Here is a 144,179-nt window from a genome sequence, read left to right as displayed (position 1 = left end):
CAAGAAGAATAAAAATGAGCATAATGGATGCTAAATATGAAGCTTGCCACAGCTCATCCTTTTAAATATTGTGGTAGCAAAATGTCCCCAGGACACTTTCAAATGACCATCCCTCTGTCAGCCATTAGCACATTATGTAAGGCATCCAAGTCTGTTTTTCTTTCCTCCCATCTAACTTACTTACATATATTTCTTTCTTTTTTAACTCAGGCCCTGTAGGGAATATGGATTCTCCTTGGCAATTTTGCCCAGGGGCTGTGATGGTATGAATGCATATCAATGATTGCTACAGTCCAGGCTGATACATTGTGTAGAGCCTCATCTACATACTTTCAGCTCTTAGATACCTGTGCTCTGAAGCTGACCTTGGGATACTATGATTACCTTTCTCTCTTAGCACAGACACTTTCCCAGGGAGTGTGAGGGAAGGGATCATTCTTTTTTCATTTGGGGACGCTGATTCACATCAAGGTCAATGACTTGGGAATGTGATTCATCAGTGACTGTCCCCAGAGCCCAAACATACCTGTGGTACGGCCAGAAGCATACAGGGACAGCACCGCCTGGATGGCCACATACATGGCGGGGACATTGAAGGTCTCAAACATGATTTGGGTCATCTTCTCACGGTTGGCCTTGGGGTTCAGTGGGGCCTCGGTGAGGAGAGTAGGGTGCTCCTCAGGGGCTACGCGGAGCTCATTGTAGAAGGTATGATGCCAGATCTTCTCCATGTCGTCCCAGTTGGTGATGATGCCATGCTCGATGGGGTATTTGAGAGTCAGGATACCTCGCTTGCTCTGGGCCTCATCTCCTACGTAGGAATCCTTCTGACCCATACCCACCATGACACCCTATAAGAAGAAAAAGATGGGAAAATCAAGCTTCCACTATGTCAGTAATATGAATTTATATCTAACTGCCCAAGTCAAGGAATACCTTATAAAGACCAGAAATAATAAATAGGATTTTACCCAAATTTAGGAATATCACTTAAAATCAATCTAATACCTTCTTCTATCTGCTCCCCAAGAGATATAATTCTATTGTTTAGAAATAACCGGGGGGGGGGGAACAATGCTATTTTACTGAAGTAGAGCCTTACCTCATTTTAAAAATACCATAATGCTTTCATTAAACTATGAAGCTCATCACCCATGTCAACTAAAATATAAATGACTACATTGTGAAACGACTGCATTAATGACACACTGTGATTCTCCTAAGGAAAGATTTTGACATTCATCAAACGAACATAAAAAGATGGGCTGCTATGCCATTATCACCCTGCTGGTGAAATCCAGCCTGTCCAGCGCTGTCCTGGGCCCACACAGTTTTCCCTGGCAGGCTGTCTGACCAGGCATGTGGCAAAGCCAGAGAGTATGACATTTCTCTTAATAAACAAGGTGGTATGTTACTATCACCATGGCACTTACTGCCTCTGTCACGTCTGGATTCTAAAAGCGCAACAGCCAGGAAGCAGATAGATTACATCTTTTGGGAGCCCTGTCAACTGGCTGTGAACAAGAGGGAGGAATGTGGGTTGGCTCTGGCTGGTTGACAGAAGTTATATTATTATAAGTTTTGAACAGGACTGAAGAGGGAGGCCAGGGAAAAAACTGCAGTGTACAAAAGGTAGAGAAGACCCTGAGGATTAAAGATGCAGGTCAGGAGTGGAGGAGAGAAGCTGCTGCCTTTTCGCACCAGGGAGTTGGACTGTTGGAGAGCTCTGTTCCTAAAGTGGGCAGGAAAAAGATGCACCTTTCACATCCCCCTTCCGCCACGGTGTGAGAATTGCTGGTTTGGGCTTGGCTTTGAAGCTAATCCACCTTTTCCTCAAGAATTCATGAAACAGGAGGGGCAGGTGAGACATTTCCTAGATTGCTGGGCTGAAGAGATGGCCGGAAGAGGTGTGGAGTGGGGCTGGAGACTGCTCCCCGTGAAAGCGGGCCAGGCTGGGCGGCAAGTGTACCTGGTGCCGTGGGCGGCCCACGATGGACGGGAAGACCGCGCGAGGCGCGTCGTCGCCCGCGAAGCCGGCCTTCACCAGCCCGGAGCCGTTGTCGCACACCAGGGCGGTGGTCTCCTCGTCGTCGCACATCTTGACACAGCTTCAGCGAGGTCTGCAGGAAGAGAGTGGGGCGACCCACGCTCGGTGTCTGTGGAGTTGGCTTTTTCCTCGCCCGGGAGGAGGGGACAGAGCAGAGGGGGCTGGGATACAGGCCACCTCCCTACCCCTCGGGACAGAAAAAGAAGGGTGGGAGGAAGGAGCGGGGTTGGGGTTGGGGTTGGATAGAGAAGGGGAGAGGAACCACCAAGGCTCCCTGGACAGGGGGGCTCACTCTCTGTCCCCGGTGCAAGGAGTGAGAGTCACCTCCCCAGGTCCTCCCCGGCCCTTTACATTTTCGCCCTTTCACAAACTGGGAAGCTACTTCGGCCCCATCCCCATCCCCATCCCGGTCCACGCCTGTGTCCCAGCTGGAAGGAAGAGCGCCCGAGATCAGGGACTCCCGACACCTTATGGGGGACTGTAGGGCTCCCCTTCCGCGCCCCTCTCCTGTGACGACCCGGCACAAAAGAAGTTAGAACCAAGTCGAAAAGTTAGGTCTTCAAAAAAAGAAAAAAAAAAGTGCCAGGGCGGCCGGAGCGCGGGGACTGGCTCGGGGCGGGCTGGGTGGACAGGTCCAGTGCCGGGCGGGGAGAAGGGACGTGGGCGGGGTGGCGCTGACTCACCGTCCGCGGGTCGGGCTCGGCTCGGCTCCGGCGGCGGCAGGCGCTGGGTGCCCGGGGCAGGGTGCGCTGCTTTATAGCGCGCTGATGGACGGGGTCAGTTGGAGCGGCCGGGGGCAGGGGTGGGGGGCCCGGTCGGCCACCTTGCCTTATTTGGTCGCCTTCACACCACTGAGGAGCGCCGAGGCCATTCATGGAGCCAAGGGCAGGGGAGAGGATCAGCCAGGGGCCCCCCAGACCATGTAAGGAAGGGGAGGGGGCAACCAGGGGGATAGCCAAATAGGGAGCTAGGGAGGGGCTGGCGGTGAAGGGTAGGGGGCAGGAGAAGACTAAGTGACGCCTTCCCACCCCTCCTGCTTCCTGGATGGGAGTGCTCCCTGGGTGTGCTGTGGGCTGGTTCCTCCGCAGCCCCTTCAGCCTAAGAGACAATAAGCCACATACAGGAGGGAAGTCTTGGCACCCTGCCCTCTGCTAAGGGGTCCTGACAGCTGGGCCAGGGCAGCGGAGGAGTGACAGCAGCTTCTCATCTTGCAGGACTAGGAGCTGGAGGAGCAGATCCCTGGCAGTCCTCCTAGGCCCAGAGGGCACCAAAGCAGCACCTTTGAGTGGCCAGAAAAGGGACAAGACACCCTTCTGGTCTAGTCTCCACCAGCCTGGACGACTTAGGGAGCTGGGGCCATCCTCTTCTAGGGCAGAAAGCTGAGATTAACCAAGGCCACCTTAGTCCCCAACCCACGCATGGCTCAGGGTCTGGCCAGGGACAAGGCTTAAGCAAACCTGTGGGGAGAGCTTGGCCAAGTCTTTCTAAAGAAGGGGTCAGGTTTACCCCAGCCTGGATATCATGTAGCTCTTCATGCTCCGGGGGTTTTATTTGAACTCAGACTCTGGTCTTTTGTCCAGGAAAGGATCCCCTGTTGCCAAAGTGAATGAAGAAACAAATGCCAAAAGTAGCTTGTCCCCTTGAAGGTGGATAGATGAACATCTGTAAGCTGGGGGCAAGACCTTCGTTCCAGCTGGAGACAAGACTGAGAGAGCAGATATTATTGTCAGGAAGATAACAGCAACTTCAATCATATGAATATATCATCTGGATAAGCAGTATCGTCATAACCAGGAATGATTTAGAAAAGCAGAGTCTTGGGTCTCACCCTAGAACTACTGAATGAGAATCTATATTTTAGCCAGATGTCCACTTGCTTTGTATGTACATTAAAGTATGAGAAGCATTGGTATAAATGACCGATATCAGCTCCCTGGAAATAGATTTCGAAGGATCTTGGGGCTTGGGAGAAAGGAACGAAAGACAATGTGAAGCGGGGAGTGGGGAAAAGATCAGAGACAAGAGAAGGACACAGATCTCTAGTTTGCCCTGGGGTGCCCTGTATTCTCAGTCCTTGACTGGCACTTTGATTTTTAATGCTTGCGTTTTTCCTCCCGTTCACACCAGTTAAAAATAGAAAACTGGGCACAGGCATCCATCTCTAGAGTGGTCTTGGATTGATATGCTGAGAAGGCCTGCTGATTAGATACTTGTACAGACTGGGGAATGCTGGGCCCTCCCCGCCGAGCTCCCCAACCATGTTTGGGTTAGTCTGGAGAAGAAACTGTGGGGGCAGCTGGGTGATGGAGCCAGGTGAAGGGCCTGGCTGGGATCTCTCCCCGCCAGCAAAGCAGGCCTTTGACAGTGAAAATGCCCATGGACAGCCTGCAAAGAGCAGAGCTGCCTCAGCTCAGGCAGATGCAGAAAAACCAAGAAAAAGAAGACATGGGACTGGTGTCCCAGCCACACAGCCCTGGGTTCACATCCTGCCTCTATCACTTACTACACATTTGGTCTTGGGCAAGTCACTTCACTGAGCCCCAAATTGCCCCTCTGAAGAGAGACATAATAATTCTTTTCCGGCAGGGGTTATTAATTAGTGTAATAATTAGAGACAAGTGAAAAAAACACATGGATGATAAAAGCAAATTGTAACTATTACAATTCAGTCATAGTGATCCTTTTGGAGGCAGCAGTAGCTCTCTTTGAATTGGGTCAATTTCATTTATTTATTGATTCAGCAAATATTTATGCAACAAGAACTGTGCTAGTCACAGGGATACAGTGATTAATAAAACAAAGCCAAACTCATACTGCAGGGCAATTATATAAAAGTCAGGCAGTTATAATGCATGCTGGGAAAAAAAGGAAGGAATCATTGAGACAGTCACGAAAAGAGGGATCCAAAAGAAAGCTTTCCAGAAGAAGTATCATTTCATTGTTTTTCAAGTTGAGTAGGTCTGGCGTTCATGAACATTTGTGTGAAAGACAGTTTCTACTTGGAAGTGGCTGATGGCAAATTGCCACGTTCACTGCCATATGTGCAAAAGGAACTCCTGGAAAGTCTAGCTTATCACTGAACACCATGGTTATTGACCTGAAACCTTTGCAAATACTTCCCTGACTGGGGAGGCCAACTGCAGCCCACCCACCTCAGGGTCAGTCTGCCCTGCTGGGGGTGGGCACATTAGTAGAGCACTGAGACCAGTTTCATGAAACAATCCTCACCCTTAGAATGTTTTAAAAACAATTTTTTTTGTCCCATTTTATGATAAGAAAGAACACTTTTTCCCTTAGAGATCTGTAATGGTTTGATATTTGTGAATTTTGATACTGCTCGATTTCCACATTTTAAAATGCCGAACCCTATTTCATGTGTTTTAAAATATAAGTCAATGGGAAAGTAATATTCAATGACTGATTTTCATTTGACACAATTTTTCAGGGACCCATTTAATTTGAAAATTGATATTGGCTTCTGTCATGCCTATTGAAGTATATAAAAATGACTTTATCCTCTGTGGCACATTCTAGATATTTTCTTTTTTAAAAATTGTGGCAAAATATACATAACATAAAATTTAAAATTTACCCTCTTAACTATTTAAAATTGTACAGTCAGTAGTATCAAGTACATTCGCATTGTTGTGTAACCAATCTCCCCATTTCATTTTTTGATGTGAATTGTGACTAAAATGATTTCAAAACCCAGGAATGGCTGTCTGTGTCCTGCAGTTTGAGAAAGACTGATTTGTATCCTAAAAGAATGAATATTCAAATCCAGGCGCCTGAGTTTGCGCCCTGTTCCTCAACACTACCCCGAAAGCCCCCTAGTCCACTTGGACTGCTGTCCTCAGAGCAGAATGCCAGAACCACTTGCAGCCAAATTACCTGGGCTGCCTAATAGAAACTCAAATTCCCAGGTTTTACCCTGTGAGATAGAATCTGCATTTTAAATAAGTCACCGCCCCACTTCCCCAGGTAATTCACAGAGCTAGAAAAATTTAGCATCGCTGCCTGGCTGTTCCTCTCCAGACCCAGGGAGCTTTACTAAACGCTGCCCAAGCTGGCCAGAGTCCAGCTTGGCTGACCTTGAGCATCCCAGCGGGATGGCAGAGCCCGGACGGTCCCCAGGGCTCTCCAGGGCCAGCGAGGCCCCTCTGTGCGGGGACAGGCCGTGAGGGAGACGTGCAGGGCAAGCTGAAGGAACAGAAGGTGAGACAGTTCTCCCTGCCCTTGCCTCAAGGGAAGCCTGTTTCATCCACCATCTGCTGGGATCTGGAAGGGAGCGCCCAGCCTCCTCCGGGCACTGGGGGATTAGCAGTCACTTATCTCAGCTGTTCTTCCTTTTGAGGTGTCGCAGTATTTACAGAGAAGCCAGAAACAGAGCAAGCCACACTTAATTCCTCCCCATGAGCCCTCCCTGTCTCCTCCTGCAGCCCCTCCTGCATTCCAAGGGCTGGAAGGGAGGGAGAGGCTCTTACTAGACCAGACAGTGGTGAGGAGCCAGCCTTCCTAAACATTTCTATTTTCTTCCCCTACACATTTGTTCACTCTCACTGTCCTCTGGCTGGAGCTGGGTTTCAGTTTTCATTAAAAGAAGAAAGGGATGTGACTATGAGGGATGCAGACCCCCACACATCTTGGTGCTCAGACTTCGATACCAAGGCATGCCTAATCTCTGCCACATGCTTTCTCGCGTTCTACATGCAACGACCAAAGAGACTACCCCCAGGGGGAGGCTATTTCAACTCCAAATAGACTCTGTTGTTGGCAGATTCTGGCAGTCCCTGCCTTCTGACATGATAAGACCAACTGTGATGAACCATTTAATCAGATTTAGAAAAAGAGGACGAGGCTAGGAGGGAGTAGTGAGGTGGGAGCAGATCGAAGAAGGGAGATCCTTCTAGGTCTTGGAGTCGCATGGGCCTAATGATCTAAAAGCTGAATTTTCACTCGTTTCTATCCTGGTGTAAGTCTGGGAAATCACAAAGGATTTATAAAGCCTTTTTAATTCCTTAAAAGGAGTTCATCTTTCAAGAATGAAATGCTGAAGCTCGCAGGTTTCTGCTTGGAAGGTATTCCTCTGAGCTCAGATTTGGCGTGCTCCCCACACTGGCAGTAACTCTATTTATGGAGTTTCGGTTTTTCAAGTGTTACCTGGAGCAAGCCTGCCTTTAGAGAGCCCAAATGTGGCATTGCCCAACTTAAGCCTGACCGCATTTTGTGCTCTCACAAGTGCTAGAGGGTTTGCGTAGGAGATGAGAGCTGTGAGCTCAGAGATGCTCCCGCCAGCCATTTTCACTCACTGGCATAATGTGGAGCCCATCTCCTTACCATTAAAGAGGAGGCATGCATCTGATACAGGATAATAATAGCAATAACACTAATCGCTAACATTTTTTGAGCACTTACTAGGGGCCATGCACTAGCTTGAGACTTTGCATGGGTGCATGGTCCAGGTGAAACTTTCTACATGAACCTGGACTGACTGCCAGATGCAGAATCTACAGAACTGCTACTGATATGATATCAGTTTGCAGAACTGCTCTTTGCTATGATGTCACCAGCCTATAGTGAGGGGCCATGTAAGAAATACACCACCTCTATGACAAATAGAGGTACCACTGCTTCTGTTGCAAGGATGTTGTCCTGGGTGTTCATCAAAGGACATGGTCTCTTTATGAGCCTTTTGGAAGAATTTCCAATCTGGATCTAGAACCAAGAGTAGTAGCACTTCTAATGAGTAACTGGTTTGGTTTGATCCTGTGGATCCTGAATCTAATGACTAACCAGATTTTTTCTTTTGTAGTGGCTAAGAAAAATCCTAGAAAACCACATATGTGGCCCAATTGTTAACATGACTACGAATCATTATGATCTATTTTACAGACCCACCTCTATTTTTCATTGTTCTGTTTCTTCTGTTTTTAACTTGTATTTATCTATCTTTGTAAGCTGCCATATATAGTTTGTGAGACAAGGCAAAGGATGGATAGATGGATGTATAGATAGCTAAGAATGCACTTTGGGGACAATGGAGAGGCTATTTGAAATTGGAATTGGAGTGATCATTGTACAGGTAGCTGAGAGTCCAAGATGAATATGTCTGTAGGTTTCTCCCATCTCAAAGCAAGCACATATTGCTTAATGAAAACACCCATCACCTCTATAGTATCATAGCTTTTGACTTTTCTCTTAACACCATGGTAAGTATAACAGGCAAAGCTAAAATAACTTTTTCCCCATTATGAAAATAATATGTGCTTATTGTGGTAAACTAGGAAGCACTGAAGAGGAAAACACAAAGAAAATGACATGTCTGGTTGAGTTTTTAAAGCCCTATATTTTAACCTCCCTAAAATAAAACTAAATGTGATATAAAATTCATGAGGCCTTGGCTTCCATAGCTACTTACAACGGCTGGGCGGAGAAAAGAAAAATAGCTTCCTATTCTGGTAATTTGCAAGAATGTCCACTTGTTCTTCAAAGAGAGACTTGCAATGCAAGGAATTTGCATTAAAAGCATTTCTTGGTTTTACAATTATAATCTAAATTATCTCTAGTCAACAGTTGGACCTAAAGAATGCCAAACTGGGAGCAGGCTCTGCTCTAGGGATTATCCCACCCATATCTCACTTTTATATTTTAGAGGGTGAGTTTTAGTTTCCAACTCAGCTGTTGAACTCTTTCAAAATTGCAGTCTAAAAACAGGGCCCTATCACTAACATAAAACTGAACCATGTAAGTATATCGCTGAAGGCTTTGTCTTTATGTGGAGAGTCTGAAAACAGGTGTTTTAGGAAACATATCTATAACAATTTCATGAGTGATGTTTCCAAACTCTTCTTGGTTAAGACTAAAATTAACCAATTCATTTTACTACCACAGCCTCTAATTTAATTGCATAAATTAAAACATAATCAAAATAAAGGCTTTGCCTAAAGCCAGTCATCAATGTTAACCAGGGGAAGGAAATAGAAATTGTGCTTCCAAAATAAAAACCGAAACATCTTCTCAAGTTGTTCATTGAGTGTGAATGCCGGCACTCACACAAATAAATAGGTCTGAGTGCTTGTGGCATCGCAGAAGGAAGAGCCAGCCTCGGAGAGCCGAGGAAAGAATCAACCATTAAACCATAATGTGGCCTTGAAAAGTGATCAGAAAAAATCTTGAGCATGACCCAAAGGGTCTAACAGAGTTAAGTATTACATCACTAAAGAAATACCTGCAAGAACTAGATAGAATTAAGGCGAGAACATTACAGATGGCTTCAAATAATTTCCCTGCTTGCTTTCGCCTATGTGGCAACTCAAACATATTCTTAGCCCCTCTTTTTACAAATCAGTTAGCAAAATATTTCAGACGAGTAAACTCTATGATTTAAAAAAACGTGATTTCTAACTAAATGAAATCAAAATAGTGATGCTTATTGTGCAGACGTAGATATGAACAAAAGGAAAAGTTCAGTTTTGCAGCTAAATAGGGTTCCCTTGAAATCAAGATGTGGTTTATTTAATCTCCCTATGTAATCAACACACCTTCTCTGGGAAAAGCATTGTACCAGGTAGAGCAAGGAATATTAGAATAAATGAGAAAGTGTTTGCATACCAAGATTAGTTGTACACAAATTTGACCATCTACCAAAAGACCTGTGCTAAGTAGCACAAAAGAGGTATTCAACAAAGGCTGGGGGTGGATGTGGGAAAAGAGAGGGACTCCTCATTAGGGCATTCGGGCAAGGCTTCATGGTCTATGGAGTTTGAGCTGAGCCTATAAGAGCTAACTGATTCATAGGTTCCCTCTCACCCCCAACCCACACCAATTCTACATAGTTTTGTAAGTGAGTTAGAGAGGGAGACAGGACTACTGAGGGACAGAAAGGCTTCAAATATAAGAAAAAACAGGGAGGGGGAGGGGTAGAGAGGGGAATAATTAGTCAGCTTCAGTATATTGTACTATATTTGCAAAATTATTTTTTATCCTAACCATATTTTTTTAAACAAAGAACACAAACACAGATGGAATAATTACCATTTGTTCAACAGTTACTTATTGAATGCCCACTACATATGACATGCTGTACTTCTGAGCAGATGACTTTGAGATTATGTAGTCAGAAATAAGCACACTACTGAAGACACCACTGAAATGGTCTTTTCAAACGAAAAGTGTGTGTGTGCATGTGTGTGTGTGTGCGGGTGTGTGTGGTTTCAAGGGTAGCCACATCTTATTCTTCAGGAATTGAACACTGGCACATACCTGAGAGAGAGTTCTTCCCCCACTTTGTGGAGAGTGGGTTGCAAGTTGACAAGTTCTTTGCAATCTGTGAGGTCAACCAAGGGTTGCTTCACCTCTGTGAACCCTCCAAAGAATGGGAAGTACAAACTGATTGGGGAACAATGAGGTGTCGCTCTGAGGCAGGGAGTATGCTTATAGCCTCGAGCAGTCGAAATGCAAAATCTGTGAGGTCAACCAAGGGTTGCCTCACCTTTGTGAACCCTCCAAAGAATGGAGAAGTACAAACTGATTGGAGAACAATGTGGTGTCCGCTCTGAGGCAGGGAGTATGTTCATAGCCTCGAGCAGATGAAAATGCAAACGATTACAGCAGGGTGTGTAGGTTGGGTGGGGATAATCTTATTTTAGTTAGCAGTTGTATGCTATTATATAAAAGCAGCTTGCAAACATAAAATGGGCCACTACTCCACCATCTGTGGATAGAGGACCTCCTGATCTCAGCTTTCTGTCTTCTTTCTTTTCTTAATCTTCCACCATTCCCACTCAGGTACATTCTCTAGAGCCATGCTGGATGTGACAAGATTTACCACTTGCTGGACGCGGCACCACTTGCCCAAGTCACCTCCCATGACTGATTGTAAAAATCTCCAAGGACTGAGAAGTTTCAGGTTCACTTGTACATAGAAACCTTTGAATGCTGAAGGCTGTTTCTAAAATCTAACCAAACACCAAAATTGTTAGTGTTGGGGACAGGGTTGAAAGGCAAAGGAGGAAGGAGTTTGTTAAATTTCCCATTTTATATTTATATGTTATTTGAATATTTTTTGAGAAGCATGTATTAACTTTACAAATTTCAAGAAGGACGAAAACAACCTAATTTAGCATCCTCTTGCTTAAAATCTAGGATTTTTTCTTTGTCTTGCTTACTCAATGGAGATTTCTACATAATAATCTCCACAGACTTGAAGAAAGATATCACATCTCCAAGCATTCTTTAGGATCTTTTTCACCAGTGGTGTTATTTTTAAAGCCGTCTTTAAATCTGGTCAATAATCTAACTCTGCTCCAAGATGTCCATGTACAATAAAATCTCTTTTAACCAAATTGGTTAGGTATTTGGGTTTCCGTTAAGTAGAACACAACCATTGTTAGGAGAATTAAACTCATTTAAATACACCCACACAAAACTACAGAGAAGATAATTTAATTTTCTTTGATGCTTCAGAAGTTATTTACAGAATATCCTCATTTTGATAATGAATTCTTATCACATACCACGGCATAACATATATGACAGATGTAGAATATTGAGCTAAACTAAAAATACAATATCCTAAAAAGTTGCTTATGGGATTAATTGTTGGTATTGACATACCTATTATCTATTTATTTCTCTTAAAAATCAAGTATAGATCGGACTTATGGTGTCCAGCCAAGGTGGAGTACCCTATTTCTCCTAGGTCCCTCCTCTGCAACTATAGACATAACACAACAAACAAACAGAAAGACTCAAAGGAGGAAAAGAAGAAGGTGCACTGCCTAGGGACTTTGGGATTGAGAAATAATATGATGATGAGTTCTGAGGAGGTGCCATGTCCACGGGCATGTCTGCTGAATCCGGTACTGATGATAGTAGGCACACCACAGTGATGGAAGAGCCCCAGAAAGAGAGTTTCTACCTCTTTAAGGTGCAATCTGGCATAATAAGTAGACTCAGCACCAGAACCTGAAGCCTGGAGAGGAGTGATGCTTCTGATAAATAGCTTCTGATTAAAACATCCCAACTGAGCTATTCCAGGAGCAAGTGAACACCTTGAGCTGAAAGGCCTATTTTGCAAACAAAGACAGCTATCCCACTAAACTGTCCAGGACTAAGTGTCTCTGCTGGGAGCACCTAGCAAAAGAGCAGAACTTAGAGGATGGGAAGTGAGTTTCCTGCTCTGGTCCAGACCCACAGCTGAGCAGTCAATGATGTTTAGCCTGAGATGCAGCACCAAGAGAAGGCATCTGTGAGGCCTGGATGTTGGCGGCCAGCAGCAAGTAGCTAAGGCTGTTCAATAAGGGCCAGAGTGGACTGCAGAGTTCCAGCTATGGAGAGTTATGATAGTCAATAGCTGCCTGTAGAAGGGCACTTGATAAAAATAATACACATTTTTTTTTTCCTTCACGAACCTTCTCTCCAGGGTCAATTTCCCTAGTAGTCGTCTAAGTGTGCCTCCCTTTGCCCATTAGCATTCTTCTCTGTCTCTTTGTTGTTTTAAACCGGATAGTGTGACAATAACCATGGCCTCGCTGTCCCTCCTTTCATCATACCAGCCAGCTCGAGTCAGCAAAAAGAATTGACTGATTCTGATTCCAATCTAAATCTTTGCTTTTAGATTATCAAATTGCATAAAATCTAATTTCAGTAACTAAGGAAAAAGTGTATTTATAACACAATAACCTCACCCTTACTGGGGTAAAGGGAAAAAAATAAATATCATGATAATTCTAAATGAATCTTTAATTAGCTGTAAAGAAAAAGATATGGTTTTGAGAACTGGGGAGAAGGGAGCAAGACAAATATTCCCAGAGAACTTCTCTGGCTCTCCAGGACACCCACAGTGGTACAGGTGGATAGCAGGGTGGCCAGATCTTGTGGACATTTTTCTTACATGGGTGGGGCTTTTTCCTTGAAGAGAGGATTTTTTTGGTCTCTTGGTTCCTCATGAAATGCTCAGACTATATCGAATCATACATTGACATGATCAGATCTACAAGACCTTCTAATTTTAAACGTAGTGTTTATTTTCCTAGCTTCGTGCCATCTTATTTTCTTTCCATTTATGTGACATAGGAGACATCAGCTTTGAAGACTTGCTGAAAAGAACTTTGGTTGGGATTTGGTTGCTTTTTATTTCTGAAATTAAGGTTGCTGAAAAGAACCTTAATGAAAAGAACTTTGGTTGGGATTCGGTTGCTTCTTATTTCTATTTCCATGTATTCCTTAACTTTAATATCTCAAATTCACTTTGGAGGTGAGAGTCATATCCTATTTTCTAATAGAGAAAATCCATAAATTAACACAGGAGAGAAATCTGGCCCTGACTATGAAGGCAGGGCAGAGTGACAAGTCCAGCATAGGTCTCTAACACACTAGTGATGTTTTCCTCCTTTATTTGGCCGAAGTTAAATTGTTTTCTCTTGTTTTGAGAAATGCTTTATCTGAGGACTCCATGCCCATAGCAGAGACTATACAACCCTTCTTTTCCTTCCCTCAATTTACACATACATTTTTTTTCTTTTCAATACAACTCAGCAGAATCTGGAAATGATCTATCACAGAATAAAATTCTTTCTTAGTTCCTTGCTCATGGAGGCAAGACCTAGGTATCAGCTTCCATGGATGATTCCACGTGTGGCACAGATTGAGAACAAGGGGCCTAGATTTTTGTCTGCTCGTTAACCTCTATCTGCGAAACTGAGTATCATTGTTCCCTTCCCCATCTCTCACATAGTCCTGCCTGTTTTAGGTTCCCACCTCTTCTACATTTCCTAAAGATCCTGGGAGTATCTCACAGGTGTTAGGGGTAAAGTGTGGACTTCAGTGTATTATTTTTATCAAGTGCCTTCTGTAGGCAACTATTGACTATCGTAAGTCTCCGTAGCTGGAATTCTGCAATGGATAGATCACACCTCCTACTATTCATTTTAAAAAAGTATAAGATACAATCCCCAAGGACTTTGTCCAGACAATCAGTGTGGAAAGAAGAGTTTATTACATGCCAGAGTGATCAGGGGTGGCTTCCTGGAAGAGGCAGTATTTAGTATTAAGGTCTGCTTGTAGTTGACCAGAAGGGCAGGAAAGGGAATGGCAAGAAAAAAGCAAAGCATTAGAGGTGGAAAAGTTCAAGATGTTTTCAATGGAAACTAAGGAAAGTAGCCTGGTGAAAGCAGAGATGCTCAGGGATACAGCTTATTAAATGCATTTAACAGTTTAATCAAAAAGGAGTGAGAGAGAGATGCGTTTCAATGACACACTTTCTTTATCGGAAACTTGTTTTTTAACGAGAGGTAATGATAATATCAGAAACACAAGGGTAAATCTAAGTCACCAGAAAAGGCTGGTTTGGGTGCAAACATAATAATAATTAAACGCAATATCCATGTGCTTGACAAAAAGCCCCGACTCTAGGTGGACCCACTTTCTCCAGGCTTACACCCCAGCAGATGAAAACTGATGAGAACATTTTACCCCATAATGCAATAGTTGCCCAGTCATCTTTATATGTTTCTCTATTCAGTTCATGATTTTATTCTCCACATTTTCACACCATCTCCATTCTCTTTGAACCTTCAATGAACTCCCACTCTTGAGACAGACCTGGGTAAAGGAGTTTTTAAAATGAGCTAATGGGTGAATGCCAGTCATGACCAGGAGTTTGGAATGAGATATCTCTAGTAGCATCATTTTCTAGGACTTCACTTGTCCTTTCCTTTCCTGAATTTCTCCTTTCACATTTTACATATATTAACTAACTCCAGGGCTTTTTCTCCTCTGATCTGTCTACTCTTCCACAGTGGTGTGCTGGTAAACTTGCTCTCTTGAGAAAAATAAAGCCTTGATTTGTAGTGGTTGTTGATTTCTGTGGTCTAAACTCCCACCATAGCTGATTTCAAGCTGCTGCCAGCTTGAAATATTTAACAAGCAACCCCAGAGCCTGGACACTGGGCCTAGCAATCTGGGTCACCTGTATTGGTCTGTGCTCTCTTCTCATTCTTCAGACAGTTCTTCCAATAGGCCTCTACTCCCTGGCCTCTGTAGGGATTTTGTGCTTGATAATAGGGTTACAGCAACCAGGATCAACTGACTGAAGTATCCTTAAATCGCTGATGTTAGACCTGTAGGGTGCTAAGCTACGTATTCTGCTGTTTCACGTACTGGGGCTCACCTTGCATCTGTCATGGAGTTCAATATTCTAGCAGAACTGGATTCTGTTTGGGGAGCATAACAAGAAGCATTAAAAAGCCTCTTCCTTCTTTAACAAAATTCCAGTTCCTTAGCTTTCTGGACAAAGTTCTTTTGTACACTTGAGAAGAGGCAAGAACCCTTATCTCTTATGCACTCCCTTTCTGTGCTTGGTAAACTTCAATGTACATACAATTACCTGGGGATCTTGTTAAAATGCAGATCCTATTTCAGGGATGGGGAGAGTGCTGAGAATTTGCATTTTTCACAAGCTCTGAGAAAATATGTGTCTGCTGATCCAAGGTCTACTGTCTGATTAGCATCAGACAGGTGACTTCTAAGGTCCTTGGAGTATGCGGTTGTGCGCCCTGTGCAGAATCTTGATCTTCTGCCAGTTGTGCAGGGCTTTTCATCTACACTCTGCAGTTCTGAGAATTTTTGAGAAGTCTGCTGGCCCATCACCTCGGTGTGACCCCGCCACCCTCATCTTTTGCCATATCTTGGCTAAATTCTCAACTACATTAATTCCAACCGGCTTTGTTAATATTTTAGGAATAAAACAAAATCACAAAACCAAAAAGATTGTGTGGAAATGTGGGAGGAATCAAAGCTAATATTTACCTTATTAGAAAATATGGGAGAAACTGAATAAATCAAATTGAATTGACTTGGAGAATGCACAGCTTTGCAAGCAACAGACTAGAAAAAATGGCTGGATTTAGGCAAAGTTTTTCTATAGTCTCGTAATATTCAGTTAGATCACCATCGGAAATTTAACAGCCCATGATTTTCTTCTATTGAGCATTTAAAAAAGTCCTCATATTTACATTTAAAGCAGTGAGGTCTGAAGTTATGTTATATTAGCATATGGTATTATCTCTGATATGCTAATTTTGGCAGACATTTTGGGCAGTTAGTGCTAAAATTGAAATAAGAAAAGCCACCACCTACATTCTACTACAGTTATATTTCCCACTTAGAGTTAGTGTTTTCAAATTGCCTACACTTCATTTTAATTGCTTTCATTTTCTATCGTCCTATTAAAACTTTACTAAATCAACTTATGAAGTTCGTATTAAAAAAACATTGCTTATGATTGCAGCAGTAATCAGTCCTTTCTAATTAGAGGAGAAGAAATGAATCTCAAGATAAGGGGTTAAGTCTTAGGTCTTCCAATGCATTTCTCAGAACGCATGCACTCCAGAATTTTCAGCTAATCTGCACTTAATGTAACATCCAAGAGCATGAAGAGAAAATATTAGAAAAAGCATCTCAGATCATATCTGCAACAAAAAGTTATTAGCATTACAGACTGATTTTTTTATCGAAAGATTGAAATTATTCTTTTTTTTGACAAGTAAATACAGTTTTATGAAACGAATATCTGCAATCATTAAATAAATATTCGAATATCAACTATGTGCAAAACACTGTGCTTGCTACTATAAAACAGGCTGAAAAAGGAGCTTTGAGAGCTTGCTCTCCAGCATACGTCCCAGTTTGGCTCAATTCGCCTATAAAAATAAACTAAAAAATAAAATAAAATAAAATAAAAACAGGCTGAATAAAAGATAGACCATTTAGTCTCCAAATTTCCCAAGTTTTAAAAGGTATTTTCCTTTTTCTACCTATCAATGTTTCTCTTGGAGGAACCCAATTTATATATTACATTATGCCATAAAAATGGCTACATTTCTGTTCATTTAGCATAACTTATTTAAACTTTGGCCAAACCAATTCAACATTGTTTTTTGTTTGTTTGTTTGTTTTTGCTTTTTTTTTTAGTAAAATAACTGTTTCTCATAAGTGCTTTTTTCTGGGCTTGGATTATCTGAAAAGCATGTTTGAAGTAGTCCCCAGTAAGCACAACCTGACAAACAGAAAATGTTGATTTTGTGAACAATTCCTCATTTGTGTCTGGTGAAATGCCTACCAAGATGTCACCGTCTCCACCAAAAGTCTCAGTTCACTATGTGCGCACACAGATTGTGATCGTAAAATGCACCATTGATTTAATAACAGATATTTGGGGAAAAAGAAGCCACTCTATAAAATGTGTACATGGTTATAAATATTAAAATAGAGAAAAGGGTAATCTTAGAATCAGATAATATAATGTTCTCATAAACATACATATACATACATACATAATATATAATTTTCTCATAAGCATACTTATATATATTTTAATCTCTCTCCCTCTCATAACACACAGACACACAGACACACACATACACACAAATATATATATACACACTATGTGGGAAAACCTCTAACATCACAATAAATATATTTCAATTTCACATCCTGATTAACACATGCTATCAATGGAAGCACGCTTCTCATAAGTGATGCAATTTTCACAGTTTGGGTGTTATTTTCTCTTCTTTAAATATTTTATTGCAAATGAGAATTTCAATGCAATGATATCATGGAGAGTTTAAATTTACAGCAGTCAGGAAATTCCCAAAGTAGATGAAGAACTTCTAAACATCACATTTGCACACGATGGCTAAGTGTAAATAGCAGTGATGATCCTAACATCGATTTTCATTGTGTTCAGAGGCATTTAATTCATATCACAATGCAACTGGGCTCTTTTTATGTTGATTTATATGATTTTAATTATGTAGGGCTAATCACTTTCTAAAACTCAATAAAGTAAGAGGTTAGATGTGACATTTTGCGGGGAAAGTTAAAGATGGCTCCTAACCACAGGAGGAAAATATAAGGCAAAGAATAAAAGATAAACAAGAATGGAAGATGACATAGCCATCTGTCAGGCTCCCAAAGGATATGTTGGTTTTTATAATGATGTTTTCTTTCTTTTTCAATGCTTTACTGGGCAGTGTACTGTTCAGTTAGCTGTAGTCAGGTATAGTATTGAGACAGACACTACTGATAACAGTTACTGTAATGGACAGACATTTTCTAAAATAGCCACTTCATCAGATATTCAGTTAACCACTTTTAAGTATCTCTGACTTATAACCTGGCTTGTTCACTAACGGATTTTGGACAATGGTTTTAAAATACAGATTTTAACCCAAGATAAAAATCTCAAATCTACTGAATAGAATATTTTTTTTACATATATGTATGCATGTATATGTGTATGTACATATATAAATTATATAAACATCAAATGCAAGGCAAAGAATGCTATAGACAAAGTCATTAGAGAAAGTAAAGACTTCTGGTAGTGTAGCAGGATAACCTTAAACTATCCCATGATGAATGACTATACATTATGGATAAACTAAAGCAGTACTTTATTGCAAAAGTGTGTAGAAGTCTCTGTAAGAAAAAGAAATCCTCAGATGCTAGAAATGAAGAGTGAACTAAAAATCTGAGAGGTAAGAATATCTGATGAAGTGGCTATTTTAGAAAATGTCTGTCCATTACAGTAATCTTAAGGGCTTGAGTAATTTTCCCTTTTATGTAGACTTAAAATTTTATAAATTTTACCTTAGAATTACAAATCTGATATGCACGTATTTTAAGTGTGTAACTTGATGAGTTCATATATATATATGCGCTCATGAAACCAATACCCTCAGTCAAGACTCAGAACATCTCCATCACCCCAGAAAGTTCCCTTAGGGTTCTGATTCTAATTCCTATCACCATGGATTCCTACCATCACCACATTCCTGAATTTTATATAAATGGAACCATAACGTGTGCATTCTTTTATGTATGGCTTCTTTCAACAATGGGGTAGGAAATCCAGATATCTACATATAACTATGCCTGAAAGGGCTGTTTAATTGACAAACCTTAATGATGATGACAAAGAAGTTTTATGAGAGTGACAACCCACACTCTACTGTACTGTAAAGGGAACACAGAAGGTTCTAGTATCAGTCTCACATTCTGCCTCATTAAGAAGCCATAGGTAACCCTTAAGCAGTGTGGGCAGGAAATAGCCTCTGTATTGGGGCCATCTTCATGGTACAAATTATTCCTGTCATACGAATGTGGACCTGTGTGCAAATGATGACTTTTTCTTCAAGGGTCATCGTTTTGAGATTTGATCTTCAGAATACACTGATTATGGGCTGCCTTCAGGCAGTGAGCATTTATTGTTTTGTGAAACTAAGTAATCCTGCTGCTTCATATTTCTAACGTGGGCATGCTGAGTCTTCTCTGGAGCTGGGTCTAGGTCAGTTGCATTCTGTTTTCTGGGAACAAAGATATGGGGAGACTTTAATATCTAGTTTCCTTGTAACAGTTTTTTTGAAGAAGCTTTTTTGCAACACCTTAATGATTTCTCCAATCAACAATAGCACAGAACTTTTATTTAATTACTTTATTTCCAAAATTGTATGAATTACGTACACTGTGAGCAGACTGGAGCAGGGAGAGGCTGTGAGAGGGACCCTAGAATGGTTTCCTCTTATCTTTTCTAAAGATGGTGGTGATGATAGCGGCCTAGACATGTTGTGACATTTCTTTGGCTCTCTAGATATGGGAATGAATGAATTTTTTTTTTTTTAAATGCCTGGGGAGAAGCTAAGACACCCAACTATGAATTCGTCGCCGTTTAGATTTTGTTATGCATGTCACTGCATTCAGATGAGTGAGCATTTAGGGTTTACTAGATCATGATGGATGCTGACCCTCAGAAATATATAAGTCTGCAGGACTGCCAGCATCCTTCAAATGCTCCAAACAAATGGGCACATGATTGGTAAGCTGCCGCCTCTGAGTTGTTAAATGGGGTGGTGCTAGCTTCCCAGGCCTGAAAAGAAAGGCAGGCAATAACATCCTAGCAAAGCTGGGCCCACATACCAAGCAGATGATCTCAGCTGATGAGTTCTCTCATGGCGCTTCTCCCCATGCGAACATCTCTGTCAATATGTGCACCACTTTTCTCTCAGTTTTAGGTGTTTTTGGTTGTCCACATGGGCCAAGGTCTTTCTTTAATGCTCCAGGCAGGATTTAATTGTGGCAGCTCAGGTCTAGAATTGCCCTTAAAGGTCTGGTTGAATCAGGGCTGCTGAAATTCAGGCTGGTGCTTTGTGACTCAGCCTTAAATGCCACTGGATACCTTCTCCATCACAGCAGACGAAGAAGGAAGAAAACATTTCAGTTGGGCTGAGGTGGGAGTGGGAAGGAAAAGGAGGTGAGCAATGGCTCCCTGCCCCGTGCAGGAATGGAGGGAACGAGGCTCAGGTGGAGGGTAGAATAGGTCAGTGAGAACAGGGCACTGGGACCATCTAGAGAGAGCGGTGACAAGTTCCAGGCACTAGGGCGTTGCAATAAACTCTGATGAGGAGGAGCAGAAAAGGACCCAGGGAAGATACTGGGCAGTGAGCCAGAGCAGAAGAGAGGTCTGTGGGCAACCACGCCCCAGCAGGCGCCACCTCAGCGGGAGGTGGCCACAGTGCAGATGCCTGCAGCCTCCCTCTCGGCTTGGGCAGTCACAGCTGAGCGGTGAGTCAGCACCAGGCAGTCATTCATCCTTTTCTGAAGCCAAGTCTCTAGTCATTTCTGAAAAAAAGATTGAGGGAGAGTTGTTCCCCCTCCCCTTTCAGAACTGATGTGTGTGAGCCCATTATATGTTTTACGAACACGGGTAAAAGCGATCACAGCTTAAGAGCAGGGTGGGCATGAGGAATGAATGCCACTTTAACGTGTTTTGTTTACCACTGATGCCCAAGGATAGGTACAGTTTTCCCAGCAGCAACACGTGAGGATCTGTCATTGTACCATCACCCAAAGGAATTATTCAGAGAACCAAGTGCAGTTTCACTCATTTAAGAGGCTAGAGTAAGCCAGCTCACTCGTCACATGTATTTCAGTAATAAAAATGGATTCTGTCTTACTTTCTGTCTCTCAGGCCTCTCTCCACACCTCTAAAGTCTTTGTCTTGCTTCCTGGTGGTGGCACAAAACTCTGTACACCAGCCGCTCCCTCCCCTTTTCTAAAACCTGGGTCTACCTCTGTGCAGCACATGAACCAGTCACGGGTATAGGCTCTGTACTCAAATATCCTGGCTCAAATCCTGGCCTCACCACTTACTGACTGTGTAAACCTTGGACATGTTTCTTAATTTCTTTCAGTTTCAAATTCCTCATCTATAAAACAGGAAACACAGTTCCATGGATCATTGTGAGAATCAAATGTAATCATCCATGTAAACCACATACCATAGTATCTGATGCATAAGTACTCAATAAATATCATCATCGTCGCCACCACCACCATCATCATGGTCCTTGTCATTATTGTCTCAGGTCTTCTCCCCACGGAGATTATGCCCGCTCTCCATCTTCCTCCCTCAACTTGCAGGGATAGAGCTGGATGAGAAGCCCCATCTCGCATGCTGTCTCTGACATCGGTCTGCTAAACCAAGGTATGCCAAAAGGGGAAGATTTGGACAATGTCAGGACTGAGAAGGAACATTCTTGACCAGCTCTTTTTGAATATTTCAAGGCATGCAAAGCAAGTTTGGATGGTACATATGTATTCCACTCTTGGTATGTCTGATATGATGCATGGTAAAGGGGCCCTAATAAGTTTTATTCCAATAAATGATTTCTGGAACTTTTCTGACTAGCAAACCAAGTCACATGCTCCTTCTTCGTGTCAGGTGGCTTCTAATGTGCTTGAAACAGGAAAACCACTCTGGAATCCAGTCTAATGTGGGAGAGAAGAACATCCATGAGCAAGTAACACCACCATTCAGATAGATGATAATAATGGTAATGACAGCTACTATTTACTGAGTTCCCACTATGTGTCTGGTGTTATACTAGTCAATTCCCATATCTTGACATTTTTAATCCGTATAACAATCCTTCAAGGAAGGTACTATTACCCTAGTTATGCAGAGGAGAAAGCTAAGGCAATGTGGTTCAGGGTCACCCAGTTAGCAAGTGGCAGAGCTACTTTAGCAACCTTTAATTTAGGTTCTCCTGACTCCAAAATCACTAATGCACGTTGGGTGGCTGGGAGGCTGGGAGAAGAGGTAGTAAGAGAGCGTGGCCGAAGAGTGATTGCTTTCGTAAGGGAGAGAGATAGGGGAAGCAACACATAGGAGATGGATTTGACCTTGTAGAATGAGGAGTTTGCCAGGTCAACAGGAAAAAAGAGCATTTTAGCAAGAGGCCATGTGAGTAAAGATATGAGAGCAACAGTATTTGGAGAACTGAGACAGACTGGCACAGAATGATGGCGGCCCAGAGCACATGGGGTGAGGCTACTGTCCCTGCGAGTGGATTAGCGTGTCCCAGCATTGGCACCACTGCCTCACTTCACCCGCCACTGACCATGTGGACCGTGTTGCTTTGCCCCACCTGGCACTGCATTTCCAGTCTGCTCCTGCTCCCCTCAACTCCCTCTTCTGTGCCACTTGACACTTAACACTGCCCTTCTGACCCGATCATCACTGATCCCTCCAACTAGTCTGCTTCCAGAAGTTGAGGACAACCCATTCATCCAATTTAGCTTAGACTGAGGACGTGCTGTCTGTCTTCCAGCCTCGGAAATGGCTTTGGACTCTACCCTGCAGGCCATGGACTTTTAACTAGGGATACGTGAGTGGGCTCCGTGAACTCACCAACCATTAGAATTCTAGGAAATATACTGTAACTGAATTGTTAAAGGAAATTAAGCTTTCATTAGATTCCCAAAGGGAAATGTGACTTTCTCAAAAGACTGAAAACCATAGAAATGCTGCATTCTCTAATTCTAAAGACACTAGCTACATGTGGCTATTTAAAGTGATCGAAAATAAAATTTAAAATTCAGTTTTTCAGTCTCACTAACCATATTTCAAATGCACCAATGGACATTAGACAGCACAGATTAGAGAAATTTCCATCACTGCAGAAAGTTGTACTGGATAGTACTGACATAGATAATGGGAGCCACCGAGGAAGTTCACGATGATATGTGCTGTGAAAGGCTAACTTGAACAGCGAATGGAGGGAGGATTTGGGGAGGGAAAGCCATGAGTCAGGGAGGCTCTGGGAAGAACTGATCTCATGCCACAGCAGTGGGAATGAAGAGGAGGTCACCACTGTGCGAAATGTTTCAGAGCACTTGGGGAAGGAGCGGACTAGAGGATAGAGGCAAAGAAAGATGTCAAAACGAATTCTAGGCTTACTAATTGGAACAGTGGAAAATGCCAATGCAGATGCCTTTCTGGCCTCCATCCCCTTCTAATGCTCTCTGTCACCTTAAACACCCTGGCACAGGTCCTGGGTCAGAGCCCTCACACCGCTGTTCCCTCTGCCTGGAATATTCTTCCTCTAGTTATCCAAATGTGTCCTTCCCTCACCTCCTTCAAGTGTTTGCTCAATGAGGCTGTCTCTGACCAGCAAGAGTGACTAGAAGGGGAGACAGCGAATGTCACAGAAGGAGGTGTGAGGGTGAGGAAGCCGATGAGTCATTCTGCCTGTGTGAGTCTGAGGAGGGGCGGGGGGGGGGCGGGGGGGCAACGAAATGCTGAGTCATCACAGATCAGAGCTATGTATTCACTGAAGGGCAGACCGTTGCCAACAGACCTGGCCTGGGGCAGCATTTGGAAACAAGTGAACTGCTCTCCCCTCAGGGACCCCAGGCCCTGACATATCCAGCATCGTTTCAAATCTTCTCTCAGGAAATGTCCTGATAAACTTATTAATGCTGAGTCCTAAAATATTACTATGTAGTCTGTTAGCTACCCCAAGTGCTTTTCATTTTAATGTGGGAAAGGGTCTTAATCCTAAAACTTGAATCTCTAATGGAAGATTTTTATATATTAGGGACAAATTTGGTGAGAACACACATCCCTACTCTTCCCCGGCCCCTCCCCGCACCTCCATCTGACAGGTAGCCTTCTGATCTTATGAGCTGACTAAAGCAATTTTCAAAAGGCATTCGGCAAAGGGTAGACAGAAAAATTCTTTGTGACTAACTTCCCATTACTCATAAAATTTAAGTGGATCAAACATCCCATCCCCTCGTCCTCTGAGCATGTTGGTAATCACAATGTTACTGTATAATGTGAAAATTTCCAAATAGAACTAAACTCAGGTCTATAAATATACATGATTAAGGCTTCAAATATAGCACTGCTTTATTTTCATGGCGGCTATTTCTGTGTGGTGATTGTCTGGCTGATTTGCAATTTCAGAACACAAATGGCTTTTCTCCATAACTAATGGGAAACTTGGCGGGGTGCTGCACACTCAGGCCTTCTCTGTGAAAAACTCTGTTAAACAGTAAGTGTTCTTCTTCTGAATTACATAAGCAGAGCTGACAAATGGCAACACTACAACTCCAGATTCTGCTAAGAAGAAATAGTGTGTTTGGTTTCTCTTCCAGTGCTGGAGGAATACTGACTCTTAATGAATAATGAAATGATCATGAGCACAAATCTCTACAATATTCTAAATTAAATACGCTATGGTACAAATTAGAAATAAATACCAATGGAGATTTCTCTGACACTGGATTCATAAGTAACTAAAATGTTTAAATAATGATATAAATAATTTCATAACTATGGTGACTGAACCAAAGAGGAACTGCCTGAAGCAAACTCTACGGATGTTACAAGCAAAACATTAAAGAGTTTATCATTTCCATCTAATTCAAAGTAGATTTATGACCTATGGTGACCTTGATATCAAAAAGTAATTTTTCCAATAGGAACACAGACAATACAGCCTACCTCTCACGTAGGCCTTTGTACATAAATATAACAAAATGGTTATATTTTGAAGTAGTTTAGAGTATGATGGACTTTGGAGTCAAAGTTCAAATCCTAGTTCTCTCGCACTTATAAATTTTGTGACTTTGGACAAATAAGGCTCAGAGAAGTTTTCTCATTTGTACAACGGGGATTTTAAAGTCACACCTAAGTCTTAAGGTTATTGAGAAGGTTAAAAGGGAGAAAGCACGTAAAAGCACAGTATCTGGCATACAGAGAATACCCAGTATACATCTTTAAAATTTTCTCTGAAGTCTTGCTTCAGTGTCTCTCATTGACTCTGAGACTCCACCTGGAACCATGGTCCCTTTTCATTAAGGTTCTGGAGAACCTTAGAACATTCCTTCCTTCCAGCCATTTTTAAGGATATAGTCAAGCCAGGTGTAGATTTAGAATCTAAGTCCATGGCAGGATCCCCAACCAACCTTGTGTGAAAGAACCAGGCTTAGTGTAGTTGCTCATTAAGACAGAAGTTTAGGTAGGGGTAGAGAAACAAAGCTAGGAACAAAAATTTAAACCCAAACCGGAGGCAGCGTTAGTATAAAGCAAATGAAGATCAAGTTTCAAGCATCTTTTCTTGCGTGGCCCCTTCTAAGACCTTGTACCTAATCTGGTATTCATAATTTTGCAAACTTTTTCTTAAGTATGGTGCTCAAAATTATATATACTTTAGGCCAACCAAAGCCTGGAACTACCTGTGCCTAGTGCATATACTCTGAGCCCAACTGGCATCAGGGATGACCTGAAGCTTGGACCATAAGGCTAGCCTTGAGTGGCTCTTTCATCTTCTAATGAGTCGCAGGATTCAGAGATTATGGATAAGGCTATGTCTGCAGGTGGGATCTAGAGGTTCCTTGATGACAACAAGAGCCAGGTGGTATCAGGAATGAGACAAGGTCTCACCATCCTAAAGATTAGGGGTGATTCTGCAGAGACTTAAGTTCAGTAGGTAAACGAGACTTTACAAAAATAGGTACAATGAGGCATTAAATTAGTGTGTCTCAAATGTAGTCCAGTCCAGTCATGATGGAATAGCATGACCAATACTCACCAAGAACAACTAAAAATGCTGGATAAAATTAGAGGAAAAAAATGTGCTTGAAGGTATTAGAAACCTGTTGAGATGTCCAGGACTTAAGGGAAAGGACACTTACTGAGGCGATCCCAACCTTTTGCACACTAATGTACCCGAAGAAAGAAAACCAAACCCAAACATTTAACAAGATAGCATTTGTAATTTCTAACATCCAATAAAAATTTACCAGACATTCAAAGAGTAGTGATTTTGGCCCATAACCAGGAGAAAAAATTAATCAATAGAAAAATCAGTGGAATTCTCCACATTAATGGAATTAAGGAGAAAAGCATATAATCATCATCTTGCTGAATACAGAAGTATTTTAGAATTCAACATCTATTTGTGTTAAAAGTGAAAAAAAAAAAAACACAAAACACTCAGCAAACTAGGAATAGAAGGAAACTCTTAAAATCTGATACAGAGTTCCACAAAAACCTGTAACAAATACTATGCTTAATGGTGAAATATTGAAAGCTTTGCTCTTAACAACTGGGAGGAAACACGATACTCATTCTGACTGCCTCTATTTAACCTTGTTCTAGAAGTCCTCAATAGGTCAACAGGCAGAAAAGGGAAATAAAAGGCATATAGGTTAAAGAGGAAATAAAAAGTATAAAAACTAAAGAGGAAGAAATAAAACTAGCATCATTCACAGATGACATAATTATGTATGCAGAAAATCCAAAAGAATCTATAAATTATAAGTGAATTCAACAAGATTACTACATGCCAGGTCAACAAACAAAAATATATTGTATTTCTATATACCAGTAAGAAGTAATTACAAAATATAATTAAAAAGTACCATTTACAATAGCATAAAAAGGTCAAATTTCTAGGAATAAATTTAACAAAAGACGGCAAAGATTTTAGATAGAAAACTACAAAACATTATCAAGATTATAAAGGCCTAAGTAAACGAAAAGAGATACCATATTCGTAGGTGGCAAGGATGCCAATTTTCCCCAAACTGATCTATAGAGTCAATGCGATCCAAATAAAAATCCTAGCTAGTTTTTTAAAAAATTTGTTTTGTAGAATTGACAATAAAAGTCTAAAATGTATAGAAAGATTAAGAATGGCCAGTATCTTGAAGAGCAATATAGCCAAAGGATATACACATCCAGATATCAAGATTTATTATAAAGATACAGTAGTTAAGACAGTGAAATATTGGCACAAGATTAGAAAAATATACCAATGAAAGAATTCCAGAAATAAAGCCTACACACGTACAATCGCTTGATTTATCACAAGTGACACTACAGCGCAGTGAGGTGATGCCACTGTATAGTGAGGGAAAAGATTTTTTGATAAATAGTGCTCGGTCAATTGTGATCCCTATACCACATTATCCAGAGAAATCTATTTGAGAAGGGAGATACAAAAAAGTGCATTCTGTATGATTCCATTTACATAAAGCTCAAAAACAGGAGAAACTAATGACAGAAAACAGAGTGTTTCTTTTGGTAGGGAATAAATGACTAGTAGGAGCCAAATGGGAAATTTCTGGAGTTGGCAGTGTTCTATTTTTTTGATTTGGGTGATGATTACACGGTTGTAGTCACTTTATGAAAATGTATTGGGTAGTGTATCTATGACTTGTGTACTTTTCTATATGTTTAATATACTTCGCTAAAAATTTACTAACAGGAAAACGTGGCCTACACATGGCAGCGTCAGAACCAAAGGAGTTTATGTATTTCACACACAAAATACCCTCCTTCTTCTAGTGTCATTTTATCCTAAAAATAAATGTAAACGTTTCATACAATATGTTATTAAATTATCCCTCAGGATCCCAAAATGCCTACTGACATGTAGCATCTCCTCCTTTATTCGACATCTCAGATTACAGGCAGGCAATTCCTGTAATTGTTAAGTTCTAGACAGGAATAATGTCATTTCTCATGCCCAATATTAATAGTATATGGCAATTTAAGAGAACCACCTGATCAATTTAATTTCTGAAGTATCAATGACAGCTGACATTCATGACTCTTTTCATCAAAGGCAGGACTATATTTAAACATTCTCTACTTGCTCGGATGAGCCTATTCATTTAATGAAGAGTTGCAGTGGCAGCTTCTAAAAACTTATCACAATCGACTTCTGTAATTGTATAAGAACATTTTACTTTGAGTTGTTTCAAAGGTAGATTTTTACTCCTGGGAACTTTAACTCACTTGGATGTTCTATTTAGCTCCCATATGTGCTATTGCTGGCTTTGTGAAAGGTAGAGTTAAATTGGGAGGCTGAACCAGTTGATGTACAACAGTAATTTAAAGGTCTCGGTAAATTCTATCTTTCTACTTATTATATATTTGTTGTAATTTTATCTAAAAATAAATGTAAACGTTTCATACAATATGTTATTAAATTATCCCTCAGGATCCCAAAATGCCTACTGACATGTAGCATCTCCTCCTTTATTCGACATCTCAGATTACAGGCAGGCAATTCCTGTAATTGTTAAGTTCTAGACAGGAATAATGTCATTTCTCATGCCCAATATTAATAGTATATGGCAATTTAAGAGAACCACCTGATCAATTTAATTTCTGAAGTATCAATGACAGCTGACATTCATGACTCTTTTCATCAAAGGCAGGACTATATTTAAACATTCTCTACTTGCTCGGATGAGCCTATTCATTTAATGAAGAGTTGCAGTGGCAGCTTCTAAAAACTTATCACAATCGACTTCTGTAATTGTATAAGAACATTTTACTTTGAGTTGTTTCAAAGGTAGACTTTTACTCCTGGGAACTTTAACTCACTTGGATGTTCTATTTAGCTCCCATATGTGCTAATGCCAGCTTTGTGAAAGGTAGAGTTAAATTGGGAGGCTGAACCAGTTGATGTACAACAGTAATTTAAAGGTCTCGGTAAATTCTATCTTTCTACTTATTATATATTATGCTCTTTAAAAACTATTGTTTTTAAACCTGACTTTGCTTAAAAATCAAATGGCTTTAGTATAATTAGCATTTTGGAGGCATAGATTAAGTACTATTTACTAGAGTCCTTTCTCATAATGTTTCTCATACCTTTTTCAAACTGAAACAAGTATTAATTTTGCTTTCCCCTTAAGTATAAACATTGTAAACACTGAAGCATACTTTCTACAGACCTCTTATTTCCTATCCTAATTCTGGCAAGACCGTTTCCTCTTTGGTATTCTAACCCTGGGAGGAATTCTTTAGTAGGCTTGTCTTACTCATGTGCAGAGTTAAGTATTGCTCCTTCTGCTTTGATTTGTCTCAAGCAAGTAAGTTTAAAGAACAGCATGGTAAGGAATTTACCTGAAAGTCATATTGTGGTTCTAGTCCTGGTTCACTGACTTTGGTGTCCTAGACAAATTATCCGATGTCCTTGTCTATGAATTAATAGGGTTGTTTCTGGTACTGTTTCCTATCACACAGTAGGCACTCAATAGCCTATGAATGCACAAGAATTAGATAGTTTCATAAATATCTTCCAACTTTTTATTATATTTAACGCAATTCACTTCTGTGAAAAGAAGTCCACCAGCAAAATACGATGCCAATTAACGAAGTCTACTGCTCCACGAGATTCTTGGGGCAGACTGTGATTAGAAGAAACCAACACTGGAAAGTGCTGCTAGAAGCAAGGGGGTAATAAAAATACAGTAGTATAATAAGCACATTATTTGCAAACAACTAAAAACCAGAAGAACCCTGTCCCCGTGGTCAAATGAACCAATGAACTAAAGAAAATAAAGAGTATTTTATATGACCACTTCCTATCCAGAACTCTTGACTCTTTGAAAAAATGTTAATAAAATTAGCTTCTCAGAAGAGCTTTTTATATTATACTAGGCGTCTCCCAAGGAGAAGCAGCTACCATTGAGGTTCTTGCACCTAGAGTTACTGCAAGAAAGGGTATCAGTTGAATGTGCAACGTAAGTCAAAGATGGAGAGGAAGGGAATCATGGAGACAGTCACCTGGAGATCGACATAGAGAGAATTCAACGTGTCTGATGCAAGGCAACTTTTGGGATCCTCTATGTTAAACATTCTTCTAAAGGGACATTTTCTCTATTTTTTTATGTTTGCCTTAAATTTCTTCTATTATTTCTGGCCCACTCCTATTGGCTATTCTTTCTCCTTTTTAAAATTTAAACTTTTTAAAGAAATAAATATTTGAAGAATTGAGAAAATGAGACGCTGGAAATATAAACTGTTTTCACTGCATGGTAAGGAATGAGAAAAGCTGAAGTCTAAAATTAAAATTAAAATAGAGAATGCTCAGTGATCTTTTCATCAGAAGCTCACATGAAGAAATGTCACGGTACATTGATCAAACTTTTATTCATTTGCATTTTCAGGATGTTGCTATTAATATCACATAACACTCGACAGAATTACACCACAATATGACATTTTGTACAAATCACTTCACCCCTAGTTTCTTCTTCAGCTGTGTTACTTCAGCCTCTGGTTACTTATAGGGAAAAAAATCTATTAGAGCCTTTTTTTTTTTGTAGGGAGGAAAAACTATCTCTACCTTCTTAAGGTCTGTGGCTGGGACCTATGAATTAAACTAACAAAAGACAGATTAACAGGAGAAAAAGCATACATACTTGTAAACAATGGAACTAAAAACTGGGGGGCAGGGCGGGGGGAGAGGAGGGAGACTCAAATGGCCAAGTTAATAAGAGCAAATTTAATTGATATTTTAAATGTTACTTCCCCAGGGGCAAAGACTATACAGAAGCAAAAACCTAAAAGAAGCAGTAGGCTTGGAAGCTTATATACTATTTTAACAAAAGGTGATAAATTGTGAAGTAAAAAGGCAAAAGAAAAGGTTTGGATGTTTTAGGGGTGGTAAATTGTGGGCAAGTAAATATATGGGGAGACTGATGGAAGAAAATGGTTATTTTAAAGTTCGTTTATATAAACTCATTTTAGTAGCATCTGTTTTCAGTGATAAGGGCTGTTTTTCTCTTCCTGGTACAGGAGAGAGGAGACAACTTTTCAAAGGGAAATTTATGTCACCTATACAAAGGGAAATTTATGCCCTGCTTTTAGGCATTAGCAGGAGGACAGAAATTTCTTCTCGAATCCACTGCTTCTCAATTGCCTTCTACTCCAAATAATCCTTATGATAAACTGGCATATTTTAGAGTGGCATATTATGATTCCCTTAATTTTCTAAGGAGGAAGTAAAGTTCAATTACTCCTGTAAAGATATTGGTTCCCAAACTGTGTTCTGTGGAGCTAAGGTATCTTATTTAAAAAAGAAAAAAAAAGAAATAGTTCTGTGGTCAAATAAATTTGGAAAATGTGATACCCTAAGATATCTTATTTAAAAAAGAAAAAAAAAGAAATAGTTCTGTGGTCAAATAAATTTGGAAAATGTGAAGTTAAATGAAGTTAAATATGATTTTTTTCTAGCAGGAATCCTCAGAACCTTTAATTAGCTAACAATGCATTGTAACTCTACGAAAGGGAAATAATTCATTATGTTCCCCAAATTTGACCATGGAGCATGTTTTTCAGAGTAATTTTCAAGACTAGAGTTTTGTTGTTTTTTTTTTTACACACACACGCATGCACACAGAGGGGGAGAGGGTGAGGGAGAGGGAGAGAATAAGATCAGCCATCTTTGTGTGTTTAAGTACAAAAGTTTAAGTGGCCACTGAAATAAGTATAAGCCAAAGGAGAGAGAGCTAACTGAATAAAGCTGGCACAAGGTCGGTCAGCAATAACCACGAGGAATTCTGAATCATGCTCCTGGGGATTGTGCTCTGGTTTGTTATTACCTAAAAAAAAGAACTGAATGAAGTGCCCAACCAAGGCTTCTGGATCCCACTGAATTAAAACTCCTTCTTGGGCATTAGAGTCCCAATGAAGAAAAAATGGTGTCATGTGTTCATTTCCATCCTTGGCTCAGTACAGCTCCAGTTGCATTATTCTTAAACACCTATTAACATGATCGCTTTGTAATTACAAAGGCTAACTGCGAAGCAATTTTTAAGGGAAGCAAGGCACGGCTTATCTTTAATTGGTCTTCTGGCTCATGCAAAAGGGTCAGAGTTTTAAAAATTTTAATTTTAATTGAGAAACATCTATAAAAATACCATTTGGGTGGCTGCAAGATAAAAAGGAAAAGGCGCAAAGCACAAAGCTAAGTAGCTACAATGATATAGATGATCTGGGGGTGGGGGAGTATAGGATTCAGAACAGAAGTTATCGATACATCAGAAGCATGATGGTCCCTCCTAGTGTCTTCCCTCTGGTTATGCTGTGCTGCCAGAATTGTAATTTTGGCAGAGACCATCCTCAATGTCACGATGGACTGTTTCAGGGGTTCTCGCCAATAGACTTGATTCTTGATCCTCAAAGGTCAATTGCTACCGTATGTTCCCTTCTTCCTTATCCTCCATGCTTCCTGAATAGGCGCATAGCTAAGCACAAAGTCAGAAGGTTTGTTGACAAAATCTTACTCTGTCTCAAATATTTTGGGAAAAGTGGAAAGTGACTAATACTTACTCAGCATCTAAGTGCCAGATTTTTCATACATATTACCTCATAAACAAACAAACAAACCTACCTTTTGCTTATTTTGTAAATAAAGATAACTGGGGTTTGGAAAGGTTATAAAACCAGTCCAAGGTCAAACCAAATACTGATGAGTAAATCACGTTAAAATTTGAGCCAGGGCTGGGTGAGTCCAAAGTCTGTTTTATGATATCATGCTGTCTCCTGATCATAAAAAATTTTACTTTATATAGGAGCATAAATGGCCATTTAAACCATTTTTTCTCAGGATCCAGCGAAACATTTCAACTTTTATCACACCAACTTCAAGAGACCTGATAATGTTTAGATCTTCTCATTCATTTGCCCAAATCAATGGAGCTATTTATTTTCAACTGCTGGTAATGAACTTTCTTAACTCAGCATTTTGTGAAAAAAAGTCTAAATACTTGAATTACTTCATTTCATGCTCATTCTCTTTGCATGCATCTTTTTGGTTTGCTTTTAAAAATAGACTCCAAAATCACTGCATATTCAGATATGAAAAACAGGATGAAGAGCGATGGGAACACTCATCTGAGATGGGCACATGGCTAGAGTACCTGCGTCTGTAGTAATCCTAAATTAAATTTAAAAACTTAAATAAATTAAATAATAATAATTTTAAAAAGCCATCACTCCTGCATGCTTCATTGAAAAAAAAAAAAAAAATACTGCCCTAGGACTGTAAACTTGGATTCCACCCCACTCTCCCACAGTTGCCACCCGGGCTAAGACTATCTGATTCTGTTTCCTCATTATTTAAAATAAGAGTAGATCTCTTAAGTTCCTTTAAAAATTCCATGATTCTATAGTCAGCTGCAACTCACTGGCCTTTCCTCTGAATAAACAATTTAAAATAATTCAAATCCCACCACCATAATCCTTTAAAAAATTTTCCTTGACAAAGGCAAAGGACTTACCCATCTTCCAGTTAAATTGTCTTTTTAGTGTGATAGAAAATCAAGCAGCAAAGAAAAAAGTATGGTCTCCCAGCCAGAGAGTGATTTATAGTGTTTGGAAAATGGTTTACTTAATGAGAAAGCAGCATGAAAGTTTGCTTATTTTAGTTGCAGGTATCATGATTCATATCCTCTAAAGGGTAGAGAGAAAAATCAATCTTTTCCAGAAAAGACAGTAAATACAGTAAAGCTTCTTTCCGCCTTGCTTAGCCTGATACTATAAATTCACAAAGAGAAATAATTCAGTGAGTGCCCAGTCCTCATACCGATGCCCACAACATCTGCTTTTAAATTCTTATTATCAGAGTAATTATGTAACAGATACCTGGCTCAATCCTTACTGATAACAAACAGACTTAGGTTTCCTAGTATAGTTTTCCTAGTATAGTTTTCCTTGGCATTTTACTCTCCTCGTCATCTCGTCACTTTTATTTTTGCCTTCCTCACCCAACATTTACCCGAGTTCTAATGTAGTAAGACACACTGTAAGATGAGAGTCTGAATCATATCCACGACTTGGTAGAGTTGAGCAAACACTAGTTACTCAAAAATATTACCAGTATCATTGACTTGACTTTCTGGATTTAATTTCCTAATGAATTCATCATTCCTTCTAAATGTCAGGATCAGAAGAATTTCAGTGGCAGTGTGTGGTTCCTATTTATTTTTTTAAGGGGTCTTTGGACATGGTCAAGCCTACAGGTACATGTCCTAGAGGAGCTTCTTTGGGGAAATGCTTCCCTCAGTCACTCTAGCAGGTGTCAAAATGGGGGAGAACTACTGGGCAATTGCTCTGTTCCCATATATACATAATGATCTCTTTTCTGACCACCATGCCCAGGGACCTTATAAAAAGAGATACTTGTCAGAAAACATTAATTACACTCAGTTCTTTTTACCAGAGAATCATCCTTCTACATCTCATTCATGTGAGGACAGCACAGAAATCTCAATACAGTGTTTCTCAAACTACAAAGTGCTTATGAATCACCTGGAGACTGCGCTAAAACACAGATTGACTTAATAGGTTTGGGGTAGAGCCCAAATGTCTGCATTCCCAACAAGCTTCAGGGGACACTGATGCTGCTGATTTGCAAACTGTGATTCAGTAGCAAGGTCCTAGTATCTTTACCCTCCCAGATCTGAAGCACATTTTACTTTAGGGTCTTTGTGACTGGTTCAAGAGATCTAAAGAGAGCAGAAAATTTGGAACCTCTGCACTGGGTGAATTCTATCCTGCACGTAGGAGTTAAGTTCAATGACTGTCATTGCCCAGACTCTGGATCTTTCTTCCTGTCTAGATTGATTTGCCAGATTCTTCTTGCACAGCTCACTGACAAATCCTGGCTCAGCCTCACGAGCCTTATCCGATGCCACTCTGCCAGCAACTCAAATATTTGAAGCACCTACTAAAGTAGAGATTGCTGGGCTCTAACCCTGAAACTCTGATTCACTAGGTCTGGAGTGGTCCCAAGAAGAAACAGACACCCTAGGTGATTCTGTTATATTATGAAATTTTTGGGAAGGAAATACATGTAACCTCTTTGATGGATTTGAGGAACCTATATATCCTATGGCTGTTAATTCCTTTACATCAAGGAAGACAGCAGAACATAGTTAAAAGGAAAAAAAAAAAAAAAGGAAACACAACTTGAACATCTGATACCATGACAGAAGAAACTATTTCCTCCCCAATTTCAATACTTGTTTAAGGGCATCTATGGTTAATTCTAGTGGATTCCATATTTTTCTTTAGATAAGTTCATTAAAAATGTAAAGTATGCCATATATATTCTATAGAAAATTCTTTTCATGTTAGTATGATTTAAGATACACTCAGTTAATGACAAAAATGTCAAAGGAATAATTATTTGCCCTTTTGACTGAACAAATGAAACTGGAGTTGTTCATACACATACAATTTTTTTTTTAATATACCCAAGAACAAACACTGAAATCAGTTAACAAAAATTAGTACTGAACGTTAATTATTACCTTTAAAATGGCAGAAGCAAATACAAAATACAAAAAGTAACTTCACTTAATTAGACTTTAAAAATGAAATGTCCTCCGTAAGAAAGGCTACCGTCTGGCTACTTAGTCTCCTCTGGGGCAGATGTGGCCTCTTGATGGGTGTCAGCCTCTGATGGTACAGCCTCGGGTCTTGCCACAGCAGCAGTGATCTCCGATAGAGCAGAGATGGCTTCTGGATTGGAACTAGCTTCTGTCTGATCGGGGGTGGGCTCAGTCTGAGAGGCTAATGTTTCTTGACTAGAGCTGGCATCTGTTAGACTGGGTATGTCAGCTTGAGCAGGCATGCCCTCTTCTTCTGTTTCCAATTCTGTTTCCTGACTTTGAACTTCCTCACCTTCTTCTACCATAGCAGGTGGTAGCTGTAATAAAGTCTAATAAAAAAAAGAAAATATCATTATGAACTAACTCTAGTAAAAAAACACTGGCTTATAAGTTAAGCTCCCACATTAACATTACCTTCCTAATAAATAATGTTCATTCCATAGTTCTCCAAAACACTGATGACCATTTTATATTACAGATGAAACAACTCTGATGACAATGGCCTAGGTTTTGCTGACTCTGAGAATATGCCTACACAGATATCACAGACAATGATCAAAGTATATATCAAATCTTAAGAGGGGACAAACAATATGAAAAACTTTTGGGATTTCTACAAAGAAATATACTGTTAACACTTCTAAAAAACAGTGGCTGATTAGGAATGACTAACACACCAACTCAAGAAGGGCCAGCGTCAATCAAGGAGGCCCGTGAGGGGTGGGGAGGAACCGAGCCTTGGGACAAAGCTATGGCAGGGAGAAAGTAGTACGGTACAAGGCTTCTGTCTCGCTCAACCAGAAGCTGAAGCAATTCTATATCCTCAGCCCCCTTTTACCCCTGGCAGTCTGGAGCTAATAAGGCTTGGCTTCTCTCCTAAGGATCTGTTTCTCCAGCTGGGAACTGAAAAATTTAAAAAAGCACCATTCATAATGGCAGCAAAAAATATGAAATACTTAGATGAAACTAACAATATATAAGGCCTTTGTGCTGAAAACTGCCAAATACTGATGAAAGAATTCAAAGAAGATCTAAATAAATGTAGAGAGAAATCATCATCATGGAAGACTCAATATTGTTAAGATGTCAATCTTCTCAAATTGATCTTAAGCAATCTTACTCTCTAGAACACTCTAATTAAAACATTTTTGGAGGAGGTAGAAATAGACAAGCTGATTTTAAAATGTATGTAGGAAAGCAAAGGAACTAGAATAGCCAAAACAATTTTGAAAAAGAAGAACAAAATTAAAGAACACAGATTATCTAATTTCAAGATTTACTATAAAGCCACTCTAATAAAGGTAGTTTGGTAATTGCAAAAAGATAGATACACAGATCAATAGAACAGAACAGAAAGCCCAAAAATAGACTCACATATGTGGTCAATTGATTTTCTAACTAAGGCGACAAAGCAAGTCAACAGAGGAAAGAACAGTCTATTCAGGAAAAATGGTGCTATAACACATTGGATATCCACATGCAAATGTATAATATAAAACTCAAGCCTGCCCTGCACTATATAAAAAATTAACTCAAAATGAAGAGTTAACTCAAAATTAATTCTAAATGCAAACCTAAAACTGCTAGAAGAAAACATTAGGAAAAAATCTTTAACTCTGGGTAAGGCTGTTCTTTTAGGACACAAAAAGCATAAATCATAAAAGAATTACTTGATACAAAATTGAAAACTTCTGTTCTTTGGAAGACACTTAAAAATGAAAAAAGTCTAAGACTAGGAGAAAATATTCATAAAACACATATCTGATAAGGGAATCATAGTCAGAATAAATTTAAAGTCTCAAAACTCAATAATAAAACAAATAACTCAATTTTAAAAGTGAGTGAGAGATCCAAACAGACAAATCCTCAAAGAAGACATACAGATGGCAAATAACCACATGAAAAGATGCTCCACATCACTAGTCATTAGGGAAATGAAAATTAAAACCACAATGAGATCACGCAGACCTACCGGGATAGATAAAATAAAAAAAGACCAACTCTAACAAGTGTGCGTGAGATGCGAAGCAACTAGAACCCTCATATACTGCTAATGGAAATAAAAATGGTACAACCACTTGGTAAAACAGGTTGGTAGCTTCTTAAAAAGTTGAATACATACTTCCTATATCATTTAGCCATTCCACTTCTAGGAATTTATCCAAGAAAAGGTAGAAAGACATGTACAAGATTGTTCATAGCAGCTTTATTTGTAATAGCCCAAACTGGAAACTACCCAAATGTTCATTAAAAGGTAAGTGGGTAAATTTGGTACATCCATACAATGAAATAATATCCAGCAATAAAAAGGGAAGGACTACTGATCACGCAAAAACATGAATGAATCTTGAAATAATTATGCTGTTAGAAAAAAGACTATATGCTGTATGAGTCTATTTACATGAATGTCTAGAAAATGGAGACTAACTTATGGTGACAGAAAGCCGATCATTGGTTGTCTGACAAGGTGAGAAAGGTCTGGCGAAAGATGAGGATTACCAAGAGGCATGAGGAAACTTTTGGGGATAATGAACATGTTCATTATCTTGACTGTGATGATAATTTCACAGATATATACAGATGTCAGAACACATCAAAAGGTATATTTCGAATATGTGAAAGTTAATGTATGTTAAATTATATCTATATAAAGATGTTTTAAAAGTATGGATGTTACATGAATAATAACAACCTACTTTGCTTTACTTGGTTTCCTACAAGGAATCAAGTATTTCAAGATTCATTCTGAAGTGAAGGGAAATATAGTCAATAATACTGTGTTAACATCGCACAGATGGATGATTACTAGAATTAGTGGGGTAATGAATCACACTATAAAGTATAAAAATGTTGAATTACTACATGTTGAATTAGTGGGGTAATGAATCACACTATAAAGTATAAAAATGTTGAATTACTCAGATATTCAGATACTGTATATCTGAAACTAATATAAGCAATATAACACTGTATACCAACTAACGTAAATTCTTCTGCAACAGAAAAGATTCTTTCCACAGCAAGAAAAGTAAGAGTCGGTTTTGAGAAAACTCACCTGATGATAATGATGTGTAGTCTGTATCAAATGCATGTACATGTTGTACACAAAGTTTGCCATTTGAGGCATGTTTTTTATTATCTGTACTTCACGAGACGGTCTCTCCCCATTCTAGAGGAATGCAAAAAGGAGGTTAAGTATACAGTGAAAAACACTAAAAGTTAACATTCCAATAGAAGCCCATGTCTCCATCTTATGTATAAGCACTATTATGGTTTAGAGGACATAAAGATTAAGCGTGAGAGTCCAATAAAGAATACATGAAGAAGGGTAATTCAATTTAAATTTAGAGAACGTAGAGATTAGGAGAGAACTAAGAGTCATTAGCTTTTAATACAATTTCAGGCTGGTAAGTAAAATATGAGTTTTGGCCTATTAACTAAGGTAGAAGAAAAAGAGATAAGCAATCATTTGAATAGAAAAAAAAAAAAACATTTTAAGTAGTGGTCTCTAATATTGTAATTGCTCCAAAGGCAATTCTCAAGACTATTCAGAAAAAAAAAAAAAAAAAAATGCTAAAACTGCTCTTGCTATTTGTTTTTGTAAAAAAATAAGAAGCTAACATTTACAATAATAAGCGAACAATATCTAGACAGGTAGTCATGAAGGTAAATATTCAAAAGGAATTTTTACTAATAAAGTACACAGTAAAAAATGTTGGCAAATAGTAGTCTAAAGTGTAAACTCTGGTCTCTATCAGAACCATCTGGGGAAGCATGTTAAATCAGAGAGGCCTGGGCTCCAGCCCCCACAGATTTAGACTCAGTAAGTCAGACAGAATGAAGTGATTCTAATGGAGTAGTTTTCTGACAACAATCTTATAAACATTGCTCTACCAGTGTAGGTAAAGTGGTAAAGTAAATGAAGAGCAAAGTTTGTACTTCTTCCTAAACCATCCTAGAATAAAGATGAACTTTCCTATTTACAGTTAATCATAAAATGTTTATAAAGTCTCATTCTTTCTTATTGTAGAACAATTCAGAAAACCATAAAGGTAAAAAACATATGAAGAAAAGAGATTTTAAAGCACATAAAGTTAGGAATATTTAGTACACTTAAATAGCATTTCTCAGAATTAAGCAGGATGGTAGTAGCACTGCATGATAATGGTGACTTTCTGCAATGGCCACAACATCTGCGTGCTGACTGCCAGCTGTTACGCTTTAAAACACTGCCTTCAAAACCTTCAGTGTTTTTGTTGTTGTTTTGTTTTTATCTGTTTGCTTATTTTCTGGTGGCTTTGCTGGGAGCTGCCTTTTCTGAGCTGCAGTGCTAGCTGTGCAACTCTCCCTGCCCTCGACACTGTCTCGAGCAGAGGATATGGAGATGCTCTTAGCCTTCAGACCCCCATTGCTTGAATTCATGATGTCATGTAAAACACAGTTTCTAAATCTTCTGTTCATTGGTATTGTGTGATCTGCAGTCCACGTTTCTCCAGGTGTGTCCCTGGCAGCCCTTGGATACAAAGCACTTGAGTGAGTTAAATCTGAAAACACTGAGGCTCTGCCCCAGATCTCTTGTCAGGAATCTCTCTGTTTAATAATTAACCCACAAAGACTGAGAACCTCAGGGCTACAGGATTGTGACCAGACTTCAGAGACTGACACTCAAGGCTTTGCAAGACCCCACCCTATCATATCTCTCCATCCTTTTCCTCCTATTCCTCTACAGCAGTATTTCTTTTAAAAAATGCAGTTTAAAAAAGTACCTAGCATTATTATAAAACAAACACAGAGAATTTAATCTTTTTGGAGGGGGAAGGTGAAAAAGTGTACTGTTAACATTTAAAACAGTTTTATTTAAATTCCAATGGACTTCTAAGATATTTCATTAAATGAAAAAAAGCAAAGCCCAAGTCTATATAGTATGCTAACCTCCATGTTAGAAAGAAAACAATATAAGAAACAGGTATCTGCTCCTTTGTGCAAAAGAAATATATGATGAGTAAACCAGAAACTAAAGATTGGTTACCAATGGGGGGAGGGGGAAGAGAAACGAAAGAAAGGAGAAATATGAAAATGGTAGCAGGGATGGATGCAGAGGGAGGGGCATTTCTCTAAGCATATCTTTCTGTTAAGTGTATGTTCTGTTCCCTCCCACATTTCCCCAGAATGTCAGCTTCTTAAGTCTTCTCCAAGAGTGAAACCATTGTTATCCTGTTACCAAGTAATTAGTTAAGTTCTTGTTACAAAGATGAAGAGAGGCCCTACAGTACAATGATTAGTAACATGGACTCTGGAGTCAGCCAACCTGGACTTTTAAACCTTGGATTCTCCATCTACGAGAGATGCATGCCCAAACTACTTCTCTAATCCTATTTCCTCAGATGTAAAATGCGGTTAATAAGAAAACCTACTTAACAGGGCTGTTACTGAGATGAAATGAGATGATGTAGGTAAAGAGCTAATTGCTTGATACATGGTGAGTACTCAATAAATGTTGGCATGTATTATTTTTATATAGAAATTCTAATTTAGTTCCTTAGTGTAAGTAGTACTCTAAGCTAGTGATTGGATGATCTTTGTGATGATGTTCCTAGGTAATGCGGTCATCTAGAAGAGAATGCTGCTCTATACAATGAAGAAAGAAGTCCTACCTTTCTACTGGTTGGGAAAGGTTCTGTTGGAATTATATGCAAATGAAGTGGGCGGGCCGTGAGCTGGCTGAAAGCTGGAGTTAGTTCAAAACAGTTTTGGAAGAGAGATACTCGGGCGAAGATATAAAGTCCAAGTCTGGCTCTAGACATGGCCACCACCAAGCGACGGACATCCCTTTGGGAAACACAAAATTAATTAAAATACATCAAGATTAATAGCATATTTATGCAGCTTTTAAACATTTCTTCTTTTTCTTATATATTCCACTAAATATTCCTTTAAGCTGTGACAATAAATGGTTAAGTTTCTTCAAAACTTAATAGAGTAAACATTAAGTTATTCAATGTTATGTAACTAGGAAAAAGTTAACGCTATGTTACTAATCTCTACGTTCGTTTTGTAGGGGGAATGAGGAGGGTAATCACAAAATAACCAACACACTGATTAAAAAATTCTAAGTAGTTATATTGGTATTATGGCACAGTTCAGTTGTCAGTCACTACCACTGAGTCAATCTGAACCAATCCTCCCTCTACTTCTTCACCTATCAAATTCCCAGCCTCTCTGTCAAGGCAATATTTTACTTCCTAGATAACTCTCACCATTCTGTTTTACACTTATTTATAATAATAATTACAAACATAAACAGAAATATAGTATGATGATATAACATAATACTATGTCACTGGATTCATGTATTTACTCTAGGACCTAGGCTCTATGACTGTCCTATAAGTATTCAATGTTCACATAAACTAATAAAAATGGCTAAACTGAATGATCCAATGATACATGTATTTGACTATCTAATGAATTATGCCAGTTTTATCTTTTAAAACAAATATATTTTTTAAACTTTATTTGAATCAAACACATTTAAAAAAGAAGTCTAATTTTTATGAAGTCTAATTTCACCTCACTATTAGGATGTGTTTTAATATGAAAAATAACTCTGGTTTCAAACACAGAGGACAGTTTGTTTTCTTAAGATGCTCTTAGATGGCTATTTATATTTGTGAGTATTCTACAAAAAAAAGACTTTCATGAATAATAATCAAGTCTGGTAAAATCATCCCTAATCCTTGAAAGAAGGTATTAAGAGTGTTACAGAGATTAAATGTTACAAAGATCATATGATAATATGACAGAGAACCAGGAACTGATGATCTTGGTAGGGACCTAGGTTCTCTTACCAGGAGGTACTGCATGACATTAGTGCACATCAGTTATGTTCCTGCATGTGAGCGGGGAGGAGGGGTTGGTATCCAGATAGGAGTGAACAAACCCCATTCGTAGTAGCATTCTGAGGAATTTCTACATTTGTGACACACTGGATTCATGAAGAAAATATTGCCTAGTTTACTGCAAGCCAAATTGTTTTTTATTTTCTCCACATTTCCTTAGAACCCTAAGGGGTCATGCTAAGGTAGATGGTTCCAACACTGGTAAGTAGATGTACAAGGCTAGAAATACTTATCATGAGTTCTCATGCAAGCATTATAAAGGAAATTATGGTTCAAACCATGTTGTCAGGGTAAAAGGAGGTAGTGGTGGTAGGAGGACCCAAACAGTTGCTTTCATGGTAATCACTGTGTTATAATACTCAGTTCTCCCCTTCACATTCACAAAGTTCTTTATCTCTAGGCAGAGCGCAGATACAGTGCTTTGGCAACAACAGTGGACTGGTCCCTCTGAGGAAATTTTTCCCTCCAGTCCTCAGCGCTGCAGTGCAGTAAAGTGGCTTTACAAGCTTGCTGGCCATTGGACATGAGAAGAATTAGACTAACATCTTCTGCAGATTCAAATATAGGTATCTTCTAAGGATATTTTAATGTCTCCCCAACTACTCTAAAGGTAGAGACCATGAATGTTAGATTTACATAGTATCAAGGACCCAACATACTACCACACAATAGATCGATTTGAAAGTATTTGTTAAATGAATGACCGAACACTATGAACACGACCAACTATAGGCAAAAAGTAAGTAAGTTGACAGGATTCCTTGGGGACCCTGGACAATAAGAATTACCATGTTCTTTCATAGTCTTCAGAATGTGGCTAGACACCAAGAGCATTGTTAAACAGCAAGCTTTGTACTGAACAATTTGCAAGCATTTCTATTGTTACCTGGGCTATTCAAATCAGGTGATGGTTGTGTGTGTGTGGGGGAGGCGGGCGTGGGAGTGGGAGGAGGGAGACAAGAACAATAATGTTGGAAAAGGGGCTGGAAATGTTTTATTATTCTGGCTTCTAACTAGCTCCAGTGTCCTGAGACAGGTCTATGGAACTAAAGCTGAACAGACTGGCTATACACAATCACCTGTTTAAAAAAAATACGTGGGTAAAAGAAATATGTCAGGCGCTTGGAAAACAGTTTAGTAGTTCCTTAAAGGGTTAAACATAGAGTTACCATATAACCCAGTAATTCTACTCCTAGAGAAGGGAAAACATGTCCACACAAAAACTTGTACGTGAACGTTCACAGCAGCATTATTCATAACAGCCACAAAGTGGAAACAACTCAAACAGCCATCAACTGATAAATGGATAAATAAAATGTGATATATCCACTCAAGGGGATGGAATTCTGCAATAAAAAGAAATGAAGTACTCATACATATTACAACAGGAATGAACCTTGAACACATTAAGCCAAGCGATTCCATTTCTATGAAGTGTCTATAACAGGCAAATCGACAGAGACAGAAAGTAGAACAGTGGCCAAAGACTTGGGGGAGAGGGGGAAGAAGTGACTCCTGATAAATACAGGGTTTCTTGTTAGGGTGATGAAAATGTTCTAAAGTTGTAAAGATAATGGCATAACTATGAATATACTAAAAATCACTGACCTGTATACTTAACTGTATAGTATGTAAATAATATCTCAATAAAGCTATTATTTAAAAGAAGTATGGAAGAAAGTAAGTTTCCTTGGTTTCTTGAAACTTGAGAAAAATATTAGAAAAGGAAGGATATGAAAGGTTATCTCTATAAACCAAAATATCCTATGAAGATACTAGTTACTAAGCTACCTGAATAACTAGAAGCACATGTAGTTAAACTGACATTACACCTGTATGTTTTAACAACATCAGCACCATCACCAGCATCCCAATTGAAGAAGGTGGACTTTCAAAACCAAATTTGGCAAATACAAATGAGACTGATTATTTGAATAATGATATTTTTGCTTAAAAATTTTTGATATGTATGACAATATTGCAATCAGGAGTTTTTAACCCTTCATTTATAAGCATTTTATAATCTTTTTTTTTTTTTAAGTTTCTAGGAAAGTCAGGCAAAAAATAGCACAGAACTAAACTCATGGGAATCTGAAAAAGACAAACACTATAGAGTAAGAAAAAGGGGGTGAAGGGGAGGAAGCATCATTCATGTACTCACACTGTAAGTTTTTGAAAGATATTAATTATGTAAAAATGATGCCCATTCAGATAGCAGCTATAACTCTCACTATAGAAAAGAAACTACTTTTTAGAAAAGTTAGTCCCCAAATACATATTTGACAAATAAGTAAGCAAAAATAAACTGTATTTTAGAATGCTATAGTCTTCAATTTCTTAAAATATTACATCTTTGCTTACTCGCACATACAAGTTATCAGTCTCATGGAACCTGATCACTGGGTTAAGCTCCCAACAAATCTTGACTTAATAATAGCATTATGAGAGCTTGGAGAATTTTGTTTTTATATCCAATCAATAAAATAATAAAATGAACTTTCCATATAGTTTTGCTATTAAGTCATATGAGATAAAGGTTCATATAAAACTAAATGGATACTTTGTAATAAGAAGATATTATTCCCATAAATCTCTAGCACATAAACACATCACAATAAATGATAAAAACAGATTATTGTTTGTTTCGACAATTCTTAATCCTGGGAGAACAAATGGTTCCTTTATCCTCTAACACCGAAGCTGAGAGACTGTGTGGGGAAAAGTGAGAAATCCTATGCAATGAAAAATTCATTCTGAAGAGACTTTTTACCACTCTACTTCCTTTAATTTCTGACATTTTCCCAACCGATATAGAATATATATTAAGATTTTATGATAAAATGCTATTTCTGAATGTTACTGAAGAGTAAAAAAGTTTAAATTACTAAAACATTTATTTTTTTAAATTTTTTAATTTTAATATTTATTTTCTTTTTTAGGCAAGGCAACCCTTGGTTGACCTCACAGACTGCAAGAACCTTGTTAGCTTACAATCCCTTATTTATTTATTTTTTAAAATTTTTTACACCTACAAGCACCTGGTCTTCCAAGGTGGTCTCCCATCCAAGTACTAACCAGGCCCGACTCTGCTTAGCTTCTGAGATCAGATAGGATTGGGATTGTTCAGGGTGGCATGGCCGTAGACTAAAACACTTAAGATTCAAAAAAAAAATCAAAAGCAATGGCTATGGTTCACTATATAAAGTCTTATATTGTTACATTCTAACAAAAGAAACACAAAAAGTTGCCATAACAATTAATTATACTTTACATTTTCAAAAAAAATAAAATAAACTTACATAGCCACAGAAGTTTAAAACTGAAGCAGATAGTAAAGTTCAGTAATAATATGAAATTTTCCTTACATACCTCAGATGGCCCACTGCCCTGGTTCGTACTAGAGAAAGAAGAATATAATCATTTTGTTGACCTTGAAACCTATCCACAGTTGTCACCTAAAAAGAAAAAATGGTAAATATGGTGTATTTTCCAAAGCACAATAACAAGACTTTAGAGAGATCACTTAAATAATGTGCTAGAAAAAGAAATCTTTCCCTTAAAATAATCAGTCTCCAAAGAAACATGATCGACCACTTGAATTTGAAAGATCAAGTTAACGAACACTAAGAAACCACAGTAACCAGATTAAGTTATTGTCCCTATGATAGTCACACTTATAGCACTCATGTTTACTTCTGCAGATTTAATGGTCAACTCCATGAAAGCAGCGACTGCGTTAAGTTTATTACTGTATCCCAGTTTGATGCCCAGCAATATAACTGTTTGCTTACTTATTATTTAACATATTCCTAGTTCTTATCTATAGAGTATTGCTGTCAAAAAATACACAAGTAACTTTCATAGTAGTTTCTGTTCAGTTTGAAAATATATGTACAAATAGGGAAGTTCAGGAAGGTTTCAGTATAATACTGACACTCGGGCATTTGCTTTTTCATAAATTTAACAAAAAGTTTAAATGTGTATCCTGCTCAAACTATAATTCATGGTTCCTACCTTTGGGAAGTTAACAAAACATTTCTTTTAAAATCAGCTTCACAGAAGTTTAATTTACATACAATAAAATATACTCACTTTAAGTGTACAATTTGACAAATTTTGACAATATATACTCCCACATACCCACCACCACAATCAAAATTTCCAACACTTCAGGCCCCTTTGTCATCAAATCTGTATCCCCCAGCTCTAGGCAACCACTGCTTTCTGTCACTACAGATTTTATCCAACATTATACTAATAAAAAGTTTTAGAAATATTTATTTCTAATTATTATTAAAATCTTCATAGCACACCAATAACACCGTCAGATAGGAATGCCAGAATTATTTACAGTTCCTATTATTTCATTTTCTCACATTTCTTAAAAGGAGATAGCAAAGAGACAAAGTAGAACAATATAAATAACTCATAATAAATATAAATCTTTCCATCTTGCCAACATCATGAATAAGAGAATATATTTTATTTATAAAATTACCTTATTTGGTCTTCCAATCAATGGATTGCTCCCACATCGTCTATTGATAATGTCACGAATAAGATGCTTTTGCCCATTATATGTTGTTAGAATACTGATCTTGTCAGCAGGGTAACCAAGTAAACACATGTACATAAAAAGTGCCACTACATATTCTGCTTCTCCAAGATTCTGTAATGCAAACATAATCAGATTGTGTATTTATTTTCTTCTGTTGCAATTTTATAGAGAACACGGTTAACTAACACAATTTATTCATTTATCACACTTTAAGAGGTGAAGAGTTAATAATGTAGACACCTTACATAAAACTGATGAATAACCTTATCCTAGATTAACACTGATAAATAAAAACAGAATAATGTGGTAATTATTCCCCTTGGACATTTGCATATATTTGCAATATATAGAACAATCATAAAATAAAAGTAATCAACTTAAAGGCTTAATGTTTCTGGGACCACAACAATCACAATACAGATCACTAATATTTTGCTACAATGCACCACAACTATAGTTATAGAAAAAAAATTAAACATAAAGGAGGAAAGTAATTTTAGAAGCCAATAGAAAACGTAGTCTAATAGCATATACATCTAGCAGCACTGTAGTCAACACTCAATTTTTACACAGTTTTTCCTTCTTTCTCAAACTTCATACTTTTTTGTGTGTGTGTTGGTTCTCTTACACAAATGGTTGCCACCTCTACCAGACCACTTTAGGTAGGAAGAGGATGTGGTCTCAAATTGGTCAGTCTGGCTTAGTATAACGTCAGAGACTCTGGTTAAAAGTTGGTGGGAAGGAGCTTAAAACCAAGGCTTCAATGAACTTGAAAGTCAGGAGGTATATACAGCCTCTTTCTTTAGTCCAGTTCAGAAGAGACTAAATTGAAAGTAACAGATGAGAGAAGAAAGTAAAATGAGCATATAAACATAACATGAAAATCAAAAAAGAAAGACAAGAAGGTGGATTTCATATCAAGGCAATAGGAAAATTATAAGAAGGTCTTCAGAAAAATTATATTTTGGTGACACTTGGTGACAGTGTGAGTTCTTAAATTTTCTAGTTCTTTGAAAGACAGGAGGAAAAAGAAACCACATGACTGTAAATCTTTCCATTTTCTTATCAATAGCAAATTACTTTTATGTAAGCATCAACTCTAATATAGATAAAAGAACAAATCTTTCGGTGTACAAACTGACAGATCTTTTTATATAGATTATCAGTATATATTTCTATGTACTGTTCCTTTTTCAAAATAAATATACTTTGTAACTTGACTTTTTTCATTTAATATAGTATAAACATTTTTAATGTCAGTAAACCAAGTTATGTTATTCTTTAGTGGCTATTCATTATTTAATTCCTACTGATAAGACATTTAGTTTGTTTCTCATTTCCAAAATAATTTACAGTAAAAGAAAAAGATATAATGAACATTTTAGCATATAGTCTTTGCAAATTTATCCAATTTTTCTTTTAGGATAAATTCCTAGAAATGAGAATACTGCACTTTAAATACATACTGACAATTTGCCTACCAAATTACTTTCTTACTAGCATTGCATGAGTATAGATTTTTCCCAAACCTACCTCAACAGAGTGTTATGAGAGGTGAAAATATGTTTCAGTGATTTGTACCTGCTATAAATCTATATAATTTTTGTGTGAACTGCATATTCTTGTCCTTATTACATTTTTTGTTGTTGGGATGTCTGTATATACATTCAGACGTCAACCATTTGTTAAATGTTGAAAGTAAATTTTTTTAAATCAATATTTTCCCTTTGATTTTTGCTTAATAAGACCTTTCTCATGCCAACAGAATACATTCATCAATATTTTCTTTCTAGTATGCTTATAGTTTCTTTTCTTTTGTGTGTACATCTTTATCTAAAATTGAATGTTTTTGATGCCTGTGAGGCAGGGATCTAACTTTTCTTTATTCAATGGTGAGCCAAATGTTTCAGTATCACGGATTTAGGTAGTAATTCAGCCCGGCAAATGCAAAATAAACTTAAAAGTTTCATGTTTTTTCTTACCTGATAAAAATAAGGATTTGGTTCAGACTCTCCCACTCCTTGAAAATCTTCAACATTGATGAGCTGGAAGTCATACAGCAAGCCAGCATTTGCTGTACTAAACTCTGGCAAGAGCTGCACATGGGGTAAGTTTCCTAGATTCTTGTATCGCCAGTTGTAGAGGTTGCACAAGCTTTCCAAAGACAAATCCCCCAAACAAGAAATATTAGCAATGCAAAATCCCTTTTAAAATACATAAGGGGGTTCTAAGAAACTGTGCTCTTTCTCTTAATCTTTATGTTACCCATTTGGTGCTCATCTTTCTAGCAATGCTTTTTCAACCTTGGCCTCCCTACTTCAAGTAACCAAAGTAGAAGATAGATGATATCACAGAAATGATGGCGCCATTGTATTCTCTGAGGCAAATGCTATCTTCACTCAAACTAAAAACATCAGGGAAGTCTGTAAGTTGAAGAAAATTTTGAAGTAACTGTGAGATGAAGCATGTACACTTTATGAAGTAAGAATTAGTATGTTCTCCTCTTGTTCACTTTTTGCTGTAGATTTCAAAATGATATTAACTGTGTATCTTTTGGGGGCATGAAGAAAGGGGAAGGGACATTGAAAAACAGCCCTCGGTTTATAAGTCACTTAAATTAATCTCAGTGAATAAAGTGAAGGGAGTAATTTGGTCAATTTATACCCCGTGCTGAAGGTGCTCTCAGATTTGCATATGGCCAGTTACTGAACGGCAGAGAATGCCAAGAGTCTATACAGATGATGTTACCAACCATCAGTTTCCAGATCACGGAACTGATGTTCTTAAATTGGAGTACCCCAAACCCCTTACACGGGGCTCCTTTACCTTGCTCTGGCTCTCCCTTGGGCATCGAGGTCCACAGTAGGAACTCCAACTCGGACAAAGCGAGTGAAGAGAGATTGCTCCATGTTTGAATACTTCTGAAAGGCCATGTTCTTTATGACTGGAGGTAACTGGTGATGATCACCAATCATAATCCATCGTTTCAGTCGGCTAAAACCATCCTGAGGATTCTAGAAATGAAAAGCAGAAAATGCAAAATACTCTAATTAATATATTTCCCTGCTGAGTCTCTGATTTATTGAAGAAGATTCTTGCTATTTACAAAATGGCTTTATTAAGCTTACTAATTCTTCATATTCACCAGCTCCAGTGATGAATCTGGCAAATTTATAGAATGACTTGTGAACTGAGCATGAGTACCATTGCTCTTGGCTGATACTGTGTGAAGGAGGACAGGGGGATTGAGGAGGCAAGCATGGAACTGCCCTACATTAACAGGTAGGGTAATCCAAAGAGGCCTGGGAGGCTCAGGTCAGAGTTAGGCAAAGGGTACATAGAAAGAAACAGATGTTCAAGCAGGGAAATGGAGAGATGTCAAAGTCACATAATCACATCTCATAATCACAATCACGCCAAGAGCCAGTTCTGAATGTCCCGCTCCACCAAAGCAGTAAAAATCATACGTTCTTTAATTTCGTACACTACCACTTCAACTCCCTACTCCATGTGTCCCTTTGTTCCTTGAAACATATCTTGATAAAATATATTCCAAGTCCCAAATAACTTGATTTACAAAACTATTTTGGAACCCAAATTATCTATAAATTAGAGCAGTCTTTATTCTTAAATTGGGAATTCCACATTTTGTTTTCAATGCTTCCACAGTAAAGACTATTACGCAATAAGAAACATTCTTAAACATTATCATTTAGCTCAAAAAATTTAAGCGTAAACATCAAAAACAATTCTAGAAACAACTCTAACAAAAAGAAATGAAAAAATAGCTTCTCTTCCCTCTAAACTGTATCAAAATACAATTTTCTTGATTAAAATTACTAAGTCTTTTCAAAACTTAGAGACAAACTATGAATTTTTAAATAGTACTCCTGGAAACAACACAAACTACTAAATAACTAGTGAACAGAGTAAAGGGAGTTTACAGGCATAAAATAGAATACCAAACATAATGAAGTTAAGGAGAATATACAATTATGGCAAGTAGCACCCCAGCATCCCAAAATTATCTAGCTTTCTGATGCTTCCCCATGAAATTCTTAAAACTCTATTTTCCTTGTCTCAGATCTCTGTATCTTACCTGTAGAAGAAGAGGTATAAAAGTTTCTATCTCCAGAATCTGAGCAGCCTCCTCCATTAAAATGTTGTCATACTAAGAAAGGGAGAAAAAAGAAAACTTGTCAAAGAGTTTGAAAGCCGAACAACTACTACCATAACCACAAAAACCACCCCAAACAACTTCAGATAAAAATAGTAACACATACATTATTCAAACAGAAAGTTCATGATCTTATATATCATTATGCCTCTGCTTCTCCAACTTGTCTTTAACCTCAGGGAAGCCCGCTAAATATACAATTCTACATTAAAGAGATCTCATATATCATTTCTTGGATTGCATATCAATTTAGTTATTTTCAGTTCAGTTCTTTAAGTTCTATATAAGAATTAATTTATGATTATATATGAGGTCATTTCCCTTAGTACTCTTACTCTAGGTAGTATTTTGAGGTAATTTTTTTCCCTTATGAATCCTACCCAGCACTCAATAATCCCCTTCTGTCTCATCCCCGGAATTCAATATATCACCAAAAGATGTCAATTTTACCTTCAAAAACTCCCTCCTGAATCTATTCGTTTTTCTCCATTTCTACTACCATTATTGCCCTAGTCCGAGCCACTACTAGGACTATGGCCTGCAATCTCTCTCTTTGCTAGCCCCTTCCCTTCCTGTCTTGCCTCCCCTAAATCTCTTGATACTTCCTGGTGTCAAACCCCTCATTGGCTTCCAAATATCTCAGGAAAAAATGATAATGTTTAAGAATGTTTCTTATTGGTCTATAAGAGATGTATTAACTAGAGCCTATATTCAATCTGGCTCCTGCCATCCTCTCCTACATTGTATGTCACTTTTCTCCTTACTTACTAAGCTTCAAGCACGGTGACCTATTTCATTTTCTCAAAACCATTCCTGCCTCAGGCCTTCTGCACATGCTATTACTCTCTCTTTACTTTTGGTCTGCTTGGCTTTTTCTGATTCGTATAGTATTAGCTTAAACCCCACTGTATCCAGGCCTCCTCTGACCTCCCAATCTAAAGAGGGTTTCACAGGACTCTTTTCCTTTGCCTCACAGCAAATCACAATTTGTAATTCTATCTCTATATTTACTTGTTTGATACCTGTATACTGCCATGATCCCAGTTGCTAGTGATGTTAGGTACTGCACATTTGTAAAATAATAAAAAAATCAAGTCTTTCTCCAGCTGAAGACAATTTCACTCTTTCTTTGATGATTCTCTTTTATCTGCCCAACTCTCTTCTAGATCTATTCTCAACATGGTTTATCTTTTCCCTCTACTTCTAATTCTGATTGCTACTTAGTATATCTTATTCCTTGTTTTATTGGTAAGATACTTTCTTTGAGAATCTCATTAAGTATATATTAGAATTCTTTTGTTTCCTGTTTTTAAGGTTTGCTCCTCTTATTTTGTTTTCTAGGGAAGTGGAAGGTAATGGGGTAATATTTATTCCTAATGCTTAATTAACTCTCCTCTTTTAAACCAATTGTTTATATGTCTTATAATCTCTGTGCTACTCATTTTTATCAAAATATGCTTGTATCTGTATTTGTCCAAGATTGGATTTCCACTGGACATGATGAAAATTAAAGTTCAATTCTGCACTGTTTCTAATTGAAAAAGGTTTAGACATGTGGCTGGATGTCTTCTCTAGTAGCTCTATCTGATGCTGAATTTCCCTATAACAATGATTAATTAGGACATCCTGGTAGGAGATTAGGAGAAGGAATAGTTCAAAAAGTCACATTTTCAAAGAAGTCCCTTCATGGACTCTCAAGATAATAGACACGATATGTAAAACAGTAGGGAGAGCTCAAAGAAGACAGCTTAAAAAGCTTGCTTTCTGAAAAACTCTGAAAATCTAATGCAATTTAAAGTATTAAAAAAAAATAATTTTTTTTAAGATGAGCTTTTAATCACAAAGCAAAATTATGACATAAATATATTGAGAGTATTACGAAGGAGAAAGCCCATGAATATGCATGCATGTCTCCTTGGGGACAGCACAGAGTCAAAAGACAATACTTAAAATGGAAAAGTAACATTCTTTATTGGTATAGATTAAAAGAACAAAGGAAAAACTAAAAGAGCTGAAAGATTGGATAACGAGAGAATCGGGGAGTTAGGGACTGCCTTTTTTAAATATTAAGTAATATACAAGATTTTAAACTCTTAAACCAGATACATGTAAAAGTTGATTAAAAAAAAACCTTAAAATTAAAAATATCAAAAATCTAAGAGATACTATCAGCACTCAAGTGAACTATCTTGCATAGTGAAATGTAAGAAAATGACTAATGAAAATGCGATAAGCTAAAAGTAATGTTTTTTAGAATATGCCTATGAAAAGCCGCATGAAAGCATAATATGCTAATTATGGTTGCATTGTTTCCCTTTGAAATTAAACTGATATGATTAAATATCAAATTCAAAGTATACATGTCAACCACAGAATAAAATACTTAGGTGAAAAATTCTCACTAATAATCTGCAAAAGGGTAAGTTCACACCACTAGGATAAGTTCACACTACCTTTTATCATCATATTTGTCCTACCTTACAGCTGAAGAATCTTTCATCCAAGATAACAACAATTCTGTCACCTTGAATTTATTTAGCACCTATCTTCCCCCGAGCACATAACATTTAAAAATTGTCAGGTTACTTTCATTAACAACAAATGCTTTGCTAACTTTGAATTCAAACCAGTACAGAAACCCTATTTTAAACAACAAGATAAACCAGTTGCTGGGAAGTTAAATGATTTGCATTAAAATCAGAGTTTGGGTCAGTATTACTAGCAAAGTCACAAAGAATCTGTGAAATTAAATTTACTGCTTAATTATTACATCCCACGTAATGAGCTAACAGGCTATCATGCCCTTTAGCTCTCTGGTCTTTATGATACGATAAAGCCATTTTAGTATCTCATTTTACAGTCTAAGAGTAATGCATATCCTCTTATGGCAGGCTTTTCATTTACTGAATGAACAAATAACTGGGAATGGATGTGTGCTTAAAACATGAACAATACAAGTATACGGATGTTTAATAGGTGAAAAATGTTGAATGTTATTTTTATAGCTTTTAGTTCTGTTAGATTTTTTCACATAGTGAAAATAAATTAATCTACCTTAACAAGTATTAGAATTTGGTTAGACAATCACATGATTATAATGTTACTTAATGGACATATTAATGATAACTAGATTTAGAAAAATTACAGTTAGGAGTTCATTAATATAAACATAAGAGGTTGTTGTCGTTTTAAGGGACATTTTTAGCTAATTATAAATGTGAACCTCAATAAGAGGTGAGTCAATTTCCACAGAAAATGGCCTAGGTTAAAAAAAAGAAAAGAAAAAAAAAACTAACAGCTGAACAAATGATGGATTAAGGAACTACAATCTAAGACTTTACCTTGAAACCTAACTTGACTAAATCATGTCGTTTTAAGGCAGCATGAGTGCAGGTCATGGCAATGATTTTGGCTTCTTTCACCAAAAGGTATTTAGATCGGTCCAGTCCACTTCGAAGCAGTTCAGAGGCCCTGAATTCCTATGGGGGTAGGGAGACAGTGAAAGGCAATTTTAGGAAAATAAACGTAGTTTATACATACAGCCACATAATTCAGTTAATCAGACTTAATTCCTGAGAACTTAAATATTACATAAACTAAGCCTAAAGAATCATAATTCTTTCATTAGTAATTAGGTACTAATTTAATTCAAATAATAGCTGATATTCAAGCTACAATTTGGACTGTTTTGGTATTAAGGCAAAACATACTCAATGTTAACAAGAATACCGAATAAAATATCAATCACTAGAGTGCCTGTATTAATCAAGGTCCCTCCAGGAAAACTGATACTATTTCAAGTATTTATAACAAAAGGAATTTAATGCAGGGGACTGGTTATGAAGGTGACAGAGGAGCAGAAAAGCCAACCAAGGGCTGGTGAAGTAACCCAGAGATTAGCAACAGCAGGAAGCTGCGACCATTTCTAGGCTAAGAAGGATAAAGGGAGGAGGCAGTGCTGTCAGAGCCCAGGGAGTAGGGTACGAGAATAAACTGGAACCATGGCGGGCCAGGCCAACAGAAACTAGAGCCATAGAAAAAAAGATGAAACCAAAAGCAAAGAGAGCTGGTGGAAAAATATCTTAGTTTCGTGTCTTCTGCCACATTTCTCATTGGCTAAACTCAGGCAGAGGTCGGCTGACATAGGAAGATAGGAAAATAAACCTCCGAGGATCAGCCCCACCCCTGACCATGAGAGAAGATTCCCCCATAGAAGAGAATAAGGAGATGGACAATAGATGAATGTGAGGAACAAACAAGCGCAAACAGAGTACCTAATAACAAGTTTTATCAAAATCTGAACACTGTATCATACTTACTTCGGACTTTTATAAAACATTTTTTTGTTTTTTTAAATAATTAAAACATTACAAGTACAGGTGAGGTAACTGCATATCTTTCTTTCCACCTCCTCCCTAGACAGCTAATATATATGTTTTTATTCTTTTACTTTGTTTATGTAATTATAAGCATACTATAATATTGTTTTGCAGGTCTTAAATTTTCATTATTATCATACCATGTATTGATTATTTTGTATCTACTATGCACTCATCCATCCACCTATCCATACCACATATCAATATTTACGAAACATCTACTAGGTGCCAGATACTGTTCTAGGAAGTAGGGATATAATTGCATCTAAAAGATACAAAGACAAAAGAGACAAAGTCTCCACTCTTTTTAGCTAAAGTAATCCTAAACCTTTTTACTGAGAAATCTGAGCCTGAATATGATCCCTTTACCAGATAGCTGTCATCGTCCAATGATGTTTTCCATAAGGAATAAGAAAAAGAAGAAGCATCCAGGTGGTCCCTGGTTCCAGACATACTGTTCTGTCCCTTTCATGTAGTGGCTGGCGATTCTTACTTCACCTTACTATAAGCAGGATCAATCACCCTGGCTAACCAGTAACCTCGCTTTTTGTCTACTAGTCAAGAGGCATGAAAAACTTAGAATGGCCATATGGTAGTCTCAAATTCCAGTTCAAAGACCAACTGTGGAATGTCCTAATGGAAGTGTTCCTTTCTTAAATATTCTGACTTTTACACCAGAAAAGCCAGCATAATGGGGATTCAATTCGTATCTTAATTTTTACTTGTTTCTTGAACTAGAGCTATAAATATTTCCAATAAGTTCACTTAAAAGAAACAATGTGGTTTATTAAGATTTGAATATTTCATTTACTTCACTTAAAAAACAACAATAACAACAACTAAATTTAAAACCTTTAAAGGAAAGTTAAAAGAAATGAAAATCTTTACCTCTAGCTGAGTAAAGATTTTCTTAATATGCCTGAAACATCCTTCAGCAATTTCCATGTCTTCTTCATAAGATCGGCCTTTAAAAATGGGTTGAGGGGCATTTGCAAAGTATTCATGAAAAGGGAAGAAAGTGGAGACTTCCATAACATCTGGCAATGTATTAGCTTTATTTTTTACTTTGCTGATATATTCTTCCCAACGAGACATTACCTGTAAGAAAAAGGCACTTGAGGTTAAATTTGCTAGCTAATTATGTTTTAAATGAAAAACTAAAAAGAAATTTGGTAAAAATAAGATCTGCTAGGTAAAGAAAAAGGAAAAGCACCAATAGAACTATTTCTTATCGAAGCCACCAATGGGACTGCCTTTCTATTCTAAAAGTAATCTTTAAGATTGTAGAAAAAAAAGGCTTTTTTATCAAAAATGTAGAAATGGGAAAGAACTGCAAGGTGATCGCATGGGGCTTTATTGCAGATTTTTCAGATTCTCCATGTATACTCAAGACAGTTTATTATTATGCTTAAAACAAACAAAGAAATTCCTTATTTTTTCATAATCTTAGTTTTTCCCATTTATGGTAAGTCCAGCTTTAGGAGTTTTTTAATCAATTTGGCATTTGTCAATCCTTCTCCCAGACCTTTATAATTTCTCCAATTCTCTTAAGTACATTTATAAAGAACTTATGGTTAAGCTGAGTATACATACTAAAGATCATTTTAAGAATTTTGTGATATAGTTCAATTATATTCTGGTATAATGTTAACTATGTCTCTACCATAAAGCCCTTTAATTAATCTCAATTTCTGTAATTCTCCCAGGTCTTTTCTGTTTCAACTTCAGTGTTTCTCAAAGTGTGGTCCTCAGGCAGAATATCTGAGAAGCTAAATAAAAATGTTGATTCCTGGAGGCCATCCCTTACTGAAAGAGAATCTCTGGGGATAGAGCTTGAGAATTTCCTTTTAAACAACTTCCCCAATGTGATTCTTACATGCTGAAAATTATTGATTTATACTGTGAAGCCTCAAGTTCATATTTCCCAAATTTACTACTTAAGCCTCCATCATTTATAGATTCTTTCTCCTACTTTTAAAAGTAGTTTTCATTGAAACCCTAGTGATTTTTATTTTGTGCCAAATATGCATTTAGAATGATCTTTACTCCATTATTCAAAGTTCTAAACAGAGTCTAATGCAGACTACTTTGTAAGATGACGCTTATCTTCTGTTTCATAAGAAACCAGAAAATCTGCTCGTTTTAAATGGAGTCAACTGGTTTGTGTATCCAGTTATCATAAGCATAAACCTAATCTTGCATATACATTTTAAAATTTCAATGTTATGATTTCTATCAAAAATATACAAGTAACAGTACAAAGAGAACAAGTTGTACAAAAATGTTCACTATTTGATTATAACTTGGTCCATTTAAAATTATTAGTAAACCAACTGACTATTAAAGTTAAAGTTTATTTTTATTCATTTTACTTGGCTTTCTCATTGATTTCATACCCCCAAAAACTAACCCTAACGAAAGCAAAAGCATACCTCTATATTGAAGTTACAAGAATTGTTAACTTAAACACCTACTTTAAAATTAATTCTAAATGGCTATCATTAATAAATCAAAGAACAACAAGTGTTGGAGAGGATGCAGAGAAAAGGGAGCCCTCATACACTGTTGGTGGGATTGCAAATTGGTACAGCAGCTATGGAAAACAGTCTGGAGGTTTCTCAAAAAATTAAAAATGGATATACCTTTTGGCTCAGCAATTGCACTTCTGGGTATTTATCCAAAGAAAACCAAAACAATAATTCGTCAAGATCTATGCACTCCAATATTCATGGCAGCACTATTTACACTAGCCAAGATATGGAAGTAACCTAAGTGCCCATCAACAGACAATTGGATAAAGAAGTTATGGTGCATATATACGATGGAATATTACTCAGCCATTAAAAAAAATGGAATCCTACCATTTGTAATGACATAGATGGACCTAGAAGTTATTATGCTAGTCAAATAAGTCAGATAGAGAAAGATAAATACCATATGATTTCACTTATATGCAGAATCTAAGGAACAAAAAGAATAAATTAATCAAAAACTGACTCACAGATATAGAGGACAATTTGGTGACGGACAGAAGGGACGAGGGGTTGGGAGGCTGGGAGAATGGAGTGAAGGGTTAAAGAAGAACAAATTAGTAGTTGATATATAGTCATGGGTATGTGGAGCACAGCATAGGGAATGCAGTTAATTAGCATTAATGTAATGGTGAGGTGAAAAACCAGAGGAGAGAAGGAGCAATTAAGGGGATCATTTTATAGACTAAATAAATGTCTACCCAATGTATACTTGAAACCAATTAAAAAATAATAATAATTCTATAACAATTATTTTTGGAAATGTGAAAGGAGACTGTTTTTCATTAGTTGATTAATATGTGCAGTAAAAGTTACTAAACTGTACTTTGTTACCACTAGGTAGCTAGAATATTTAGTTATCCCTCTACAGTAATGGAAAAAAAGAAAAAGAAAAGGACTAGAAACTTTTCAATAGCAAGAAGGAAAAAATAAAAAAAATTTAAATAGTATCAACATTGACCTTTCATTGAATGAGCCATCAAGCAAGGCTAGCAAAGAAAACTGAAGATTATAGGAAACACAAACATTTAACATTCACAAATACTGCTTTGGCAATAGTATGGATTTTAGTCTACTCACCAAAAAAATAAGCTTTCAAAAAGGATATCAAGAACCCATCTCAGTTTCCAAATGAAGACCATATTACAATGAAGTATGATTTAAAACCTCTTAAATCTCTTACCTGATATAAGAAGAAATAGCCTGCAGTTTCACAAGTATATGAAGCATCTCCTGGAACCCCTAGACTCTTTTGCAATCGTTTGACTTCTTCTAAAAGTTCTATTCTTCGTGCCAGGACATAATTAACTCTTCCATACCTAGAAATTTCAATTAAGCAAAAAAGGGAAAATTATGTAATGAAGAGACTTGCAAGGAAACTGTCAACAAAATATTCAAGAAAATCATAACAGAAACTATAAATGGCCAAATAGAAAAACACATAGAAAACATAGTTTATATTTAAGTATAAGTACTAGTTCTTGGATTATTTTACACCAAAGCTACTTAAAGTGTACCCTATGGATCAGTACAAATCCTCAAATGTGTTAGTGTTCTGTGAGGAAGGAAAATCAACTAGATCTCTAAATATACCATTTAATTCAGCTATTGTTTCTTTTTCCCCTATAACGAGATCTTTACAAAGAAGGAAACAATACAGTGCATTCTGGTGCTAGATCATCTCATCACAGACCAAGAACATACAGTTTAGATTGGCTGTTTTGAGTATTATTGTCTTATACTATCATAAAAGTAAATTCATTTTAAACATTTGAAAGGTTAAAATGTATCTGACCATTCTTTGTCATCCCAGCATGTGGCTTGATATCCAAACCTAGTAGGTTCATAAATATTTGCTGAATGAGTAAAAAAACCTGAAATTTGGAGAGTACCTGGCCCAGACATATATAGTTAGGAAAAAGAGGAGTGGAACCAGAATAGGATCCCAAAGTTTGTACATACTCTTCCCACCATAACGAAGTGCCTACTACAACCCTTTAACACTAAAAAAAAAAAAAAAAATTAAAATAGTGTAAACACTGCTTTTCTTATGTTTAAAGATTCGACAAAGGACGAAGTCATGTTCCTGGCTGCTCCAGAGTTCAGAGATTTATTTACCTTTAAAGCAGCAAGCAATGTTCAAGAATAAAAAAGAGATGTTTTTATGTTTTTAAAACGGGAGATGTTTTTAAAAATTTTCCAACTTAGAAGGATATAAACATTATACCAAGTAACTTTTTTGTTTGCTTATCAATAGTTTAAAACTTTTCCTATAAAGAATGCTTTGGTAAAAAAAAATTAGGGATGTTTATAAAGAGTTTATAATAAAATGCCAAAATTCTTATGACATAAGGTTGAATTTAAAAAGCAATATAAAATGGAATTCTCTATATAATATTTGCTCAATTATTCTGTAAGCTAAAATTATACTTTAAAAAGTCTATTAATTTAAAAAAACTGCATATAATTATAAACAACAGTATGATCACAGCTGATTATTTTTAAAAAGACTAACAAACACTTGATTTTGAGCAGTAGAATAACGATCACTCCCTCTACTGTCTCACTAGATTTAAAAAATTTTCTTTAGGGAAAATTATATTACTGTTATTGTGAAACAATATTCACTGTTTTTTCTTTTTAATTATGACAAAAAGAGAGAAATAAAAGAATATGCCCTACTGACCAAGCACATAATAATTCAACATTCTTTTAGATCTTTTGATGTATATGGTCAATTTAGTCAAACGTCACGGTTCATAGCCAAAGGCAGCATTATATATTAAATGTGTGCAGTTGTTAATTATGCCTATTGTCTAAAACTATGCTTTAAAATGGATTTAAATATGAATAAAATGAGCTATTATAAAGTAACTGGGAAGGAAAAAAACAAAATATTAATAGAAGAAATCTGAATGGTAAAATGTTAGTCACTTTCATAATATTAAACATAAAATCCAGCGAATCTGGCAATAAGTACCTGAAATAATGCTTACAACCCCAAAGCTTATACTATCATTAACTTTAATTGTACTTCATTAAGTGAATCAACTTCCTAATTGGTGCCTAAAATACATACAAATTAAATGACTGGATGAAATGTGAAAAGGAATCATGCAAACTTATCTGATTTGAATTAGGCGACATTAAAAATTACCTTAATAAACAGAAAGCAAATTGCAATCTGCAATTTTAAAATGAACAAGGTAAATCTGTTCATTGAAATAATTGCATGCTTGAGGAAAAATGGCATAAACTCACAAAACGAGCTGAGGAAGATCATGATTAGACTTTTAGGTCAATCTATCATCTAAGTAGGTTACCCTAGAACCTTTCAGAATTAAACTGAATTAATCATTGTTCTCTTCTCCTGGTATTTTTTTAGTCAAGAAAAAAAGGTTAAAAATTCTTTTATACACCGTTTCAAAACTCATCCCCATTTATTCACCTGCTGAAATCTTTCTCTGTCTCCAGCTCTTCTTCTCCATGACCAAGACGCAGGAGGTGGCGCTCATCAATGTCTAAAGCCATGATTTTTTCAAACAACTGGTTCAGGGCCTGGAGCATAAAACAGAAAGGATGGTGGTGCGTTTTAAAGATTAGGTACTTCTTTAAAAGTAACAAAATCATTCAGAAGTATAGAAAGAATGAGCAATGCTCAGTCAGATAGGAATCAAACATTCTTTTATTGAAACACAAAAGGAAATACATTAGGCAATTTACAATTTAAATAAAATATTTTTATTGAATTCTGATATTTCTGCCTATGAATATTTAGCCAAATCAATAATTAGAAACCATAAAAATTACCTAGCCACTAAATCTCTGCTTCTAATTTATGAAAAGAGAGGTTCTGGCCCAGTTTCAACTTCCCCCAAGTAGTAAAAATTACTAAAAGAACTAATAACCACACTAAGTTTCATTTCACTCAAAAGAGTTTCCATGGATTATAAAGAACTGAAAAGTTTTTGTGGTGGAGAAGGACTCTCAGGTAGTGAGTGTGGAAGTAGAATACATCAAGAGGACCACAGACAGGAAAGATAGAGTGCATCATTCAAACCTTAGGCTGAAAGTCTAAAGATCTCTATTCAACAATGGGCAGAGCACTCATCACAAATTCTTCTGATGAAAACCATTCAGAAGTCACCCGTGAAATACTCATGTTTAGGGTTCCCTCAAATCTTAGTATTCTTTATCTGAATATCTGCAGTTACAAGGTTTTGAAGAAAGGCAAGTTTCATAGTATGAGAAGATACACTAATAAGACATCATTTAAAAATTAGCTCCCACTCAGATATCTCTCCTAATTTATCATCAGTCTAACCCTACCCATAAGTCAACGTCCAGTCTCGTAAACATCCAGGTTATATATAAGGTAAGTGTAGGTATTTTTTTGTTATCAAAATTTAAGCAATTAGAGCTCAGAAACTGAAGAGATAAACATAAATTACCAAAAAAAAAAAAAAAAATCCCCGCTATCCAAACTCTTAATACTTTCCATTCAAAACATGAGACCCAACAGTTCAGACCACATCACATTACTCACTATCCAAACCTTTGCTATCCAAACTCAGGAACCATATAGATTTAGAGGGCAAAAAATACTCGCATGCTGCAATCTCAGGAAAAAAACTGCAAGATTTCATTGTAAATTAGAGTGATGTTGGAGAACTGCTTGAATTATAAAAGCAAATCAAAGTCAGGCAAATGACACAGTTGTGAAAAATCAATGGTTTGATAGACATCAAAGAGGATGATTTTATTATCAAAGGATCAAAAAAGGCCTTAGCAAACAATGAAGTCCTTGGCTATTTTGCAAAATAATCTCTAAAATTGTGCTATACCAGTCTATTAGTAGAGGATACTAAAGAAAGTCATTATCAAGTTATGACAAAACTTACTAAAAAATACTATGTTAAAACGATAACACATGAAATATTCATTATTCACCCTAAGAATTCGCAAATAGAAAAAATTACAGACTAAATTATATTAAATAGACAAAAAATGTACATAATTTGTTTCTTTTATCAAGATATAGTCTCAATCAATCCTCCCCCAACACAATTTTAGTACAATATGCCACCATTACCTATAAACTTCAAAGACATAAAAACATGGTAAGTGAATAAACAGGATAGTATTCATTTTAAAACCTGTAGATTAAAAGTTGATGATAACTGGAATTTAGTATTCTAAAAACCCAGTGCTTCTTGGCAGACCAACTCTTTCATAGAACTAGTTAAACTGAAATTACCATCGTTAATATGTGTTCAGAGAAAATAAATACCTTTAGAGGTTTAGACTACCATGAAAGTTTCATAAGATGTTTCAGCATGTACTGAGAGTTGCCTATCACGTTTCATATGAGAGCTAATGTTACTTGTTTTTCATTTCTATGATAGTGACGACTTCAGAACTACCATAACACACAGATAGAGGTAAAGATAATTTTTTAGCCATTACTGACAAGAAAGGAGTTTGTTTTTATTATTTTAGCTGTTTATAAAGCCTTATATTGAATCTGCAACCAAAAAGTCCTTCCATGTAATATATTCATATGTATACTTCATAAAGATTTAAAATACAATACAGTATTAATATAGTTTAGACCTAGTCTTTTAGGAATATTCATTCTACTAGCAGAACAATGTTACTACTAAGGGTTAATATTTTGATCTCAAAGTAAAAGCTCTAGCTTAGCACAGAAGATGGAGAGAGGCAATTTAATTTAATCTAAATATTTGACTACATGTCCGAATATTCTTCTTAGCTTTTCTACAATATGACTCCCTCAATTAGAAATATAAATTTTTAAAAAATATTTTACTCAATATAGTCTGGTCATGGCCAGTGATAATCCAAGAATAACTCAATAACTCATCAGCTTTTCCTTGTATTGTGTAACTACAATCGGGTTACCATACAAGCAGAAATCTCCATTGTGCTTTCATGCAGTCCCTGCTCCTTCTTTATTGTCCCCCCAGGTCCATTCTACACATGGGTGCATACATTCATTCTCCCGTGCATTCATTCTCCCTTCCCTCCCACTCCCTCCCTTTTCCTCTTCCTTTCTCTCTCTCTCCCTCTCTCTCTTTCACTCATTCACTTACTCACTCTTCTCACCTGATTAGAATGGGTAACAATCAGAGTCCTCTGCTCTGGAAAATTGTGGTAGATATTGGATATGATCTGAACCGCCACATCTGTTTTTCCTGTACCTGGTGGGCCTACAACCTGAAAAGGAGATGAGCACATAGGAAACTACTAAGTTAGCACATTGTTAGAAAATGGAAATTAGAAAACTGAAAGATAAAATAAATTTAAAAATCTGCTGGATGAGTTCAACAGCATAATGAACAGGATGGTGTCAACGAACTTGAAGACACATCAATAGAAATCACCCAACCTAAACAACAAGCAGGAAAAAGAAGATTAAAACAAGTAAGACACAGAGCCTCAAGAATCTATGGGCAATACTAAAAGGTCTAACATTCATATCACTGAAGTCTTAGAAAGAGAGGAAAAATGTACAATACAGAAAAAGTCTTTGAAAAAATAATGGATGAAAACTTCCCCAATTTGGCACATCATAAATCAACAGATTCAAGTTCAGCGAACTTTGAACAGAATCCCAAAGAAATCTAAGCCTAGATACATCATAATTAAGTTGTTGAAAACTAAAGACAAAGAAAAAATATTAATAGCAACCAGAGAAAAATGATATATTACATAGCAAAAAGATGTTTCAAATGATTGTGGATTTCTCATCAGAAACCATGAAAGTCAGAAGGAAGTGGAATAATATTTTTAAAGTGCTGAAAGAACTGTCAATGTAGAATTATATGTCCAGTGAAAATATCTTTAAAGAATTAACATGAATTAGAGATACATTACATAACGATAAAAGCATCAATTCACCAAGAAGACATTAACAACTCTGAGTATGTATGTACACATTCACGAAGCTTTAAAATATGTAAAGCAAAAATTGACAGGACTGAAAGGAGAAAAAGACAAATAATTATAGTTGGAGACTTCAATACTCTTCTCTCAGTAATCAACCAAATAGTAGGTGGAATTTCAGCAAGGACGGAAAAGCACAGAATACCATCAGCCAAATAAAACTGACATAACAGGACACTCCTCCACGCCCAAAACAACAGAATATACATTCTTTTCAAGTGCAAATGGAATATGCACCAAGAGAAATCATATCCTGGGCCATAAAACAAACCTCAACCAATTTTTTAAAAAACTGAAATCATATAAACGATGTTGTTCTCTGACCATAATGAACTTACACCAGAAATCAGTAACTGGAAGATGACAGAAAAGTCTCCAAAGCCTTGGAAATTAAACACACTTCTAAATCAGTTGTCAGCACTTTCTGTAAAGGGCCAGCAAGAAAGCATTGAGGCTTTGTGGCCCATACAATCTCTGCTGTGAGTATTTAAATTCTGCTGATGTAGCACGAAAGCAGGCACACATAAATACATTAACAAATGGGCATAGCTATGGCTAATAAAACTTTATTTACGAACACTGAAATGAGTATCAAGATCTCCATATCCATACAAAAATCTGATGCTTATAGTCTAAATCTATATGAGAATGTATATAACAATAATTCTCTTACCATAGTCAGCCCAGGCTGCATTCCAGCTCGGATGGCCTCTATTTGTGTATGAGTGAACTGGATTGTATTACTGCAAATAATAATAATAAAAAAAGTTGGTTGATAATACAGATGAATGACATTTAGTAAAAATTTAGACAACTAAACATCTGTTCTGCATTTGTCCCTATTCTCCCAATTTCTTCTCTACTCCATCACCACGCGCGTGTGTGTGTGGTAAAAAACACACATGAAATCTGCTCTCTTAACAAAATTTAAATGTATAGCACTATACTGTTGTATTGTTAACTGTTGAGTACAATGCTGTACAGAAGCTCTGTAGAACTTTTATATCTTATATGACTGAACCAATCTCTTCTGAGTGACTCTTTACCCCCACGCTTCCACAGACCAATTAAAACTGAATCTTGTGAAAAGACTACAGTTATTTTTTTAACACACTGAGCCCATCCCAGACCTCATTTTGGAGTGTCAAAGTTCTAGTTCTCAATCTAATACCAGACATAATGCCACTTTATTAGTTATGCAACACATGCACAAGGGTAGCTGCTGTATGTGACATATGGCCATGAAGTAAGAACGCTGTGTTCAAATTAAGGTAGCCCTCTAATATTTCTTATAGTACCTGAAAATGTTTCTTTTTGAAATATGACTACAGAATGTCCAAAAAAGTCTGAGCTATTTGGCCAGCTGATAGAAGGAAAGTAGGTATAGTGACAGAAGTTTCCTTGTTTTTTTAAAAAATCAAAAAATTATTATTCATCATTACGATTAGCATAGACAGTAAAATTACCGTTTGGGTTGGTTGTAAGGATAAGGACCCCTATTAGGAATAACATGAGGTTCAACAATTAAGGTCTTTGCCTCTTCCGTGTCTTCATCTTCCCCATCTGCATCTTTCCTTTTCTTCCCTTTTCCACTTCTTACTGGAAAAGTTATCCTACGAGACCAAAATCTTTGTTAATTTTTACAAAGTACTTATCTTGTGCATGACATTGTATAGAAGATAATCAGATCAGTAAAAAACACTTATGGCCTAAAGGAACTCACTATCTGTACATAAATTTTGAAAAAAGATTTAAAAGCTGTAAAGGCTGTTCATACTAGAAACAGTCATTTCATTAAGTGAGCATGAAAGAAAAAACATTTTATCCTTATGTCACAGGTACTGTAAAGTGTTCTACACATACATTGTCCTTCATTTAATCAGAAAAGGCGTCATGGGACAGGTGGCATCTAAGACGCGTTTCAAAGAATTTAGACAGACAAACATAGGGTGGAAGATATTCCAAGAAGAAAGAAAACGGCAGAGGTTCAAGTACAACAAGAAGCCAGTTTTGCCGGAGAGTAAGATACAATAAGAAAAAATAGGCTGGAGAAAAAAGCTGGCTCCTTGTTATGACACCTTTGGAATATCAAGCTTTTAAAGCAGAAGTTCTTAGCCTGCGGTCAGGGATTCCTCAAGAGACAACTCCCCATAGGTACCTGGGGAAATCAATGACTACTCTAAAATTAAACTAAACAAGTTAATTCTGTGTGTGCACTTTTTCCAGTCTTTCTTCCCATTCTGAAAGGACAGATAATATATTCCCCACCCCGATCCACTACAAATGCTAAGAACCAAAGAGGCTAAGAGGTCGTTATTTTGATAAGCGACAGGAAAAATCAGGTTTTTAGTTAGGGAGTTGAATGGACTCTACTAGTAAATCATATAATGAGTTCAAGGGAGGAAACAAGTAGGGAAGGCACTGCCATGTACGTACAGACTGAAGGTGTTGAGGACCTAGAAAGGTAGCAGTCAGGAATGACATATAAAAAAAAGTACGCTTAAGGAAGAATCTATAAAACATAGCAAGAGTTATAGCAGTAAAAATGATTAAAAAATAATGCTGAGATTTTAAGATGGAGTGACTAGAAGAATGATTTTGCCATTAATAGGAGGAAGATGAGGTATGGGTGTTAAAAGGATACATGTTTTTAATATGTTAAATTATTATATTTATATTCAATAGTCAATTAAAAGCTGTATGTTCTTATTTCCAAACAAGAAAGTAAACACTTTGCTACCAGCCATTGGTGTATTGAGTGCATTACTACTAATCCTTATATGGAAATCAGGAAATACCAATCAGTGCTTCAGATACTTTGTTCTACTTCTACTCAAATTTAAAACTAAAGCTCCTTTAACGTCAAATACAATTATTGTAAGTATTTAAAATTTGTGAAAGCAAGCAAAGTTAAAAGAAAAGTATTTTCCTGAAAACAGATGTTCAAAATTACATGGCTAAGTATATTAATTAGGAAATATAGCATATGACCATTTCTTCAGTAAATGCTATAAATATATTTATATAGTACTTTTCAGACAACAAGCATTTTCTGATGAAGCTACTTTTATTGTAGTCTTAAAATAGCTATTACACAAAGAAGGAAAAATAGAGTCAAATAAAATAATTTTACCCCAGTGATTATATGGTGAAAATAAAGACTGCCCAAACAAAATCCAGATATGCTACTCAAAGCTTACTTTAGCTACAGCCCTGATTGGCCTCAGACTGTCTACAGAAAGCCTGACTTTACCTGAAAGGGGGTATCTGTAGAGCTGGGTCATCCACAGTTACTTTAACATTATGACCAGGAAAGCTGGTTTTCAAATGCTCAATGGAGAGAAATGTATCATTGAAATCAAGGGTGGCAATCTGATTGGGCATTTTTGAATAATGTGCACTACTTGGATCCCCGTAACCTAAAATGATATCATGCAGCCAGTCAGGTACCACACAGTCAGTATTCATCAGGTTCCGAATAGTCTCCAGCACAGCCTGTCAGTAAAAGGACAGAAAAAGATTGTGTCAAGAAGACATCTCAAACATTTGCACTTCAATGGAATGCAGAGCTAGCCACACTAATCCAGAATTCCCATGTGTTTCAGGGTAAGAAGCTATTTTCTGCTGACAGGTGTTTGGCCAGACTGAATCAACAGCTATATTTTCAGCTGATCCCATACACTGAGTTAAACAAAAGACCAAACTTAGCAAGAACAGTTTATCCGTTAGGAGTTCATTTACACAGAATGTCATAAATGAGTTTACCACTTGACTTCTGTTGGGTAGAATGAAAATCCAACCAGGTCCACACAATAGCAAGAAACATAGAACAAACCCTTAAAGAAAATGCTTCCTTAGGAATGACCAGAGTTTTCTCCCCCTTATATTCCACAGTTCCTCAATGCTAAGAACACACACAACCAGAAGCACATTAATGTGTGCCTCGACTGTGAAACACATCACAATTTAGAAATATTAAAACTGGCATTGTCGGAAATAAATTTAAAAAATGTGAACATGATATAAATGAAATGTCAAATAAAATTTCAGGATGAAAGAATCAGGACTACAATAAAAGGTCATTACAGTAGTTAATATCTACATAGTCAAAAGTAATTATTAAAAGCCAAGGCAAATTCTTATACTTTCCAATAATTCTTTCAACAAAATGATCTATTTCACATACGGAAATCAGAAGGCTAGGCTATTCAAAGGATAAAATAACCAAACTAGCCACTTTTATATCACAAATGCTATACAATCCAATAGGATAACAAAAATAACAGGATAGTTTTGTTAACCACACTCTTACCACATTGCCTTGTTTTGTTTTTTTGCACTTATCACTACTTGCAATTCTTATTCATGTACTTGGTTACTTGTTTATCACTTGTCTAATCCCCACTAGCAGGGATCTAGGACAGTTTAATATGGGATGAGTAAATGGACAGATAAATAATTATGATTCTAGTAGAGAGATAACAATGATACAAAGGAGCAGAATGTGGCAAACAGAAAAGAATATTACAAAATACAACAGGAACACAGTTCGAGGTAGGTGAGAGATGGATGTAGGAAACACTTTTGATATTAGGAAAGGTTTCATGGAGGAAAGCGGCATTTTAGTTTAACTCAAGTAAAGAATTTGTGAAAAACCTTTGATTTATATCATCATTAATGTAACATCACGGAAATGTTTTGAGAAGCAGAGTGAAATGTCAGTGGAAGAGTATGAAAAACAGGTGAATGGTGACTATGAGGAGAATAGGGGTAGAGACAGAGGAGGCTATTTGGGGCAACTATTCAGGCAAGAAGTAAAGATCAGGACAGGCTGTACAAACAGGAAGAGAGAGAGGAGATAAATGAGGGCTGCTGCCCAGGTATATAATGAAATACCAAATTTATCAAAAGAGCATTCTTCTTTTCCCAAACACGGCCAAGTTAATCATTCCTCCTTTTTCTTGGGTCAGAACCTGAATGCTTCTTTTGAACTTCCATGACACTTTTATCTCCATCTTTCTTATGGCTTTTGGCACCTTCTGAGCTTTCATGGTAGTTATTTGTCTATATTTCTAACTTCTCTTATTAGTGCTCTATGGACCCTAAAGGTATAAGCTGTCTCTTACTCATCTTTATTAGCTCCATATTACTTAGTACAATATCAGACACACAATAGGAATTAAATATAATGGTCAAAGGAATAAATATAAGAAACATACATTTCATTTTTGTAAACTGACTCATTCTGAGAAACAAAACAGAAACAGACAGAACAAAGCGTAATCATAAAAGTTTATTTTTACATTGCATTCTAATGTCAGAGAAATAATGTATAATCATTAGGTGTCATAAAGGGAAAATAAAGATAAATGGATAAAGAATGATGAGAAAGAAAGCTGTTACTTTAGATAAGGTTGCCAGAGAGAACTTCTCTTAGGAGGTAGCATTTTTTTTTAATTAATTATTTTTTTTTAATGGTGACATTGGTTAATGAAATCCAGTAAGTTTCAGTTGTACATTTTAACAGTAAGGTGTATATATATTTACACTGTGAGGAAGTAAGATTTAAACAGTTGTTGCCCATGTAAAGTGAGGGAACAAACCAGGTTAACACCTGGGAGAAGATTGCCTAGGTGGACGCAACCATATGTGCAAAGGCTTAGATTATTAAAGAACAGCAAAAAGGTCAGTGTGACCGGTATGGTGTGAATGAGGGAAAAGTATTAGAAAATGATGTTGGAGAGGTAGCCAGAAGACAGATGATGAACAGGCCACCTGGATTACGGTAACAACTTTCTACTGTGATGGGAAACCATTATGGTGATGACAGGGTACCCCAAGGTATAAGTGACATTCAGTTGCTATGTGGGGAAGCAGTCAAAAATGGAAGTAGGGATGAAGGTGTCTTGGACATGGCACCAGTGGAGGTGGTGAGCTAATCAGATTGACTGATGAATTAGATGTGGAGCAGGAGACAAAAGAAATCGAGAATATTTCCACCGTTTTGTCAACAGGCTGAGATGTGGAATCAATTTCTTTGTATTTGAAGTTTTCTTTTCTTAATCACAACAATGGGTAAAAGAAAAGGTAATAAAATAATAATGTTTAAGAAGCATCATGTTTGGGAGAGAGAGAAAGGCCTTTGTGCAAAAGCTACTGTTATTAAATACAAGAAATGCTCAATGTTTAACTTTGATAATATAGTTTCAAATAATAATTTTAAGAGTAAAACCCTTGACTAAAACTACTTCCTCCACAAAGTTATTATAAAAGTAAAACTCTCTAGCCCCCAAACCTCCGTTTTCTCACTAATGAGTGAAGTATAAATACATTATATCATAGAGTAGTTCAGAGCTCCAAGTATCCACAGCAGTATTCTTAAAGTGATATGGAAGTACACCTACTTTTGATTTTAAAAAGAATTCCTAGTAAACAAATAAACAAAATGTTTTCTTCACCTCGTACAGGGGCATAAACTGAGTATCTAATATACAAAAAGCAAGGAAGGAGGCTAACCTTTAAAGTAACACCTGGATTTATATTTTAAGTTTTTAAATTCATCAGAAGACAAAATATATTTAGTAAATAAATTTCCTTGTTTTTATATTTAATCTATATGTTAAGAATTTAAGAGAAATGTTTAGAATCAAAAGCAGTAATCATTATTTTCTTAACAAATCATTTTTAAACCTAGTATTTAAGTATTTACATCTTAACAGTTATTCAAATTATGACATAGTACTTTTAGTTATATAGACCTCAAATTACCTTAAAGTTATTTTCCTTTGGTTTTCTCCTCATTATTATATTGAAGGTTTCATATACATCTTCTGCTCCATTTTGTATAGTATTAGTCATATCCTGTTGATACTGGTTTGGATCCAAAAATACTCTAAATGTTCTTGACTCTCCTCTAAGATTGGGTCTGGGTTCAGGTCCTAAACATTTTTTAAAAGTTTGTTAAATGAAATGTATACTTTTCAAATACCAATATCAGTTAGCAGTATTCCTTTTCTAGAAATGATGAGTAAACAGTCCAGACTTGACTCCAGCCATTCCTTTGACTAAAATGCTTTCCACTTACCAATTTCAAATTCTAAGAAGCCGAAAATATTTTCTCCTTTCTCTAATTCTTATTATTTCTTCCAAGAACAGTTATGTAATGTTTATGATGCAATGCCATGCATTGCAATTACTTGTATATGTCCTCAAATAAAATGAGAGCCATAGAAGTCAAAAAACTTTACTTCTGTGAGTCACTCATAGTGCCTCTTACTTATTGCCTTACATATAGTAATTATCTGGCTCATCATTCTTTTTGTTCTTCCATATTCTATATCTAATATCACTGTTATGAAAGGAAATTTTATATACTAATGGCTGAAAACTCAGAGGCCCTTTGCCCACTCTTTTTTGTCGTAGATCTCCAACTCTGGTCACATTATGTGGTCTTATGTTTATTCCAACTATTTTTCATTCCCTCCTATTTTTCATTTTTTTAGTGATAAGAGTGGCCTAATTATCAGTACTTTAGTAATGGTATGATGTTGAAATCACAGATGATAAAAGCTAACTTAAGTTCTGAGAGAAGTTTAATAAATAGATTGTAAAATAAGCACTGGACATGGACGTGGTTATGATTTAATAGGAAATATTACCAAAAAAGTCAGGATAACATAAGAATTTCATAAAGCAATTAGTGATAAGCCTAAGAACTTAAAGAGCTGATGAACCTTATAAGGTAATGTTTCTAAAGGGGGTAATTCTGGCATCCCAGGCAGAAAACTTCCTTCTACAAGGCAGTTGTTTACACGCTTGGCATCCTTGTTCCCCACCCATCAAATTGCCATAGCTCATCACCTCCGACCCCTGCCCCTACCCCAGGCATCTGGCAATGTAAATACCACTACACACTTCAAAGTGCAGGGTAGTGCTGTTCCCAATTGAGAACCACTGCTATAATAAATCAAATCTAGTAAAACTTAAGATGGAAAATTTAGGCAAATATATCAATGACCTATAAAAGGTGTTCTGAGGTTTTTCAAAAGCAGTATTATAAAGTATTAAAAAAGGAAAAGTTTTAAACACAGTGATTTCAAAATATCTTGTCCTTTCCACTTCTAAGATAGAAGTTTAGAAACCATATTATTTATTTCTAAAACTGGGTGGTCAGTACTCTACCTATTTTATATAATATTCTTTGTGTCGATTTAGTATATAAAACAACTAAAAATATTACCTAAGGTGTAAAAAGAAAAAAGGAAAAAGAATTTATCATGTACATATACTCTTTGAAAAATATAGATCATCATACCATCTTCAATGACACGTCCTTTATCATCCAGCATGCCCTGGATTTCACAGCCTCTGACATAAACCAGTCCGACCTGCTCAATAAAAGGTCTCCTACGGTCAAACTTGGTACCATAAGGTTTTGTGGGACGCACAGTAATTAAAAAGCACACATCGTGCTTACGAAGGCCTGGTAAAACATAAAGACATTTTCACTTATTAGAAAATCCTTATTTTCAGTCTTTTGTTGGCAAATTCTGTTCCTTTTATCTTTGGAATAGAGATACAAACATTTAAAATATCAGAGGTGATCAATGATTATATTTGCATTGTAATACAATTATGAGTTTTTCTATAATCTCTAATACTCACTGTTTGATAGCAACAATTAGAATGAAAGTTTCTCTTTATATTTTAAAATTGGAAACTTCTATGCCATGAATACATTACTGAATAAGTCCTCCAAGTCAGGCTATAGCTCCAAAATTGGATGCTCGTCATCATTCTTATTTTTAACATTCTTAATAAGTAACCAAAACTATGGTTGGCATATAATACATCTACATCATATTTAGCAGGTTTCTAACATCAGTTTAAACTATCCATCAGTCATTCCAACAACAGTCTAACAGTATTTTACCAAAAAAAGGTCAACTCAAGAAAAATTCATCAAGGCACAAAAGCACTGTTTACAGATATCTTCTTAAGAAGAATAATTATATGTAGTTTCAGTTGGCAAATACTGAAAATTTTTATAAGTGACTGTCAAGCAATAGACTTGTGCCAAAGTTCATGGCTTCTCAGTTATTTGACCAAAAATTGGATTCAACTTCATTCCTCAGCTATATTAAAAGTAGACACTGGAAGATAAAGGACATAAAATTACATCACACAACATATAATGTTATATCACTTTTTTTTTTCTGATTCGATTTTGTTAGTCAGTGTATGACATAAATGCAAATTTAAATAGTCTGCTTGCTAATAACCCTGGTAGCAAGATATACAACTAAATCAAATCAACAATGTGAGTGTGTAGCTAATAATATTGGGATCATTCTGATTTCTTTCAATGTGGAGTGGGTTTTGAGTGTGGCTAGAAATAATAACTCTGATTCATAATAATAATGTTTAATTCTCAAATTCTATGCAAAGAGGCAAGAGAAGCAATGAGAACTAAGGGGAACTGTTCACTATGTGAGTTGTACTGCCTGTATGACTTCTGATCTCCACAACTCATTAAAACTTCTAAGTGTTAGAGCCAAAAAAGTGGCACTGAGAAGTAATTTAGTCCCTACCAATGTCACTTTTTGGCATCACTGAGGGATGACTGCCTGTTCCCTCCTAAAGCAGATCATTTTACTATGGACGTCTTAGATTCAAATTAAAAATACCTATGTTACAATGAGCTTAACTACCTCTTTCCTTTCAATCATTTGCATTTACTCCATCTGTCAATGTGCCTTCTGGAGCAGAAACCAGCATTTCAATTTCCTTAACCCATTTCTCATTTAGAAAAAAAAAGTGCAGCTCACTGCCAGTGTTAATTTAATTTTACATAAACATGCTCTTTGATACTGAAGCAAATCTGACTGGTTTTCAATGTGAAAATAAAATATAAAAACTGTTCTTGAAGTTATTTCTAAACAGAACTTGTCTCTAATCCTAATGTAACAGAAATGTATACATAAATTGGATTCATCAAATGAATCTTCAGCTAACAACTGTTCGAGAACGTTAACATCACGTGTAGAAATGCTATGTTTTCTAGGATTTGACATTTTCAGTGATCGAGAATTACTATATTTTGTAAATGAAAATACCACCACTAAAAACAGAATGCTTTAAATAGAATAATGTCATTTGTTTCCAAAGACTATCGATATGCCAGAGCAATGAGAAAATAATAAAAAAGCAAGATATTTCATGGCAAATGAAATATGGGGGTACGGTTACGACTGTAATCCTTGAGTTATCTCAGGGTAAACAGTGCAGCCGCAAGAGCTGCTGGCAAGTATTCTCAAGGCAAATGGGAAAAGGGTTCTTTCTTTTTTTAGAGAAGATGAGAGCTTGAGCTTCAAACCTTCTTGAAAGGACAAGAAGGACGTTTTATAGTATTTAGCTTAAACTCTTCAAAGCTATTCTGTTTTTACAGGCCAGCATTCACTACTGTTTACAGAATCTCCCTCTCAATTTTTGCCTCCATTTTCTATTTGGTTACTCTATTTGTGATCAATACTAGCCCTGAATTTTGGCTCTGACCTCCTAGAAAACACTTTCTCCTCATTATGTCCCCAAATAGAAATCACTTGTTCCACAATACTCTAATATTCTCTATCTTGCCCATCAAAATTCACTCATTCTATTTCTCATTCTACCAGAGGTTTATGAAAAAAAAAAAAAGAAAAGAAAAAGAAAAAAGAAAAAGACTAATGTCCTTCTTTATAGCAGTCTCACATAAAACATCCTTTTTTTTTTCCTTACCACCATAACACAGACTTGTCATTTGTCATCTATAAATTTCTGTAAGGGGTCATTTTTTGTTGTTAAGTTTTTTTTTTCAATACTACTTCTAGGGGTAGCCAATAAGATTTCAGTTTATTATCACCATGTAGAAGTGTTTGATATCTCCTTAAGCTCCAAGGAGTAATAAATATAAGACCTTCTCCAGCAACTTAACACCTTTCTCAAGATTCAGAAATAATAAAGATATACATTAATCTAGATTTATAATGTGCCAGACTGGAACCCTTCTGAAGGATAGAGGAGTCACAGAAACAATCTTGTCACAAACTATACCCACTATAGTGACCATTTGTTAAACATTTCACCAGCTTCACTGCTGGATTCCTTTAGATTTATGTGATAAATATATCATATAGTCCCTCTGGTTTTAAACAGCTATATCAGGAGCAGTAATTTCTGAAAACTGAACCATTAAGGGACTATCCCATTCCTTCTGGCATGCCAAGAAGGTGGAAGGAGATAAAATCCACCAGCTACCATTCCTCAACAAGGCAGCAAGAGCTCTCACAGACAGCTGGGAGAAAAATATAAAAGTGCTAATTAAAAATCAGTTCATGTGCCATTTCTGACGTAGGTGCTATTGATGTTTTAACTGTATTTGACTTAGAACTTTTGAACATATTTGCCCCTAAATAAAATTAATTATGGAGCTCTTATCCCTAAAATCTTGCCTAGCAAAAAATAGAAAAAATAACTCAATTTCTCTGCAATTATTACTTACCTTTGAGTACATCTGATTTTACTGAGTCTTTATCTGACTTCCTCCCTTTGGTACAAGTAAACTATTATTATTTCTTTCTGAGTTTTTTTGCTAGATCTCCCTAAAACTCCTTCAGAGTTTGTCCCATTTAGATTTTGTATCTTTATTTTCCATAAATTATAGTCATCCCTATTCTCTTCACTTTGGCTGCTTTTATCTTTTAAAAATATTAATTTTCCTTATTCGCTCTACATGAGTGTTCCCTCTTTCTTCAGTCAACAGCAATAGTTCTACTCCTTTTATATTAATCCTACAAATTCATAAACATTAGCTTGCTAAATTTAAAACACTTTCCACTCAGCTCTGCAAACTGCAATTTTCAAAACACTTTGGTATGAATGCTATTTCATGCTTTTTACTCAAGTATTAAGGCATTTAATTATTCTTATGTGATCTTTGGTATTTTTACTAATAATAATTACAAAGACAATTGTCATTCTTAAAATCAAACTTTAAGGATAAAATTTTAAAGGAGTTTAAAAAGGTAATATTTAAGTAAAAGTACTCTGCTAATTCTCTAAGTGAAAGTCTATATATAAACTGAAAAAGCAAAAGGTAACCACTTTTTGAAATACAAAATTACCTTCCCATTCGTCTTTGATGTGGTCTCTAACATTCAGATTGATGGTAACGTCCGCACGAACTCGGGTTGGCCAGTTTTCACCTATGTTGGGTTTCGCAACCTCAACCACAGTGAAAGCCACAATAGGCTGAGCCATGCGTGCCCAACCACCAAATACTACACCACCGTACTCAGACTGCCTGAAAACCAAAGAAGTGGACAATTACTCAAATAATATATAACTTTCCTCCAACTTTTAGACAAGTGAAACTAGTAAGAATATATATTTAGCTAGTATTTAAGCCCTTACATTAGCGACTCCTATTTCTAAACTTGAAACAAAAAATTTAAGTCTCAACATACAGGGAGTATATAAGGTAGGATGAAACAGGTAAACATGACCCAGAAAAGAAAGGGAAGTAGAGGAATATCTACTGATATTCTTCACAACCCTGGGGAAAAAAGATAACTCTATACACACAAGAGCTAAGCCATTTTCTCAAAGAATGAAATAATCATGCACATTTAGTTTTATTTTATTTTCTTAATCTTTCCCCCTTCATCAAGATAGTGTGAACTGTTTATATTTTATCTTATGTACTATGAATATTTCTATAAGCTATTCCAAAAAACATTTAGAACAAGCTAGAATTTGAAAAATTAAAAACAAGCAAATGATAATATCTATATGCAAATGTCTCCTTTAGAGTATAATACTGAAACCATTAAAAAGATGCTGCCAAGGACTGAGGGGACAAATAATCAAGCTAGTTGCAATAATTAGAACCACTACCATCCAAACGTTCATTCTTTCTTCTTATATTAGTCTACCTAGTGCTTTAATTTTTACATTAAATAGTGTATTTGGGAAATCTGTAATATAAAAACTGCAGCAATACTCCAAAATTGGAAAGTACTGCCAAAAATGACATGCTTGAAAATAAATTACATTGTAAGGCTTTGTGTCAAACAAAAAACTGTAGAACTTCTTAATATCAAAGAGTGAAACTAATTAAAAATAAAAGCTTTGCAATCTATGACTTGGTTCATACTAGGACAATTTCAAAAGGCATTACCTTGTGTCTAAACCCTTTGTAATAACTTTCTATCAGCACTCCTCTATTTTTTACAACTTTACTACAGTATAGTTTATATATCATAAAACTCATTCATTATAAATGTAAAATTCAATGATTTTTATTAAATATATAGAGTTGTGCATCCATTACCATAATCCAATTTTAGAACACTTCCATTATACTTAAAAAAGATCCCTTTTGCCCAACTGCAGTCAATCCCTGTTCCTACACCCAGGCAAGCACTAATCTACTCTGATTCTTTTTCCCCCTTATAAAATCTACTTCCATCACGAAGCATTAAAAAGTACAGACTTTTGACCCTTATCAACATGTTCTCTTTTAACCTGCTCAGTAGTTTCGACGGCCTGAACACATGATCATTAAAACTATGCAATGAGTAAAAATGCCTCTGCTACTTTTCTACCATCAGGATACATGAAGCAGAAAGACCTGTCCCACAGCAGAAATCATCATTTTTAACAGTTTTTGATTATGAACAATTAGAAATGAAAATTTAGAAAAATTGAGTATCACAAGTTAACTCCAAAAAGTGAATAATCTTCCCCCAGCAGAAAGTAATGTAAATAAAAAGTTTCTTTTTAAATTAATAGAGCATAAGTATTGCTGCTTAATTAAGTAAAATATAAGTGAATTCTATTTGATGAGCTGCTAGTTAATAAATCCCTACTCTGCAAAATGGCCAACATTAGGTCCAGAATCTGAGCATGTCACCACAAGATAACCATAAATTCTAAGGAAGCTTTCGGATCAAGCACTCCCCTGGCATCCAAACAACGGGCAATAACATCAGCAAAGCTGTGGGCAGGGATGATCAGCCAGAGGGTGAACAAATTTCGCAGCACTGCTTGCCTACTGACTCAACTGATTATTAAGTCAAAAATACTTTATGCTTGCATTCTATAGTCTCACCCAGAATAACTATTTACATAATAATTAAAAAAATAGAACTGTGTATGAAATAAAACATGGAAGTAAAAATAAAGATCATAATCATTGTGTCCATATAGTTCTCTGTAATTAGTAAACAGAGACGCCTTGCAGATACCTGAATCAATTCATATTCAAAATATGTTAAGCTTTTCATACAGAATGTACTATAATTGTATATAGTCACACATAGTGTGACTATAATGCAATGAAAATCCACTTTACAGATTTATTTTACTCACTTATAGTTCACTTGTGAAATATAACTTATCTCCATCAATTTCATACTTAGAATGAACTAGTGAATGAAGGGCAATTACCCAGTCATGTCTAAAAACTGAAACTAACGTGCACAAATCTCCTAATGTACAGCTGCCTGCAGTAACTAGAATGAAACCCTTTTCTTAGCTAAAGGAATGAGCTAGCAGGTGGGGAGTTGAGTTTAAGCAGAAGAGTTCTTCAAATAACAAGACCTACTTAACTGGCTCTAAAAGTAAATGCTGATGATTTAGTCTCTTCAAGGCAATCAATGAACAGAGGACCAGGGAAGATTTTCCAATGTTCCACTCCATGCAACGTTCAGAAAGGCACCTTGTCGCCCACTAGGTTCCTCAGAAAGACTGGCTGAGACTGGCAGTGACAGCCACAAGAGCAGTCAGGGTAGCAGAACACTCATTTATCATAGGCTTCTCCAAGGACTTAAACTGTCCTGCCCTAGTACAAGCCTGCTGGCTGGCCCGTACCCTTTCCTCTTTACCCTTTTACTAACGCCCAACCTACTTCCCTCCCCAAGAACGATGACCTCTCCACCTTTATCCCCAGTCCCACCTCCAAGTACCCCGATATTTTACATTTTAGCACTGTTAATATATTCTAATTTACATTAAAGAATTTCTCAAAGAATAAATATCTCATATTTTGGAGGGCATCTTCGTGCCAGGTATATTAACTCTAAACACACTTATGAGGTTTCTGACAGAAGTATGTCAGTCACTGTTTGCATATCTTCATTGCAAGTAGAACCAATTTACTAACCATGGCTTCATTCTGCTGACACTATCCTCGATGTCTTGCCTAATTTCATAAGTTGATTCTAAGCGGAAGAGATTAAAATTCCTTAGGAGGTAATCATGAAGAGTCAAAAACTGCAAATTCAACTTAGGAAGAGCAAGACAACCTGAAAAGGAAAAGAACGTCCATATTTGCATTATTTTTCAAAATTAGACGTCTGCTCTCTAAATAAAAAAGGCATCACAAATTTGTTAAGAATCTAATTTAATGATGTCTAAAATATACCGTATTTGATAAGGTCTTATTTTTATTTTCACACAGAACCAAAACCAAGTTAACGAATGCTGTGTATTAAGAATTGGGAATAAAGGATGAATGTCTTAATACATGTAATCTGCATATCAATGATTCATATGTAAATAGCGCTTCTAAAACATATCTGAAGATACTTTAATGCTTTAATGCAGTCTCAGGTAGTTTAAAAATTCTTCCTTTACCACCTCATTTACATTTGGCAAATCTCAAAATAAATAATGCTTCTATAAACTTAGCCCAAGACAAAATTACCAAAAAAACTGAATTAGCATACTATAGTGCATAAATCTATCTCCAATGATCCCTAATGTGCTCTGAACCTTTGCCTTTTTGCTAGATTTTAAGGGTAAGGCATTGATTATATATTATGCCTGGAGTTATTTCCCTTCTCTCATTGTATAAATGAATAATATTCTTTCCATTATCCTCACTTAATACTATTTCCCTTGGATAATAAATGACCAAAGCAATCAGCGCAATATCAAAAGGTTAAAAAAGATGAAGAATCCAAAACACATTTTACTGGCAAATCATATTATTTTTATCATCCCTATGCAGCTAAAACCAAGAAACAATGATATATAAAAATTTCATATCAATTATGCTAGTAAACTCTGACTTAAAATCTAATTCAATGGCTTCCAGGCCATAGGTGAAGGAAAGTATCTCTTTCAATAATGTATTTTTATTAAAAAAGACAATTAAAATGTCACCATTTTGTAACCCTTACTGAATTGACAAATGTAGGAGGTGTTAAGCAGCAATGGCTACTAACATGACAAAAAGAGAATCAACCAGACACTATGTGTCTCCTGATGAAAAAAATATACCATCACCAAGAATCTTGCCAAAAAGACAGAACTTCAGCCTGATCAAGTCTCTGCATCTAGCTGCTAATTTGCAAGAAAAATAAGGCACGAAGGACATACTGAGAGTCAACAGAAAAATCTAGACTATGGGAAACTATACAGAGCAAACGATGGAGGTTCTTCAACAGAAAGAAAAGGAAGGCATATAGGGGGTACCTGTAAAGACATTTTGAAAATATGCCAGACTGACTATAATGTCTAGAGATGCACAAATGAGTGATAAAACTATACAAAAAATACAATATAGGAATGGCTATAAAAGCCAAGAAATAAATGGTTACTTTCAAGTAGAGGAAGCAGGGATTAGAAAGAGGCACATGGTAGAGTTCTGGGACAGCTGATAAAGTGGTTACAGGGTTTCATGGCATTTCCCTTATGATAATTAGTAAAGCTTTATAGATATTCTGTGTGGCTTTCTATATTTGAGTTTATCTTATAATAAAAGGTTTTTAAAAGGCAAATTTTATAAAGGATTTCTTTACAATTCTTACATTGTAATTTTTATTTTTTTCTGTCCCAATTTCACACTTATTTTCTCTCCTTGGGAGCAAGAAGTGGCTTGCAGGAATAGCTTTAATCTTTGCCTATTTCACAGCATCAGATATTGGGCCCCGCAACACAGACCCATCAATGGTCAATGAAGAACAATAGCGAGATATAGCGAAGTCTCTGAAAACAGCTATATTACAGTCAAGTCATCTGGTAACTAATATGGTTCTGAAATACTTTCATTCTATGAAAGGTGCAAAGACTTAAATTTTGATAAGTATTACTTTCACTTAACATCGTTAATCATAAGCATGAAAAAAAAGTAATGCTTTATACTAAGCAAAATGTTTAAGTTCAGACCAGCATCACAGAATAGTACTAAAAGCTAGATATAAGTTTGTCTACAATTTTTAAGGATATAACTTTTTATTTACAGGACAAAATTCTTAAGTGTTATTTGCCTCGTAGAGACTGATGAAAGAGTTTGATGTCATACACATATGGTTTTAAATGCTTTTAGTATGAATGAATTAGAAAAGTGAGAAAATAATGCATTAACCACTGTCAGAACATTAAAAGGTATGAAGATTGCCTATTCTGAAATCTAGTACAATTTTAATACACTGGGTTTATGGTGTCATAGCTTCAGGTTATAACTCTAAAGTAACAATTTTTCTTTTAAACCAATGTACGAACACATACTGGTAATGTTTTTAAAAGAGCCACATTTCTTCCAATAATAATACTGTTGTTCAAAAGATTTCCTGAATTTTTTTTGAAATATGCCTTCAAAATGTGTCAGAATGTACTTTGTAATACATTCAATTATGGTGAATTCTCATCCTTAGAGGACGGCAAAGCATTTAGAAACAAATCTGTTGAAATAGGTAGGTGGATGAAGTAGGCAATACCATTCTGAATCAAAACTAAAGATTTGTTATTAACTAATAATGATGTTCTTCTTCTTCTTTTTCTTCTTTTTTTTTTTTTGGTGATTACCTGGCTCTACAAGGAATTCAAAAAAGCTTTAAAAAAAGGCTTTGAAAAATAATGTACTACCAAACAAAGCCTATTATAGTGACATAATGAAAAGCTACACTTATTGTATTATTAGGTCTCCTAAAAATACAGTTTTATCGCATATATACAGACACACACAATTAGGGCATGGTTCGAATTAATAAAAATCCTTAATGCAAGCATTCAAAATATTGAATAATTTCTAGCTTCTAAAGTTGAACTTGAGGGTACCATAAAATTATCCGAATATATATAATACATAGGAGTATTTTCAGTTACATATGATGAATTCTAAACTAAGTTTCTTGTTACACCCAGATCTTGTACTTCTTTATCATACCTTCCCCTGAATAATACTCAGTTGGGACAATATTTTCATCCCATATAATTTTCTCAGTTGGATACAAAGGCATCTGGTTCAATTGCTGAATCTGAGAAATTCGACGTTCATGACGAGATACCTAAAAGAAACAGGTTCAGGCAAAGTTAGAAGCATCTTTTTTTTAATCGAAATAATTTATGGAGAAAATTCACCAAAGGTATGGAATAAGAAACTTCACGTCTTTCAGTTACAGTAGCAGTTAACAAGAGATTTTCCCCTCTCTTCCATAAATCCAAAATGAAGGCGATACCAATCACGATGGTCTTTGGAATCAGATCTAAGTTCAACTCCCAGCACCTCTACTTATGAGCTATGTAAAAGCTGGGGCAAGTTACTTCAACCTCCCTGATCTTAGTTTCTTTTTCAGTGAAAAAGATAAAATGCCACTCAGCTCTCAGGTTTCTTATGAAAATGAAATGGAATACTATAAAACAGGGTTAAAGTGCCTGGCACATGCCAAGATCTTAAAAACCATAGCAATCAGCATTCACCGATGTAAGAAAAATAATGGGAGCCCTTAGGTCCTAGGTTATAGTTTTCATTCTTGTACTAACTTGCTAAACAATCTAGGAAAGTTTATTAATAAGCTGGCTTCATTCTTTTTTGTAAAATGAAAGAGTTAGACTTGATGATCTTTGTACTCTTTCATTGTTAGTATCAGAGTAAACTATCTCATGTACAAAAATAAGTTTATTACCTAATTAACAGATGCTAAAATAATGATATATTTGAAAAGTGTCAGTTCTCTCCAGTAGAGATAGTATTATTTTAGGAAAGATAGTGTGATTACATCTAAATAATGTGCATATTTCGACTTTTAATCATAATTTGGATATTAGAAAAATTCAAAGCCTGAGGAAATTGTTTAGAAGGGAAAAATGAAAGATAATGCTGGAGTGCTATAAATTTTTAAAGTTGTTTTTTTTTTTGGCATAACTATCTAAATTTTAAGAATGAAATCTTAGCTATAAGACCCTAAAAGGCATAGGATCAAACCTATTTTCCATTAGAAAGGTTCCTGGAAAAATCCTCATTTCTTTCTATAGTAAGGGTTTATTATTAATCCTCAAAACTTGACTTACAAGAGAAGATTTTACATTGTCAGAAAATAGGACAAGGAATTTTTAGAAAGTACTTGTAGTCAGCGACAATGAAAAGGAATTCGTAAAAAAGAAGGCAAAGTGGTGACCCAGAACATTCATTTCGTGCAAGTAAATATATCCATAAAAAGTATTGTCCATACTTAATTTAAAACCCTTCCCAAGGATTTCTCTCCAAATGGCACTTAAACACCTGTCCCCAGGCTTAAAACACCTGCTTTAAGTAGTTTCCTGTTACAACTAGAAAAACTAGTATATCATCTTTCTTTCTACATTATATTTTATACCCTGCATTATAAGTATTAGCTTGGAATATAAGTCACAAAACCATGTGCCCATTATTGTTCCATGTGTGTAAAAAATGTATATATACATCCACATGATACATGCTTACATAGGAATAAAAAAAGTTGGAAACACGAAAAACAACTAACCTTTTGGCAGCCAGGAAAAAAAAATTAAAACAAATTGTTATTTTTTTACCCATAGGACTGACAAAATTGGGAATTCATAACATTCAATGCTGGCAGTAGCTTATGGAAACATACTTTAATACATTGTTGGTGGGAACATATACCTTTTGGAGGATAATATGGCTGCATCTTTTTCTCTTTTAAATAAGCACATGCTTCAATGAAATAATTTCACTTCTAGGCACCTCTCCTAAATATTCACATTTGGGTACAAAGAGGCATGTACAAGGATCACACCATTATTTGTAATAGTGAACATTATAAACAACCTAAATTTTCATAGTGGGAGTATGGTTAAATACTTATCCATTTTATGAAATAATTTACTGAAGTTAAAAATATGGTATGTCCCTTCCCTTAATATTGCTCTGAACCTAAAACTGCATTAAAAAATAAAACTTTACCAAAAAAAAAAAGTATTAGTTTGAGAGTTAAAGCCCTTGTTTCTTGAAAAGATTGAGAAATCCCTCAGAATTCTTAAACCACTAGGTTAGTGATAACTTACTCTATTTCTAAACACTCCTAAATTTTGTAGTGATAAAGGTATGGCTTAATATGCAAGATATTGTATTTAAATAACTTTTAAAATAAAGATATATACGAACACATATATTATCTGTAGATGTGTGTTTGTGCAACTGTGAGCTCTTAAAAGGCAGGAATGGTGCCAGCTATGTATCCACAAGGCCTGAATGCAGTGCTAGATATAGAAGTTGTTCATAAATGTTTGTGTGGAATAAATTCTTGCCATAAAGCAGTTTTAAGAAGTAAAAGACTTGAGAAAAGAAGTCTGATAAAATCAAATGATATAATTTCCAAAGCAGCAATTATTTACCTAATCTTTAGCTCAGAAAAAAATCTGTACCACATCTTTAAGAACAATTCAAAAAAGTAGAGAAAACCACATGCAAAATTCAAAGGACATTAATATGTATTTACCAGCAATTCTAGAAGAAATTCTTTATCAAAAGTTGTGTCTTCTGCTTTAGGAAGAGTTGGTAACAAGCAGAGGTATGATGCCACCTGGTGGAGTGTATTTGAACTGCAAAATAAAAATTTCAAATCAGAATATTTTATTAACTTCATTTTTGAAACATGTAATTTTATAGACCATTTAAAAAGTTTTACCTAGTAATTATAATCCTATGACATAAGAAGCAAATATAAAATGTCATCAATGAAAGTTAAACCCCTAATACAGGGTTTTCAAAGTGTCTTCTGCAAACCTCTCGTGGTCCCTGAGATCATTTCAGGGAGTCTGCAAGGACACTTTTTTTTATATTAACACTAAGACTTGGTGTGTTTTTCTTTACTGTCTTTAAATACACAGTGATAGTATAAAAGCAAAAATGGGTAAAATTGCTGGCATGGATCAAGGCGGTGGCACCAAGCAGTACTATAAGTAGTCACGGCATTCTTCACTGCCATGCGCAGTTAAAAAAAAAGTTTTAAGAATTTCCTTAATAAAGCAACAAAATATTATTAATATTAAACTTGGACTACTGAGTATCTATTTTTTAAAAATTCTGTGTGACTGAGTGGGAAGTACACGTTTGTACACGTTTACTTGAATAACTGACAAACGATAGTTATTCAGACTTGTATAAATGTCAGATTTTTCAGATTTGAACAAAATAAACCTATAACTTCAAGGAAAACAAATGACTGTATTTGTTGCCAAAGATATTAAACTTCCAAGTGAAAAATTGGAATTTTGGAAAACTTGCCTTTGCCACTATGAGCTTGAGAGGTTTCCACTACTTAACTACAAGTTTAATGACCTCTCAAAATTCCTTCGAACACTGTCCCAGGCCCTAGTAACCACCAACTGGTTTTCAATCTTTATAATTTTGCTTTTTTCAGAAGGTTAAGTAAGTAGAATCATATATTATGTTGCCTTCTGACACTGGTTGCTTTCATTTAGCATAATGCATTTGAGATTCACCCACATTATTGTGTGTATCTGTAATTAGTTCCTTTTTATCGTTGAGTAATATTCCATTATATGGATATATCATGGTGTATTCATTCATTTTCCAGTTAAAGGATATTTGTGTATTTCAGTTTTTGACAAATTAAAATAAAGCCACCATATGCCTTTGTGTAAAGATTTTTGTGTGAATGTAAGTCGTCATTTCTCTTGGGCATGTCTGTGACATCACTAGATCACACAATAAGTGCATGTTTAACGTTATAAGAAACTGTCAAATTTTCCCGAAGTGTTACTACCATTCTGAATTTCCATCAGTAATGTATGAAAGTTCCCATTGCTCCACATCCTTGTCAAGAGTTAATACATTGCTGTTTCTATACACAATTCCAATAGGAATGTAATGGTATCTTATTATGATTTAAATTTGCATTTCCTTAATGACTAATGATGCTAAGCATCTTTCTGTAGGCTTACAGAAATCTAACTTCTTTGGTGAAGCATCTTTCTGTAGGCTTACAGAAATCTAACTTCTTTGAAGTATCTGTTCAAGTCTATAGCCATTTTTTTATTAAGTTGTTTCCTGAGTCTTGTGTTTAGCCAACATTTTCTCCCAGTTTTGGGCTTTTCATTCTCTTAAGAATGTCTTCAAGTTGAAGTTTTAAATTTTGATAATCTAATTTATCAATATTTTTCCTTTATGTATTGTGCTTTGGTATCTACAAATATCTTTGCACAAACCACAATCACAAAGATTTTCTCCTATATTTTCTATAAGTTTTAGTTTTGGTATTTAGATCTACATTTAATTTTGAGTTAATCTATATATATGATATGAAGTATGAGTGAAATTTCTTACTCTGCATATAGATGTCCAATTATTCTGGCACCACTGCTAAAAAGATTATTCTTCCTCCATTGAATTGCCTTGGCACCTTAGTCAACAATCACTAATCAGCCATATGTGTGTGGTCTATTTCTAAACTAGAATCTGTTCCAGTGATTTGTACGTCTATCTTTTTTTCAATACCATAATGTCACAGTTACTGTAACTACTTAGTAAGTCTTGGAATAAGGTAAGTAGATATCCTCTTACTTTGTTCTTTTTCAAAATGATTTTGGCAATTCTAGTTCCTTTGCCTTTCCATATTAGTTTTGTAATAAGCTTATAAAGTTCTATATAATACCCTGCTGGGATTTTGACTGGAACTGAATTATACCTATATATCAATTTGGGCAGAACTTATACCTTAACTGAGTCTTCTCATTCATGAGCAACGGCATTTCCATTTCTAAAATTAATTCACTCTGTGCAATTAATTGCACCAACTTCCTTAACATAGTTTCAGATATTACATTAAAATTAACTTTTAAGAAAATATCATCTGTCAAGTTTTGATATAATATCAAAGAATATTCCCAATTACTTGAAAAAGCTTTTAAAATACCCCTTCTTTCTATAAAACGCTGCATTTTCTTCATTTACTTCAACCAAAACATCTCATAACAAATTGAATCCAGAGGCAGATTTGCAAAACTATAAAACAATGCCACTCTTCTCACTATAATTTTTTCATTTTGTAGAATATATTTTTCATTAACAACATGGATGCTAATATGTAATAGGTTTTAATTGATTTTTTAAATAAGTATTTTAAATTTTTCTAGTTTTAATTTCCAATACAGTAAATATAATGGCTATAATCCACATTTTAAAAGTTCTTTGAGATCCTCAATAATTTTTAAGAGTGTAAAGGAATTCTACTGGCAAAAATAAATTTCTCAGATGGATTATACAACACAATTAAATGTAAAAAAACCCCCAAATCTATGAAAATGGTTTAAAAAAGAATATTTTTGTTATCTTATAATGAAGGCCTTCTATATAAAAAAACTGTTATTAAAAAGATTGAAAGATATGATTAAAAATTTAAAACATCTATAACAATAAAATATACCATAAAGTTTAAAAGTGAGAAACTGAGAGAAAATAATTACGATACAAACTAGACAAAATATTAGTATCCAGAATACATAAAGGTTCCTTTAAAAAAAAAAAAGGACAAGGAATGCAATAGAAAGTAGCAAAGAATAAGAAGAAAGTTACAGAAGAAATGTAAATGGCCGATAAAAATAGAAAGATGCTCAATCTCCCCGATACAGTCACAGAATGCAAAGTAAAACAATGAGGGTTTATTTGTCTTTGGATTGGTTAAGTTAAAGACAAATTTAATGTTGGTAGGTAGAGAAATAAACCCGTATACACTGTTGGTTTAAGTATCTAATTGATATATTTTTTTGAAGGAAATTTAGTAATATATAACAAAATTTAAAAACAGCCCTTTGAGTCAGTCATTCTGCTTCTGGGACTTAGTAACAAAAATTTATGTAGAAGTAAAAAAGATGGCATTACCAAAGTGTTTGTAATAGCCAGAAATTAAAAGATTAATGATCCGTTAATAGTAGAGTAATTTTAAAATAGTATGGTAGTGTGTTCAATGGAACCCATGCAGTAATTTAAAAGAAGAAAATAGATTTATGTGTTATTACAAGAATTATTATTAAATCCTCATGACAATGAACAACCAAGCCAACCTCAGTTTGTTTCGATTTAAAAAGCCAATTAACTAAACAAATTCTCCTAAGAGTTAAGGACAATGAGGAGATAATAGAGCATAGTGGTTAAAAAATAAACATTAGGGCTCAGAATAAAAAAGAATAAAATCTTGCCATTGGTAACAACATGGAATGGATAGATCTTGAAGACATTATGCTAAGTGAAATAAGACAGAGAAAAACAAATACTGTATGATCTCACTTACATGTGGAATCTAAAAAACAAAACAAACAAACAAAAAAACCCCCCAACAAACCAAGCTCACAGATCTAGGGAACAGATTGGTGGTTGCCAGAGGAGGGAGCAGGGGAGTGGGGTGGGCCAAATGGATAAAGGGAATCGAAGATACAAACTTCCGGTTATAAAATAAATAGATTATTGGGATGTAATGTACAGCATAATTATTACAGTTAATTATACTATATTGCACATTAGAAAGCTGCTAAGACAGTGTATGTTAAAAGTTCTCATCACAAGAAAAAAAAAATCCTGTCTATATGGTGATGGATGTTAACTAAACTTGTGGTGACCATTTAGCAATATACAAAAATATCAAATCATTATGTTGTATACTTGAAACTAATACAATGTTGAATGTCAAGCATACCTCAAAAATTTATTTTAAAGGTTACGGCTCAGAAATCAGACTACCTAGGTTTAAATCCTATTTCTGCCACTTACTTGCTGTGTGACTTAGACAAATTACTTAACTAGTCTGTGCCTCAGCTATCTTATATGTAAAATGGTACCTACACTCTCACATAAATGTTTTCAGGATTAAATTATTCACATACTTAGTAGAGTGCTTATCACATAATAAATAAATGTATGTTATTACTATTTTTAAAAAAGTAGCACATAGCTAAGTGCCAGAGAATATTACTAATTTCATAAATTTTAAACATGCAAAAATTTTCCTAAGACATATCTCTAATATCTACGAGAAGTATGCTCCAAGAACCCCAATGGATACCTGAAACCTTGAATAATATTAAACGCAATATATACTATGTTTTTACCTATACAGATATACCTTTTTCCTTAACCTGCTTCTTCAACTCTGCCAGAAATGTGGCAGCAGCTTCTTCACAGGCAGATGCAGCCTCTCCAGTAATCTTTATATATTTCAGTCCAAACCTATTCTCGAATTTGTGTAACCATCTCTTACTTGGAATAAATGGTTTGGTATCTCTTATTTCAGGGGATCCTTTGCTGGAGTCATGCTTTCTGGAGCAACATGTTGCTGTCAATTGGAACACATTTTCTGTTCTTGTCTTCCTCCCACAAATGTATGGCCTATTCTACTTAACTAAACATTTATTACATATTATGGCCGTAACTTTGGCAGTTTGAGGTACAACAGCAAAACTAGCATGAATTTCTTTTTCCTTTTTCACAATTTCAAGACTGAAGATTCATTCTTACCATAGATCTTAGCAAATTCAGCATGCAATTTTTTTTTTTTACTTTATTAAGTCGAGAACTTTCATCTGTTCACTTAAAGGAAGCATTTTACAGCTTCTCTTTGGCATATCCAAATTGCTAGCATCACTACTCTTGTGTTTTGGAACCGTTATTAAGTAAAATAAGTGTTGCTTGAACACAAGCACTGCAATACTATATTAGTGATCTGATTATCGAGATAGCTACTATGTGACTAATGGGCAGGCACTGTATACAGTGTAGATACACTGGACAAAGGGATGATACACATCCTGGGCAAGACAGCATGCAATTTAAAACTTATAAATTATTTACTCCTGGAATGTTCTATTCAGTATTTTCAGACTGCAGACAACCAGGGATAACTAAGATTGCAAAAAGTGAAACCGTGGATAAGGGGGGACTACTGTATGATGAATGTTTTGGGGTTATTGTCTTATCTTGTTTATGACTGATGGGAAACCAGCTTTATGTTCTATTCTAAGAAAATTTTAAGATCTAGGGAAACCATATGTTATGAAAAATATAAAAAAAGAATATATAAAAAATATAAAAAAATACAAAAAGACAGAAGATGGATAAGTTTAAGTGACTCAAAGATGCCAAATGCTAAAGAGAAGCACTAGTTCCAGTTGTCAACAAAGAGTAATATAACAAGTAACATTAATTAAAGCAGTGCAAAATAATTAAAAGCAAAGAAAAAAATTATAATTGTTTTCCTTTCCTGTCGTCTTACCTAAGAGGTCCAAAAAACTTGACCAGAGATTCCCGAGTATCTACTTCTGCCACGTTTGAGAGGGCAAAATCATAAAGTTCAGGGAAATGTGCAAAAGCGGCTCTCTAGAAAAGAACAGCAAATGATAATAATAATCAATGTCTACCTATTGATACAATCAACTACAATTTATATACTATATAATGGAAATATTTTTTTAAAGAAGTACATTAATGTACTTCTCTTTTATATGCTTCTCATATATGACATCTGCTTTACTCAGCTATAAGCATTCAATACAATGGCAAAAAACTAGAATTGTTCTAGGAATGAAAAGGGAGAGTCAATGTTCAGTTTTTTTACCTCTAATATTATATTTTGCATATACATGAAAGCAAGCTTCATTGACAAGAGGGGAGAAAAACAAAATAAAACATTTTATTATCAAGAACTGGTCGTTTCATAAAACTAAAAGAAAGTTTTAGTTTTCAAGAGAAATTCCCACTGAAGAGACAGCTTGCGGGAGAGGCCAAAGCATAGTGTGCTCATGTCCTGCTTTATTTTGGAACTCTGGAAAGAGAGACCTTGCAGGGTGACGCACTCAACCAACATGGTTTAAGATGCAAAAAAAAAAAAAAAAAACCAAAACAGAAATAGCTGCATTATGCTATCTGATAAGAAAGTGTGAGATAACACTCCTAGCTTTTCTTTAATGCCCATGTGGCACAGAGAAGATCTAGAAGTTTTCATTTACTCCACAGTGGATTACACAAAAGGTTGCCAAGGTTATAGATGAGCCTGCCATGGGATTACCATAGGCGATGACAAAATGACTCTGCAACCCAAAGCTGAGAGTGAGGTGTCTAAGCTAGGAAATGAATGAGAGTCAGCTCTCCGAATTCCAGTACCATCAAGAACAAAGTTGGGGACTTGTCACCAGGGAGATAGCCAAGGCCTTGAGAGCAATCATCATGCTTTGCCTGTGCCAGAAGAAGAGACGACATGCCATGGTCACTTCAAGGGCAGAGGCAAAAGGAGAAAAACACTAATGCTCTGAGAAAAGCAAAACAAGATGTCTGAGCTGGGGTGGTGTGCAGATGTATCATTCCTCTTCCAAATAATGAGGCTATCTTAGTGTGTCCATGTACCTAGAAGTCATTTTGGGAAAGAAGAGGCAGGGCAGAGACTCCTTATTGATTAAGAAAGATAGTTGAACTTAAGTTTGACTAAGTCTTTTTACTCAAAAAATGATTTTTAAAATAGAAAGAACTGAATTACTTTAAACTGACAAAGAAAAGCTTCTTTCTTCCACCACAGGAAGTGGAGCTCAAAAGATAGGTAAGGTTAATGATAGAACACACAGGAACTTTTTTCACATCTGAGCTATATTGGGAAATTTCCTGTGTTTATCTTCAAAATGTACCAAATGTTTACACTACTTTGTCATATTCTTTCATAAAACAAAACTGATATTTAAATGCACCAGATTGGCCAAGTAGCTAATATTTCTGAGTGTCAAATATCAGTATACTGATTCTCAGGATGAGACTTTGAAAGAAAGCCATTTTATTTTCACGAATTCATCACAATTAGCAATATTTCAAAATTTCAAGATAAAAACTCGATTAAATGAATATCTTTTTCTATTTGTACTATACAAAACCTAAATTATTCATGACCCAACTTTATGGAGCAGAAGCAAAGGCCAAAATGAATTTCAATTACCTGTAGAGAAGTAATTCTATCATAGTGAATTGTAGTCATCTCATTCTCTGTCAGAGCATTTCCAGTTTGGTCATTAATCTCAAAACCAGTATAGAATTTAAGCATGTCCAAAAGCTAAAAGGATACATTTAAATTAATAAGCTGTGTGAAAGTTAGAGCAAGAAAGCATGAATAAACACTATTTATTAAAAATAATAAGCAAGTCCATATACCTTCTCAGAGGTGCTGATAAACTTTGGAATATAAACACTGTAACGAACATTTCGGAACATATCCAAACATGTTTTATTTATGTGAGAATAAGTATGCATGTACTTTGTGAATAAATAGTTAAATCTATTTCATAAACATCGTCTACTTGCACAGAGAACATCAATCTTAATAGTAAAGCCATATTAAGGATCTAATCGAAGGAAGCCAATCATTTTAATGAAAAAGAGAAATCTATACCACTGCAAATTTACAGAACTATACCCCTAGAGAGAACTCCTGAGGTCTTTTACTTATTATGCCACTTAGAATCTTCTGAACAAGGGTTTTGGAATTCATAATTGGAGATACTCTTCCCTACGTGCTGCTTCTAAGAGGGAAAAACAGCAAGGTGGGGAAAGCTAAATAATATATTTCTCTCATAGTCTCCATGGCCATCAAGCCCTTTCTTTGCCTTAGTTCCTTCTGCTAATGCAGGCCTGCTTTTCCCTGTGGTGGAACAGAGTCCATTAGCTGCCTTTATTATTCTTAATTCTAATATATGACAGATCAGATATTAGGATTTTAATATATGCAGTGAACTGCTGGGATTTAATAGAAGAATGAGACAAAAAAGAAATGCTCATAGATATGATAAAAGAATTCTTAAAATATATAAACACAAAAATTATATGTCAAACTATGATCTCATTGAAAGGCAGGTGTTAGAAGTTTGTTAAAAGACTTTTCTTCTGGATGACATTAAAACCCTAATAGGTCATCCTCCTCTGCAAGTTAGCAAACAAAGTGCATTTGCCTTCATACTCAAGGCAGCAGACTAAATGCACATACGCTTCCACATTAACAAGTACCTCTGTCACCATCATCTCATGAAAAGAGAGGCATGGTATTAGAACATTGTTTTCTTGAAATTAATGCTCATGATCTATTATATTCCACATTGGTTACTAACATAAAATCAAAATACGTATGTGGGACTATCTCTCACATAATTTAGTCCAATAATAATATCACATGTGATTAACAAAAGGTTATTATATCATTACTAGAGGCCATCTATATAAGAATGCATTCATTTTATACATTAAGACTTAATTTTACTTTAAAATGACTAATTAGGAAATTTTTATCATTCAATTCAATGTAAAGTAAAATTTATTTTGTGTCATGCCCTGGTACTCCCAGTTGCATGGCAAAGAAAAGATCAATTTAGAAATGAAAATATAAGTATGTTCAGGTATATCAATGCTCACCTGGGAAAAAAGATGGCCATCCTCTTCCCTATGAACAAGATTAGAAAGGTAACAGTGAACCAAAAGGTGGGAGTCATCCAGGATGGTATTAAACCAGCGCCTTGTGGGGAGTAGGGCCTAGAAAACATAAATACCACAACAATAAGTCTGCGGGTTCTCTGCAGCCAGAGGTGAAATCTATTGGTATTTAACTCAGAAGTGTTAATCACATCCAAAGTACCCTCTAGTCTCCCAAAGACAGTGCACAAAGCAAAGCCAAGCTATAAATAAATTCAGTGTTAATATTTCCCAATAAAATACAGCACTGAAAAAAATCTCACAGATATCTCACTCAGTAGTTTTCAAACAAACTCCTATATGAAATCCCAATATGTACTGTGTGTAGGTTTAAAGAGAGCTGCTTTTAGAGAAAAGGGAATGGGGACTTGAATGGAGGCTCCTTTTTTGGTTTCCACTTCCCACATGCCCCTGTAACAGTCAGCAAGACAATCCTGAGAAACTGTGACAATCAATTTGAAAAACACTAATCTAATCAAACAGCCTCATTTTTATAGATGAGGTTACTGAGATTCTCAGAGGTTATAAATTAGTTACTGACAGCTAGAATTTGAATGAAGACCTCATGACTGAGTGCTAGTCCAATACTCTAATCCTCATGTTAAGAAACCACCCTACCTTTCCAGATAAGGAACAGAAAGGATTTTCTTTCAATTTCCTGCATTAAAGAGGGAAAGGAACGGAAATGAATTCAATCTGAACTATACGAACCTGCAACTGAACTTTCCATCAAAATCTTTCACCTAATAGTATGAAATCTTTTTGAAGAATTTTAATTTTAAAAATTGACAATAGCAGCTATATCCTTCTTCATCAACAATATTAGGCACATTTAAAAAAGTGAGATTACTAAAGAGACAGCCCAAAACTCATTACTTCAGCCACTATTTAAAAGTCTATGAAGGGGTATTAAAATGTGACAAAGTGTAAACTGCCATTGCTGTACTCACATTTAATAACTATACTAATGTTTTTTTCTACAAACTGTAGCCAACTGAAAACTTCAAGGGTCAACTGCTTCCGCCTTTCTTCTTTACGAGACATCTTGAAATAAATACAAATAAGCTAAGACCAGTTCGAGGTGATAAAGAAATATTTCATATATAGTCATATGTTTAATCTTAGCCTCCTTAATGATTATATAACAGCAAAAAGTCATTGTATACTTCTTACCTCTAAATCAATTATAAGTTCAATGAATCTTTCACAGTAATGAACTTTGTCCATAGTGACAGGTTCTAGACATAACAGAGAAAACATGTTAGAATTTTCTTGCGTAGGTCATTCTGTGGTACTGTATCTTAAAATTGGCAGTTATTTAAACAAGGTAATTTGTCTCTTATTCATCAAGATTGGACTATGATTCAGAGTAAAGACCTTACATAGATTTCAAAAACAGGCAGAACTTACCCTTATATTTAGCTCCACAAATAAGAAAATGAAAAGCCCAGCTTGGATCAGAAAAATACATAAAAATAAATTTTCAAAAATATTTTTAAAGTGTTAATTTTAAAAAAATCTATACAGAATGATTAGATTTTGAAAAATCTTGGAGATATTAAAACTACAAAGGCAGTTTTATTTCATTCTTAACTCACTTTCCTTATTCTCTTCATATACTAAACTTCTAGAACTTCTTCCATATGCAAAATACATACATATATGTGTAAATGTATACATTCAAAGATATATATACCTTTAGAATGCATAGAAAAAGAACGAGAAAGATACATACCAAACCAATTAATGAAACAATTTTTGACCTTTTCTTCACTGTACATGTATTCTTTTTTACATTAAAATGCCAATGATACACAGAGCAATAAAATATTTTTAAAATCACAATCTTATATTCTGCTATTTGTGAGCATTAATGTACTGTTTTAAAAAAATACTTATTTTTGTTTTTAATTACAACCTTGTGACATGACATAATTTCAGAGTACAAGTTTTTTTTCTCCCTAATGCCAGGAAATGGTCTACCATTTTACCAACTAAAACCATGCTGCCAAGATTGTTTAAATTTAAAAAGGAGATAATTTCAGGGTCCCTACTGCTGCTTAGTCCAAGGACTCCCAGCAGTGACTAACGCAGTGCTAGACCAGTAGAAAGCACTCTACAAATGCTTAAATAAATTCACTTATTGAATTTATTTGTATTTGGAAAATGAAAGCCCTTATGTGAAGAAAAGTGAATACTTTTGTGATTAATATATGGAATTGTTAACTGAAACTTTTCTATGTCAATCATCCAGATCCTAAAATTATATAACCATAGAATTTCATAGCTGGAAAAGACCTCAGAGACCTCTATTCTAGCTCTTTACTTTCCAGGTGAGAAACCGAGGACCAGAGAAAATGACTTGATAATATAGAATAAAGTAATGGCTGGTTAGAACTGGATCCAAGTTTTCTGACATGTATTCCAGCTTACCTTGCTGTTGAAACTAAAAAATTTCAAGATCAGCTTTTAAATTAAATCCATTCAAACCATTCCTCTGTTGCTATCATTGGTTCTTGTTATGGTTAAAAAAAATTTATTTTTGTCCAAAATTTAAAAAGTGAACAAACTCTGTACTCTGTAGTTTTATTTAGAGCTTGAGAAAATTATTGGCAACGGCCTATTTAAAATTTGAACACAGTACTTGGTGTTCAACTTCTGAACTCTGGTGGATAAAGCTGCATGTTTTCAAATTAGTTAGCCCTATTTGGCAATGTTCAGAGTTGAAACAGTATTATAACTTCAGACATCAATATATCCTTATTATTTGCTTCTTTTGTGTATTATGTTTTTTTCTTCTGATAGCATTCCTGACATCTCGGATCATCCTACACAAACTTCCTTTATAACCAACTGATAAGGGCACGCTGTTTTGAATGACTCTATAAAATGAAACTACAATCCTTATTCTTTTAAAAACTACTTTTCTGTTTTCTATCTATATAATCCATTCATCTTTATACTCTCTCTGAACCAACACACTGTTTTCAACATCTTGTTTGTTCCTTTGCAAGCGAGTTAAATTTTGATTGAAGCTCTAGAACAATCTAAGAAATTTTGTTTTCTGACAATGTAAACAACAACGGGAACAGTTAGTGGTTTACATGTTGTTGAAATTACTGCAGGCCCTCTGTTGTTAATGTTACTTGATTTTCAAACCTTTCTAGATGACCCTAGATAAACATTCCAAAGTTAAAAAACATCAATTTCTATGACCCTAATTATTACAGATATTAGCAGTTCTAAGAATTCATTATTACTAATTGTTGTAAGAATGCCACATCTAAGTCTTCTTTTTAGTTTTACGCCGCTTAACTGAAAGATTTAAATATATTAAGTGACTTAGATTACAAGCATATGATAATTTTTTCTTTATACTGGTGCTGGTAGTAATATTATGTCTCAAATCAGGTATAACTGATTTATAGCATTAGTATCTATTCCTCACAGAATTCTAGGTATGATTTTCAGTTCTAAAATATTACTTGAAGGCTCAGCATTTTTAAGTAATTCTGTTGTATTTCGGTTTAAAAAAGCTATAATATCTGATGCAGATATATAAATATGGTATACCTACAGAGCTGTTCCTAGATTATATTCCAGATAGGAAACAAATTATATTAAAATAAAATTATTAACCAATGACATACCTTACATAGCATATATACACTTTTATTAAGTAAACAATATACTATTTGCATTCGCTAAATGTTTATGAAATTTTGCAAACCCAACATAATGTAATTAGCCCTGCTTGGCATATAGGCATTAACACACACACACACCCCTATCTATAGTATATACACACTATACATCTATATACAGTATAATCATTATATATTTTAAAGTCTATATTCTATATAAGATTTATTTGTATTTCTTTCATCAATAAATGAGGGCCACAATGGAGGGAAATTCTTCCTTTTTCGTCTTGTACTACATATCTCAAAAATAATTCTCCTCTTCCCCTCCAAACAGTATTTTATGTAACTTGAAAACACTATTTGACACCATATTATAAATGCCATGTAGACAGGGTCTGTGACTGTCTTGTTTACCACTGTGTCCCAGCTCCTTGTTCAGGATCTGGGTCTTGTGAGCAAGCTCAAAAAATATTTGCTAAATAAAAGAACATTTCAATAACCATGCTGATGCCTTTAATGTGAATTTTTTATGACAGTCACAATACTGTGGTAATATATTTGAAAAGGGGAGGGCATACACTTTGTCATTACAATTTAAAATCATTCTAAGAGCAGTTTTTAAAATAGAGATTAGTAAAACTTATTGGGACATTTAAATAACTTCACAAATAAGCTGAGTAAAAGAAGATAGTTACCAGAAAGTGGGACTGATTTCAGCACAGAGATAAACTTCTGGATGAGCTGTGAAAGAAACCTTCTTTCTTGATAGGCTCTAAAATCAGAGATAAAATGTTGACCAAATTATTTTTGAAAAATAATTATTTTAAAAGTAAAATATTAACGTTGAACAAGTCTGTCTTACACTATTCAAATGTTCCATCTTGCTCTGAAATAGGGACCATAATTTGAACACAAAGCTACTTCTTTATAGGTAAACACAGCACTACATGAAGAAAAGGAGAGCCAGCTAAAAGCACCTCTTTCTTTTTACTGTAAAAAATTTCACTTGCGATTTAAAGGACAGAACAAAAGAATTTTCAAAATTTCATTTATAACTTGCCCTTACCATTAAAAATCTAATGTTTAAGTATGTAGTTAAAATGACAGGAGCAATTTTATATATTTACATGTTTAAAGTTTTAATTATGAGAGTATTTCAATGTCTAAAAATTAAATGTTCATTTAAAAAACAATTTTCTATTCCTTAATTTAAGATGCACTATGTACCAATGAATCAACAATCATCAAATATTGAATAGTTACAAATGATTATGCCAGTCTTGTTGGAAATACAAAGGAGAGAAGTGACTAAAACATACTTAAAATTACAGGTCATATAATATAAAGATAATTAGTAACACAAATCAGTATATAATTATTAATAAAACTGGCTGGCGTTAACGGAACACTTACAGTGCCAGGCCCTGAGCTATATTAAGCACCTCATATGAATAATCTCATTTAATGCTGAAAATGGTTCTATGAAATAGGTACCATTGTCCCAATTTCACACTGAAGCTCAAAGGGGTGATGCAACTTGACCTTATACAGCAACTGAGTGTGAAACCTAGTTAAGTCTGATTGCAGAATGATGCTCCTAGCAACTATACATATTCTAACCATTACACAACCAGCCTGGTGTTTTGATAAAAAACACACAGCTTGTTTTAGGAATTCAGAAGAAAGCACTGTGGCCTAATGTAGTTGGACTGGAAAAATATTAAGAAGGTTAACCTTTAATCAAGTAGAGTGGAGGGAAAGGGCACTTAGAGAAGGGATGTTTAAGAAACAGTAAATAGACTAGTCTAGCGATTTGGGAGAGTCACAAGAAATAGCTGGAGGTTTCTGAATGCTTACTGTAAGGAGTTTACAGAGTTTACCCTATGGGGACTAGGAAACCACTGAAAGCTTGTGAGCAGGAATATGACAAATTATACATAATTTTCTAAGAGTATGGCTAGTTAGGGTCATTGTTGTAGGAAAGGTGGAAGAAACACCAAGTAGGTGTTTAGTCATTCATACTGCTGTAAAGGACTGACAACAGCAGTAAGAATAGGCAAGACATTAGAGGAAGGACAAAAGATGACTCCAAAAGACTAGTTGACTAGATATAGTCACTCAGTTATAATACTCACGGTTCAATCTTCCCAAACTCACCTTTCTGCCCAGAATTAAGACAAACTGGGCAGAAAGGTGAGTTTGGGAGGATAAAACAGTATTATTTAGGTAGGCCAAACAGGAGTTCATGGCAATGCATCCAAATAGAAGGATACAGCCAAGAGTTATACGGAGACAAGAAAGCACAGAAGTCAGGGCCAGAGAGATTTAGGGTTAAATCACATTGAGGTAATAGGAAGAAAGGGTTTTTAAAAAAGTAGTAAATGATGAAAAGAGTTCATGTAATTAGTCCAGTTAAAAGGCTGCTGGTTGTAAAGCTACCATGAAAGAAATGAGACTGGAGTTGAAAATTAAGTAAGGGATATTCCTACTTTGACCCTAATATTCTGTCCTTAAAGCTTTCATTCTATTACTCCCAAACTCAATTCTCTAGCATCCCGCTTTTTTCAGTTCCTTCTATTTTCAGTAACCATGAGTGTAACTCCAGGTTTCACTTTTGTCCTCAACCTTCTTTTCATGGCTTATATGCCTCACTAGATAATCTTGCCCATTCTTATGATTTCAATTACTATTTACACACGTACAGACCACTCTCCTAAGTGGGAAAAAAATATAAGACAAAGTCAAAAGAAGTTATCGTAGGCCCAAAGGAAGTGAGTCCTGAATGCATACCCACACACGCCCACGCCCCCACAAAAAGAGAGAGAAAGAGAGCGAGAAAGAACATGGAAAAGAGTAATTAAAGACAGAGAAAAAGGATTACTGCTAGAAAATGGAGTAAAAAAGGCAAGAGCACAATCAGACCAGTTAGCCTCAGAGACAGAAACAAAACTTTTAGAGTATGCAAATCCTTCCCATGTCCTACTAACAGAACTCTGTTCAGTGAAATAAATACTCACTACCAGACTTTTATCCAATTGATAATAATACTATTAAAATAACCCATAATCCTTACCTACTTCTTTAATCCTCATACTTGATTTTTCTCCCTAGCATGTATCACCATCTAATATATTATATAATTTATATGTTTTTTGCTGTCTTCCCCAACTAGAGTGTAAGCTCCACAAGAGCAGGAACTACTTCCCATTTTATCCTCTGCTATATCTTCTATACCTAGCAAAAGAATAAACACTCAATATTTATTGAATAAATGAATAAATTATGGCTGGAAAGTACAGTGGTCATTGTTAAGAGTGAAGGAGTAAGAAAAAGAAAGAGAAGTTGGAAAAGTATGAAAACCGTGGAGAAAACAGAACCATCCATGACAGACTACGGACAACAGGCAAGGGAAAGACCAGTGATACACTCATTACTGCAGCAGAGAGAAGGAATAGAAGAAAAACGTGGCAAAAACACTTCTTTATTTGGTTTGGCTCCATATAAAGGAAACAGCAAACCAGTCATCATCCATGACCTACAACCCAGCAGATGGACCAACGTAGAAGGAAGCTTTGGCAACATACTGTTCTCTTGCTTCTGGATCCATCTTTTCATCATTCTTTTTAATCAAGTTCCAGAATTTTCTTAGCTTAGGTGTCTTTTTTAATTCTAATTCCAATCGTGCCTGAAAAAGTAATGTAATATTAAATCAGCAGTAACCTCAAAGTTTACAAGGATAAAGACTAGATCAACTATTAGCTAGTTTTCTATGTATGGATATAATACAGAGCAATGGGATAAAACTTGAAAGCAACATGACAAAACCTGAAAACTAAGAAACTAATAACTATATTTTAAAAAACTGTCTGATTCTATCGCTTGTTAATAGAAAACATTAGACAAAGAAACTGCCTTGTAAGCTCAGTAATTGTTTATATTTCTTTCTTATTTCTAAAATTAAGGATTTCAATTTGAAAAATATGAGCATTAACTAACACTTATAGCATAATGACTGAAGTTTGAAAAATGAATCTGAAACAAGGAACATAAAACAGATATCACAAGTTAACAAGGTAATGTCTACATCACCATATTCTTTCTCATGGCACTTAGCAGTTTTTAACTTAGTATTAATTATTTTTGTATCTCTGTTTTCATCCCCATCAACTGGTACTTATGAATGAGCCTGCATATCTGAGCGTCTGCAAAAACACCCACATGCAGAAAATGGAATCCTGAATAGTTTTAACTTTACTCTCTGAGATTATTAATATGGGTTTGATACCAGCATGTATTAACAATAACGATTTGATGAAAAAAATAAAGTCATTAGTATTAAATGATCCAGACCTTCTCCTATAGTTGTATGTATATTCCAATCAAAGAAAATAAAAATTCAAGTCTGCACTGAGTCTCATCCAAAGACGTACATAATAACCATAGTTTGCTAAATTAACCCCCTTCTCTATAAGCTCAATAGATATTACCTTATTTGACCCCATAACACTGAAATGAGGTGAAATGTATATTAGCTTGCATATAAAAACTTTAAAACTGAAAAACTACATCTATAATTAAGTTAATGCATAGTAAATTAGATAAAGTTTTTAAGCAGGAACAGGGATTTTTAGCTACCATTTTATATCTATATTAAAGCTACAAATCTAAAACCATATTCCACTTATAACATACACACACACATAAGTTTCTGAAATTAAGATACTTACAGGCTGTAAGCCCATCCACATTGGGAGAGAGATAAGCTGCTGTACTTGACTTCGTATCAAATCCACCTCCTGTTTAAAGTATGAAGAAAACAAGTTTATAAACACACCAGCATTTTAACCTAAGTCTTTACATAAGAAGCATACTGCCTTTTTAAAGTCCTGGGGGTGAGGGAAACATACCACCAAATTAATGATATTTTGATATAAAGAAGTTTAACAGTTTTTTTTTAAACATAAAGTTGATCCTCATAATTTTCAAATTCTGTATTTGTGAATTCACCTACTCATAAAAATGTTATCTGTAACCCCAAATTCAATATTCCTGATGCTTTCACGGTCATTCACAGACAGCACAGAGCAACAAAAAACATGAATTGCCCAACATGCATATTTCCAGCTATTCCTGTGTCAGCTCTCCTATAAACAAGTGTCCTTTTCATGGTCTATTTAGTGCTTTTTTCACACTTTTGTGCTTTTTGTTGGTGTTTTGCTATTAAAAATGACCCCCAAGCACAGGGCTTGAAGTGCTGCCTAGTGTTCCTGGGCTCAACAAAGCTATGTATGATATGCCTAACAGAGGAAATATGTGTGTTAGATAAGGTTCATTCAGATATAAGTTATAGTGCTGCTGGCCATGAGTTAAACATTAATGAATTAACAATATATATTATATAAGGTGTCTCTAAACAGAAACATACATAAACCAAGGTTATGTATTGACTGCTTAATGTTGTGACCAGAGGCTTGCCGAATCTAACCCTATGTTTTCCCCAGGAACAATGGTTCAGGTTTAGCTAATTCAGTTTTCACAGCTACTTTACAGAACTTAACTACCTTAAATAACAAGATGTGACAGCATACTGAAAAAAAATAAAGCATTTCAATAAGCTAGCTTTCAAGTTAATTAAACCTAGCACCAAACTAACACTCATTAAATCTTGTTTCTATTCAATATTTAATAAGAAACCACATCTATTTATATTTATATTTGCTTTGTTTAGTTTAATAAATGTTAGAGGCAACAGTGACATCCAATGGTGGCATCATAAATCTTAATTTTATACCTTTACAAGTTCCATGTGAGGTTATACACGGAAACAGGTAATAACCATCCATCTATCAACATTCAGTCTTCAGGATAAGAACGAACCCCATGCATTCTCTTGCAGGGGTCTAAGTGCACTATCTATTTAGAAGCACTTATCTTTAAATAAATAGGTATATACCTTCAGATAACCACAGTTGGGAACCACAGATAAAATATTAATTACATTAAATATTTAAATTTTTAGAAGATAATCTTATAAAAGATAAAAACCGTATCATAAACAACCCAAGAGATTTTCAAACATCATCCACAACTACCTCTAATCAATCGACTCAAAACAACTCTCCTGCTGACCTGCCAGCCTGTGCATGAAGTATCACTAAAAAGTAATGAAATTGTTTTTGTGTGTAGCTTTACTGCACAGATCTCATTACTCAAAGTTCCTATTAACCAGACTCTTTGCTGCTCTACCTTGGAGAATTTCAGTTCTCATTACCATTTTTCTGGGAGTCTAATGGAAAAAAGGAGAAATCAAGTCCAAATCTATTAAAAAGCAAACAGATCTTTTGAAATGGTTTATTGAAAAGTGGCTAAAATTAAGCTGTTAGCATTATCCTCATTCTCCAGTACTATGAATGAAGAGTTGGCTACAGGGGTAATCTCATCTATTTCAACTTAAAAGAACAAGAAAACTTGAAAGTTACTCCAAAAGATAAAGTAAAATTACCAAACTATTGAAGCAGTGATCAAGAAAAAGCAATAAGACAGTCTGTTCATGGAGTGAAAATTCACCATCAGTTTCAGCCAATGCCGCTTTCAAGATACACTTAAAAAAGAATGGGAAGTGGTCTGGCTTCTTCTTAAAAGTCTGAAAAGAGATAGAATAAATATTCATTTTGAAATGGCTTGCTTGCCTCTTTTTTCTCCCTTAAACAACCACTGGTAGACCTTTTAGGAGTTAATAAAACCAAATAATTACAAAAAGATAATTGGCTTACTTATATTAATGGTCAAATACAGGTTTCTGGCAGGACTATGTAAGAGTTGCAGAAATCTTTGGCTAATAAAATAACGGCTTTTATTCCTTTCTTTTTTTCTTCTGTGGATTATGCCTATAATTAGCTTAGGCTTTGTTGTCTTATTACGGATCTGAAGTGTTTTAATTCTTCCGATTTAAACAAAAGAAACATCCTTAGCAAAATTTATAGTGCTCCCAATCTAATTAATCTCAAGGACAGCCTCTCCTGTTTTATATTCCCTTTACTCTTAACATGTAAATAATGTTTTTTATAAAGTAGAAATAACGTAAATATACTCAAACTTCTCTTTGATCTACCTCCCCATCTAGTTTCTGCCACATCTCTCACAGATGAGTGCTCCAAATGTGTGGTCAACACTAGTTGTTTTCATTCATTTCTCTAAAATAAGCTTCCAACCACAGCACCCCTCGGAAGCTGTTAGAGCTGTCAACTTCAGTGGAGTCCTACCAAACCCAATTCCTTTTCAATGTGTTGAAGGCTCCTCTTCCTTTGTCACTTATATGACAGTGCTCCTTCGGTTCTACCTCATTCTTCTTCTACGCCTCCCATTACTCAACTACCACATGCTAACGATTCCACATACAAATCCAGATTTCTCTCCTTAGCTCTAATCTTTAGATTCCTATCTACTAGACAATTTCATCTAGATATTCCCAAGGCAACTTAAACTCTGTAAATCCAAAATTCGAATCAACAATTTTGTATCCTCTAAACCTCTAAAGTATTTCTCAATCCTTTTACTTATCTTGGTAAATGGCACTATCATTTTTTTTATTCAGTTGCCCAAGCCAGGAAGCCTTTTAAAAATAATACCTTCCCCTAATACAGTTTCAATTACAAATCCAATCGATTCTACTTTCTAAATCTGTGTATAACTCTGTGTATAACCACTTCTCTTAACCTTTACTCATTTCTATACTCCAATCCCTAATCACCAAAGTCTTTATAACATGCAAACTGATTAGGTCATGCTCTGGCTCAAAAGACTTATAGTAGTAGTTTGAGGCAACCTCAAGAAATACTTAAGATATCTCAGTAAGACACAAGGCCCATATTTTACTTTGGGTTCTAATCCACCACAAAATGGTAGCCACTTAATGAATATTTCAGAAAAGAGACCATGGTTTTATCTTAAAGAACCTAACACCTTTTCACTTTGGAGACCATCCCCTCAAAAGAAATGACAAGTATCCATGCCTTTTCTTCATTTATAAAAGTACGACTAGAAGGGAAGAAACTCTTTTTAGATGAACTGACCATTTTATGGTGACCAAAGAAAACCTAGACTTTGGACCTCTACTGACCAAACCTCTATTACATTAAGTACAAATAGACAATAACAATTGATTAGAAATTTCAAAAAAGGGAAAACAGATCCCAAATCAGAGACAAAGAGAAAACTGAAATTACAATATAAACATCTGTTTTGGCTTTGGAAATAATACTTTATTCATGTAAAACTATAAATATATACTCCCAGTTGTGAAATAAGGCACTGAAAAATATTATCTCATTTGAGCATTATCTACTTAATATAAATTTTACTTTATCTCATATAAAAGTCTTTATAATAATCCAACACATTTTTCATTTCAAACACAAAATAGAAAAACAGCTCCACAGTCATAATTTTTCAAATAATATTAAGTTAGTTTGAAGAAAATATTGAAACCCAAAGAAATCTAATATTATTTTTCACATATCTATTCTTTTTCTCAACATTTACTATTGGGTAAAGTTCTGTTCTAAAAGCATTATTTATTACCAGTAAAAAGTTCTGCTACTTTGTAATACCTTAAGTGAGCACAGTATGAAAACTATGAAATAATTAAATCTGTTACCTCCCATGCAGGAACATTTTCTCTGAACTTCTCATTCACCATACAACAGATTGACATTAAGTAGGCCTTGCTGGACACTTGTGGAGAATAATTCATCCAGAGGTAATTTTCAAGGTACTGGCTGTGAAGAGTGAAAAGGCATAGAATATTTCATTAGTCACTATCAATTGTGATATATCATTCACGTGAAAAAGCATAATTATTTACAACTTTCGGAGAATATTTTGAATATCTATATTTATAATTTGAGAATCCTTCATAAATTTACCTGTATTCTAGGTCACTGCTACCTACTACAAACTTATGTATATAGAACATGTGGCTTTGGAGAGTAAGATTCTTATTTTTCAAATAGGAAGACATTAAAGGTTACTGACATACATAATTGTCACCATCAGAACAATGGATATTCCCTTGTCTAAGGCACTTCGTGAAATAAAAAAAAAACATCTGATATATATCAGCTCTAAAACAAAATGATATGATGGGCAGTTTCACAGATAAATGTATCCGAGAAACTGACATTAACTCATATCAGGAACAAATGACTTCCAGAAATGAAGAAACAGACTTAACAATTAAAAGGAAGCTTTGTAACACTTAGTGGAATTTATTAAGGTATTGAACATAAATCAGTTTTCAAGATAACAAGCATTTTCCCCTCAAAATGCCAAAATTCTTATTTTCAGACCCTGGTGAAAATATTCCTCAATAAATTACTTATTTCTGATTTCTAAAATATAACTTAGCCATTTCAGGGTAGTTATAAACTTCAATTACTGCACTGGGCTGTAGTCTTAGGCACTAATGAAAAATCAGGACTTCCTGTTCCTACTTTAAATCACTCCACATGCGTAACTTTTTAATAACTTACAAATGCATGTGTACACACACGGATTTAAGCATTTTAGATTCTGCTATGTGCTATAATTTTTCCACTTCCTCTTATGCTTCAAAGCTCTACTCACATGGGCATTTCTATGGGTCTTTCTTTAGTAAGCCTTCTGGCTTAATTTGCAAGAACCTAGGAAGCTGGATACATGGTTTGATCAAAAGGTTTCAAGTTAGAGACTAGATAGTGTTCTTTCAATCCCTTCTTACAAGTTTAAATTTCTTTTTCCTGAATTATGTCCTTTAGAACTTCTGTCAACAACAGCTTGTTAGCATTAATGTATCTGAAAAAATCTTTATTTCATAACAGTTTAGCTGGTCATAGAATTCTTTCTAGGTTGATAATTATTTTTTCTACGTACTAGATTCATTCTATTATCTTCTCTATTATTAAAGTTGAGAAGTCTACAACCAATTTATTTCTCCTTCTTCCTCTTTGGGTAATGTCTTTTTCTCTACCAGATTTTAAGATCTTCACTGTCTTTGCTGCTCTGTAGTTCTTCCGCTCAAAATTCGCATTCTCAGATAGATATCACATAAAAGTTCCTGAAAGGTAACAACTCATATTTTCAGTTATTAAAAATTCACTGTTATTGGTGCCTTCAATCCATTCTGTTGCTTTCTCCTTCGGTTCCTGCAATGCTCTTGCTATCTGATTTTGCCAGAACCACAGAGTTCTGGCCTAATTGTATAACAGCATTCTATCAATTTTTTTCTGTCTTCTTGAAAGATGATGATGGAAAGGTTATATTCATTTAAGGGCCAGATGGGTCCAATCTCTAACCTCAGTGTTCTCCTCTATCAATAAGAAATATCTTATTGGAGTTATTTAGAGGATTAAATGAGATCAAGTATTCAATGACAACATAGTTCTTAGGATATAGTAGATATTCAATTTATTAGTTAATTCATAACTATAAACTTTAATTTCTCTCTGTAAAATGATAAGAATAACTCCTTCATGCCATTTTTTTGTGAGGATCAAATCAGTGTGGGGGGAGTTGATGGCTGTTAATACAGAGACTCTGACCTCTGATGCAGACTAAACCTCAAGATAGTGTGGAGAAGCAGAAAAATGAGTTTTGGCATCGGATAGTGGCATCCTAGCTCTGCCAATTACTGAACTGCATTATCTTCAACAAATTAATCTCTTTGATCTTGATTTATTCCTCCACTAAACAGAAAGTATAACGCTGACTTTGCAGGGTTAATGTGAGTGCTCTGTATATAAAATGTTTAAAATGCTAGGACAAGGCATGCGTTCAATAAATGGTGAATATTAGATCATTAACAACAACCTTGGCTTTTAATTCCAGCCTACTGGCCACACTTGGTTGTAATATAATCTAATCTACCTTCATAATCTGAAAATTATACATTCCCTTCTGTCTGAAATATTTGTTATAAGGGGCTAGGTCACAAAAAGGCTGCCTTTGTAATAACAACTTAGCTTGGAAGGAGAACAATGGCTGTAGAATGCACTCCAGTTTACTCCCACTGATCTCTAGAGGAACCACGTAAGAGTTCAGAAACAGCTCAGATGCACTATCTTAATTAGTGAAATACAACTTAAAATAAAAGTTATACCGACAATGGAGCATTATCTTTGAAAACAAAGTCTATCATACACATATTCCAAAATAAGTAAATCACAAAAATATTAATCTTCAAAAACAGGATTATTTTCTTAACTATTCACAGAAATGTACAGAAAATTAAGCTAAACGTTAAATCATGTTGTCATCTTTAATTTCATCAAGTATAGCCTTTTTTTTAAAAAGCATCATATAAATTTATTTCCTTTGGAACAGTTATTAGGAAAAATAAATAATCTTATCTTGTCAAAGCCTTTGCATTTCTAGAAGACAGAGGTCCTGTTTAGTCACATGCATGTATGTAAATAATGTAAATGCATTATGACAAATAGATGCTTCATACCTTGCTAGGAAAAAATATACTAAGGCCATTTACTGCAATGAAATGTAATGCAGGATTCAGGCAACACATCTACAAAGCTGCATTCTGTCCCATGATGTTCAGCATCAGATTCTTCACTCATCTTTTTTCTAGATGTAAGACCAGGTAGTTATAGGAGGAAAAGTACAGCCCTTTAACTCACCTAAATTCCAAGAGCATTATCTTTCTGATGGCAAACCTAAAAACATAAAAATATATAAAAATATTTAAATAGAGAATATAAGCATTTCTGAGTTATTAATGCAGATGTATTTTAGAACCTTGTTTTAATATTGACTCACATATCAGAATAATCATATATATACATGCACTGATAAAAGCTAATTTTGCTGTTATGTTTTTTGGTTTGTGTTTTGTTTCAGGGTAGTTTATTTTTAAAAATTGCATAAGAACATTAACAAGCGAAATCATATCGTACTCATATAACAAACACAATCAGTGCCATGATATACTAGGATATAACAAAGATTCATATGCCAAATAATTTTGATCAAAACACAAATGTTCATTAATATTCACAATATTGAATTGCAACTGCCAAAAACTAGCCAGACTCAATTCGTTAAACACTGACGACCAATCTTTCATTTAATATTTAAATGGAAACATTCTGAAGTTATGCCCTTCTATAATTACAAAAGATACATGTATCTACATCACAAACTTAGGAATCAGACTTTCCACGTGCTTTGTAGTCTTAACATTAAGTCTGAAATATTATAAAATTGTGGTGAGAATACTGGATATCTCTATTGTATCTTCTTTTTTTTTTTTAATCATACTTTGATTTATATGAATAAACCATCCTGTAGTGACAGGGTATCTCTCCAAAGGGAGGTCCAAATGTGCACTAATTTAGTTTTATCATTTTTATATTAGAAAGTCGTCAGACCAGAACACTGACGCTAGGTAATACAGCCTCTAGCTTTACAAATGACATGCATATGCGTTATGAATTTCTAATATCCTAAGAGGCCATTATCTTGTCAAAATCTTATTCCACTATTTTCTGACTTCTCGAATAGTTTTGCTGAGCAAACAATGTCACAGAACTCTAGTGAGAAAGAAGTGAAGATTTTTTTCTGTGCAAAGTACAAAGTTAGAACATTGCCAAGGTACTGGCTTCTATAGCCAGCTAGTCCACTGAGAAGATACAATAGCTTGTGTGACACATTTTAGATTTCCAGCAGCAGACATATCACTTTAACTGCATGTTGAACAACAGAATCCACTCAGTGTCCACTATGTACATAATTGCACCCTTCATTTCTGCAGCCACAAATAGAATTTCATTGATGAAAAAAAGAAAATCTTGGTTCGTGAGACAGATCACTATTCTAGTCATGACTCAGTCAACATCTTTTAAATATTCTGTTTCCTCATGTACAAAAGAGGTAGGCTGGCTATTTTGGGGGGAGGGGGAATGACTGGAATAGTGAAAAATCAGTCCTGCTAGACCAAGATCAAGCAAAAGCACTCTGCAAAACACATTTTTCTTCTAGCAATCTTGATGGTATTCATTAAAATTGGAGTTTTATACTTCTGCCAATAAACTTTGAGACAGAGTCTACAACTAGACATTATGACAAAAAACGTTTAAAGATAAGGGTGAAAAGTTACAAGTAAAAATGACAAATAAAAATAATTTAAAGGATTTGGGGATGGTTATTTTTTTTAAGTTACCAATACTTACTAAGAGCATGCTTGGTGCCTGATTCTGTGCCAAGGATTTAACACAAGGATTTCATTAAATCCTCCTAAAGTTGGGTAATTTATGTACAATAAATTGGATCCATTAACTATATTGTTAACTGGCTCATTAAATTTGATAAGGAAAAGAGTAAAAGGAGCAGGCAATGTTATCATTGCTCCCTGCTTCCTCTCTGGGATACGGTTGTGTGAAAACATGAGGTCTGGAGCTATGGGAGTACCCCTGCAACCACACAGAGAAAGCCAAAAAGACTGCTAAAAGGTGAGAAAGGCCCTTACATTATGAACTTCTGAACTACCTACTTCCAGATTTATTATTAAATAGACAATTAAAAAATAATAATTGTGAGTAAAAGAAACCAGCTACAAAAGTACACACTATGTGGTTCTATTTATTAAAGTCCGAAAACAAGCAAAACTAAACTACAGTGTTCATGTTTACATACTTATATATTAAAATGGTAAAGCAAAGGAGCATGAAAGAGTTTCTGGGATGCTATGTTTGTGTTTTTTTTTGACCTTGGTGGTGGTTATGAATTATAATACCTCAGAAGGCTATATACATGTGTTTTATGCCTTTTTCTATTTACTAGTAAAGGGGTTTAAACATTTTAAATAATATATAAACACTGGGAAAAGTAAACTGCTCTATAATCATCCTTTTTTATTTCAGTATAAAAACCACTTAGATGGATTCATAACAGTATTAATCACACCAAAATATACTAGTTCAGTATCCTAATCTGTTCTATTTAAGAACAGAGTATTAGATAAAAGTCAGAAACAAGCTTTAATACCTGGCTCTGCCTCTAACTACTGGGGCTGGTTACCTGACCTCTCTGTACCTTGGTTTCCTCATCCATAAAATGAAGATAACAGTGACTATCATAGGGTTGTTGCGAGGATAAATGAGCCGTTATCTGAAAAGTGCATAGAACAGAATTTGGCAAATAGTAAGCACTCAAGAAGTAACAGTTACTTTCAATATTTTAAAATCAAACATAAAAATATGTTAAGCTTGCCAAATTTGATAATGGTAAAGATAGCACATATGAATCAATTGTGTAATATACCACACATTACAGGGGTGATTGGTCAATGTGACATTTTAAGGTCTATCTAATTTTGAACTCCTAGAAATGATCACTTATACCATAAGGATGTTCAGAAATGATTGATTTAATTCCCAGATGCCTCCTAAGGAAATAGAGTTGATCTGTAAAAAAATGTATATTACAAGAACCTTAATGTATAATATTTGAGAGTGCCTTATGGCTATAAACTGCCTATTTTGATAGGCTAAAGACAAGTTAATAAATCTTACATTAAGCCATTCCTCAATGATGAAGATCCTATGAGCACATAACTTAGCAACAGAACTTCCACAGGCACTAGTCTAAAAAATATGATCATTTAAATTTTTAAATATATACTTTAGTTTATGTGCTATTAAAAGTACATTTAGCTTTTTGAACTTTGAGATTTGGGGGCAGAATGCAAGCATTTCACTTTTATTCAAATATTTAAAAATGTTTACAAGATAAGAAAATTAGTGTTAAGGGTGCCATAATAAGTCTAAATGAGGCCAGCCAGTAACAGTCATACCTCTTTAAGCAATTAAAAATAATGTAGCCAAGTCTGTATAATAAAAATCATTGGCAGCTTTTAGTTATGTTACATAAAAATTATCTTCAAGGAAGAAATAGTAAAACAAAGGTTTAAATCAAAAAGACCGGGGAAAAAAAAAAAAAAAGTAATTACTATTCCCTGGAGTGAAAGCCTGCTCTGAAAAGAAGCAAAAAACTAGTTCTGAATTTTCAAGATGACTTTCAGGTTGGTATAGCCTTTATAAGAAAAAAAGGATGCTAGAATTTACCTACCCACTCATCTTTACTTAAGTTTCCTCAGGCGATTTTATTCACATTCACCTTCAGACCAACAAGTCATACATTATGAATCTGCTCAAATGTTACACCTTCAGAGAGGATTTTTGTCTCATCATTCAATCCAAAATAGTAGCCTTTGTCACTATACTCTAACCACATTTTAATTCATAGCACTCACTACTTGCTGGCATTACATATCTGTATATTTTTTTGTGTCTGGACAAGAACTAGAAGGTTAGTCTCCATGAACAGAGACTATCTACCATGTTCACTGCTACATCCTCAGCACTGAAATGGTGGTTGATAAAAAGTAGGCCCAACCCAGTCCTCTCTTGTGAGCTCTACACCTAGATACCCAACTGCTTATTTTCATCTCCATCTGCATGGCTCTTTAGTAGCTAAAATTCAACATTTCCAAAAGTGGACTAATGATCTACACCTACTCCCACCCCAACAACAACAGTAAAAGTCAGCAATGGCACCACTAATCACCTAATAACCTAAGCCAAAAACTTGGGCGCCATCGGTGATTCCTTCCCTTTCCTCACTCACCCCATCACCACCAACCATCTCTTTATTTCTTTCTCTCTCAAACTGGCAACTCCTCTCCATCCCAACTTACCATGCTAGTCCAAACCACAATTATCTTGAACTTTCCTATTATAATGCTCATCTAACTAATTTCCTACCTCTTGCCCCCTCTAAATTCTTTTATGCTTACAATTCTTCACTAGCTTCCCAGGCTTCTCATTGCTCTTCGAAAAAAAAAAATCCTTAACATGGTGGCTCTGCCTATTTCTACAGGCTTACCATAAAAAAAAAAAAAAACCACACCAAAAAAAACAAAAAACCTTAACATGGTGGCTCTGCCTACTTCTACAGGCTTACCAATTACTAAAACAAAACACCTAGCCTCTTATTCTGACATTGCCATGGATTTGCCTTCACAGTATTTAGTAAAATGTACCTCCTAAAACTCAAGACATCTGAAAGATATCGAATCTGAGATTTTATAAGGTCTGTGACATTCAAAACATAATGCTTCTATTTCATATTAAAACATTTAGTCAAAATTATCTTTTAAAAATATCACTGGGCATATATGTCTACAGGTGCAGATATGGAAATATGCCCAAGATACATTGGGGGGAAAAAAGGCATGATGTAAAATGGTTTGTAGAGCATAAACTCTCTCCTGTTTAAAAAAAGAAATCCAGTGTGGTGATAGGAAAGAACTGGAATATATATGTATGTATGTGTATGTGTGTGTGTGTATAAACTGAGCATTAATAGGAAAGAACATTTATTAAACTTACCCTATTCTGTAGATTTTTCAAAATAATTTTATTATATACTTTATACATTATGTATAAAATACATATTTTATTATTTTGTATTTGATTACTGTTTTACTTTTATAATACTTAAATAATATTTTTAAGATTTATCAGGAAATAATCAGAAAATTATATTAGTTAAATTGAAATTTAAGTCTCCATTTTTACTCTCCCTCAATTCCTTCAAAACAAAATAAACCCTAAGGGTTTAATCCTTCTGAGTCAAGAATTAAAAAGCAAAGAAATATCTTATGACTCTTCAGCAGCTATATATAGTTCCCTAGTCACCAATCTCCCTGACGAGCAAATCAAAAAAGAAAAGAAAATTCTGTTATGATCACATTTAGTTTAGAAGTTCAGATGAGATCCCAGTTAGTCCCATCTAATCCCTATGTATGAAAATTAAACTCATTCCTACCTTGATTTGACAATCTCTTTCTCGTATATCTCTTCAATGACCTGTTATTAAAAATATAAAAATGTTTAATATCTCAAACGACTTTTTTTCAGACCCTGAGTTGATAGTTTTTAATTATTGAGATTACACAAAACAATTTGGTTTAGGAAAGCTATCAAATATTACTGCTTATTAAAATAACACTTAAGAGATTTTTCGTAATCCTATTACATTCCTCAAAGTGTGAAATAACAGAAAGTAAAGTAGTAGAAAAAGATAAATAGTAAAATATATCTACATAAAGAGTCCTAGAATCATTAAAATGTTGTGTTCATATTATTTCTAGGGACAAAAAAAGTTCCTAAGATCAGGAAAATTTGAAAATTTAATTTTAAAGTGCATAAATATTATCAGACTCCATCTAAGAGTCATAACAAAGTGCTTTAAAAAGCCAGAAAGAAAATAAATAAAAAGTGTAAAGACATAATAGAAGCAAATACTAATTGTTACATCCTGTTTTCCAAATACATATGATAAAGCCTCTGAATTTCCACTTATTTGGGTTAAGGTGAGAAGGATGGTATAATACTTAAGAATTCAGGATCTGGAGTTAGAAGCCTGGTTCAAACCAATCACTTTCACTACTGATGGCTAGAACCCTGAAAGTGTCTGACCACTATATAAGGCTCAGTCTCCCAATCCACAAAAACTACCTAATAATACTAAGTACCCAATAGGATTAAATAAGACAAGGCATGTAAAGAATTTAGTACAAGTCCTGGTGCATGGTGAGCTTTTAATAGTTTTCAGTAGTAGAAATAATAGTAGTGCTAGTGATAATAGTAACAAAAAATTGTACTATAAAATTAAGAAGTGTTTTAATATGGTATAAAATTTTATGGTAACAATAATGTCTTTTAATTGCTCAAAGTATATTTGTCAAATAAATGTGAGTGGTGGAGGAAGACCATGAGGCAAGTAAGTCTTATTCAATCTATATAAAGTTTTCTGTTATTGCTTTTCTCTTTATCAAAATTCAAATTAAATAATAATACGAAGGGCATAATCTTCTTTAAATATCAACCTCTAGTAAAGTTCTTCTAAAAAGGCATACAGAGATTCATCTAGAATAATCACTAATGTTAACTAATAAGATCTTAAAAATCTCTAAAAACCTTAATCTAATTAGGTTCAACAAAATCTAGCAGCATCAAGATATTTTTTAAATGAAAAATGGTCCTAAGAACCCCCAGACTCAACATACAAAAACACATAAACAAACAGCATATAGTAAGAGAAAGCAACCCTGCTGATAATTAAGAATAATTAATATATGCCATGTTTATGAATATCCTCCTGATGAATAAAATGGGATTGCTGGCAAAACAAAATATAATTATATATGAAACATTTAAGCTCAAATGATGTAAGAAATTTGGGGTTAAGTCCAGTTTTACTGAGGCTGACTAAAGCATCACAATTCAATTCATAACGGCAGAGCTTAAAATAAATCTTCATTACTTGTTAAATGAGATGCAAGATGTCAGCTCTATTTCATTTAAAGACCTCTCTTTAAGAAGCTATTTCAATGAGAATTAATCCTATAGTTAGAAATTTTTTCTTTCATTTATTCTAAATTGTGTCAAGTGAACCAAAGTCCATTCCCTTATTTCAATATCACTGGTCCTTAGTCATCTAATCCTCTACACTAATCAACTTCTACTTCTTCCACCATTATTTCGGATCTTTATCTCAGTTTATCAACCTAAAAATAAAAGAGAAAAACAATAGATTCTATTCTCAATGAACTGTCTAAAAATTATTGGAAAATTTCTGCATATTTGCAAAGATATTCATTACATAGTCATTTATAATAACGATAAATTAAAAACAATCTAAGAACCTGAAATAGAAAAATCTACAAACATTTTTTTTAATGCTTGAAGGCAATTCAACAAAACGATAGTAGAGGTTCCCTCTGGGTAACTTTTGCATTTTCCAAATTTTCTAACATGAGCAATTAGTTTGATAATTTGATAACTACAGTTTTAACTTAAAAATTTTGTAAGGTTTTGTTGAATTAGCTCTTAAAATAGATACAAAGAGCATACCTATTCAAAGAGTATGTTGCAAACCAAAAATACTTACCTTTATATCAAAAGGTGATTTTTTCTTGATATGCGGAGCCCAGTATTTACATGCTAACTGTAAAAGTAAACAGTATAAACAATAAGTCACAGATTCATACCACTGTAGAGTTAAAAGACTAAGATTATTCAGTGACAAGCTGTTTTTTAACAGGGCACTTCTGGCACTGGGGGATCAAGTAACTACACCTTCTAAATGTGCCTGCAGTCCAGTTCACGTAGCCTTTGCCCCAAGCCACTAAATGCCATTAATGCCCTGCACTGCACCCTGCTGTGATTAAAAAAAATAATAACATACTTTTTAACCACCACTGGAGAAACAACAGAGCAAAATTAATAACTACAGTCACACACCTTCAGCATAGAGATAAGGAAAGCCAGGTCTAGAAAGATTAAGTGAGCTGCCCAAGATCACAATTAGTTAAGAATTGAGCCAGTACTAAAATCCATAAGCAAAAACTTCAGGAATGTTGATTCGTAAAACAATTCTTTAAATGACTGGTACACATCCATACATAACTAAACAAAACATAAAAACATTCCTGTGGGTTATTGCAGAGAATAAGAATCGACAGGTTATATTTTAGCAGATTAGGTTTTATCTGGAAATTGTGAATTTTAAAAACATATACAATGTCACAAGATACTTAGATGAGTTGTGTAACATTCAAGAAACGACATGGTCTTATTGATATATATATACATATATATATATTTTTTAAAGAATCTAAACTAGAATGTCTTGAAAAACAGAAAACTGGCAATCACGAAGACTCAATATATTTATAAAAAGGTTAATCTGCACAGTCATATTGGAGGCACTGAAATAACAGCTGATGGATGCATGCATGGATGCATGGACAAATTAAGTAAAATACGAAATGTTACCTCTTTTATCAGGCTTTCTTCAACCTTACCTGGTGCTGATAACTGATTCTTTCTTTTCTTCATTTAGTAAATAACTCTATTATAGTCTTATCTTACTGTATCATTTGATTGCTCATCTTTCTTTCCTGCCTGCTTAATTGGAACACTTAAGAAATGGGACTTACGTTTTCTTTGCTACCAAAGCTAAGTATCTACCAGTCAACACAAACAGCCTCCCAAGCAGTGAGGACACTGGCTCTCAGAAAACCTCAAAAACATTACAGTAATGGTCTACAGCCATGCCACCCTGAACAAGTCTGATCCCGTCTGATCTCGGAAGCTAAGCAGGGTTGGGCCTGGTTAGTACTTGGATGGGAGCCCACCTAGGAGGACCAAGTGCTATAGGCGTAAAAAATAAAAAACAAGGGATTGTAAGCTGACAAGGTCCTTGCAATCTGTGAGGTCAACCAAGGGTTGCCTCGCCTAAAAAAAAAAAAAAAAATTACGGTAATGGGCCACTCAAATGACACTTCCCCAAATTATCAATCACACTCCAACCCAAATGAAAATACTCACTTTACTCCCAATTCTTCTGTGGTATTCTCATTTCCTCATCCTGCTCCCTATGGGCATCACACAAGCTCAGCCATCTTTTCCTTACATCATACCCTTAAGAGAACTGAATCTGATCTATTTTCATCCCTACTTCTTTAGAAATCTAGCAAAGATTTATTAAACATCTATCATGTCTCTTTTTTCTGAATTTCTCCTTTTCATTCGGTTCTAACCTGTGACCCCTCAGACACCTCTACCTCCAGGAATATACTGCCATTCTCCACATTCTCTAGTCTCATGTAAAACAGAAACTACTCCCATTCTCCACTTATTATAGCTATGAAAGCATAAACTGTTCAAAACAAATCTTACTGAAAGACAAAAAGGAAATAAAAATACAGTAGCATAAAACAGTGAGGTCACAAAGTTCACAGATCTGATCTTCTTAAAACTAAAACTGAATCTACATCTCATTCATTCAATAATAATTTAAAAGCACTTTCTCTGGTCAGGCATGCCAGGTGCTGAGGAGGAGGAGGAGGAGGAAGATGATGACCAACTAAGTCCAAGATGTCCCCTCTACCTACAAAACTCATTTCCCTACCTTCCTATTTATGTTTCAAAGTCCCTCTCAAATGGCACTTTCTCAATGAGAAAATTCTTTCAGGAAATTCTTTCCTTAGACAAACGTAATCTTTTTAAACTCTGTTCTCAAAGCACCACTCTCACATCACTATTATGGCATTTATCACACTGAACTTTGACGAGTTCTTTAAGTCTCTTAAAGTCTCCTTCCACTGACTGTGAACTCCTTGAAGACAAGGATCACAATCTATTTATTTTTGCAGCCTAGAGGAGCCAAAAACAGTATCTTACAATTATTAAGTGTTAATGTTTGCTATCATGGCCCAAGATTTCTGAGAGCATTCATTCCTCCCACTACATTCTAATGCCCTTATATGTTTATTCACTCATTCATTCTTTCAGCAAATACTTACTCATCACATAGTACGTGCCTAGTACAATGCTGGGTGCTGGAAGTATACGGGGAATAAAGCAGACAGTACCAAGTCTCAGCTCTCACAATTTAAACCAGGATAAAATAAATATTATATGTTTACAAACAACATTCTCTAAGACATCTCAGTCAATCCTACAGTTTTAAATATCATCTCGGGTCAATAACCCACAAATTTATATTCAAACCCAGATCTTGCCAAGGTGCTTTAGACTCATAGTCGACTGCTCTGATTGAATGTCTACTAGGCATCTCACACTTAACATGCCTCAAACAGAAATCCTGACATTTCCCACTAAACCTTCTCCTTTCTCAATCTTCCCTATCTCAGTAAATGTCCAAATCATTCACCAAGTTGTTCAAGCTATGCTCGATCTGTCTCTTCGTTCATCTCTCCACAATCAATTATCAAGCCCTACTGCCCTAGTTTCAGAATATATCAGTCTATTTCAATCTTTAATAGTAGAGACCACCATCATCTCTTACCCAGACTAAATGGACTATTACTACTTTTGCTCTCCTATCCTCATTCAATTTCCACATATTAGCTACGGTGCTCTTTCTAAAATATTATTCACTGGATTGCAATAAAAATCTACTGTATTTAGAACAGAATAAAATCCAAATTTCTTACCTCAGCCTCCAAGACTGTATATGATCTGTTTCCTATATACTCTGTCCTCATTTCATACCATTCTCCCTTTTACTTCTTATGTTAGCCATTCTGGCCTTCTTTATTTACTTCATACTGTAAGGCATTTGTACTTTCTACTCCCTGGACTTTTTTCTGCTATTCCCCAAACTAGCTCCTTTTTGCATTCAGGTCTTGGTTCAAATGTCACCTCAAAGAGGACCTTCCTGACTGCCTTTCATATACCCCACCCCTGTCACTGTCACAACACAGTTTCATGTTCCTGACAGCACTTATCACCGTCTGAAACTATACTGTTCATTTGTCTGGCTCGTCCCTCTAAAATATAAGCTCTGGGAGCGAAGGAAACTAATAAATGACTTTTACCACAAAAATGCAGTGTATAGGAAAAAAAAAGATCAAATCTAAATTGTCAAGAAAAGCCTCTCCAAAGTAATAAAGATGAATGACAATGAATTAACCACAGAAAGAAAAGAGGGATGAAAAATAGGATTCCAAGCAGAGGGAACAATGTCAAAAGGCCAGGAGGTGATAGACGGCCATGGCATATTCAAATAAATACAGTTCAGTAGGGCTAAGACCCAGTTAGAAAGGAATTGAAAAAAGAGAGGAAACTGGATATAAGTACAGACTAGATCACATGACACTCTGAAGGATTCCAGCCATTATCTTAAGGGCAATTAGAACTCAAAAGATCTGAAGAAGGTAAGTGATGATTCATTTGTGTACAATCACTCTGACAGCAATATGAAGAATGGGTTAGAGGAAAGCAAGAGTTAAGACAAGAAGACAGGTTAGGACACCTGAGTCCAGGCAGCAATCAATGGAAACCTGGCTTAAGATACAGAGGTGCGGAGAAGCAGACAGATTTAAGAGATTATTTAGAATGTAGAAATGTGGAGGTTAAGGGAAAGGAAGTAATCAAAATGACTATAAGATTTCTGCACTGGCAAATCCGCTGGGACAGGGACCAAAGAAAGAAGCAGGTGGGGCAATAACTTCTTCACTGAGCTACTTAGACTTTTATCCAATACCCAAAGCAACAAATAAGGATCAGGAATGTTGAGAGCTACAGGGTTGTTTTCCTATTCAAAGGCAATCGCAGTTCACAATGCAAAACCGTAAACAGATTCTAAATGAACGCTGTCAAACCACAGGGCTATTCTCTTCATAGATGCATCTATTTGGAGCCGTTGTCTCCTCAGATTCTCGTCCCTCCGCTAAAAAATCTAGGTTACTCTACTGCTAAGAAAAACCCTATTCCTCTCTCAATCGTGAGTTCAGCATCACCTCTGCTACGAAACCTTCTTTCCAATGTAAGGCAGACTGGGGTGTTCCTTCTTCTGTGAATCCATCGCTCCCGAGACAGACTCTAAGACAGCAAAACTCAAATAGTAGCTTTCTTTTTGTGTGTTTGTCTTCCCTGACCGTTAACTCCTCTGGGCAGGATAGCTTCTCTCCCCATGGCATCCCCAGCACCTAGCACAGTGGTCTACACATGATCGAACACCTCCTGAGTGCTCCCAATCCCAAGGAAAATCCCACCCCCAGGCCTCAGGGCCTTGACATCCTCAACCCTTCACACACACCAGACTCGCTCGATCGCACCTGGGTCACGAACTCCGCGTTGATCTGGGACACCGTAGGGGCCACGATTTTCTTGGGCTGAGCAGGGGCCGCCATGGCAGCACTCTTCCTCCGCTTCAGTGGAAAAAAAGACCGCTCCGAGCACACCCGACGGACGCACTTCCCCTACGGGGCGGCTGCGGCTGCCTAACCCCTCGAAGCAAGAACCTGCAGGCCCGGATATCCTCAAGCTTCACAATCCCATAAGGAACTCGCACAGCAACCCGTACACCCCATCCCCCCGGAAGCGGCACGGAAAAGGACCGGAAGTCTGTGCAGGCGTTAAGTCTGAGCTAGAGAGACAAGGGCTTCGCCTTTCCCGCTGGCTCCTCCTAGCGGAAAGCTCGAGAAAACAGCTAGTAGGCCGACTGGCGTCTCAGCCTAGTAAACGCGAGTTCGCTGAGGGTTTCTTCAGGTAGGATTGAGGGCGGGATGGGGATGGGGAAGCAGGAGACTTACAGTTTCTTTCGACTCTAAAAAAAGCAATAGTGAAAAAAACAGACCGAAAATGAGGGGCTTGGTTTTAACAGATTCCTGGAGATAAAAGTTGACATAACGAACTGCACAAATTTAGAGTGTAAAATTTGATCCGGTTTTACATAGTTATACATCTGTGAAACCATCACCAAAATCGTGATAATAACCACATCCGACGAACCTAAAAGTGTCCTCCTGCTCATTTACGGTCCATCCCTTTCACCACGCCTACCCATCTATTCTCAGGCAATCACCTCTCTCTCACTATGAATGTATAGATTAGCTTACTTTTTACATAATTTTATATAAATGAAATAATATAGTATGTACCTTTTTTCTTCTTTCACTTAACATAATGATTCTGAGATTCGTCCATGTTGATGCATGTATTGGTTTATTTCTTTTTGTTGCCGAGTAGTATTCTATTTTACAGATATACCGTAGTTTGTCAACCTGCTCATTTGTGGATGAATGATCTGTGGATCGTTTCCAGTTTTTGACGACTATAAATAAAGCTCTATAAGCATTTGTGTATCTGTGTTTTAATAAAAGCATATACTTTCCTTTCTCAAGTAAATATCTTAGGAGTAAAATGGCTGGGTCATATGGTATGTTTAGCTTTTTAAGAAACTTCTAGTTTTCCAAAGTAATTGTACAATTTTACATTCTCACACCAGTAGCATACGAGATTCCAGTTCCTCTTCTTCCTCACCAGCACTTACTATGGACAGTCTTTTTAATTTTACCTATTTTAATAGTTACGTGTTATATCTGATTGTGGCTTTAATTTGCATTTCTCTAATGACTGTTCATGTGCTATTTGCCATCCATAAATGTTCTTTGGTGAAGCCTCTGTTCAGTTTTTTTGTTTTTTTTTTTTCCTCCCCATTTTTAACTGAATTGCTTGTTTTCTTATTACTAAGTTTGAATGTACTCCTTTACCATTCACAAATCCATACATAAATTAAACATGTATCTCTAGTAAACTTTCCCTGCATGGATACAGGCAACAAACTCATTAACACTGCCTCTAGGGAGCAGAGACTGGGGGAGGGAGAACAGGAGTGAGCAAAACCAATACGACGTGTGTTCTCTAAATTTCCCTCCTCTTCACCCCAAAATGTCTCTTTATCTTTACTCCTTACTTTTCTTATCAAATATCTCAAAATAATGTTCCTCCATTACATTTTACAATGTTGTCTCAGTACATTTTATTTTACATTTTATTCCCCTTTTTAAGTTTTCGATTTTTTAAAAAACATCTATAACCTGTTTTAAAATAAACATCCGTGAAAGAAAAAATAAAAAAGGGTACATCAATATGGAAATTAAATGTGGAATCCTTTTTCCTTCTACATGCTATTGCATCAAGTTTGTTTACAGAGCCAGAGATGAAAATTTGCATGATCAAAATTTTAGATGCAAGAGATTTTCAATATATAATAATACCTATTGACATTGTATTTACAAATATAGTCTACAAAACCAGAGGTAAAATAAAATTTTATGAATAGCTTTTATGATGTCTTGAAGTAGATAAGATTTAGATAAGCAAAAACATTAGGGACAATATTTCTAGTATAGTCACAGCACAGATAAAGTGAAAACAGGTAGTGCAGGGGAGAATAATAGGAATGAGCAATGTCAAAAGCCTTAAAAGTTAGAAAAAGCAAACTATATTTACTATGGAAGGCAATGGGAAATCATTGATTGGAAATCTACTTTTGGAGGATGACTTTTCAGTAGTATATTAGTTGGGTTAGAATAGATAATATGGGAATGGGAATAATACCAGTTGGGAGGTTATTGCAAATCTATGGCAAAAGTAAAAAAGCCTAAATTTGGATTTGAGAGTAAAACTGAAGAGGAAGGAATAAATGTGGAAGACACTGAAAAGATAGAATAAAGAGAAATTTATCCTAAATAATTGAAAAAATGGTGGACTCATAAAGCACAATAGAGAAGTCTGAAGGTAGAGTAGGTTTTAAAAGGAAAGATGATTCCATGCTACAGAGGGACAGTCTGAAGTAGCAGGAGAAGATCCAGGTGGTAATGAGCATTTTTGTTTCCAGCTTACATACTAAATTCATAATTTGTCTTATAATCCTGTTACCAAGAGGATATTGAGCCAATAAGCCTCAGATCATGTAGCTTTCTAGTGATCTGTGTGAGAGGTTCTTATTTGTAATACTTAGTGGATTCATGACAAAATGCAGTATTATATCTTTCTTTCTCTCTCAATTCTCTCTTCCTTTCTCTCCTTTTCATGTCACTTCTCTTAGCCAAGTTTTTGACTGATGAGTTTTGACATTCTGAAATTGTTTTATTATTTTTCCTTCATTTTACAAGTCTTCTATAATGTTTTGTAAATAAAAAAGAGAGAAAGCAAAGGAGGCAGGTAATTAAGAAAGAAGAGTTTTAAAAGCCAAGATTGTCAATAGTGTCACATGCTTCAAAGAAAGCTAAGAGGACAAGAACTTTGAAAAGTCCAGGGTTTGGCAATTAGGAAACCATTTTGTGACCATTATTAAGTGGGGCTTCTTTGTTGTAAGAAAAAGAAATTTTAATTCAAATCGGATTTAAAATAAAGGAAATCTATAGATACAAACAAACAAGTCTAGAGATAAGTTAGGCTTCAGGAAGTTTGATCAGGCTTCGCTCAATGCTTCTTTTGGCTCTGCTTTTCTTGCCCCTCCCAACCCACCCTGTTGTGATTTCATCACCGGACTAGGATCTGTCATGGTACCAAATTGGAGAAAGCTTTCCTACACTCACTTCTCCTCCCTCAATCATTGAAATAACTATAAGGTTTCACTCTGATCAGACCAACTAGGGGGCAGGTTCACTCCTGAGCCAATTACTCTGGCCAAGGTAATGCTGTGCGTTGACTGACTTAGACTTCAGTTACTCATCACTGAATGGTCATGATGGAAAGGGAGATATGAATATTCTGATAGACTTAGACTCATCAAGACCCATTGCTGAATCTGCAGTTAAGGTCAGTCCTGCCCAGACTAGCTGGCTGAGACACAGTGAAGGAGAGGTGTGGTTGCAACTAGCAATGGCCACTACGATGATCACTAATAGAGCAGCTCCTAAGAGGTGATGAGGAAAAGACTAGGGCTAAAAAGTTAGTGATTGAAGAGGCAATGGAGCAAGAAAGTATAAAGTGACTTTTCAACAACTTTGACCATAAAAGGCAAAGAACAAAATATAACAGCAACTAGATAAATAACAGATAAAATAAAGTTGCTTTTTTAAGCTAAGTGCAGTGGAAATTATTGCCTATCAAATCCTCCTTTCTTTCCAAACACAATTTTGAATTTGACCAGTATCCATATCATCATCAGGCAACCATGCACCTAAAGGAAGGAAGCTGAGCCTCAGCTCCAGCTCCAGCTCAAGGTAATTCTATCTCCTGTGTTAGTGGTTGGTTCAGGAATGGGCCTATGAAGCAATTCTGGCAGGTCAGAGAGGTAAGTTTTGCTTGTAGGCTGCTGGGAAAGTTGTCCTTTGTTCTTGTGAGAGTTTCTGGATCTCTCTCACTCCTTGTCCCTCATTACCCTTGTGAAGGAAGCATGTGGTCCCGATTGCAAGCAAAACATCCAAAAAACACAAGGGAAATACCCTTGTCATTGTAAAAGGCAGAGCCGATGACAGGAACCAGAGTCGATTCAACTATGTGATTTAACAACCCTAGAGCTTATTTTAGTTGATGGACTTCAAGTCATGTAAGCCAACAGAGGTCCTTATTGCTAGAGTAGTTTGAGTCAGTTGATCATCAGTTACAGCCAAAACAATAACAGAATAGGGAACACATGAAATTCTTGTCTAGGCAGAAAGAAAGGAACCAATAGAGAGGGAAAAACTAAAAGTCCTGTAAAAAGAAGGGACTATTGTTGAAGTTCCCAGGAGGGGAAAGAGAGCAAGGAAAAGTTAGCTTCAGAAAGTGGAAGAACAGGATTAAGATATATGGTGAGAAAAGTAAGGAGAAAAGATAAAAGAGACATTTTGGGGTGAAGAGAAGGGAAATTTAGAGTACATGCTGGATTGGCTTTAATCTCAACCATAGAAGGCAAACTCATTCCAATAGTAAGTGAAAGGCTCTAAGTGACAGTATAGATTTAAGGAAAAAGTTGAGTTTGTAATAATATCTCCATTTGTTTCTTCCTTCATGCATTTTGTATATATTTAGGGATGTCAGGATGCACAAACACTATATACAGAGACTGTATTTACAGAACACAGAGTCATTCCCTTACTTTCCAGACCATGTAGTTTAGCTCAGTGGTTTTCAAAGTGTAGTCTCAGTACAGCGGCAACAGCTAACCTGTATAAATGCAGTCTTGGGCCCAACCCAGACACTACATCTGAGGATGCAGCTCAGCAATGTTAACAAGCTTCTAGATTCCAATGCGCACTAAAGTTTGAAAACCACTAATCGATGTTGAGAATAGTTATGAACAAAAAGCAGTGGGATAGAGTATAGGTAAAATCAGAAAGGCTTTCAGAAGAAGCAGTATTTAAGCTCAAACTTCAAACAATGAAGTTTGCTAATGTAGATGCAAAAATATTACACATTCCATATCCCATTTAATACTATTGTACCACTTTTCTTTCAAGTTTTATTTTTTTTCTCAGTGCTAATAGAATTCCAGCAGTTAGCTCAGAAATTCTAAGCCCTTCTGACAATAGGAGAAATTTCAACAAGATAGGAATTAAGTGTTCCCTTTCCCTGCAGCTTCTAAAAAGTAGCTATTCTGTATCATAAAAGTCCTTGCAAATGTCACTTCTAACAAGATTCTTGTAAGACACCCAGTACTTTCAAGACTGTTGCTATGTCCTAAAAATGTCTGTATTCTAACTGGTTATTTTACACATGTAAGTTGAAATCTGTTTTCCACAGGTCAGTTTTGAACACTTTAGTTTTCTCATAATCATGGAAGAAAAATGAATTTTAGAACTAGATTTCTTCTTTGAACAGTGTGAGTCTGTATCTAATTTAAATTAATACTAAGTAGACAAGATGGAGGTAAGAATAACAAGAATACTATGCATTAGAGGAACTAATTCTGTATTTCTTTAGTACAAGTCTGGAGAAGGCCAAAGAAGATAAATGGACAAGAAAGTAGATCATGTGACATGCAAAGGTGTTAACATATTCTTTTGTAGGTGATCAGAAGCTATCAAAGAAATGTAACATGAACAAAAAAGTAAACGATTAAACATCCATGCTACAACGTTCAGTGTGGAAGGTGGACTGTAGTGGGCACAGGAAAATGTGTGGCAGTTGGTACCTTGATCTCGTATTATGTGATTTTTTCCCTTAAAAAAAGTCCAAACTGTGTAAACTTGAAACTTTATTTTAAAAATATTCTGAAATTTGAAGTTTTCAAGAATCTTAACCACCATCTACTTTTCTTCAACACACTCATATTTTGTCCAAAAATTGTAGAACAAAACAAGAAACAATTCAACTAACTCAGCCAATCAAACTACTTCAGTAACTAATCATGCTATAGACTGGAATCACACAAACACAAACAAAAAATTATTCTAATTCTCTTTAAAGACATTTATAAACTTTATTTTTTCAGAAAACCAAAGTAATTGATTCAACAACACTGACAGTTCTGGCATGCAGCAAATCATCATTTAACAACTAATATGTAATCTTATCATGGATGTATAGTTTATTTTCATTCCTATAAAGTTTCCACAAGAAGCTTGCAGAGATAGTAAAGGTAAATAAGTATTTTGTTACAGGTACTTCAAATAGCACTACAGTACATCTTTGACAAAATTTTTACAATATTCCAACTTTCAATATGAAACAGCTTAAAAAGGCATGTACCAAAAAAAGTATAGTAGTATCACTTAGGCAAATAAAGTCTAATAATCATATAAGCACAACACTTTTAAGGACTCTCCCTGTTTGGGTTGGGAAAAGAGTATATGAGACATCAACTTCAAATAAAATTATATTAGTAGCTTAAGAAAATCCCAAAACACACAATTTCAAACACATTAAAGGAAAAAACCCTTAAACCATTATTCTTGGAAAATATGAACTAGTTGTTACTTGCTTGAATGTAATAGATGTTCTTAAAGTTTTGTCTAAAGCAAATTCTGTAAACCATCACCTTGCTTGCACTGGAGAAACATATCTCAAGGAAACCTAAGAGAACTTATTCTTTGAAATATGATTCTCCTGCACATCTGTACATCATTGGGCATTTTATCTGTACTTTTGTTTCATCTCCGTAAATTAAGCCCAAATTTCTCAAAATTCACTTGTAAAAGCAGCAGCAGACCAACCTCTCCTCCCCTTCCCACACACAGACAGTTCTTAAAGTACGTTGCAAAACTTAGAATTGTTCATTTCCATTCTCAATAGAGGGCTTGTTACTACACAGGTGACAAGTACCGACATGGGATAAATATCCACCTGTTCTTTTCACCTTAAAAAGATAATAATTATTTTCTTTTATTTCTAGGAAATGTTAAAGATTTTATTAAAAATGGCAAATATGGACAATTTGTGATTATGTCTTTTATAGTTTAAAATTAAATATTTCCCAAATCATGACAGTATTGTTTAGATGACGCCCTCAATTCTATAAGCATCTTATTCCTACACAGGAATAATTATTACCTTACTAATTAAAATAACAATTCACAAGAATCAGAAATAACATTCTTTAGCATTAGAACCTTGCAAAAAACATAGAGGAATAAAAACTAGAACTAGACCTGGTAATTGTGTTTTGATCAAACTTAACAGAATAGATTTAGTTGTCACAGGACCACTCAAAGAGGCATTAAAAGATTTACTAAAATGTAAAAATCTTGTGGAGATGCACATCTATAGGTGAGTCTTAAGTCTATAACTACTGATGTTCATTATTAATAAGCAAATAGATAAATTGCATTTATTCCTCTGAAAAGATAACACTGCATACATCATCAAAAAGATTATGGCACTTGGACTATATTCCTGATAAGTAAACATGGTAAATGTATGAAGATGCATCCTAGCCTCTCTCTTACTTTTAAATTCTCTTGGGAAAGACAACTGCAGGCTGGGCAAAAAAACCCAAAACTGATTCTAATCACCTGTTGAAAAGTGAAGCTATCACAGAATCCTAAGAATAGCTTGGAAAAGATCAATGAAAATAATGTTATGAATTTCTCATCCATTTTCACTATTATTGCCTTTATTTTTTAAACTTACAAGAAAAAATTTCACAATGGAATTTGAGCCATAGGTGAACAAAATTGTGCTTTCATATGAAATGTAAAATAAATAAAATATCATGGTGCTATTTGCTGCAGCCAAAATCTAATTTTTTACTTTTCAGTTTTTGAGTATATCTAAAAGAAGATGGCATGTCTCAAGGAATAAAGCTTTAAAAAATGAAGTTGAACCATTTGTACCGCATCATGGATTTATAACACTTCCAACATAGCCAAAGTATATATTAAAATACATACTTACTTTATGGTATCAAATCATGTTCTTCTCAAAATTAATTTGGCTGTTCCTAAAACATTTTCTGTGTATCTCACTTTACTCTGCAGAACAAGCAACTGCCTATAAAAATCATTCAACATAATGCAGGCGTTTTGATAAAAATACATTTTAAATGATACAGGCTTTAATAACAAGACCACCAGGGAGACCACAAATGTGTTAGTAGTTCTGTCAGTTACATAACAGAATTGAAGACAACCATTTCTTCTTGTGGTTGTTCCTTGAAGTGAGTGAGTTGATGTCTCTTCCAGTGAGGGGCCTGTCTGAATGTTTTGCCACATACTGAGCATTCAAATGGCTTCTGCCCTGCATGAATTAGATAGTGTCTTTCCAGTTTAGATGGAGATCTAAAACTTTTAGAACAAACACTGCATTGATAAAGAAGGCCATCATTCCTCTCAGTACGCCCCGAATAACTACAACAATGACTACGATGGCTCTGCTCTGATTCCAGAAGTGTGTTCAAGAGATAAGGTTGCTTGTTCCTACAGTGGGTACCGAGAATGCAATCCTCTGATTCTTCCTTAACTTTTACTTCTGATATTTGATCTGACTCTGAGACCTCATATTTTTGAAAACCAAGAGTCTGACATTGTTGGGAAGCATTATGGTTAATATTATCACCTGGTTGAATGAAAAGTTTGTTCAAATTTTCAAATTCTACTTGGCAAAGAGATCTTCTATAAGGAATCTTTTCAATATGAGTTAATTTATGTCTTTTTAAGTGAGCTGACTGTCTAAAAGATTTCCCACAAACATTACAGCCAAAAGGCCTCTGTCCAGTATGAATTAAATAGTGTCTTTGTAGTTTAGATATAGACGGAAATACTTTCTCACATTTGTCACAAGGACACATCTTATGTCCAGTATGTATGTTTTTACTTGGAACTGAAAAACCACACTGAAGCATTTCACAGTTATCAAAGAATTCCTCACCTGATGAACCATAGATAGATACATCTTTATTACTCACTGAATTATCCATAGTTAACATGTTTTCTGTTGCAAGGATACCTTTCAAGTTTTTTCCCATATTTTGGTTCTGAAAGTGCTTTTGCCAAGTAAATGGCAAAGTCATTGTTTTCTTCTTTTTATTGCCAACTGTTTTATATGTTCCATGTTTGCCATGAGAACTCATGAATGTTCTCTGGGTTTGTTCAGGGTTCTGCTCACCAGAAGTAAGATCGCAATTTTTCAAAAAACTGTTTTTAAGTACTTTTTTCTCAGATCGAAAATTATCTAATTTCTTACCCCCAGCACGTTTAAGCTTGGCCAAGATATTTTTAACAGCAGTTTTATAGTTGTAGCTTCTTTTGAAACTGCTTGGAATTTTGCCACCTCTGGCAGGAAAACACTTGTGTCCATTGAAAATCTGCTCTGATTCAAAACACTCTTCACACTCTGGACACTGAAAAGGAACGATATAAATAGAGTGGACACCAAGTTGATTATTCTCCTCAGATTCACCTACATTACCATTTTCAAAACCATCCTGCTTTGCATTTAATTTATTAGGCAGGGGACATGATTCTGGACTCTTCGCCTTTAATGAAAGAGTCTGAAAAGTCTTATTCCTGGTATGGATTTGTTTATGCTTCAGAAGTTTGCTTTGAATTTTAAATCCTTTTTGACAAAAACAACATTGAAAAGGTCTTTCTTCTGAATGTGTGAGTTGGTGGATTTTTAAGTGAGTTGACTGTCGGAAAGATTTACTACACAGGACACATTTAAAAGGCCTCTGACCAGTATGAATGAGTGTATGCCTATCAAGTTTTGATTGTGATGGAAACATCTTGCCACAGATTGTACATGCGTGAATATTCTTTCTTTTCTTTGTAGGGCTGTATGTAGGATCAGACTTACAGGGGTGTAATGCCCATTTCTCCTCTGTGGTAAAATTATGATACTTTCCACACACTGGCTTTTCTTGCTTGGCCTCTAACAATCTTCTGACCTGTTTAACATCATTCTGGTAGGTTTCATTGTGAAGGTGTTGGTGCTTCACAAACGTCTTCAGATTTTTAAAGTGGCGTTGACAAATACTACATTTAAAAGGCAGATTATGAGTCAGTTGATGTCTTTCTAGGTGGACTAGTTGCCTAAAGGTTTTATGACACACATCACATTCAAATGGCTTCTGACCTGTATGAATGAGATAATGTCTAGATAATTTTGATGGTGTTTCAAAGTGCTTGAAGCAAATATTGCAAATATATGGCCTATTTCTAGGTAGTTTGTTGGCTACTACACACTGTTGAATCTTCAGCATTTTTAAATTGTTTTCAGCCATCTTATTTGTCAGTGATATACTCTGATGAGGTCCACAGCATTCTCAAACTCCATAGATGTCTAAAAGTTAAAAATAAAAATGTATTAATTTAAAAATTATCTATTCGTATGTAAAGAAATAAGTTACATTGTCCTTTGGCTAAAGACATTAAGAGGAGGATCTGGACTTTTCCTACGTTTAAAAGTAAATCAATAACCATTTTAGATGATATTTTAGGACCATAAAACTAAATGTACACATTTAAATGATAAATCTTTAAAAGAAATATCCAAAAATCTATATAATTTTAAGCTACATTCTAATTGAGATGATACGTTAAAATGGGACTGAGTTGAATTTCTTAACATTAAATAGACCTTTTAATTCTAATTCTCCTAGTTCACTTCTAAGTAAATTTGTCGATATTTAGTTGCTTTACCATTTTTTAAAGTTTAGGCTAGAAAGGTAAACCGGTGTAAGAATTAAAATATAATACTAAAATTAAGATGTATTTGCCTTCAGTTACAGCATATTATGAACATGATTTAAAAATGGAATGTTTCATTAATTAAAGTTAGATTTTTTAGCCACATCATTAACACTATTTACTCTCAATTACTTCTTTGGACCAAAAAAGACAACATGGACAACTTGGAGAAAATGTCTCAGAAAACCTGGATTCTAGTCCTGGATTTACCACTGCATGTTCTTGGTGGCAGGAAGAAAGAAAAACAGATTCCTCATCTCTAAAATGGGAAAAATCCCTCTTTATGCAACTGAATGTGTTAGAAAACTGAAGAGAGATGAGTAAGCTATTATTTAGCTCAACACTAAAAAAAATTTTGAAACTTTATCCTTATCTACTTAATATCATTTCTAGGGTTTCTAAGATACAAACATACTAAATTTACAGTTATTTTTATTTCACCTTTTCACTTTGTTGTGCAATTCCTAAAAGACAAGTACAGAGGCAATGAAATCCACAAATTGGCCACTTATATACCATTCAATGGCTAAATAATTGAAAGTTGAGTGTGGTTCACTTTTCGGGCAATATAATAAAAAGATCATTTTGGTTTCCAAGTTAATATAAAGATAAAACTGTTTCCCCTAATATGCCTCTTACAACACATAAAAAAGGCACTTCTACAACCATCTTCACTCTATCTTCCCTTCTTTTATCAGAGAAGGCAATTTTCTTCTCATCCTTCTTTAGTACTGCATTTTCCTTAAATAAGGGAGACAGAGATTAAAAAATAAAAATAAAACACTGTTTTAGCTCTCTCATTCTAATGTTGTACTTTCTAGTTGAGATCAGAGACTTGATAGGTCTACCAGAAACCCAGGGTTTTCTTTGCCAGCTTATTTGGCCAATGACCAACATATATGCTATTTGCTATTTAATGTCCCCTCCTGGGACATACCTTAACACTAAATCACAAACACACTCACTGTGTGATTCTCTTCAGCAATCTGAATAAAAAACAGAAAAAAAAAAAAATTCATTTATTGAGCAAATATCTTCTACTAGTTGCTTTATCACAGTGTTTCTTTAATTAAAAATTTTTGGATGACATTGATTAATAAAATTAAATAAGTTTCAAGTGTATCATAGTGTTTTTCAAACTGCTTGTCACTACCCATTAATGGATTGTGAAATCAACTTAGTGGGTTATTATCAGCATTTTTGTTTAATTAAATAGAACAGAAAATATCAGACTACATAACATATAGTAAGGATAAATACTATTTTGTGAAACTTCTGAAGAAAGAGATAAAAGTTTGTGAACGCTGTTCCTGACATACTTCTTCACACAACACTAGACAGAAGGACCCACAACAAATCAATCACTTTATTCAAAGTGGCTAAATAATCTATTAGGTATGATCAAGGTCCACAGGATGAGGCAGGATTACCAAGAAAAACAACAGTGTCTGGTTTTGTTCAAATGGCCCAAATAATTCCAAAATATTTATTAAAAAATCTAATTAGAAGCCAAATGAAATATGCCACAGACATCAATGCAAAATAAAATAATCTGACTGCAAGTCACTATATTAATTTATAAAATACACCATATAACCCAGATATCCATGTTAGTAATAATCAGATGTTGGTGCTATTAATACACATTCTCATTACACTGAGAAGAAACTATGGGTGAACAACCTCTGAATACCTAAATATGCTAACATAGCAATAGTTATGAGGATTAAAATTATGTCATGAATCCAGTGAACTGCCAAGAACTAGCAATTTATTTAACTTCTGTCAAGCAACTAACTGTCAAGGAGGTCAATTAAGACAATGAGCCAAACTGAAAAAATACAATCAAGTCTTTGTTCACTTACTGCGACAGTGCAGGAAAGAGGCTAAAAGAAGCACTACTGGCTCCCCAGTGGTCCATTAAATGACATTAGGTGAGGATCAGGTAGATGCAGCGCACACAATCGTCTTACTGCAAAGGAAGCCTCAACAAAAGGCTTCTACCTCTTTACAGGCCTGTTGGCCAGGGCAGAGAGGAAGAAAGGGTTCCAAGTGGAAAGGTCCTGAGTCAAAATGGAGAAAAGTACATCAGTCAAGGCTGTCTCCTTCCAATAAGATTCTGGTGGAGGCACCTGGGAAGTGCCTCAGCCAAGGTCCTTGGAGGTACCTGAGCCAGGAATGTGGAATAGTGTGAACATGGCTAGCAGGAGGAAAAGGGAGAGTCTCTAAATGCAACTCCTTCCAGAAAACTGCAGTGCACTGGTCATGCACAAGTCTAGTTAGGGAGTGCAGCTGTCCCCATCCCCTACCAGGCCAGCCAGGCAAAGCCTTGCAAATGTCTATGGTCAAGCCTGAAAGATCACACAAAAGATTTTGGCTTGGAGCTGGACTCCTCAATTCCTATTGTATATTTCTCCTTCCCTTCAACAGTTTCTACGAAACACTCTTGGGGGGAAAAAATCCCACACTAGAACCACACACAGACAACCATCTCTGACTATAACAAGAATTGACTATCTATAGCTTCTGTGCCAAAAAGAGTCAAAGGACACTGACCTGTGGAACAGAATTGAGAGTCCAGAAGTAAACCCATATTTATATGGGCAAATAATTTTTGACAAAAAAGCCAAAAACATACAGTGGAGAAAGGAAAGCCTCTTCAATAAATGGTGCTGGGAAAACTGGAAGGCCACCTGCAAAAAAAATGAAATTAGACTGTTGTCTATCATCACACATCAAAATTAACTCAAAATGGATTAAGGACCTGAATATAAGACCTGAAACAATAAAATGCATAGAAGAAAACATAGGAACGAAACTCAAGGACCTTGGACTTAAAGAGGATTTTATGAATTTGACCTCAAAGGCAAGGAAGTAAAAGCAAACTAAAAAGCTTCTGCTCAGCAAAAGAAATCGTCAACAAGGTAAAGAGACAACAATCTCAATGGGAAAATATATTTATAAGCAACGCCTCCGATAAGGGCCTAATATTCAAAATACACAAAGAACTCATATGACTCAATACCAACAAAAAACCAAATGATTCAATCAAAAAATGGGAAGAGGACCTGAACAGACTCTTCTCCCTAGAGGACAAATGACCTACAAACATATGAAAAGATGCTCAACATCGCTAGCTATTAGGGAAATGCAAATGAATACTATCTCACACCTGTTAGAATAGCTGTAATCAACAGGACAAGTAATAACAAATGTTGGAGAGGATGTGGAGAAAAACGAACCCTCATACACTGCTGGTGGGATTGCAAATTGGTACAGCTGCTATGGAAAACAGTATGGAGGTTCCTCAAAAAACTAAGAATTGATCTACCATATGATCCAGCAATCTCACTACTGGGTATTTACCCCAAAGACTTGAAAACCCATATCCAAAAAGATATTTGCACGCCGATGTTCATAGCAGCATTACTCAGTGGCCAGGACATGGAAGCAACCGAAGTATCTTACGATAGATGATTGGCTAAAGAAGCTGTGGTACATATGTACAATGGAATATTACTTAGCCATAAGAAGAGATGAAATACTGCCACTTGTGACAACATAGATGGACCTTGAGATATGCTAAGCAAAATAAGCCAGATCGAAAAAGTAGAAAATCACATATCACTTATATGTGGGATATAAACCTAAAAGCAACAAATGAATAGGACAAACAGAGACTCAGGGACATGGACAATAGACTAGTAGTTACCAGAGGGTAGGGGGTGGGGGAGAAGAGGAGGGGTAGACCCGGTAAAGGGGGTCAAATATAGGGTAGGGTTAGGGTGAAGTGGGTAAAGGGCATATGGTAGCTGAAGGAAACTGGACTTTGAGTGGTAATCACACAGTAGAATATATAGATGTCAAATTATAATATACACCTGAAAATTATATAATTGTATTAACCAATGTTACCCCAATAAACTTAATTAAAAAAAAAAAGAGTCAAAGGCTAATTATCTATCACTAGGACTAAGACTGGACACTATTGCCACTGGCCTCCATGTCAAATAGGAAAAGACTTACTGGGAGCCCTATACTGTTAACACTACTGGTGGCAAGCACTGATCTCATTCCCTATTTATAAGTGACAGCTCAGGGATTCCCAACACTCCAAGTGCAGTCCCCCATGTACTTATACAGGGGGCACTTTAATTTGATAAAGCTTCAAATCCCACTTCAACTGATTCTCTGTGGTCTCAACTGATTTTTTTTTTTTTTGTCAATAGTATTTTTTAAAAAAAACCCAAACTATAAAATTTTTCCTATGTTAAACTGAAAAAAAAAAATTGTAAAGCTCAATGGTTCAATAGGAAAAATTATCCTAACAACAGGAAGATATACACCATTAGAAAACTGTAAAGGCTGATCTCAAAAAGCTACGAAGTTGCTTCAAGGCTGAAAGCCTGTTGGTTTTCTTAACAAACACCATTAAAAAGAAGTAAGGACATCACAAAAATAAATGAAAAAAAAAAAATCACCGAAAGATCCGAGAGAAACTTAAGACAACTTTCCGTTGGGGAATAATCTCTGGCGACATTTATCACGGTGTTTCTCTCTTTCTAGTTTCTTCTACCCTCACATCCCTGGTCCACTCTTGGCCTTGAATCGTCATCACCTTCCCCTCCCAGGGGGACTGCACTGGACAGAGGGCCTGATATCTGGCCCTTGACCTAATCGCCACAACCAATAAGCACTAAAGGTAGAGCCGAGTCCAGAGGCTGCAGAATCTCACGCCAGGAAAGGACGAGCAAGGGTGAACACTGCTTTGGCCGCAGCCAAGGAGAGAATGCCTTCTGTGACACGAACCGTCACAGTAAAAGAAAAGCATCCTCTTCTGCGCCTTCCTCTCAGAGATTCCCACTCCCCGTGAGACGCAGCCAAGACGGCGGGGAAGTGGGAAAAGAAAAGGAGCTCTGGTCGTGGCGCCCCCGTTTTAGGTCCCCGAGCACCTTGGAGAGATCGAGGCAGGCCCGACCCTTTCCGGGGCTCGCTCCACCTCACACCGGGTTCCTGAAGTCCTCCTTACGCACCTGGAGCTGGCACCGACCCGGCAGCGGCGCATCTCAGGGCCGAGGCGCAGAGAAGACAGCAAGCGCACGTCCGCAGGGCCGGCGCGGCGACGGGCTGAGCGCGCAGGCGCGGCGTTCGGGAGCGCTCAGGGACGCGGTCCGGCTGGAAACAGGCTCCCCCCACCCTAGGGCCGCTGTCACCTCGATGTAACCTGCGAGTTCCCTGGGGGAAAGGGTCTCCAGAGGGAGGTGCGTCCACAACCCTAGCGACTCTCACCCCTCACCTCAGTTGCGGGGGGAAGAGAATAGAGGTGTGAAGAAGTCTGCGTTTTCCATCTCGCCCCTAAATCTTGACTAGGGAAACCCTGTAATCCTGAACATTTGGCTCAAGGCCTGACTGGAAACTGGCGACCCTACTTCAAAGCCCACTTGGCTTGACCTCTCGAACTCAGCAGGCGGGTGATAAACAGAACGCTACGTATTAGGCCTTCCATGCCAGCAGTGTCCTCAGCACTCTGTACGTTGTCGGAATATGGCATAGGGATTGGGACAAGGGCTTTGCGGTCAGACAAACTAGGCTCCACTCCTGGCTCTACCAGCGGCCTGCCAACTGGGAACCTTCTCAGCTTCTCTGAGCTTCGTTCATTCGATATACCTACTTTCATTGTTTACGAAGTACAAATCTCCGTTCTCAGCGTCAATTTCTTCATATTGCTCTGCCAGTGAGATGAAATGAATGTAAAGTGCTCAACATAATGCCTAGTGTGTAGCCTCAAACAGCTGTTGTCATTTATTATTTACTATTTTTATATTAAATACTACTTTACGAAGTGATAGGATCCCATTTAAGTGAGGAAAATGAGACTGAGACATTGAGGAACTTACTCCAAGTCACACGGCAGATAAACGATGCATGTGGGATTTAAATCCAGGAACTCTAATACCAGATTTGCAATTTTAATTCACAACGACTTCCCCAAATAGAGATATCTCAACATTTTATGTAGGCAAAACTAAAGGTTAAATGTACAGTTACATTATTACTGAATAAGATCTTTATGTATCTACTGAAGATTTTAAGTACAAAAGACATTAGAAAAAAATTCTGGATTTTTGCAAGTTCTGATTGTAACTGTCTCAGCTGGAGAAATGAGGGAATGAGAACAAGAACAAACACTGTTTTTTTTTACTGTAACTTTGTGCACTACTTTTCAAGAGCCATTGACAACAAAAAATTGTTATTTCTAATGTTGGTGTATGTTCCTCTATTCGAAAGGGGGAGATGTTGGGCCAATGAAGAGTAAGTCTCTATTTTTCATGTGGTGACATGAGGAAATGGCTAATCAATAAGCTTTTGCTTCTCATGTAGCAACGTTGGAGGGGTCACGTCTAGGAGAGGTCAAAGTCTCAACTTTCAACAGAAGCAAGGATGGAGAGAGGACAGGAAAAGCTTTAGGTGTCCTGGGTGCTAATCCCAGGGTGGGGATTCTGTTTGCTCAGTTAACCGTTGGAGACTTGTTCTATTCTGCAGCTTCTCTTGGGAGATCAGCTCAGCCAAAACCATGAAAGAAATTGCATCCATAACCAGCCACATCAATCCTTATGAGAGATATGCAGGCCATGAGAGATATTACCTGAGATTGGAGACCAATGGAGAATGACTTACATGTAAAATGAATAGTCCTTTGCATCAAGAACCTGAATATGGAGTATGAGACACAAATAAGATGTGGATAAGCTATTCTCCAAGGCCACAAACTATACCTCATAACCTCCCCCATTTATCTTACGATCTATCTCAGGAGGCTTCTGGGGAAAAAAAAGGGGAGGAGAGACATTACCATAAATAAAACTCATCAGGAAGATTTCATTAGGTGAGATTTAAACAAGAACTTAGTAGTGAGTACAATATAGGTACATAGAATATGTAGAGGCAGGATAGAACACCATAGGGAGAGATGGTAATAATGTAAGGAAAAGCAAAGGAATGTCATGGCATACATTAGGGTTAATATCTTTGTAACCTACTAGTGTGTGTCCTTAAAAGTTATTTAACCTTTTTGAACCTCAGTTTCCTTTTCTTTAAAATGGAGAATATAATTGAAAATTCATTTAGTCAATGACAAATTGTGTACCTAGCACAAGGGATTTGCTTCTAAGCGTATAAAGATGAAACAGTGAGGCCCTTGATTTCAGTGTAGTTTTCAGCTCAGAATGACATACAAAGAAGTTCATTATGATAAGAGAATATATGTATGGGGCAGGAGTGGGGAGGAAGAATATCTAAATGTGCCTAGAAGCTGCAGGTAGAGAAGGTCTTTGAGCTGAGGCTTTAATGATCCATTCATTTATCCAGTCATCTTATGTATATTTTATTAAGTACTTGCCATGTGCCAATTCCTGTTCTAGACACTAGAGATAGAGTCGTGGACAAATTAAAAAGTTAAAAATCTCCGTTTTTATAGATTTTATATTTATAGTTGATATTATATATATTTATATTCTTACTGAGGAAGACAGACAAGAAATAGGTAAAATATATAATATATAGTATGTTAAATACTGATAAGAACTGATGAGAAAAAAAAATAAGCACAGAACAGAGCTCTGAAAATTTGAGAGAAATGTTGGCTCTTTAGTAGATGGCCAGGGATAACATTACTGAGAAATTCTGTGATTTTTGAGTTGAGACCTGATAGAAACGAGAGAGCCAGACCTGCTCATTCGTGCTCCATATTTAGAGCATTTACTGCTCACAAGGAGCTTTGCAAGAACCTAGAAAAGGCCTTAAATGCCTTGCAAATTTTCTTCTTCTCCTCTTCTCCCCTGTCCCCTTTCTCTTTCTTATTATCCAATAGGCAGTGGGAAATTTTTGAAGAATTTTGATTCAGGTAGGACATATTTAGATTTGTGTCTTAGAAAACTCACTCAGAAGTAGTAAGGATAATGAAATGGAAGAGGCAAAATTAGAATAGCCATGCTTGTCAGCAGGGGGCTTCCTACTCCTCAAATGACTCGAGTGAAAATTCAATTCTGTGGCCTGTGACAGTCTTCATGATACCCATGAGTTTTCACAGTTTACTTCTAATGGTGTTTGTTCCCCTCTGTAGTCCTTAACCTCTAGGGCTATTTACCTCCTCTTTAGCAATACCACATTGAATATAAAACTTGGCTCCTTATTCAGTTTCTAGAAAAACATCCTCTCACATTAAAGTTGTGTGTGTGTGTGTGTGTGTGTGTGCGCGCGCGCGCGCACGTGTGTTTTAAAACATACTTCACTGAGGATTTAGGAGTCACTAGGGGATAGGGTTTCAACTGAGAGGATGTGGGGCCTAGGGACAACGAAACCAGTACGAAGTACATCCAAAATAATTCACACTTTCAGCATCTTTTATATGCCTTTTGGAATATTTCGAAGGCAGAAATTTTGAAACTGAGTTTTAATGCTTGTTAAAGCCTCTTCCTGCCCCTAAATGATCGGCCTGACAGCTCACATCTGTTTTCATCCCTTCTCTTCTTTTTTCTTTTTTCCATTCTTCTGTGGAGCAACCAATAAAACCATCCCCTTGTTTCCTATAGATAATCCACCAAAATCTCAGGTGTCAGTTTCTACCCACCAGCAATTATCAGAGAAAATTTCCAACAAAAACAACTCTTCCTTTCTAAGAGGATTTTACGTGAAAGAAATCTGCTGCTTTCCATCATATATTCCCTTGAGAAAAATATTTGCAGCCTCTTGTATATTTTGCTACACAACTTCTGAGGGAAGGGTGCCAGGAGCTGGAGGAGGGGAGTGGTGAACTGGGATCAGAAAGTAACACAGTACAGCTGAATTTTACTTAAGGCGATTGGACCATGTTCAACTCACAGGCTAGGCCCAGTCTCCTAAAGCATTGCTGGAAATTTTCTCTAAAGCTTCATTGGGGATAATGCCTATTGGATCTCTGGATCTAGTTAGGTAGCAGCATCCTATCCCACACACCACCTCCCTAAGTGTTGGTTTACTGGGTAGCACTGAGATTCCAAAGTTACCCAGATAGCAGGCAGGATTCCCTACCTAGGGCTTTGACCACATTTGTTCACTCTTAGAGCCAGGACCAACTTCTGGACTCTCACTGAACGGACCTCTGACTACTATAATAGCAGAGTCTAGCCAAACCATGATAGAGGGGAAGCAACACTATCTAATAAGCTCTTTTGCTTATGGGATCAGGAGAGCTTGACATGTGATCCCTTTCCTGTTTCTAGAGCTTAATTTCTGGCAGACAGGATAGAGTTCCTCTCATAGGTACATTCTACCAAAAAAGTGTCCAACCTCAGAAGAGCCAGAACAGATGGAGGTCTTTCTCTTCTCAGCCCCCAGACCCAAGTACTGCTGTATGTTTTAAATCTGTCTCTGGTGGCTGCTAGATTCCAGGGGCAAATAAAGTGAGATATTACTGATCTCTTGTTTAGGGCCTGGCTTCCCACTAGATAAAAATTCAGTAGTCATGAGTTTTGTTTAAGGCCAGGGATTTTTCTGGTGTGCTCTCTGACTCAAAGTAAGGAAGCCACTTATCCCTAGTCAAGATGGATTTAATGGTTAGAAATCTGAACTTGGGTGGCTGAGCTCTTCACACTCGGCACGACTGGCTGGACTGGTGCCTTCTCATCTAACCCTAACAGTCAGTTTTCTTTCTTTATCCCATGGAATAACTTCTTTAAGAGAAAGAAATGGAGAGGATAACTCAGATTTTCATGGAAAGTTATTAGATTCTCCTGCAATGCCTTGCTTTACATTCCTCCTACAGCAACTTGCTCCAACAAGCCTGATTTTTCCAAACTGCTTTCCAATAGCATTGTAGAATGTCTTGTTGCAAAAGCCTCTTAGGTTTTAACACAAAGCAAAGGCCATTTTTCCTTCCAGCTCTCACATTGTCAAAAATTTGATTTACAAATCCAGGCTATTTATCACATTGCCAAGTATTGTTAAGCATTCAGCTACCTGGCATACCCCAAGAGATGCAGCTTTGGGATCACATAAATTTCTAACCGTGGATCCTGTAAACTTTTATTAATTATTGTTCACATCCTGACTGCCACCCCTCTTTCATGGGAATGTAAAAATCTCCTTTATGTATTATCTGAAAATGTTTATATTTCTCAGGGTAAGTAGTGTTCACTAGGGATCCTAATAGGCAATCCCATGTTCAGATCTACAAGGGACCCTGTCTCAATAGAAGCAGCAGACATAATTGGAATTTTTCATCAGCCCTATAATGAGTTGCATTGTGTCCCTGAGAAAGATATGTTCCAGTCTAACCCCAGGTACCTGAAAATGTGACTTTATTTGGAAATAAGGCTTTTGCAGATATAACCGAGGATTTTTATATGAAATCATACTAGATTTAAGATAAGTCCTAAGTCCAATGACTGATGTCCTTAGCAGAAAAGGAGAGGACACAGAGAAATACACAGATACGTAGAGAAGACCATGTGAAGACTGAGGCAGAGGTTTGAATTATGCTACCATGTGCCAAGAAATGCCTGGGGCCACTAGGACCTGAAAGAGGCAAGGAAGAAATTCTCCTTAGAGCTTTCACAGGGAATGTGGCCCTGCTGACACTTTGATTTCGTTTTTTAGTCTCTGGAACATGAGAGAATAAATTCCTGTTGTTTCAAACCACATATTTTGTAGTTCTTTGTCACAGCAGCTCTAGGAAACCAGTACAAGTCCAAATATCCCTATTTATTCCCTTGACAAACATTTATTGAGTATTATCATGTTCCAGGCCAAGAAATAAGACAGGCAAAATCTTTGCTCTTATTGAAGCTACACTCTGATAGTGATGGTGGTTAGGGAAAATAGAAAATACAAATGTAAATAATAAATAAACAAGATAATTTCTAATGGAGATAAGGACTATTGGGACAGGGTGATGTGAGAGAGAATTGAGGTGTGTGAGGACTTCTTTAGATTAAGTAGTAAGGGAAGGTCTGTGAGGAGATGACATACAAGTTGAAACCTGAACAAAAAGAAAGAGCTAGTGTCATCAAGACAGATCAATGGGAAGAGAGTTGCAGGCAGATGTTGCAGCTGGTGCAAGGGCCCTCCGACAGGAATGACCTCGTTGTGTTTGAGGAACAGGTAGAAGGCCAGTGGCTCAAGA

General features: G+C 35.9%; 3 protein-coding genes and 2 pseudogenes across 9 annotated transcripts in view; 1 reads left to right on the top strand and 4 right to left on the bottom strand.

The window, feature by feature from the left end:
• ACTC1 (actin, alpha, cardiac muscle 1) overlaps window positions 1–2,796 on the bottom strand; it is a 5,238-nt gene extending 2,442 nt beyond the window's left edge. The window contains 3 exon segments of the mRNA XM_025038955.1: window positions 527–851; window positions 1,970–2,120; window positions 2,731–2,796. Of these exon segments, the coding sequence (XP_024894723.1) occupies window positions 527–851; window positions 1,970–2,098 (454 nt within the window). The 5' untranslated portion in view covers window positions 2,099–2,120; window positions 2,731–2,796.
• Window positions 2,797–35,428: 32,632 nt separating this feature from the next.
• On the bottom strand, window positions 35,429–122,477 carry AQR (aquarius intron-binding spliceosomal factor). The gene is made up of 35 exons (XM_006920517.3): window positions 122,234–122,477; window positions 117,535–117,591; window positions 115,408–115,448; window positions 110,199–110,234; window positions 107,189–107,309; window positions 105,035–105,175; window positions 103,260–103,328; window positions 102,117–102,217; window positions 99,228–99,304; window positions 96,062–96,126; window positions 94,832–94,948; window positions 93,369–93,482; window positions 91,665–91,768; window positions 85,878–85,980; window positions 83,324–83,444; window positions 80,315–80,456; window positions 77,274–77,452; window positions 73,427–73,594; window positions 71,881–72,050; window positions 68,366–68,607; window positions 66,579–66,725; window positions 65,786–65,855; window positions 64,273–64,383; window positions 61,595–61,704; window positions 59,330–59,465; window positions 56,504–56,713; window positions 54,578–54,715; window positions 51,159–51,230; window positions 49,886–50,073; window positions 49,042–49,213; window positions 47,000–47,170; window positions 45,871–45,956; window positions 41,257–41,431; window positions 38,658–38,771; window positions 35,429–35,931 (listed from the first exon to the last, which is right to left on the bottom strand). Exons 1-35 carry the CDS (start codon window positions 122,306–122,308, stop codon window positions 35,620–35,622), a joined length of 4,455 nt encoding a protein of 1,484 aa, XP_006920579.1. The 5' UTR covers window positions 122,309–122,477; the 3' UTR covers window positions 35,429–35,619.
• On the bottom strand, window positions 45,527–45,646 carry LOC112469785 (annotated as a pseudogene).
• Window positions 118,690–118,808, top strand: LOC112469681 (annotated as a pseudogene).
• Window positions 122,478–128,282: 5,805 nt separating the features above from the next.
• ZNF770 (zinc finger protein 770) lies at window positions 128,283–138,217 on the bottom strand. Of its 7 annotated transcripts, none has more exons than XM_025038926.1 (3): window positions 138,052–138,140; window positions 134,884–135,081; window positions 128,283–132,611 (listed from the first exon to the last, which is right to left on the bottom strand). In XM_025038926.1, the coding sequence occupies exon 3, from the start codon at window positions 132,550–132,552 to the stop codon at window positions 130,438–130,440; it is 2,115 nt and encodes a 704-aa protein (XP_024894694.1). In that variant the 5' UTR covers window positions 132,553–132,611; window positions 134,884–135,081; window positions 138,052–138,140; the 3' UTR covers window positions 128,283–130,437. The 7 variants fall into 7 exon arrangements, 6 of the variants coding, with proteins under 6 accessions (XP_024894694.1, XP_006920577.1, XP_006920578.1 ...); XM_006920515.3 differs by lacking the exon at window positions 138,052–138,140 and adding an exon at window positions 135,575–135,634; XM_006920516.3 differs by lacking the exon at window positions 134,884–135,081 and having other exon boundaries at window positions 138,052–138,162.
• Window positions 138,218–144,179: the final 5,962 nt, after the last annotated feature.

This window comes from Pteropus alecto, unplaced genomic scaffold (genome assembly GCF_000325575.1).
Source record: "Pteropus alecto unplaced genomic scaffold, ASM32557v1 scaffold86, whole genome shotgun sequence".
In the NCBI taxonomy this organism is placed as follows: Eukaryota; Metazoa; Chordata; class Mammalia; order Chiroptera; family Pteropodidae; genus Pteropus; species Pteropus alecto.
This window is presented reverse-complemented; position numbering and strand designations above follow the sequence as displayed.

Excerpts from the sequence above, each read along its gene's own strand:
- AQR (XM_006920517.3), bottom strand. The coding sequence starts at position 122,308 with ATGGCGGCCCCTGCTCAGCCCAAGAAAATCGTGGCCCCTACGGTGTCC. Across the intron at positions 96,127-99,227 it reads GAAATCAGTCCCACTTTCTG|AACCTGTCACTATGGACAAA; the intron begins GTAACTATCTTC and ends TGTTATGTCTAG. Across the intron at positions 64,384-65,785 it reads TGCAGCCTGGGCTGACTATG|GTTGTAGGCCCACCAGGTAC; the intron begins GTAAGAGAATTA and ends TCTCCTTTTCAG.
- ZNF770 (XM_006920516.3), bottom strand. The coding sequence starts at position 132,552 with ATGGCTGAAAACAATTTAAAAATGCTGAAGATTCAACAGTGTGTAGTA.